The sequence below is a fragment of the Peromyscus leucopus genome, chromosome 11 (assembly GCF_004664715.2).
Source record: "Peromyscus leucopus breed LL Stock chromosome 11, UCI_PerLeu_2.1, whole genome shotgun sequence".
Lineage (NCBI taxonomy): Eukaryota > Metazoa > Chordata > Mammalia > Rodentia > Cricetidae > Peromyscus > Peromyscus leucopus.
In genome coordinates, this window is record NC_051072.1 from 27,485,881 (window position 1) to 27,630,059 (window position 144,179).

At 40.4% G+C, this 144,179-nt stretch overlaps 2 protein-coding genes across 2 annotated transcripts in view; one reads left to right on the forward strand and one right to left on the reverse strand.

Annotated features, from left to right (window-relative positions):
• Window positions 1–23,000: 23,000 nt before the first annotated feature.
• On the forward strand, window positions 23,001–85,798 carry C7 (complement C7). The gene is given in 19 exon segments (XM_028875583.2): window positions 23,001–23,204; window positions 27,629–27,684; window positions 30,010–30,085; window positions 33,583–33,724; window positions 37,036–37,183; window positions 38,144–38,282; window positions 45,546–45,716; window positions 46,925–47,168; window positions 50,869–50,982; window positions 58,078–58,244; window positions 61,654–61,882; window positions 62,819–62,990; window positions 65,156–65,243; window positions 67,487–67,619; window positions 70,019–70,123; window positions 70,126–70,209; window positions 78,558–78,651; window positions 81,734–81,918; window positions 83,517–85,798. Coding segments are annotated over 19 exon segments (2,535 nt in total). The 5' UTR covers window positions 23,001–23,198; the 3' UTR covers window positions 83,699–85,798.
• A 13,893-nt stretch (window positions 85,799–99,691) lies between these two features.
• Window positions 99,692–144,179, reverse strand: part of Mroh2b (maestro heat like repeat family member 2B) — a 59,111-nt gene continuing 14,623 nt past the window's right edge. The window contains exons 11-42 of the mRNA XM_028875581.2: window positions 143,587–143,660; window positions 142,182–142,304; window positions 141,672–141,785; window positions 140,291–140,447; window positions 140,100–140,140; window positions 139,335–139,476; window positions 138,326–138,369; window positions 136,152–136,259; window positions 134,010–134,126; window positions 131,479–131,586; window positions 130,852–131,004; window positions 126,688–126,714; window positions 125,821–125,940; window positions 125,581–125,660; window positions 122,266–122,401; window positions 122,079–122,174; window positions 121,740–121,829; window positions 121,297–121,417; window positions 117,303–117,400; window positions 115,483–115,635; window positions 112,909–113,066; window positions 112,317–112,443; window positions 111,608–111,795; window positions 110,222–110,362; window positions 109,750–109,864; window positions 109,003–109,149; window positions 108,602–108,784; window positions 105,699–105,854; window positions 102,003–102,134; window positions 101,430–101,532; window positions 100,390–100,455; window positions 99,692–99,839 (exon numbers count right to left, since the gene is read on the reverse strand). Of these exons, the coding sequence (XP_028731414.1) occupies window positions 99,733–99,839; window positions 100,390–100,455; window positions 101,430–101,532; window positions 102,003–102,134; window positions 105,699–105,854; window positions 108,602–108,784; window positions 109,003–109,149; window positions 109,750–109,864; window positions 110,222–110,362; window positions 111,608–111,795; window positions 112,317–112,443; window positions 112,909–113,066; window positions 115,483–115,635; window positions 117,303–117,400; window positions 121,297–121,417; window positions 121,740–121,829; window positions 122,079–122,174; window positions 122,266–122,401; window positions 125,581–125,660; window positions 125,821–125,940; window positions 126,688–126,714; window positions 130,852–131,004; window positions 131,479–131,586; window positions 134,010–134,126; window positions 136,152–136,259; window positions 138,326–138,369; window positions 139,335–139,476; window positions 140,100–140,140; window positions 140,291–140,447; window positions 141,672–141,785; window positions 142,182–142,304; window positions 143,587–143,660 (3,725 nt within the window). The 3' untranslated portion in view covers window positions 99,692–99,732. The remainder of the gene's footprint in view (window positions 99,840–100,389; window positions 100,456–101,429; window positions 101,533–102,002; window positions 102,135–105,698; window positions 105,855–108,601; window positions 108,785–109,002; window positions 109,150–109,749; window positions 109,865–110,221; window positions 110,363–111,607; window positions 111,796–112,316; window positions 112,444–112,908; window positions 113,067–115,482; window positions 115,636–117,302; window positions 117,401–121,296; window positions 121,418–121,739; window positions 121,830–122,078; window positions 122,175–122,265; window positions 122,402–125,580; window positions 125,661–125,820; window positions 125,941–126,687; window positions 126,715–130,851; window positions 131,005–131,478; window positions 131,587–134,009; window positions 134,127–136,151; window positions 136,260–138,325; window positions 138,370–139,334; window positions 139,477–140,099; window positions 140,141–140,290; window positions 140,448–141,671; window positions 141,786–142,181; window positions 142,305–143,586; window positions 143,661–144,179) is intronic.

Sequence of the window (144,179 nt, forward strand, 5' to 3'; positions counted from 1 at the left end):
GGGCAGGAAAGGTCCAGCTCTTGGTTTGAAGGCATGACTGGGGTGGGGTTGTCTCTGGGAGGTTTCACCAGCACCACTTTGGCTGAAATGCACCCCCCCCAACTCCTTTCTGGATACTGCCCACCACTCGCTCCTCCAACTCCTCCTGGAAAACTTCCACTTCTTCCTCCCAACTTCCTGTGCTTTAAAACTGGTTTAATTTTTTTTTCATTTTTTTTTTCAAGATAGGGTCTCTCTATGTAATTTTGGTGCCTGTCCTGGAGATCACTCTGTAGCCCAGGCTGGCCTCGAACTCACAGAGATCCACCTGTCTCTGCCTCCCGAGTGCTGGGATTAAAGGCGTGCACCACTGTTGCCTGGCTGGTTTAATTTTTTTTTATAATTCACAATTCAATTAGTGCTGCTTGGACTGGTACAGGTGTGGGACCATCCAACAGAGCATGAGCAACCTACTGAGATCACACCCCTCAAGAAAGCTGAGTCTCCCTCCCACAGCAGCCATCAGCTGTCTCCATAGAGGTGGGGCTCTTGTGCCCTCTCCACCCATGCTTCAATGTTGACTGTCTTGAGGAGACTGAAGCTGCTGGGAATTCACGAGTGCGATGCCCCCTGTCGTATCCAGAAGACGCTGTTTTACAGCAGTCTCGCCCATCTCTGGATCTCAAAGTCTTTCTGCCTCTGCTTCTGCAATGTTCCCTGAGCCACACAGGGAAGGGGTGTGATATAGATATCCCATTTAGGGCTGAGCAGTTGTGAGTCTTTATATTAACTGCCAACCACTCAATAACGAAGCTTCTCTAATGAGGACTGAAAGCTGCATTAATCTATGGGTATAGATTGTATTTGTGTGTGTGTGTGTGTGTGTGTGTGTGTGTGTGTATGTGTATGTGTGTGTGTTTATTTTTTATTATACTTTTGAAATAGGGTATTATGAGGTAGCCCTGGCTCCCCCTGTAGAGCAGGCTGGCCTTGAACTTCTCTGTCTCTCCAGTGCTAGGATTAGAGGTTGCGCTCCCATGTCCAACTTAGCTCTGGGAGTTCTACTACTCCACAGTAAGAGGGAAACGACACACAAATCAATCTGGTACAATGGAGACACTGAATAGAATAACATAAATTATCTCACCTTACCTGCATATAGTTTTTCTTTCAATTTTCAGTTCCAAAACTTGCTATTTTTTGTAACGTACATATTTCGATATATCCCATAGCTTCCCAAGTAGGCTAGGACAGAAACTTAATAGGAAACAAAAGGAAGCAAACATTTACTTCTGGCTATGTGTCAAGCACTTGATTTGACTTGTGTTTGAACATATGTTGCTTCAGCTGAAGGAGATGAGGGAGACTGGAAGTTGTCTTTTTAACCAATGTTAACTGTATACAAAAAGGTAAAGTGGTTTTTCTTTTATAATATTTTTTTGTGACAGAGTCTCTCTACTTAGCCCTGGCTGTCCTGGAACTCACTATGTAGACCAAGCTGGCCTTGAACTCAGAGTCCTGCCTGGCTCTGCTTCCCAAGTGCTAGGATTAAGGGAATGTGCCGCCACACCTGGCTGTTTATAATTCTTGTTCTCTATTTTAATAGGATATTTTCAGAGTGTGTTATATAAATTATTGTTTAGAGGGAAAATATCTAACAGAGAACATAACATATTTAAGTGTGTAATAGGGTATGTAGGACCTAAGTACAGATGAAAACTTGAAATCAAAATGAGTAGTAACATAAATTAGGTTCTTACAAAATTGGAAAGTCCTTTACGGTGATGAAGAGGATGTATACATGTGAATGCAGGCATGTATGTACCACAGTATATGTGGACCAGTCAGAAGACATTTTCCAGGAATCAGGTCTCTCCTTCTATCTTGGGTTTCAGGGGTTGAATTCAGGTTGACAGGCTTGCATGGCCAGTGCTTCCTCCTGCTGAGACACCTCACTGGCTCCAGAACGAGATGATTAATTCTATGTGAGTTTCTTCACATCTGTGCACACAATCAGTCATTCTTCTTGTGCCCAACATGAAGTAATCAATACGTAGGCCCAGGTTCAGGCAGGATACTAGCCATCCTGTGTTTTCCTTCTGTTTCCTGCAGATAAAACCTGTTTTGGCTTAAAGGGCACCAGAAATTTCCCAAGGCCTGGTGTCTCCCCACTAAGGATGGAGGTGTTCTGTATGATTCCTGTTTCCCATTTCTAGTCAAACCACACCACAATTATCTTTCAGAATAAGCAGAGGGCTCTGCCTGAGCTCAGACAGTTTAGGGGCAAAAAAGGTTTTTTCCCTCTACATCTTTGCTATAGTATGATATGATAAAGTTTAATTCTTCCATGAAATGCTGATGAAAGGATATGTAGACATTGGAGGTCTGATGTTCATTGATACTTTTCTTATGAATGGGTCATCTATCATAGGATATCGAGCCGATTTCCATCCTATCCCTTCACCCCTGCTCTTCTTTGTGTTTTTGCTCATTTATTTTGCTTTTCTGCTCTGTTTAGGGCAGCAATTTGTACTTACTAGAGGTTCTTTTCTTTATAAAATATCTATTCTCAGATGTTCTATTATAACAACAGAAAATGTACTAAAACAATCTTTAAAATTTTTTCCAGGCCAGGTTTTAATTCTAAAATCACATGATTTTAATTCTAGCATTTGGGAGGTAAAGGCAGGAGCAGGAAGATCTTCGTCAGTTCAAGGTCAGCATGGCTTACATAAGTTATAAGCTAGTCAGGGTACAGAGTGAGACTCTCTGTGTGTCTCTGTCTCTCTCATCTATCTATCCATCCATCTATATTTTTCATTCCTCTGTTATTCAAGAGTTCAAGTATATGTGATATTAGCTCCCTTGTGCCCATACTACATCAATCATTGGCTCATGTTTCAGTATATAGCAGACCATGCCCACCAGGGCCATGACCATCATGATGGCATCATCCTGTGGGAAATCATCCAATACATCTTAGCTTCAGAACATTTTATTTGCTATATATCTTATAGCAGGCATCTTATTCACAACATCTTCTTAAATATATTTATTTTTGTATGTGGATACATGTGCGTTCTTATGTGTGTGACAGTATGTATATGTGCATACATGTAGAGGTCAGAGGACAACTTCAGGTATCATTCTCAGCAAAGCTGTCTACCTCCTTTGAAATAGGGTCACTCATTGGTTTGGAGCTTACCAGTTAGGTTAAACTGGCTAGCTAGTAATGCCCAGTGTCCACTGTCTCTGCCTCCCCCGTGCTGGGGTTGCAAATGCATACCACTGTGCCCAGATCTCTTTTTACATGAGTGCTAGGGATCACACTCAGGTCCTCGTGCCTGCACGCACGGCAAGCACTCTAGTCACCGATGATTATTCAGGACTTCAAATCGTGCTCCATCTGCTGACTTTTGGCAAGTCTTGCAGGCTTTTACATTCTGCTGAAAGTCAGATGATCCATTCAGTAATGGCAGCAAAGTCGAATAGAGAAGGAGAGGCCAGGATGTGAGTGTAGCACGAATCTTAAAAGGTCTTATTAATTAAAAAAACAAAATAAAACAAAACAAAAAACAAACCAAAACCCAGAGTCAGCCGAAAGATCAGAGAAACAGAACAAGCCACAGCCCACCTCACCTTGCAACTCCTCGGTCGATCCTGTTTCCACAAATCCTCAGACTGAAAGCCTCTGAGTCCTCACCCCTGAGGGTCTCAGTTGAACTGCTGCTCAGTTCCTGTCTCCTCAGGCCTTATACACTGTTCTCCACCCAGCCATGTCATTTCCTGGGATTAAAGGCGTGTGTGCTTCCCAAGCAAAGATATGAGATCTCAAGTGCTGGGATTAAAGGCGTGTGCCACCACTGCCTGGCTCTGCTCCCAGTGTGGCCTTGAACTCCCAGAGAGCCAGATGGATCTCTGCCTCCCAAGTGATAGGATGAAGGTGTGTGCCACCACTGTCTGGCCTCAATGTCTATTCTAGTGGCTGGTTCTGTCCCCTGATCCCCAGATAAGTTCATTAGGGCACACAGTATATTACCACATGTGATATCTTTAAAAGCAGGAGTTTCTGGCTTTTCCTGCTCAGTCTTGCTAGTTTAGACTTAGCCTATTCTACAACCCAACTTCTTTCTTATACCTTTTCCTCACTTCTCTTCTCTCTTTTCTTGTACACAGTGAATACACTTGAAGTGAAATATTTTTATCTTGTATAGCTTGGAAATAAACATTTGAAGCAAAGGACAAATGGGGCAGGTTTTAATTTCAGGCCCCGTGAGAGAGAAATGGTTGGCTCGTAGTTAGCTTCAGCTGTAAGCGTAACACAAACCTAGACGCATATGGGAAAAGGGAACCTCAACTGAGGAAGTGCTACATCGGATTGGCCTGGGGGCATGTCTGTGGGGTATTATATTGATTGCCAGTTGATGCAGAAGGGTCCAGCCCAATGTGGGTAATACATTCCTAGGTAGGTGGGGCCGAGCTTGAAAAAAAAAAAGGGTAGCAAGCCGCAGGCTAGTAAACAGCATTTCTCAGTTGGTGTTGGCTTTAAGCTCCTGCCTTGACCTTCTTCCTAGCTTCCCTGGATGGTGGACTATATAACCTGTGAGATGAAATAAACCCTTGCTCCCTGAAGATGCTTTTAGTCACTGTTTATCATAGCAACAGAAGAAACCTAGGACAGGTCAGAAGTGCCTGGAAAATGAGAGGGCGCAAAAACTAATATGGGAGCTTTTTTGTTTTGAAAGAGAAAATATTTGAAAAGCAGAAGATAAAGGCTGGGTCCCATTCAAAGCCCTTTGATAAATGAATTAACATTGCCATGAACGGCGAGGGGCACAGCAGCCCTAATGCATCCTAAAGGAGGCAGGCAAAGAGCACCCTTCATTGCTTGGTGGCCGGTTTCATCTGGGTTATCCTTGTTGTATGTTTTGGAAGGATGCTCTCTGATGAATGATGAAATGATACAGAAACCCAGTTTTCGCTACATTCAGCGCCACTGTTTTTTATTCTTGCTGAAGGGACTCGGAGTCTGTAAGGGGTCAATTAAATTATTGTTGCGGTTATTATTATTTTATTAGAAAGGCACATAGGCAGTCCCTCAGCAGAGGACCCACTGATTATCACAGTGTAGAGTTGTGTTCAGCAGGTGGTAGGGAGTAGCTGGATACTCAGGTGAGAATCATGCACCCCCTTTGCCCCTCTGTTTGTGGGTGTCAGCTGTCAACAAACCCAGCTGGGAAGATCTTTTGCAAAGGGTTGTGGTGCCACAAGATGGGGGTCACTCAGCTTGGAGGACAGTCACTCATGATACAAAAACAATTGGACTGGGAGACACAAGATTTTTTTTCCCTAGGGGTGGGCAGCATCAGTATTCTTTATAGTACTTTCTTGGAGGCATTCATCAGCAATAGATTGAGCAGTAGGGAAAGATTTTTCTCCAAAAGTGAGAAACTCTAGCTGGAGTTTGCAGCCCTGGGATTGGATATTGTGTCTAGAACCAATCACTGAGCATAACACTCTGAACGCCTACTGTGTGCCCAAATGCAAAGCATTATTGAGTCTCAGAAACTCAGTTTGTTTAACTAAATGCTTAAAGGCCCACATGATATCTCCCTCCACTATGACCAGAACTCACTAGGTACATGAGGCTAGCCCTGATTTCACAGAGATCTTCCTTCTTCTGCCTCCCCAGTGCTGGGATTAAGGGAGCACACCACCACCCAGACTGTACGATACACTTTGAGACACAATCTTGCTGTGTAGTCCAGGCTGGCCTCGAGCTTGTGATTCACTGCTTCAGCCTCTCATTTTCTGAGATGACAGGCATGTACCACTGCTACTTTAAAAGGAGTCTGGGGGTGGCTTTTCCATTTCCTGTTGTGGGTGGACAAGACTGTATCTGTGCTGTTTAAAGGTCAGAGAAACTGGAGAGGGGATGTAGAGCAGGCCAACTACTGGACAGACACACAGACACACACAGAAACTTTATCTGAGGGTCAAAGCTTAATTCTTCATTTTTTCCCCCTTTCTGTTGCTTGTTCTTACACTGTTCTTTCTCCATTCTGTTCTTCTACCTTGATGTTTTCTTTCTTCTTCCCAGTGTTCTCCTTCTGTATCTTTCCTGATGTTTTCCTTTTATTTCTTCCCTGACGGTTCCCTTCTATTTTTTTCCTGATTTTTTTTCTGCATCTTTCCTTCTCCTTCTATTTCTTCTTTCTCTTATCCCTTCTATACCTAAGACAAAGATTTCTACTCATGAAAAGATCACCTTACAACCACAAGTTACATGTTTCCCAAAAACAAATTAAAATCTTTATAAAGGAAGGAATCACATTCAGATCACAAGCTACATGTTTTTCTTAGAAACCAGCAAGTAGTTAAACCTTTTTCTTTGTATTAATTTTCTCACCGTAACATCTTCACCCCAAAGCAATTATGATTGATTCACAAAGTTTTAAGCAAGCTGAGTCTGTTTCAGCCAGGTCTTTTGTTCTGGCAGGCGGCTGTTTGTTTTTTCAATGTAGCTGATTTTTATTTTATAAATAATTTCCAACAATTGGCCAGCTAACCATCTATTTTTCTTTACACACAATAGGGTCATTATATTTCCTTTCACAACTTTGCTTTTTCAAGGTGCACACCGGGGCCTGGGATTAATTCTGTAAGCTACAGGCTGGAGAGATGGCTCAGTGGTTAAGAGCACTGACTGCTCTTCCAGAGGTCCTGAGTTCAATTCCCAGCAACCACATGGTGGCTCACAACCGTCCATAATGGGATCTGATGCCCTCTTCTGGCGTAAAGTTGTACATGCAGATAGACTACTCAGGCATAAAATAAATCTTTTTTTTTTTTTTTTTTTTTTTAAGATTTATTTATTTATTATGTATACAGCATATGTGACTGCAGGCCAGAAGAGGGCACCAGATCTCATTACGGATGGTTGTGAGCCACCATGTGGTTGCTGGGAATTGAACTCAGGACCTCTGGAAGAGCAGTCAGTGCTCTTAACCTCTGAGCCATCTCTCCAGCCAAAAATAAATCTTAAAAAAAAAAAAAAAATCTGTAAGCTACACGACCAAAGAACTTAGGCCTAACTTTGGGTGTAGAGACATAATTGTTTTCTTTAATCATCTGCCTGTTTTTCCACAGGCAGAATTCATGAGTCCATAATGTGTGAAACTTCCTTGTTCTTATTTTTTTATCCTCGGCAAATCTCACATGTAACGAAAGAGAAGGTAACATCTAGACTATTTTTTTTTTTTGCCTTTTTGTATCTCTTATTGGAGCTATTTGCAGAATAACCTAAATCATTTCCCTAATCCTCTTTATTAACTGTCTTAACCATATATATCTTTTAGGCTGACTCAGAAAGTCCAATTAAATCATAGATCTAACTAATCATAATTGCTGTTATAAAAATTGTCTTCCTTATGATCTGCAAGTAAACTGCTCAGTGAGGAGTGGGCTTTTCCCAAGAAACAATCGCACTATACTAGATAGAGTGGGATCCTTTCACATGGTAATCACACCATGCCAAAGACAGCAGGAACACGGAGCAGGAAGCAGGAGCAAGCACAGCAGAAACAAGGGGCATTCTGAAGACATTTCCCCCAGGGGCTTTGCCTCTCCAGGGTTCAGCTTTGCTGTTCAGTGAACACAACTCCATAATCTCCATTGCTTACTGCAGCTCCTCTGACATTCCTGGCAGGTGAGGAATGTCCAACATTTGGCTTCTCTGAGCCACATTGGAAGAATTAAAAACACATTAATTTTGGACATGTGACACTAACAAAAGCTGATGAGCGAAAAATAGGTCTGTGTATAATCTTTTTTTTTTTTTTTTTGCAATATTTGCTGCTACAGACAAGCAAAAATATCCTGCATAATAATCCTGTAATTATGCAGTGTCCTGATCAGAGGGTCTTTGAAATAATCACAAAGGTCCCAAGCTTGTGATCACTAATAAAGTAATAAAATTTCACTTTTTGATTTTTTTAAAATTATTTATTTATGTTGGTGAAATTATTAAGGCCACTCCACGTAGTTAAAAGGATATTTATTTAATGGCGTAACTCACAAATTAAGGGATAGGTAGGTCGCAGGGTCTGGGGAAGGTGTATCGCAGTCCAGCGGTGTTCTCTGGAGCTCTGCTGGGTCCACCTCCACCGTTCAGGGTCCCGGCCCAGAGCGAGCGCTGGCCCATCCAGAACTCGGGTCTCCAGGTACCTTCCCTGGCCCTGCCTCGTAGGTGTGACAGTTGCCAGAGTCTAAATGGGGCTTGGAACTTCCAGATCCAAGCTGGAATGGCTACCCACTACATATTATTTATTTATTTATTTTTGGTTTTTCGAGACAGGGTTTCTCTGTATAGCTTTGCGCCTTTCCTGGATCTCGCTCTGTAGACCAGGCTGGCCTTGGACTCACAAAGATCCGCCTGGCTCTGCCTCCCGAGTGCTGGGATTAAAGGCGTGTGCCACCACCACCCAGCTGATTTTTTTTTTTTTAATGTGAAAGTAAAAAAGAAAAAAGAGGTCAACATGCAGCTCGTGGGAGCGTTAGCGCTGTATCTGAGAAATGACTGCGTCAGTATCTGGTTCAGTGGAAGCAGCTGCAGTTCTCAGTAGTCCTTGGGTGCGCAGCAGGTGTTTCTACTGTTACTCCTATCATGCTTCACTCTTGAAAAGAGTTGTTCACAAATGTAGGTGCTGCCAAAAAGTGGTGGCATAAATAAGGCGGAATTGTCAAGTGAGACATATTTTTCTCAGAAGACAGAGCTATAAAAGTCCACCGAAGACACACTGATCCAATTTTCCTTTTAGTTGACTCATATTGCTCCCCCAATTCCACTTGAAAATTGGCAGGTAACATATTTATGTCAAGTAAATATAGAGTTGCAAACTTACCAAAATACTGATTGTTTTCCAGAAATCATGAAAATTGTTTTCAAAGTTCATGTGTTTCCATCATTTGGCTATTTGTCCCTGTGCTTTATCCAACCTTGGTCTCAACAATTCTTGCTCATATGAACCAATAGCTGAGGAGCCCCCAACTGGATCAGGCCCTCTGGATAAGTGAGACAGTTGATTAGCTTGATCTGTTTGGGAGGCATCCAGGCAGTGGGACCGGGTCTTGTACTCAGTGCATGAGTTGGTTGTTTGAAACCTGGGGCTTATACAGGGACAATTGGCTCAGCCTGGGAGGAGGGGACTGGACCTGCTTGGACTGAGTCTACCAGGTTGAACTCAATCCTCAGGGGAGTCTTTGCTCTGGAGGAGATGGGAATGGGAGGTGGGCTGGGGGGAAAGAGGAGGGGTGCAGGAGGGGAGAGAACAAGGGAATCCATGTCTGATATGTAAAATTAAATTAAATTATAAAATAAAAAAATTATTTTCAATTTTTTGTATCAAATAAAAAAGCATGGCTATTATACATATGTTGTTTTTTAAACAAAATCTCAATTGTTCCATTTTTACCAATAAAGACTCAGGAGCCAGATGTTGGGGTGAAAGCCTGCTAGCTCAGAGAGGCAGAGAAAGCAACCAGTTGATCTTCCTTCTCAGCTGATGTCCCCGAAGCCTCCCTTCTTCTTTTCCATCTCAAAACAAAAACTCCTCAAACTGAATGTCCCTCTCTTCTACTTCCTGTGCATCTCTCTATCCATCCTCCTGACTCTCTCTTACTCTATGTTTTTTTCCTATGTTCACTTCCTGTCAAATGTTTGCTAACTCCACCTCTTGACCTATGGTTGGCTTTATTTATTTCTGTTTACAATATTCAGGCAGAAAGCTCTTGGATTAAAGGTGTGTGCTAGGCCTGAGCCATACCACAGCCAGAAACCAGTTTTTCCAGTAAATAAGGCAATCTCTGGGTCCACAGTGTGATCAAATATCCTGCAACATACATATTTGTTGCTCTTCTCAAGGGTGTGTTTAACCATTGTGTCAAAATTAAAATTGTCTTAATTCCTTGATATAACTTCAGTGTAATTTGTAACACTTTTATGAATTGAAACATTTTGTTGATAGGATGGTTTTTACCTTGAAGATACATGTTCAACTCATTCAAATGAATGGTCAAATAACTAAAAATGCTAAATCTGTAGGCTAATTTTTCTTTCTTTTTAAAAAAATTTTTAATTAAAAAAACTTCTTATTGCTATCTTTGCCTGTATGTATGTCTGTGTGAGGGTGGTGGATCCTGGAGTTACAGACAGTTGTGAGCTGCCATATGGGTACTGGGAATTGAACCCTGGTCCTCTGGAAGAGCAGTCAGTGTTCTTAACCACTGAGCCTTCTCTCCAGCCCCATGTAGGCTAGTTTTCATGGTTAAGTTCTGGCACATATGTTGTTTTTAATATAGTAATTGATTTGATAACATGTTGTAAATAAACATCCTTTTAGTATTTGGCATTAATTTAGTTATCTTACTTCTGAAAAGAAGATGATGTTGCCATAGTTGGTGTCACTACTTTTAAGGAATTCCTGGAATTGATGATTTAATCCTTTGCCTCTTATGAAATTCAGAGTCTTGATGATGGTTTGCCTAATATCCATTTTCTATGATTTTGCTCATAAATTTTCTTATACACTGTGCAATGATATTTCACTGAAAGTGAGTTTTTGGTTTTAATTGTGTCATTTTCTAATAATTTTACAAGTTCTTCTCTTTTTCCAGTTATTGCTGGGGAACTATAGTCAGTCACTATACCAGGTGTGTTAACAATAGGCCCCCAAACTGCTTTAACATGTTTTTATTGCATTGTATAAATCTCTTGACTTAGTTGTTAGTTGTGACTCTTAAAAATTATTTATTTTTATTTTATATGCATTGGTGTTTTTGCCTTCACGTATGCCTGTGTGAGGGTGTCAGATCTCCTGGAACTGGAGTCACAGACAGTTAATAGTTGCCATGTAGACAGATGTTGGGAATCGAACCTAGGTCATCTGGAAGAGAAGCTAGTGCTCTTAACCACTGAGCCATCTCTTCAGCCCTCCCTTGGAGTGGCATTATAGTTGTTAATCAATATTGCCAGTAAAAATGTCAGGTTGTGGCTGGGCAGTGGTGGTGTGCTGTGGAATAATCCTCTTGTACACTGTAAAGATTTGTTACTCGAATTGGTTTAATAAAACACCGATTGGCCAGTAGCCAGGCAGAGAGTATAGGTGGGAGACCAAACTAAGAATGCTGGGAAGAGGAAGGGCAGAGTTAGGGAGTCGACAGCCTGATGCAGAGGGAGCAAAATGAAAATGCCATACTGAGAAAAGATACCAATGTGGCTAAATATAGATAAGAATTATGCAATAATTTAAATGTAAGAGCTAATTAGTAATAAGCCTGAGCTACTAGCTGAGCATTTATAATTTATATTAAGCCTCTGAGTGGTTATTTGGGAATTGGTAGGCTGGAGAGAAATGTCTATTTACAGTGACACACACCTTTAATCTCAGCTCTTGGGAGTCAGAGGCACGCAGATCTCTGTGAGTTCAAGGCCAGCCTGGTCTACAAATCGAGTTCCAGGACAGCTAGGACTGTTACACACAGAAACCCTGTCTCAAAGAATCAAATAAAAAAAAAGATGAAAGATCACACACATTCAATGTATCAGTGCATCATCTATCATCAGAATATAGAATTTAAAATCAGCAACTACTCTTCACACTTCTTTTGATTAATTGTCCAGTTGCCTCAATTCATCTGGCTATAGGCCAGTAAGACAAACTGAGTTTAGATGCATTACCCTGCACTTTCCTTGAGAGCCTATTATATATATTATACTTTCTCTCTATATATATTGCTTATAAATTCACTATCAGCAAATGACTTTGATTTTTTGGTATTAGTACGTTAATGCATAACTAGCTTTCATAATAGAAGCCATCTCAGTTGTTACAAACTTTTTCTGAGAAGACAGGTTTTCTTTCAGTTTTTCTAATTTTGACATGATCCTTATGACATGATCCTTGGTTTACATGGAATTTGATAGCCCACATTCCCTATAAATTAAGCAGCATACCTTATTGTTTATCTTGACAAAAAGTCATTTGCCAACTTGTTGTTGAACAATCTTCTTTTATGTGTAATTTTTTTTATTGAAGGTGGGGAGGGCTCTGTTATCATCTGAGAGGTTGTAAAATTCATGTTGAAATTAAAAAAAATAGACATAAAGAAGGGCCTGTGTAGTTTTTTTCCCTTTACTTTTTGGGAACCTGCTACCCAGCTCCCAGATAAATACACAGAGACTTATTCTTACTTATGAATTCCCAGTCTTAGTTTGGCTTGTTTCTAGCCAGCTTTTCTAACTTAAATTATCCCATTTCTCTTTAATTACATTTTGCCTCTGGGCTTTTTACTTTTCTTTATTCTATATATCTTCCTTTCCTTCTTACTTCATGGCTGGCTGTGTGGCCTCTGGCACCCTCCTCTCCTCCTTTGCTTGCTCTCCACTCTAGCTCTCTCCCTATATTTCTCCTCTTATTTATTCTCTCTGCATGCCAGACCTGCCTGTTTGTCTCTCCTGCCTAGCTATTGGCCGTTCAGCTCTTTATTAGACCAATCAGGTGTTTTAGGCAGGAAAAGTAACACAGCTTTACAGAGTTAAACAAATGCAACATCAAAGAATGCATCACATTTTTGCATCATTAAACAAATATTCCACAACATAATGAATGTCACAACACATCTTAAACTAACATCCCACAACAGGACTGTATTTATATTATGAAAATTAATTGGCAAGAAAATAGAAAGCAAGGTTTGGGCCCTTCTACTTCTTAGTTGCTAATGTAGCACCATGGGAAGGCTGATTGTAAAGCATGGAGTGGGATGATGCATGAGACATGGCTCAAGGGTGGAAGCACTCTTAATGATTAAGCAAGAATGCTTACCTGTCTTCTAAACAGCATTAAATATTTATTGTTTGTAATGGCACTTAAACACTATTGGTGATTATGGCCTTTCACTGCCAAGACTCTATGAACACATGTAATGCCTGATGGTACGAATCTGACTGTCTGTGCTTGTAAGATAACACTGGGGCCACACATTATGATAGAACTGAAGTCATTCACAACTACACATGGTGAGAGGATACATAGGTTTATTTTGTGTGACATTGTGATATGATGTTGTCACCCATAAAGCTCACTCTTGAGAACTGTGTAATAGAGTTACAAAAGAATTGTGAAAAAAAAAAAACCTCAGTGTTTTTAGTAAGTTCACAATTTTGTGTTGGGCATCATTCATAGCTGTCTTGGACCACATGTGGCCCACAGACTGCAGGCTGGATCCTCCTGTGGTACACAAGTAGAGGAATTATCCTGATCTAGGATCATATGACATTCATCTATGATAGCATAAGGTAAGGATGAATATTTGGGTATAGATACTGGTGGATATGGAACATGGATGACAAGAATGCACATGAACAAAATCATGATGAGTTTCATAAACTCATTTTATAAAGTCATTGGTTGTTCTCGTGTGATTTATATTGCTGTGATAAGATATTGGCCAAAATCAAAGCAGAGGAGGACAGGGTTTATTCAGTTTACACTTCCATGTCACCATCCATCATTGGGGGGAAGTCATGGCAGTAACTCAAGCAGAGAGAATTCAGCATGGCAGGAACTTGAAGCAGAAACCCCAGAGACATATTGCTCCCTGGCATACACTCTGAGTCATTTTTAGTTAGCTTTCTTATATAACCCAGGACCACCTGCTTCCCACAACGGGCTGGATGCTTCTACCTTAATTAATTATCTAGACAATTTCTCATAGATTGCCCATAGACCAATGTGATCTAGGTCTCTCCTAGATGACTCTAGGCTCAAGTTATCAACTAAAGCTAAGTAGGGCATTGTCTAAGAATGAATATGAGGCAATGGATATCAGAGGTTAGAAGAGAATGGTAAAGTATGAAATAATCTGATGAAATATCTCAGAGTAAGAATTCCCTCATCCAAATGCTAACTAGGGCTGAGCCTGCTTGGCTTCTGAGGTCAGTATAAATTGTACTCATCAACTTTCCCTACTATACTCTTTCATCTACCCCTAATATGATTATTAATATTAAATATAAAGCAATGGAGAAAGAGTCACATGGTGAATGAGAGTCAAATGGCATAGAGGGTAGACATACAATGGCAAAGCCTGGTCTGACTTCTACTAAGCCCCATTGGGCTGAGGAAAGCTCTACTCCAGTCACTTAAGAACTTGGTGGCATCAGCTCACCTATGTTCATGTCTGTTACAGTGCCCCTTAGATAGAGACACCAGGTAGTTGTCAGGGTTTGTGCTGGGTCAGCGACTCCCTTCCCATATGAAATGCCTGCCTGGGACTATTCTGAACCATTTTACTCTGATAAGTATCTCAGTGATTCTGGAATCAAAAAATCTCAGTATGAGTCCAAAGCTATTATCTCCCATTCAGTACCTGTAGTAGAGAAATGTGTGATAGAATTTTGAGCTGCTGAGTAAGGAGCAATAAGGAGTTACCCACTGTCATAGAGGTAAGAAAAAAATGCATTAGTTTGGTGGAAGTTGTCTGACTTACTGAGTGGAGAAAGGGAGAAGGTTATTACCAGAGAGTAAATATCTAGGAAGAGCATTATAAGCAAAAGTGATAAATATTTATAGTAAGTGGCTGATTGTAACAGGCAAAGTGGTATGACAGTCAAAGTCTACTTGAGAACAGGTGGACTAGAATCAACATGTGTGTCAGAAGTTGTGGTGCTATGTGATGAGGTCAATTAACAAAAGTAGCTTTGACCAAGAGTCTTTGAATTCTTAGAGCAAAACCTGTGTGTATAACTGTTGAATACATCTCACATCTCAGTGGGATGACTCAGCCCTAACAGGCTTGAGGGCCAGCAGGCCCAAACCAGTAATAAGATACTTTCTGAGAGCCAACCTGGGTCTGCCTAAGGGCCTTAGCAATAGCAACTGAGACATGATTTGGAGATAACCTGGACCAGTGAGAGGCAGCCATGTCACACCAGCAGATGCATATCCATCAGACCTTCCCCAGGATGAGGTGGAGGGTATATAAGGCTTGCCTCTTCCTGAATAAACTGAGCTTGTTGTTTCAACATTCTCCCAGAGTCTGTGTCATTGACTCTGCACCTACTTGGCTCCCTCCCCAAAGGGAACAACAGCACAGGACCCTACCACACATCTCAATTCCTCTCTTCCCCCATGGGTTTGCATTTATAAGTAGTGTGTAAAGAAAAATAAGATTCACTGATTACTATTTTTATATTTACAAGGGAAAACATTCAAAGGGCACTTTAAGACTAATAAAAGTTATTATGAATGGAATGATGGGGTGGTAGGCAGAGTAGAGCTCCTCCTTCACAGACTCTTAAAAAACAAATGGAAGAGGAGGCAACATAGTCTGATTCACTCCATGAGGCCACATGACTTTGATACCTAAATAGAGAAACGTATCACAAGAAACTATAAATACTATCCATTTTTAGAATAAACAAAACTCCCTCAAAACAGTGCTAGAAAACTGGATCTAGCATTACATAGGATGGTCTCTATAACATGGTTCAATAATGATGTGGTTAATAACAATAGCATCCCAGAAATACTATTGCAAATTTGATGTCACATGCATGTCATTCAATGCCATGTACCATGTTTAAACAATACAGGACACAAAGCACACCATCATCTCAACCAACATGTTTCATGACAGAAAAAAATGAGAAAATGAGAGAGAATGAACTTCCAAAGCTGGATAAAGGGCTCCTATGAAACACCATCCATAAAATCATATTTAATGTTGAAGAACTGAAGTCTTTCATCCTAGGATGAGGAACAAGATCAAATATCTTATTACTTCTAGCCAAAGTAGAGGTTTTAGACAGGAAAAAACAATCAAAGAACCCAATTGGAGAGAAAGAAGGAAACATGTTTACAGGTGACACAATTTTATGAATGGAAAATAGTAGTTCACCCATAAAACTACTAGAACCAATGTGCTAGTTCTTGCAAAGGCCAACTTTATTTCTATGTAGTAGAAATGAGTACTATCAAAGGGAAATTAAAAATAGTTATTGTGTGTGTGAGATGCGTGCATGTGTGTGTGTGTGCACATGTGAGTAGGTCACAGGAGGGTGTGCACATGTGACTGAGGTCATAGGAAACTTTTAGGAGTTGGTTCTCTCCTTCCCCAATGGGTTCCAAGCAAGTGCTTTTACTCACTGAACCATATTGTCAGTCCCTTGAAAAGAAAATAAAATTAAACTTTCATCTATAATAAAGTAAAAAAGAATAAAGTGTTTTGAAATAAATCTATCCAGAAAGGTTCAAAATTCATATATTCTAAAACATTGTTGGAACTAAAATCTAGTTAGGATGATAATACTACCCAGTGCAATTGAGAGGCTGACGACATTCGTTACCCAAATCCCAAAGGCCTTTGCTGGAGAGCTGAGAAAGCACGTCCTAAAATTCACAGAACATCAATGGACACGCCAATTTATTTATTGTTGTTTAAGACAGAATCTCTTTACTCAGCTTTGGCTGTCCTGGAACTCACTATGGAGACCAGACTTGCCTGGTCTACTCACAAAGACCGCCTGACCTCTGCCTCACAAGTGCTGGGGTAAAAGTTGTGTTCCAGCCTAATTGGATAAACTGAATTCCATCAAAATGAAAAGCTCTTATCTATGTATGTATCTCTGTGATGCTAGCACTTGGGAGGTGGAGGCAGAAGGATAAGGAGTTGGTGGCCAGCCTGAGCTACATAGCAAGTATGAAGCCTATCTAGGCAACTCAATCCCTTCCATGAACAACTAACCAAACAAACAACATGGTGTGTGCCATCATGGCTGACTTCAGTTGCATCTTTTAAAACGTAATTAAATTTGTTCTTTGACAATTTCATACATTTGTATAATGTACTTAAAAATGATTTATTTATTTATACAGTATTCTGCCTGCATGTATGCTTACAAGCCAGAAGAGGGCACCAGATCTCATTACAGATGGTTGTGAGCTACCATGTGGTTGCTGAGAATTGAACTTAGGACCTTTGGAAGAGCAGCCAGTGCCCTTAACCGCTGAGCGATCTTTCCAGCTCCCAATGTATTCTAGTTACTCTCTGACTGAATTCTCTCATTTCCTCCCATTCCTAGAAACCTTCCCTCCTCCCTACCACTCCCTTCCCGATTCATCACTTTTAGCTTTGTTTTTTAACGTTTCTTTTGCTTCTACATATGAGAGAAAATATGTATTGCTCATCTTTGTCTGACTTATTTTACTTAGCACAATGTCCTCAAGTTTCATACATTTTGCATCAAATGACAGGGTTTTATTCTACTTTATGGATAAATAATGCTCCATGGTGTATATAGGCATATTTAATTCGATTGAATTTATCTGTGGTTGGGCATCTAGACTTATTCCATATATTAGCTCTCATGAATAGTGCTACTGAACATGGGCATGCAAATATATCTCTTTGGGACACTGATTTAATTTCCTTTGGATATGAACTCAGAAGAACATAGAATTATATTTATAGTAGATCTACTTTTAGGTTCTTGAAGAGCCTTCAAGAAAGAATTTTAAATCAAGTTACCACTGAATATATAATTCAAAATGTTAACATTAAAATATCTACATTACCATCTATAGATATTGTCTATATTCCATCCCTGCTCTTGCAAAGATTTTGAGTGCAGACTGTATTTAGTGCACGTATCTGTATCACTGAAACACAAAGTAGTACCTTCTTTTGCTTTCAGTATCATTCCTGTCCTTAAGGAGTAATCTCTGGGCACATGTGTGTTTATGGCTGCTTTTCACTGGCTTCTAATATAATTTTATCCACAAGCATTTAAAGAGGTTGCATGAGGTTGGAGAGATGGCTCCATGGCTAAGAGCATTGGCTGCTCTTCCAGAGGACCTGGATTTGATTCCCAGCACCTACACAACAGCTCACAACTGTTTGTAACTCATGTCTCAGGGTATCCAATGTTCTCTTCTGACCTTCTTGGGTGCCAGGCACATACATGGTGCACAAAGTGTACATGTAGGTAAAATGGGTGTTTCTACTTAATGTACCAGCTGTTTGAGTGTTTGCTATATGACAGAGCCACACTTCTGTACGCTAGCATTGGGCTACTAGGAAGCCCTGTTGGTTCTCTCTCTCTCTCTCTCTCTCTCTCTCTCTCTCTCTCTCTCTCTCTTTCTCTCTCTCAGCTTTCTCAGGCCCCACATAGAAATATGTGCCCCACACTGGACACCAAATGTAGCAGGCTTTCTTGGACTGCCAGCCCCTAAATCACGACATGGAGACTTACTATTAATTATGAATGCTCAGCCTTAGCTTAGGCTTGTTTCTAGCTAGCTTTGTTTTTTTTTTAAACTTAAATTAATCCATTTTTGTTAATCTATGTCTTCCCTGAAGCTTGTTTACCTCATCTACATACTGTCCATCCTGCTTTCCTGCTTCCTCCATGTCTGTCTGTCTGGCCCCAGCTGGGCAGGCTGGCTCCTCTTTTCTCTCTGCCCACTAGCCCAGTCTATCCTTCCTCTGCCTAGCTATTGGTTGTTTAGCTTTTTATTAGACCAAGCAGGTGCCTTAGGCAGGCATGGTAAAACAGCAACACATCTTTACATAATTAAACAAATATTCCATTTCACAAGCATTTTTCATTTTCTGGAAGTGATTGATTTTTTAAAAAGAATTTTGCATGCTGAACTCCTTTTTTTTTAAAACCCACCCCCTTTCTTAGGCACCATAAATTTTAAGTATACATGAAATAAAGGAAATTGTCCTCTGGCAGATGGCCTTTGCATGACTTTCTACAGCATCTTCCCAGAACTACAGACATCGTCACAGTTTGTATCATCCTCCCCAGAACTGTTTCTCTTGACTCGAATTTAAACCCAGAGAAATGTATCTGGGGCTTGCAGGCAACCACCACAGTGTGCCTTTCAGATAACAACAGCAACAACAACATTCCAAACAGCAGTCAGAAAACCAAACAAATCCGTGCTCTCTCCTAAATTTAAAAAGCGCCAGGCACTGTTGGAGACAACAGTGATGAGACATCTTATTCCCCCCTGAATGTAATTTGATCTTTGCCTTCTGTGGTCATTGGGGTCATCAGAGAAAAGGCTTGTCTAGTGTGAACGTCTGTCCAGAGGGAAGTGAAAAGCCCTGTAAATAGTTGGCAAACCTCTAAACTCTAAACAACATTCTCATGAAAAACAAGATGTTGAGAGAACTCTCATGAGCTCACTTGGCGCAGGGGACTGTGTTTAGTGCAGAGCTACCAGCAAAGATGGACAGAATCTTAGTAGGTGCGACGAGAAAGCACTTAAAAACCATCATTTCGCTGAAAACTTCCTTTGGATAAAGCCTTGCCTGGCAGTCGGTTTTCGTTCTCAAACTATTCACACAGTGGCACTTTACTGGGGAAAAGATACCACCTGGAGTACTTATTAGCTTAACAAGCTCCTGCCTGGGGAGCTTAGGTAGATTCGCTGGCTCCTGAGTGGTTCAACTCCAGAGCCGGATGCGGTTGTCCTGATGTAGAGCCTGGAGCGTCATGCCACTAGAGGATGCTATTGCTTCTTTGTTCGAATTCCCGGCTAGATCAATTCTGACCTATCAGTTTCAGTGCGAAGGAGAAAAGGAGGCTTTTACTCTTGCCAAGTAAGCTTGTTCTTCTCAACTCCCAGAGGCAGCTGAGTCTATTGGAATTGAATTATTCCAGTTTTGTTCCCAATTCAATAAAATAGCTAGTAACTTAAATAGGCATGCCAAATCATTTCCCTCAAATAGAACTACCCCCTCCCTCCCACTCCATGTAGGTAAGTGTTATGGAACAAACTGTGTCCTGATATCATGAGTAGCCTAAAAGTTTCCCCAGAAGTAGAGGGTCTTGTCAGATTCCAGGGAACTGAGTAGAGATGGAGGGCTTCTGGGTCATAGAGATGAGGAGGGCATGTGCTCTTGCTGACGCCCTCCCCAGTCAGGCAGAAACCTGCTTTCCCCTTTTACTGATTCATCTTGGTTCAGATGCTATTTACCAAAAATGCTCTCACACTAATGTCGTTAGAAACAGGCATATGGGGGATGTTGAATGAACTTGGGGAGTTCTGGGCTAAAGAAGTTCAGTGAAAGTATTGCTTTCTGTCAAGACTTTCAGAATACATACTTTACAATGTCCCATGGATATGAACCTGGGCATTTGCTGGGAATATATATAATTGAGAATAGAGCCATGATTCTCAATTAAGGGATGTGTTGGGCATTTTGCCACACGGGACATTTGGCACTAGGAGACATTTTCAACAGTCATGACCAGGGCAGGACCAGCTGGCATTCCCTACAGGCCAAGGTTGCTGCTGAACATTTCCCATTCAACCTGAGGATGCTTCTCCAGAGAAGGAAGCATCATATCATCAGGCCCCTGAAGTCAGGATCTTGGAAGCTTCCTAACTCAGCTCTATTTTATATATGTACAGTTGTATTTAGCTACAAATTAAGGTTCTCTTTTTTTGCTTTCTGGAAGTGTCCTGCAGTACTAGAATTATGTGGCAAAAAGATTGGAAAATGCTACCCTAAGTTTACCAACAAGTGTGCTTTTGTGGTTGGCTTGGTGTTCCCTTAGCACCCCTTCTTTCTGACCACCATTTCTCATTGCCCATTGGCCTCATCTCCTTGAAGTTCCCCGAAATGGCTGATAGCATTGCTTCCTCCCGTTAATCATTTTCATAACCTCTCTTTCTCGCTCCCTTTTAAAAAAATGTTTCTTGCTCCCCAAATGGGATGTTTCTTGTGGTTTATGCCTAAGTATGATCAGACTCCAGCTGTGTTTTTTCTACACGAGTAGCTCACTTACATAACTGGGGTGACCTTGGTCTTCCCAAAGACACCCCCCCACTTGCAGGAATATTCTGGATGCTCTCCCAGACCACAAATATCCCTCTTTAAAAATCACCTCTTCCTCTTTGAATCTCTATTTCCTTCCTCATTTAGCTTCTTAAATTATTGCATTTCTCACAGTCAGACTTGAAATCCCGTTTAATCACTAAGGCCCGAGAATTTTTCTAGACGTTTTGTCTATCTCCTTAAATGAGGCTTTTACTGTCTTTTTTTTTTTTAAAAAACTGAAAAATTCCAAGTTATGCTTCCAATTCCTTCCCCTGCATGTACACATCACCACCATTTGACTCATCTTGACTCTCAGTTTCAGGTCTTCCTTAAGACTTTTCCATGCATGAATTTCCACTGACCTTTGAAAAAGTCCACCCAACTTATGCTGGCAGCCAATCTGCCCACAGCGTAGACCCCATCTATATTTAAAGCTCTTGTCCTAATGGTTTCCCCACTGGAATTCCTGTTGGAACAGATAAACACTCATGTGACATTGTTACAGTAGTGTTAAAGGTCCATTAGGGGAAAACCATTTCCTTCTGGTCAAGAGAATGGAATCTGTGGCCTGGATGGACACCTAACATTATGGTTGGACTGATCAATCACTTGGCTTAGGAAGGCAGATTCACCTATCACCAAGCTAAAGACATGGGAGGAATATTTATCCCTTCAATGAGATAATGCACTTTTCCTTCCCAGAATTCCACCCTCTGTGTAGCTGCTAAGTGTTTTCACATGGTTCTGTTAGGTCTGTCTGCTCTTCTGAATCCCAACTCAAAGGTGTAACATTTCCTTTTTCTTCTCTTCTGCCTCAGATGCTGCCAGAGCCTAAGTATATTTACAGCTCCCTCAGGGACCATTACAAAGGGAGTGGCGAGTTCCATATCACTGCTGAGATTGTGCAGACACATTTTACAAGTCTTCTTCTTTAAAAAGGTGAGTCAGGGCTGGAGAGATGGCTCAGCAATAAAGAGCATTGGCTGCTCTTGAAGAGGACCTGGATTCAGTTTCCATCACCCACATGGTGACTCACAGCCATCCATAACTCCAGTTCAAGGAAACCCAATGCCCCTTCTGACCTTTGAGGGTACCAGGCATGCACATGGTACCCATACATACATGCCTGCAAATACTCATGCACGTGAAATAAAAATAACCCTTAAAAATAAAAAAAACAAATAAACTGAAAACTGACCATCAGGATGGCTCAGTGGGTGAAGGGGCTTGCTACCAAGCCTGAAAATCTGAGTTCGAATCTCAGATCCCACAAGGTGGAAGAAGAGAATGGACTCCTTATCCTTTGATTTCTAAGCACAAACGGTGACCCCCAAATACTTCCTGTGATTAATTCGTGGAAGCTAAAGACAAACGGATGTATGTGTGGCACTGTTATGCTCTATTTTGTTTCCAGAAAAATTCCATGCTAGAACATTCCATTTACTTTTGGCAGGCAGAACTATATCCAGATCTATTATGGTTTAAATTCATCATCCCAAATTCCTGTATTGAAAATTTAGTATCCATCATTCACTAGTAATATTTTGAGGTAAGCCCTCTAAAGATTAGATGAGGTTGTGAGAATGAGGCTCCTATTTTTAGCATTACTGGTTTTGTATGACATGGAAGAGAGACTTGTGCTTCCACATTTACTATGTTTCATCATGTGATAACCTCTTTCGTGTCATGATGCATAAAGACAAGCTCTTACCAGATGTTAAATGGATTCCAGCACCGTGCTCTTGGCCTTCCTAGTTTTCAGAACTATGAGCCAAATACTTCTATATTTTAAAGGTCCAAGTCCCAAGTGTTTTGCTACAAAAACAGAAAATGGACAAAGAACTCTTCTTACACAAAGCAATCTCAAAGCCTGCTTTATAAATCCCTTTAAGAGAATTGTGAAAACATGTGCTCAGTTTAGTAGATTAAAAAAGTAAAGAGGTTTAGCCCTTGTTTTACAGGGTCTCCTTTGCTTGGAAATCACTTCAATGCTGAACTGAGGACATTTACTGTCTTCCCCGATTAGCAGATACATTTCCCAGAAACATATCTGTAACTCCCAAACAGTCCCAGCTGGCTGCAGCAAGGGTCTTTGTAACTGACAAAATGCATCTGGCTTCAAGGCACAGATCAAGTACAGAGGCAGGCTCTCTACGTCCCTGGAGAATCTAGCTGGGGTAGGAGCTGAATCTCAGTGCAGCTGACTCTATAAATGAGTGGAAAAATAATCCAGAGCGGGAGAGGCTGTGGGGAGACGAAAGCTCATCTGTCCTTACAGATGAAATTTTCTTGTTCTCGTCTGTCCTGAATGTTTCCCCAGCATGAAGGTAAGATAATTTCTGACTTACTTAAAGGCATCTCAAAGGGGAAGGTCATACTTAACTGAAAGAAATCAGATGAAGCGAAGGATAGTGAGAAGGTCTGGGGGTGACTTTAAAAAACACCCTTATCTAAATAGATTTTAATAGTTCAGCCAAAGTGAATCAGTCAGAAAGAGCTGGGGAAAAAGAATTGAAGGCAGTGTGTGTGGAAGTCTCGAGAAAGCAATAAAGGAACACAATAGGATCATTGTCACTTCTAAGGCTGTTTTCTTCAGTCTGATTGTTTGTTTAATTTTAGGCCACGTAGTGAGGTCTTGATTGGATGATATAAGAGCTTTTTTATAGAAAACTGACTTTGTAGCTTTGGAAAATTAGAATTCAAAATCTCGAATGAAAAAGGACTTCGTGGGTAAACAATGTAAGTACATGGAGTGAAGCGATGAGTTTAATCATACACACATGTTGGACCAACATAAAACAATCAAATATCTTTAAAAAGTTAATATACGCAAAAGACCAACGATAGAAATTGTTATTATAGAATGGAATTCTAGGATAGGAATGCAAGTTGGAATTGCTATTATAATTTGTGTGTTCACATGTATGTGTGCATTCCACAGGTATCTTCCTCATTCCCATTGCCTTCTTTTTGTTCTTTCTCCTCTTTTCTCTTCTTTCTTCCTTTTTTTTGAGATAAAATTTCTCATTGAAACTGAAACTCACTAGTATGACTAGACTGGCTGATTAGCAAACCCAGGCATCCTCCTGTCTCTTCCTCCCCAGTGCTGGGATCATAGGCATCTATTGCTGTGCTTGCCCTTTTATGTGATGCTTGTGCGCGCGCGCGCACACACACACACACACACACACACACACACACACACACACACACGCGCGCGCGCACGCGCGAGCGAATGCATGAGGTGGGGTGGAGAGAGTGTCTACAAACACCACGGCCATCAGAATGCCAATCCAGGGGAGGCAAGAAGGGACTACGATTCAACACAACTCAGTAGCTGATGTTCGTTCAAACTTTGAGAGTCTGACACGTTTATTTTCAGACATATTTAAGCACAGCACAATTTGGAAAAAAGTTTCCTAGTATAACACAACCCTGTGTGCTTAAGACATGATTCCACTAAGTATAAGCGACTTCTCCCATAAAGATAGGTCCTATAAATCACCTAAGGAAGCAGGCTCAAGGAAAACAGTGCTCATGGTTACAGTCTAGGGGAGAATAGTTATGTAGATTGACTGAGATAAACAGGCTCAAGATAAAGGTCAGAAGGAGCCAGTGTAGCCTGGCCATCCAGATAAATGCAGAGGTTACTAGGCTATTCATCACATCTATGCCCAGCCTTCTGGGTAGAACACAGGTTATATGTCTGTCATTGAAGAGACAACCCCATGTGAATAACATTCCTGGTTTCCCTAGTACTTATCTGTGAGCACACAGACCCACATGCCTCCTATAGATGCTGGGGACCAAGAACCTACATGCCTCTTATGGATGCTATAGACCAAGGACCCACATGCCTCCTATGGATGCTGGCGAAGAAGGACCTGCATAGCTCCTATGGATGCTGCTGACCAAGGACCTACATGTCTCCTACGGATGCTGGGAATCAAATGTAGATCCTTTGACTTGCACAGCAGGTGCATTACCAATTGAGTCATCTTCCCAGACCCAATTTTATCATTGCAGATAGGATATTTAAAATAAAAACATTGCATTATCATACTGGAGGAACAATTCTGCCACTCTGTCTGCTGTGAGGTTTCCCCACAGTCACTGTCCTGTTCACTTGTTTTACAAAATCCATGCTCACTAGTGAGGCTGGAGCAGGACCAAGATGTAGATCTTTGGTAACCTTTGAATTAAATAGTTAAACACAAATTACAAAGTTGATATGTTTAAGGCTACAATGCTACAACAGCAAGGAAATTTACAAACTTAGATTTACAGTACAATATTCTGGTATTTATTTTACTGTGCTTTGTAGGTTTATTTAACAACTTAGAACACTTGTTGGTTCAAAAAGGAATATGGTATGCTTGCTAAAGTCATCTAGCTAACCTGTTTTCCCCAGTATTGGGATTAACTGTCAATCAATTTTCTTTCTTTTTTTATGGTGAGACATCTTAATAATTGTTTTATGCTTAAAATGTGTTTCATAGTCATTAATTTATGACATTTTAATGTCGTGATAATAAATACATTTTTTTCTTTTAATTGGCTGATAGGATGTCAACAAATGAAGCAACCATTTCACTCCAAGATGCATGCAGAATTTCTGCTTGTATTTCAAAGTAGATGTTTACATTCTTAGCATAAACCTGAAAGGCATGCTTGTGTGACATGTTTCCAACAAGGGAGACATGGGAAAGTCTGGAGCTATACAATAGCAAAAGTGATCTCTAAGTCTGGTATTTTAAGGAGGAATGATCTCTGACCTCCTTCTCCATCCATGTCAGCTCAACTTGGGAGAACGGCTCCATAATTCCCCTTGGTTCTCTCAGTGTCACTTGAATAGGTGGTAACTTGGGGCTGAGCTATTGAAGAAGGGTTCAGAGTCAAGGAGCTTCCCTCTTAGCTAGTTACAGGACAGTTATGTATCTTGCCCCCTTGGTCTGAGCTCACCCCAGAATCAGTGAAATAAGAGGATGGCCCATGTCAGGCACAGTGATGTCTCAGATTAGCACGTCAGCTGGAGCATAGTAGTGGAACCAGGGAAAGCTAGTGTTCATTCATGGATGAAAAAACAAGAAAAAAGAACTGTAGGTCTAGCTGAGTGTCACAGACCCAGTTCATTCCCTATTTTTCAACATGGCAAACTCTAAACCAATTATTTATAGTCAGCCTGTGCCCAGGACTGTTCTGTTTTCATGTGCATTATTCTCTTTCTAAAGGGCAGGAAGACAAATGGCTCCCATTTTAGGGACTGTCCTGGTTTTCTGTTTAAAATTACTCTGATGAAAGCAGCTCAAGGAAAGGCTCATTTTAGCTCCCAGTGCAAGATGCAGTTCTTTGTAGGGGGACATCAAGGCTGTGGCCGCTGGCCACATGACATCTGTGGCCAGAAGGAGTCACTGAATAAATGTTGGTGCTTAGTTCCCTTTCTCCATTTCTACAGTCTAGCATCCCCTGTGAATGGTCCTCCCGATGTTATGTGTTTTTTTTTCATACTATTCCACTAGCCTTTCTAGATACTGATGTCTAGCTATCTTTTCAGTTACAAGGTCCTACTTGTTTTCCTCTGTCCCTTATGCATCTACAAATCGGCACTTTGCAGCATCTCTCTCTCTCTCTCTCTCTCTCTCTCTTTCTCTCTCTCTCTCTCTCTCACACACACACACATGCACACGCACACGCACACGCACTCATGCACTAAAACCTGCTGGATCCATTTCATGTTCCTCTTGTGTATATGTGTTCAGTGCTGACCACTCGGGATTAGATAACGCATAGGTTCATTCCTGTAGAAATTGATTCTCCATCTCTCAGAAGCCATTGATTGTCTGTTGCTCTTCATCCAGAGTTAGGGCCTTGGGAGACTCCTCAGCCATGTTAGCATGTGGATCTTTAGGCAACAATAGTCGTGAGATTTCTCAGGTCCAGCTCTCCTGTCTTGTCTAGAACACACTATCTTACAGCAGGTGTTGTACTCCTCTCCAGTCTCTTCAATCTTTCCACCACTTCTTCAAGCATGTTCTGAGAGCCTTAGTGAAGAGGATGCCATAGGTGTATCAGCTGGGGTTAGGGACCCTGCAGTCTTTGTTCATTCTCCATTTTACTTCCCAGAGTTCAGCATTTTTAGGTAACACCTATAAATTAATTTTATCCTGTAGTATTTCTCTTTTTGTGCTTGGCTTATCTTATTTAACACAATACCATCTAAGTTCACATGTGTTGTTGCAAACAGGAGGTTTTTCTCGTTTAAGGCTCAGTGGTATTCCATGGTGTGTGTTTTCTTCTCTTCGCCTCCCCCTCCCCTGCTATACTGAGGGTCAAGTACAGTCTCATGCAAATTACTTAAGCACCGATGAGCTACACTACTTGTCTCCTCTTAATACCTTTTTCTTAATTCTTTCATCCAATGGTGGACACCCTTACATTTCTTGTTTTAGCTATCGTGACTAATACTGCAATAAATATGGGAATGCAGATATCTTTCTTGGCGTACTGATTTCATTACATTGGGATTGCAAAATCATATGGTAGTTCTATTTTTAAGTTGTTTTTTTTTTTTGAAGAACCTTCAAGCTTCTATTTAAAACACAATTTCAAAAAGAAAAGTCATTTATCTTTTTATACAGTTCTTCCACTCATATTCTCCCAATCCAAAAATCCATACTTCAGTGGATGTATTCATTTTTAACTCAATAAGGAAATGAAAGCTAAAGTAATATTGCATTGTTTTCTATCCTAGACAACACACTTACTCATTTTGGTGGGATTTATGGCAGAGTTTCAAATCTTCTCAAGGTAAGAATATTTCAGATTTTGTATGAAAATTTTAAAAATGTAAAAAATAGTAAATTCTTCTGAATGGTTTAACTTTTATGTAGCACATTGGATGTGTTTATGCATCTCATCTTTCCACGTTTTTAGAAAATATAATAACTATACTTTTATTCTTATTTTATTTTTTTCCCTTTAAGGAAGAAACAAGGACAAAAATACCTCATGGTTTTTGGTGCCAGTTCCAGGGTTTTACCTTAATTCAGAGAGCTCAGAGGATTCAGAGCAATATTAGATCTTTAAATTTAGTCCTTGATAAACATTCTCCAGATTTTAAAGGTCAACAGTTTTTTTTTTTTTTTTTTTTTTTTTTTTTTTTTTTTTTTTTTTTTAAAAAAGAAAATAGTTTTATTGGTTCCTGAAGGCTGGATAAAAGCCAGCACAATTTACCCATTCCCTTGTGTTTATTCATACTGTTGGATTGATGGAAATAGGTCAGTTCACTTGGTGGAACTATTAGAATAAGTGTCAGGAGCTGTGCAAGACCCAGGGACACAAAAGGATGAGATAGCATGTAGAGTCCACTGGTGACCAAGGTCCTGAGGCTAAGAACATACGTGCTCTAAGGGTTCTGTGCAGAGTAATGAGGGAGACGATGGGGTGGTGGTGGTTGGGGGAGGCTACAGAGTATCCATACCGTGCCTCCATCTTTGGGGAAGGCCTGTTTCTTCCTGGGGCACAGGTAGGCAAGCAACAATACATTCAGAGGGCCATTTAAGGATCAAAAGATTCAGACATTTGGCTCACTGGTACCATGTGTAAACAGGTTACCAAGGTTCTTTCAATGCACACTACAGAATGGGATTCATTGTTTTTAGGATCACCTGACAGCTCTAGGATTCAAGAATCACCTGGACGCAAGAAGTCTCCCAGCCCAGTAATGTGCTATGAGTCGACAAATCCAGAGTCCTGGTTCCATGATCTTTTCCTAAGTCTTCCTTGACCTTTGAGGACTCACCCAGGTGTCTTTCTCCACAGCCAGGGTTTAGCATTATTTGAGAGCAGCTCTACCACCCACATATGCTTGATCAGCGTGGCATTACTTAAACTCAGTTTTTTACCTGTGTATGTAGTTAAGAAGGGGCCTGAGTGAATATGGAGGACATTTAAATTGCTGTCACATAGTCTTCGATAGCATTTTTCTAGTGTTCTTAGAGCTTGTCTCTCAAGTTTCTGGATAGCTTCAAGTCATTGTTGAGTTTCTTCAAAGGCCCAATACCTTCCTCCCAAATACTTTCACCTACTCTCTTAATTTTGACTACTCCTTTATTTATATTCCCATGATAAATTTTATGTAAACATTGTCTTGGTTAGGGTTACTACTGATGTGATGAAACACCATGACCAAAACAACTTGGAGAGGAAAGAGTTTATTCAGCTTATGTTTCCACATCACAGTTTATCGAAGGAAGTCAAAACAGGAACTCAAGCAGGGCAGAATCTGGAGGCAGAAGCTGATGCAGAGGGCATAAGAGTGCTGCTTACTGGCTTGCTCATCATGGCTTGTTCAGCCTGCTTCCTTATAGAACCTAGGGCTACAAGACCAGGAATGGCACTACCCACAATGGGCTGGGCTCTCCTTCTCCCATCAATCACTAACTAAGAAAATGCTCTCCAGGTTGGCCTACAGCCTCATCCATTTATGGAAGCATTTTTTCAATTAAGGCTCCCTCCTCTCTGATGACTCTAGCTTGTGTCAAGTTTACATAAAAAATAGCCAGGATAAACATTGTTATGAAATTTATCACATTAGGTACAGTATATGATGATTAGAAATTTCTGTGTTCCTATCCTTACAGCCTTCTATGCTAGCAGTACTTTGTACAAAATAGATATTTAAGAAAAATTAATCTATAGTAAAAAGAGGTGACCCTCTCCCATTTTCATATACTTTTAGGATACTTTTAATACCTCTTAAAATTTTTGGAAGTATTTCCTCTTTTTAACCAACATATAATAATTACATAAAATGTGCTTTAAGGTGACATTTTCATATATACATTCCTCGTCTTAAAGCACATTTTTGTTGTTGTCTGTTTTTTGAGACAGGATCTCATGTAGCTCAGGCTGTCTCAAACTCATTGTACAGCTGAGCATGACCTTGAACTTCTGATCCTCCTGCCTCTACCTTCCTCCTCCCATAATGGGGAGGGAAGGCTAGATGACAGGTGATCACGACCTCTCACGGAGAGGTGCCTTTGATGACTTTTGACTGTTCTTGTCTATTCTTTGTAATTTCTTGCTTCTCTCCCCACCTGATTTATGATCGACAATCTGGTGCCATGACAGAGCTTCGTCTCCAGTCCACTGCCAGTGGGACTCCTTTGGCCCTTGGTCAGAATGTGATGGCTGTACCAGGACACAGGTAGGCTCCGACAGGACTTTTGACTTGGTTATTGTTACGTGAAGGTATAACCACAACAGAATCAACTTTTGAATGTTCATCAATTAGTGATAATGTATTTTGAAACTTATTTTTGTGGAATTTTCCAGGAAGAAATGAGAACTTGTTTACAATACTGTTATGCTGTGATGTCTATATTTTTCTTGACTTTTTATTTTTAAACACAGGCTGAAACTCAGTAATTCTTTATTAACCAGACAAGAATGACATAGAAGAAAGTTCAAAATCTGTGTTTTGTTCACAAGTTTTAACTTTTCCTCCCATTTCAACCAGTAAACAGTGAAGCTGACGCTTCATTTTACTTCACAGATAGAGACTGACTGAATAAATCAAGCATCTGCAATGTTTTATATTTATTTCCTAAGTAATAATATAAAATAAAATGGTTGACTTGACCCTTGACAATACTTCTAAAAATGTGTTTTTCTTTATAAAACATTCATTGATGAGGATACAGAAATGTGTAATGAAAGAAAACAGCACTCATAATTTTGTTGTTTAGAAGAAACAAATCTACCACCGTTTTGCTATTTAGTCTTCCAGCACACTTTCTCTCTGTATGCTTATGGTCTTTATTTTATTTATTTTAACACTCATTATTATTTTCTGAGAATTTCATTCATGAGTAATGTATTTTCAATACTGTGTATAGTTTTTAAATATCATTATCATCATTCTTTAAAGTAATTTTTTATTGAAAATATATTCTTCTACCATACAATCCATCTCTACCGTAGTTCCCCCCCATCACTCCTCCCAGCTCCCTTCCACCTTTCTCTCTCAGACACCCTCTCCCTCCATTTCCCTTCAGAAAAGAGCAGGCCTTCAAGAGCCAACAACCAAACACGACAAAAATAAGACACAGTGGTGGACAAGGCAACCCAATAGGAGGAAATGAGTCTCAAGAGCAGGCAAAAGAGTCAGAGATACATTTGCTCCCACTGTTAGGAGTCTCACAAAAACACCAAGCTCACACACACAGCCACAACATATGCAGAGGATAACAGAACTATCACTTCTTGGTCTTTTGTCTAAGATTGTGCATAAATAACAAAACCCTATCACAGAAGATGATTTTTGTCTTGAAGCATCTTCGACATCATTTTCTCCATCTATTTCCTTTGATGCACTTATGATCAAGCCCAACTCTTGGGACTGCTAGGCGAGCACTCTGGCATTGAGCCTTCTCCAAGCCATCATTTTTTTTTTTTTTTTTTTTTTTTTTTTTTTTTTTTTTTTTTTTTTGAAACAAAACCTTACTCAGTAGCCCAGGCTGTCCTGGAACTCATGGCAAAATCCTCCTGCTTCAGCTTCCAAAGTGCTGAGTTTATTGACATAAACCATGCCATTTGGTCATCATTTTTTAAAAATGAAGCATTCTTTTATTATTTATATGAGTGCTATTTTCAAAACAAGTTACACAAATGAAAAATTTGACATCTAGCAAACATAATAGAAGATGGCTGCTTCCAGAGGGGGAAAAACACATGAATAACAAGGCCAAATTAAAAGAAACAGCGAGCACACAAATCATTTTTATAATTTAAACCCCCCCAAAATGACTTCTAAGTAGAAAGACAGATGAGTGTGTTTGTCATATAAGTATTTTTTCTTTGATGAAGGTCATTGTGCAATGGATATATCCCAGTTGATGAAACGCAATTTTTATTCAGAAAGAGACAGGTGAAAATGAAAAAGGACCAGAGGATTAGAATCAGAGAGGTGAAAATGAGTCTGTGGAGAATGGGCAGCCTTTAGGGCCCGGCTGCCAACATGAAGAAGGGCAAAGATTCCGGTGCAAAGTACACCATCTGTATTCAGAACCCAGAAAAGGGCACACCGATAAGCTACGTATGTGGCAAGTCTTTGTCAGTTAAAAAGAGAGACTAAAAGCATATCCAGAAACTTTACTGGTCCTATTTCTTACAGCTCTGCTGTTAACTGCAATGCAAGGTGCCAATGCCAGGCTGAGACTCATGAAAGCTCACTCATAGTCCAAATTACACAGTGTGACCACTTGTCCCACGTGGTACCCATTTCCAACCCAATGCAAGATGGAGGAGTACATTTAAAATTGGTTTGTGTGCTTAATCTTCCCAGCTGATTGTCACTCAAGGTTTAATTCCTCTCAAAATGAGATGGTCTTCTTTTTATTAATAGAGAAGGGTTATTTTTGTTAGGGTTAATATTGCTGTGAAACACCATAATTAAAATCAGCTTAGGGAGGACAGAGTTTATTACATTCACAGTTCCATATAATAATTCATCATCAAAAGCAGTGAGGGCAGGAACTCAAGCAGGGCAGGTACCTAGAGGCTGGAGCTGATGTAGAGGCCATGGAAGAATGCTTCTTGTTGACCTGCTCCGCCTGCTTTCTTATAGAACCCAGGACCACAAGCACAGGGATGGCTCCACCTACAATTGCCTGGGACCTCCTCCATCAATAACTAATTAAGAAAACGCCCCACAGCTGGAAATTATGGAGACATTTTTCTCAACTGAGGCTCCCTCCCTTCGGATAACTCTAGCTTGTGCAAGCTGACATCAAACTAGAGAGCACAAGGCACAAGTGTAGGAGACCAGGAGCAGAGAGGAAAGGTGGTTCATATCTTCAGTGTGTTTAAGCATTAGATACAGGGCTCCCTATTTGATGTGGACCAAGTGCATTTTAGGACTACTTATGAATTTCCCACTCAGCACAGTAACTTCTTCCATTTTCTTCTTTTCTAAAAGAGGCCCCATTTTGATGCATTTCCCTATCAGAGCTCAACTCTCCATCAGCTAGTAAAATCCCATTGTTAACATCCCTTAACATTTGAATTGCTCATACTCATTGTGTATACGTGGCCTTCATATCAGTACATGTCTTTCGGGGTTCTTTTTCCATTCTTGTCTCATTTTTTTTTTTCCTGGAAGGCCCAACTCCAGTCAGTCACCTACCATGCTTATTAAGGTTTTATCCTGCCACCCTCCAGACATGGTTTCACAAAGATCCGCCTGCCTCTGCCTCCTGAGGTTTAAACGTGTGCACCACCACTGTTCTGCTAACTTCATCTCATCTTCACTCTTCTCCCTGTAACCTTCTCTGCCCTTTCCTCTAACAAAATGCATTTCATTAGTCTTAAACATTTAGTGCTTAACTCTCAGAATATAGCTCTGGCCAAAATTTTGATCGTATTGTATTGTAATGTATTTACTCTTTCAAGTCACTTTTCAAAAGAATCATCAGGACTTTTTCCCCCTCACTCAACAGTGAAAGTAAATATATAGTTTGAAGCTCCGTGTAAATAGCAATCTAACTGTCATTGAACCTGCAGGCTCATTGATTTTGTGGATTCTACTCCTGTACCACACCAGAACATGTTCCTAGACAGTATTTCTCAAGTTGAATTAATTCTTAGATTTTATTACTCAAGGAAATGGGATAACTAACTTACAAACTTCTGCTTTGTTTCCAGACCCGATGGCGATCAGTTGCTGTTTATGGGCAGTATGGAGGCCACCCATGTGTGGGAAGTGCTTTTGAAACACAATCCTGCAACCCCGATCTAGGCTGTCCAGTTGAAGAGGGCTGCGGAGAACGTTTTAGGTGTTTCTCTGGTAAGTTGTCTTCCATGGGCTCAGCATGGCTGTGGAGAACGTTTTAGGTGTTTTTCTGGTAAGTTGTCTTCTCTGGGCTCAGCATGCCGACTGTAGTTCAAGTGTTATTTGTTAACTTGCTCCATACATATTTGTTTGAATTTATATTGGCCTCCAAATGAATTTTCCCCAAGTATAAGCAAGATTTTTGTTAGTATACTAATTGCATTATCAGATAAATCACACACTTAGATATCATCAATCCAGAAGTAAGAGAGACATCTGGTTATAAAGGAATGGGCATTCTTTGGTGTGTTGATAGAATTATAGCTATCAACAGCCTCAACTAATTTCTTCTTTCCTTTTCTTTTTTTTTCTTTTTTTTTTTTGCGGGGGTGGGGGAGTGGGAGGTGGGGAGTGGGGCGGGGACATGGTATCTTGTAGATGAGCCTGACATTCAACTCCCTATGTAGCAGAGAACGGTTTTGAACTTCTGATGGTCCACCTCCCCAGTGCTGAGGTTACAGGTGTGAACCACTACACTCAACAAAAACCAATGTATTGAAGTTTTTTTGCTTTTGTTTTTGTTTTTTCCCTGAGACAGGTTTTCTCTATGTAGTCCTGATTATTCTGGAACTTACTCTGTATGCTAGGCTGTCCTTGAACTGAGGGATCCTCCTGTCTCTGCCTCCGATGTGCTGGGCTTAAGAGTGTGTGCCACCACGCTGCAACATATTGGAGTTTTTTGGACAGATTAGTAGCTAGAGAATCAGCGTGTTAGATTTTTCTTTTACTATTATTTAAAATTTTTTTTGTGCAATATACTTAGATTATATTCTTTCCCCTTCCCCAAGTCCTCTCAGATCATCCCCCACTTCCCCTTCCACCCAATTTCATGTTCTTTCTCACTCTGTCAAAAAAAATAAAAAGAAAAAAATAACCTAAAAAAGATAAAGCCCACAAAACCATAACAACAGAAAGCACTCAGGAAATCATGGAGTCCTTTTTGTGTTGGCCAGCTACCCTGAAAATGAGGCCTGTCCTGGAGTGTGGTTGGTCTACCCAGTACCACTCCACTGGAGAAAGATGGTTTTCCCTTTGCAAGTGGGTATAAGTTGTAAATAGCTTCTTGGTAGGAGTGGGACCCTGTGTCCACTTTCCCTTCTCAGTGTTGGGACCCTGTTTGACCTGAACTTATGCAGGTCTTGTGCATGTTGTCATATGTACATATGTACAGTTTTCTACCTGAAAAATGATATTTGCTTGGGATCATTTATCATATCTAACTCCTATAATCTTTTCACTTAGTCTTCGGCATAGATCCCTGGGCATTGAGGAGAGGGCTTTGATAAAGATAGTTTCATTTAGGACTGAGAGCATCAAAGGCTATAGTTGCTCTTAAATAACACTTGTAAAGCTCCTGTTTTATTTTGAAAACTCAAATCAGGTGATAGCTGCTTTGGGAAGCCTTTGCTAATCCCTCAGGAGAGAGAATTAACCAACAAATCACTTCTCTGTGCTCACTGTCTATCTTACACTCTCCGTAATCCAAATTGGTGACCTGTATATCTCTCTGAAGTTTTGTAGACATAAGCTCTATTTTGTTTATTTTCTCATGAGGAATGCCTGGAACATAACAGACTCTCAACAGATGTTTGCTGTGTTGCCTTGAGTGATACATAGAATGAGCTATATGCTGTACTGTAAAAAATTTCTGTGCACAAAGCATCCTTTGAAGAAATAGACGAAGAATGACCTTCACAGTCTGCGGGATAAGGATAGTTTTCAAAAAGGGATAATGTTTAATTTGATATTTAAAAAGCACATCAGAGAGAGGATTAGAGAATATGCTTCTAGACAAAGAGAATGATGTGTTAGGTCACTGATATGACCTGCATTCATGCAAATGGTCCAATATGCAGAAGGCATAGGAAGACTGATAAGGAAAAGGCTGTGTAGCGTGAGAGTCTTATTAATAAAATCAAACCCGGGGCCAATTATTGGGATGAAATGCTGGATGGTCAGAGAGACAGAACAAGCCACAGTTAACCTCACCTGGCCAACTTCTCAGCTGGTCTTGTTTCCTCAGACTGGAAGCCTCTGTGTCCTCATATCTGAATGGCTCTCAGCTGAACTGTGCTGCTAGAAGCCTGAAAGCTTAACCAGCCAAATGCTTAACCAGTCAAATGTTGCTTGTTTCTGGTCTTCACGCCTTATATATCTTTCCTTTCTATCACCACTCCCTGGGATTAAAGGCTCGATTTTGGGATTAAAGGCGTGTGTCACTATGCCTGGCTGTTTCCAATGTGGCCTTGAACTCACAGAGATCCAGAGGGATTTCTACCTCTGAAATGCTAGGATTAAAGGTGTGAGTGCCACCATTTTCTAGCCTTTGTATCTAGTGGCTGTTCTGTCTCTGACCCCAGATAAGTTTATTAGGGTGCACAATATTTTGGGGGAACGCAATACCACCACAAGGCTGGGATGATGCTGGGGAGAAAGACATAGCCAAGGTCATCTGATACTCACTGATGCTTTCCCAGTATTCTGAGTTTTCACAACGATGATGTTGCTGATTTATAATGGTTCCTGTTTTCATAGGCTTTACTAGCAGATTATACAGCATACGAAAAGTCTGGCAATTATCATACCATACATACATATTTGTTTCTCAACACCAGCAAGTCTTCTACAGAGTAGATGCTGAATTTCAACCATTTGATCTAGTTTCTTTTTTTAATTTATTAATTTTTATTTTATTTGCATTGGTGTTTTGCTAGGGTGTGCCATCCCCTGGAACTGGAGTTGCAACTGGAGTTGTGAGCTGCCATGTGGGTGTCAGGAATTGAACTCGGATCCTCTGGAGGAACAGTCAGTGCTCTTAACTGCTGAGCCATCTCTCCAGCCCCTTGATCGATTTTCTTTGCTCTAAAAAAACCTTAATCACCAAGAAAAGAACAAGTCTGACATCTAGGTTAACAACTACAGAAACAAAATAAAAAGGTCAAGGAGTAGGACATCAATCTGTTTTTACCAGTAAATAGCATTGTGTGAAACTTGGAGGAAGTAGATAAAAATGCTCGATGATTATGGGTTTGACTCTGGACTTTTGAGTTCAGGTCTATTTTCAATTTGCACCTGGAGAAGGTAAAAATCAGTTCTGTGTGTTTCAAAAATGGAGATCAGAACCATCACTAGTTCTTTTCTAGACAATCTGCAGGTTTGTCTGGGACCCACATTAGTCTATCAGCGCAGTACTGGAGTAGTCCCAGCCACTGTCTTTCCCTCCTCCTCCTCCTTCCGTATTTTATGAGAACTTCTCTCCTGTGCAGGTCAGTGCATCAGCAAATCATTGGTTTGCAATGGGGATTCTGACTGTGAGGAAGATGGTGCTGATGAAGACAGATGTGAGGATGCAGACAGCAGACCTTCCTGTGACATTGATAAACCGCCTCCCAACATAGAACTTACTGGTAATGGGTAAGGTTGCAGTTTTTACTTTTGTTCTGTTTTATGGCTTGGTGAGTCTAACAATAAGTTACCCAACAGCTCAGACATCTTTGCCAAATCCCGCTCCAATTAAAAAATTCATAGCCGAATACCTATAGATTCATGTAGTAAGATACAGAGTCTGCTCTTGTTCCAGATACACCAGGATGTAGTGCTGAAAGTCTTAGGTCAAGGGAAACCCCTCTTCTCCAGGGAAATCTGGACAGTTGGTCACTCTAGGAGGAGGAAAAGAAGAAGGAGAGAGAAACAGAGATGGGGGGAAAGGAGGAGGAGGAGGGAGAAACAAAGAAATAGAGAGTAAGAGAGAGGAAGAAGAGGAGGAGGAAGGAAGAGAGAAGAGAGAAGAGAGAGGGACAATAGTTGAAAACGAAAGGGAAGCTTTCTTTTAAAAAATTAGGATTAAGTCAATTCTAGGCTTCTATTTTCTAAAATAATCTTAGAAAAATCAGTGTGAATTTCCCTACAACAGCTTCAAGGTTATTAACAGAAAAACAGGGCAGAGTTACTTTAAGGAATACTCTTCAGCATGCTAAGAGAATCAGCTGGGAACTCCGGGTGGAAAGCAATCGCTGCTCCCCAGTAACCTTAATTGTATTGGCTTTATCTATAGAATCAATTCTGAAGCAGCTGTTGCCATAGATACAACAGGCCCGTGCTTCCCAAATACGTTCTCAGGCTGACAGGATGTTGGATTTCCTTTACTGCTGGTGTTAGCTCTCCCGCCATCAGGAGGAGCTGGCTAATGCACGGCGGGCATTAGGGTGTTGCTTCTGTTTGTACAGCTTCTCAGGTGTGACACTGTAGAGGATTTTAGTGACTGATTTTTAGAAGGCTTTGCTCATCCCCCCCCCCCCCAACAAGTACTAGTTCTGGTTTTTAATTGCCACCCTCCTCACCCCTGCCTCTGTCTCCCTTCTCTTCTCCTCACAGTTACAATGTGCTCACTGACCAGTTTAGGAACAGAGTCATCAACACCAAAAGTTTTGGTGGTCAATGCCGGAAAGTGTTCAGTGGGGATGGAAAAGATTTCTACAGACTGAGTGGAAATATCCTCTCTTACACATTTAAGGTACTCAATTACACCAATTTAGTGAATTGTAATCCATGACTTGTCAACAATCATTGTTTATATGCATCAAGATTTCAGTACTTGTTAGGAATTTGCTTATGGCCTAATATGTGGTCAGTTTTTTTAATTGTTTTAAAATTTTATATATACATACATACCCATAGATATAACATATATGATAGATATTATGTTATATATAGCGTTTTGATATCATTCCCTTTTCTCTAATGCCTCCCCATTGTTGTTACTTTTGCTTTCTAACTCCATGTACTGTTTGTTAGAAAAAAACAAAACCCAAACCACTGAGTCCACTTACTGCCATCTGTGTGTGCATGGGCGAGGAACCATCTAATGGAACGTGGGCAGTGTCTCAGGTTCCATGTCCCCGGAGTAAATCATCTTTACCTCCCCTAGCAGCCATCAGTTGCCAATAGTTCCCCAGCAAGGGGTGAGACTTCCTTAGCCCCTCCATCATTCATACTGGGATGTTGGCTGCTGGATCTTGTGCAGGCCTTGCGCATTCAGTCCTAGCTGCTGGGAGTTCATTGGTCAATTTTCATCAACCTTTTATGTATGCTTCAAGAGCGTTCCTGTTTTTGAAGTCTAGAATGCAAGTCAATAATACTTTTTTTTCTCTGCAAAAATTTTACTTTATAATTATACACTTCTTTTTTTAAAATTTAATTTAATTTTATTTTACAATACCATTCAGTTCTACATAACAGCCACAGATTCCCTTGTTCTTCCCCTTCCTGTCCCCTCCCCTTTCCCCCAGCCCACCCCCCATTCCCACCTCCTCCAGGGCAAAGCCTCCCCCGAGGACTGAGATCAACCTGGTAGACTCAGTCCAGGCAGGTCCAGTCCCTTCCTCCCAGACTGAGCCAAGCGTCCCTGCATAAGTCCCAGGTTTCAAACAGCCATGCAATGAGCCCAGGACCTGGTACCACTGCCTAGATGCCTCCCAAACAGATCAAGCCAATCAACTGTCTCACCTATTCAGAGGGCCTGATCCAGTTGGGGGCCCCTCAGCCTTTGGTTCATAGTTCATGTGTTTCCATTCGTTTGGCTATTTGTCCCTGTGCTTTGTCAATAATACTTTTAACATGTCCTTTAAGCTGATGGTTCATGTGAGCTCAGGACCTTTTATCATCTGCACTGTACGAGTGTTAACATTCAAGGTTCTGGCTGTGACTGGTTACAATGATTTCCTTACTCTGTCATAGTGGTAGTTCATTAAAAATGCTTTATTTTAAAATTGTGAAACAACTTATATTTACAAAGGAGTCTGGTAACATCTGTTTGCAATTGGAAGAAAACCAATGAAGCAAATGCCTGTATTTCTATTATCCACATGTTGAAGTGGAGCATATACAGTGGCTGGTATATACTCATCCTTGATAACATTCCTCTCACCCCCAGAAAGCCACTGTCATATATTTTGTACTAATACTTTCCTTGTTTTGCTCTGAATGTTTATCACATATGTATCTGCATGCATCTATGTGTCTCTAAATAACTGCCTGTGACTTAGTTTTGCCTGCTTTTGTCATTTACAGACACAGAGTAATATTATTTTATGAGTTGTTTTCTGTTGCTAAAACATGTTTTTGAGATTCATTCATGTTAATGAACGCAGAGTTTTTATTCCTGTCCCCATTGCTTTTCTCATGAAAATGCTTTCAACATCCCTGTGCACCAACCTTACATAAATTCTTTGGGTTGTAAACCTACCATTCAAATCACCATTTTGTAAGATCGGCACAATGAAACTTTACTACGATTCCAAAGTGGCTGCATCGGTGTGGACAAGTAGTCACGGCTCCATGCTGGTCCTACCTGACTACTCATCTTTGCTTTTGATGCTGTGTTCATCCTGTTTCTTGGTACCAACACCAAATCTGCTCATACAAAATACTTAAGGATTTTGGAGATTTTCCCAAGGATCGGGGTGGAAGAAGAGCATTTTCCAGTACAGTACCCTGAACACATTCCACCCATTCCCATTCATATCCTGACCCTCAAAACTCTCTTCCCAGCCTCACCAAAGTGGGGTTTCTCATCTCATTCTGTTTTAACCTCTCTGTTGGATTCATCTTCCAGCAGCTACCTTTTTACTCTTTTTCTGTCCTTCAACTCAGAATTCCCTGCATTTCTGGTTGAGTTACTCCTACATTTAACTTGCAATTTTTTAAACAAAATGACTTCTGTGGAGGCAGAAGGACCTCTGCCCACTCAGATTAGCCCTCTATAGAAGCAGCTTTGACTATGAATACTAAGCATTAACCTCCAGTTTATAGTAGAATGAGTTAGTTACAGTGAATACTTATTAAATCCTGAAACTAAAGGAGTCTCAGGGATGGGGAGGGAGGCAAGGAAAAGAGGAATAAAAGTGAATAATAGAGGAGATGAATATGGCAAAAGCGCATCGTATTCGTGTATGGAAATGCCATCATAAAACCTCTACCTTTTGTGCAGTTCCAATATGCTAAAAAAAAAGGTTATTGAGCCAAGTAAGTGTGACATAAAACTGACTTGAGAAACAACTATAGCTACCAAGTTTTGAGTACCTACTCTGTATTTGCTCTGTTTTAAGCCACAGAGATAGATTTGATCCTTGCATTATTCTTGGAAGGTAACAGTTTGCTATTTTGTCATGTATAAATTGAGGCTCGGGGGACTCTGGCTTATTCCACATTCCCACATTAAAACAGTATAACCTAGATCGAGAGAATCAGATTCTGCAGCCCTTTATTTTCCTATTACATTTTGTTTTCCTCATTTCTTGCATTCGATTTCTTTTTTCAATTCAGAATTCTATATAATAAATAACATGTGCTATAATTTAACCTCTGGCTAGGAGGGAGAACGTGAGATATGTGCATGTAGATGCTAATAATTATTGTTCAATTACTGTTCCTGGAAGGATATGTTACTAATTCTTTCATAATTATAAGGGAGATAAATTGCATATAAATTTTCAAAAGGGTCAAATTTAGAACATTACAAGAGAAGAGGAAATAATGAGGGAGAATATTTCCGAGTTAGTTGGAAGAGAGACATGCTAGAAGCCTGTGGCCTCTGAAGAGAATGATTTAACAACAGCATGATCCTGACATTCATTTTCCTCAGCAGGGATTGGTTTGGGGATTGACGTCTGAAATGCCTTTCCTGTCACTGAGAGTGAAGGTGTTTGTCAGAAGTAGAGGGAAATTATAGCCTGTTACTGAGCGCAGAATAGTAATGATTTGCAAATCCAGCCTGAGCGAAGTGAGGTGGAAGCAACAGGCAGTGAGCCAGTCATCTGAGTGCCAAATGCAGACATGGGGATGGGGGCAGCAAGAGCTCCCCCCAGAGTTCCCAGTGACCCGGGGCTCACTGTGTGATCGGCTCTCCACAGGGTAGAGGGTGGCTTTGACTTATTTGGGACATCAATATTAGTAAGCATAAACATGTATGATCTCTTAAAATCTGCATGTTGGTTATTAGCAATTCAGGCTTTTAGGGAAAACCCGGTTTCCTCCTTACTAAGCCACTGACCTTGTCCTACACATTCTCTGCTTATTCTTACTTCTCACACACAAAAGGCTACTGAAAACCAATTACTCGTTAGGGCTCCTGAGTTGCTTGAGAAGGTGACACTCGGCTTCCTTCGTTCTCAGCATGTGGCATGTTGTAGATGGAATGAATTATAGATCATGCTTGAAACGGGTCATTGAATCTCCTGATTTTGGTTATGAATGTATTTCATATTTCATCACGTTGTTTGAAAAGAGACCTTGCATACATACAAAGGAATAATGAAAAAGTCAACTCTAATGTTAAATTGCGGCTTTCTTTATTGATGTGAGGAGGATAGTTAAGACTGCTTCATCTACCTTCTAATCAGGAGTAATTTGGACAGTGAGAAAAGTAGTTCTCATATGAGAACCTTCATATTCTAGGCACTGTTCTAATATTTTCACATGGATTTTTATGCATATGGATTTTTTTCCTTATAAAGGTTGACTGTTGAGCTGAACAGTGGTGGCGCACAACTTTAATTCCAGCACTTGGCAGGCACAGGCAGGTGGATCTTTGTGAGTTCGAGGCCAGCCTGGTCTAAGACAGCCAGAGCTACACAGAAACATCCAGTCTCAACAAAACCAAAACCAAAATTAAAACAAACAACAACAACAACAACAACAAAAACCCAGTTGATTGTACTTAATCTAAAAATCTCAATTAAACTTCTGGATTATTGACATGAAGTAGAAAATTCCACATCTTGAAACTATGTTCCATGCACAAAATATTAAAAATATTATTTAAGATTAACTTTAGGCTATGTGTACAAGGCATATATGAAGCAAAAATATATTTTGTGTCAGACATGTCTCATTCTCAACATATCTCATTACATGTGCAAATATACTAAGATAAAATATCTGAGACCCAATTTGCTTCAGTCCCAAACATTATGAGTATATGCCTGGCTCTAATAGTGCATTGACATGATATATATGTATAGATCCCTATCCATGTATTTATATGCATAGCTGTTTATACCATAAATATTTATACTATACTTTCGTAATAGTTTTAGTTATAATGGGGATGATAGAAGAAGGAGGAGGAGAGAGGGAAAAAGTGACAAAATAGTTGCATCTCAAAATAGAAAGTCTTAATAACTAAAAGGAGTTAAAACCAGCTCGACCAAAGAATGAAGGTTAGGAAAGATCAGGAAATGGAGAGGAAAAAGGAGAGAGGAGAGAAGAGAGAGTTTCTGATAGAGATGAAGTGGTTTCTGGTATGGTCAGAGAAAGATACAATGTACTGAGGAGACAAGAAGAGGTTTTCAGAGAGAAGACACTGGTAGGGAAAGAACTATGAAGGCTAAGCTGAAATTCGAAGACAGTAAAAAAAAAAAGTGAAAAGTACTGGTATCGAGAGAGAATAAGTTGAAGAACAGGTTTCTGTGATGTTGAATGATGGGTGTGTAAATAATAAATTGAGTCAAAATACCTTGAGATGTTAGGGTGTTGGATGTTTAAATTAGTGATTGGGAGAACCTGTTATTTGGAAATTAATAAGATCACACTATCTTGAAAAAGGTCATTCCTGCAGCCTTGTGTAGGGGGCACAGGAGTGAGGAGAGGCTGCGGCAAGGCAGCCCAGAGTATTATTTGCATAATCAGGAATCAGAGATTTGAATTGTAGATTTGAAGGTGGGGGAAAAGAAGCAAAAAAGTTGGCATTAGATTCTTGTCTCTCAAAAGAAATACAAATAAAAACAACCGAAGTATTGGTTATCTGAAACCAAATGGCACGGAGACATTGTAGTGATTGTAGAAACCTTCATAGTTATTTTATTATTTTTTGTGTATATATGTGTGTAGTTGTGCATAGTGAAAACAATATTCTAATAGAATTAAATACAAGAAAACCCACCTTTTCTTGATTTCTGTGTTTAGTATGTACATATGAAACAGTTTCATTATGATACTTTCCTTCTTTATTTATTTTTCGTTCTTTGAGATAGTCTCACTCTGTAACTCAAGCTGGCCTGGAACTCACAAATTAACCCAACCTCAACTGTGTCATAATTCTCCTGCCTCAGCCTTTGAAGTGATGAGATTACTCCTATGAGCTGCAATGCTTGTATCATATTTTCACACACACCTGTCATCCTGTTTTGCTCATATTCACTTTCATTATGTTTTGTGTCCCATTCTCTTCTCCTACTGATGTCCTCTCTTCCACCAAATAGTTTCCTGCTTGTCTGTCTATCTGCCTGTTTGTCTCTATCTCTATCTCCCTGTCATCCATCCATCCATCCATCCATCCATCCATCCATCCATCCATCCATCCATCCATCCAGCTATCTCTCCTATCTACCATCTTTAACTGTAGACTCCCCATATGAGAGAAAACACACAGCAGTTGACTTTCTGAGTTTGGGTTATTTCACTAACGATGATGTTTACTTGCATCAGTTTTTCTGCAAGTGACACAGTTCCATTGTTTTATTAAAGAATACTATTTATGGTATGCACAATCCATATTTTCTTTAAGTTTTAGTAATATTCATTTTATCATGAAAACAGATGTGTGTGAAATAGAAATGTTTGTGGAAGGTGAGCTCCAACTTGACTGCTACATAAAATGGAAACCGAGAAAGGGAACCTTTTAGCAAATTTTGTTTTGCACTCTGGGAACCCACATTTTTAGCAGTTTTGTTGCCTATAATTTCAAGAAACTAAGAAACTTTCACACAAGGAATTGCCTTGCAAAATAGTGAAAAAGTATGTTATTCTTTAGTGCTGGAGCCTGTAGCTGTTGTGATTGTATTGATTCAGTGTTGGATACCCTTTACACAGGGGAGAGACAGCCTAAAGTAGTCACCATCATGCTTTCCATAAGATTTTTGCTCTACTTCGCCAGTCCATGTGATCATTTTACTCTGATGCAAGGTAAAATCAATAATAAAGGAGTCATTTGTTTCTCCACGAAAGACACTTATCTGCCACATGTGACTAACCTGTAGTCTGCTTTAAAATTCTTGTGGGATAGTCCTTTTCCCCCTATCATTTAACATTAGAAAAAGGGAATGGAATGTTGACATTAATTCAACAGAACCAGGAAGTTTAAACTAGTGTCATGTCACAAAGTCCAAATGATCGAATTGTTTCACATCACCCATTTGTTTCTCTGTTTGTCAATATGGAAAATCAAGAGGAGAATGCTTCAAGTTCACTGTTGGTGTAGCTGTATGGATTTGCTCACTTCTGGGGTAAATGCTAAGTAAAGAAAACGGAACATAGTTGTACACAGATGTGTTTTGTGAATCATGTGGAGTTGCTGTTAGTGACGCTACAGCTCCTGCTCAGCAGAATTGTCTTGGAACAAACACTTTCTGTAGACAGTTAGGTGGCAGTTACAGCTGTTTTGTGTAAGTGCAGAGATTTGTGTTCGTGGGAGACTGTGTGAAGGGAGCATGCATCTTTTTTTCCCCAATGTATTTATTTTTATTTTATGTGCATTGGTATTTTGCCTGCATGTATGTCTGTGTGAGGGCGTTAGATCTTAGAGTTACAGATAGTTGTGAGCTGCCACATGGGTGCTGAGAATTGAACCCGGGTCTTCTGGAAGAGCAGTCAGTGTTCTTAACTACTGAGCCATCTCTTCAGCCCTGAAAACATGCATCTTAAATGATATAACAAAAGCATCTTGGATATATACCAAGTCCTCATTGTGGTATAGTAAAAATTCTTCTTCCCTTTACAGGTCAAAGTGAGTAACGATTTTAACTATGAGTTTTACAACAGTAGTTGGTCTTACCTAAAGCACACATCCACGGAACATACATCATCTAGTTCAAAAAAGGTCTTGTTTTTCTCTTCCTCATCTAATAAGCACAGTTATAATCCAAAGACCAAGGATATCTACATGAAAAAGGTTAGTATAAAAAATAAACTATTTTTTCTGTTTTTTAACTAGTATTGAGTGTTATTAACATTAACAAAAGTATATTTTATCAAAAGTACTAGTTTTCTGATTTATATTAAGGCAAAAAATAACTCCTTGAAGAGACAATGCATTCTTTAAAGGTACAATATTTTTTGTTATTTTTGACAATATACTTATCTTTTTCTTATTTAATAATAATAATTATTATTATTATGAGACAGGGTCTTATGTAGCCCCAGTCTGGCCTTGAATTTGCCATGTAGCTGATGTTAGCTTTGAACTACTGATCATCTTGCTTCCACCTTCCCTGTGCTGGGATTATAGGTGTGCACCATGGTGACTGGCTTGTTCCATTATTTCCCTTTCCTTCCTTCCCTCCCTCCCTCCTCCCTCCTTCCTCCCTCCTTCCCTCCCTCCCTCCCTCCTTCTCTCTCTCCCTCCCTTCCTGTTTCCTCTCTGCCACCTTCCCCCTTCCTGCCTCCTTCCTTCCTTTTTTTTTTTCCTTTTCTTTTTTGAGGCAGGATCTTATGAAATCCGTTCTGGCCTTAAATTCCAGAGCCTCCCACCTCTAGAGTTCAGGCATGAACCGTCATACCTGATGGATTTGTAAAGTTAGCAGTTGGTTTAATCATGAAAGGGCAGCATTTGGAAAACAGATCTTACGTGTTTCATAACTAAGAAGCTGGCTGTGGAATAAGAACAGGTTATGGTTATCATCTCTGTATTACATTGTTCACACTGTAGGGAATTAGTCCAAGGTCTGCTTTGAGTATTATTAAAAGATTATTAGGGAATGTTCAAAAGACGTCATTAAACAAATAGCCAAACCTGTAAATATCCCACCATGGGAGATAAGTAATATATTCTCCTGACCTATAAATTATGGCCAAAATGTGACTCTAAAATATCTTACTTGGAAGACTTTCTTCCAAACTAGTTTAGCAGGTGTATTGAAGTCAGTTTCCTTTTCTTGGTTGAGACGAGCATTGCTTAAATAATATCCTTATTTGGGCTCCAGAATTCTTCAGGTTACTTCTTGAAGGTGAGCTCAGCAGAAAACCCATTAAATCTTAAGAAAAATCAGACTGGGTGATGGGAATGGGCAGCTGATCAAGATGATGGATAGGGAACTATTTTTTTGTATCTTTTTTTTATCTTCCACTTAAAACTCCCTTTGCTCTTTCTTTTTCCCACAGAGTTATAAATTGTTGGTTGTTCAGAACAGTGTTGAAGTGGCCCAGTTCATTAATAATAATCCTGAATTTCTACAACTTGCTGAGCCATTCTGGAAGGAGCTCTCCCATCTTCCCACTTTGTACAACTACCCTGCCTACCGACGGTTAATTGACCAGTATGGGACACATTATCTGCAGTCCGGGTCCTTAGGAGGAGAATATAGAGTTCTATTTTATATGGATTCAGGAAATACCAAACACAATGGTATAGTATTAAAAATGTTATCTGAAAGCATCCAAAGAGTTTAAATGGTAGAATACACATGGTTAACTTAAACTTTTAAGCTTTAAAATTTGATAGGGACTTAAACTGCCGAGGAGTCCAAAATTGCAGGAATCTATTATACTCTACTTAAATTCTCACATGATTTGAGAAATGTCTGCCTACTCTTTTGAATAATCTCAAGTTAAACCATTACCATTATCAGCTGTCTCTAGGGGGTGTTAGATTTTCTGTAATACTTTACAGTCTTTCCCATTTCTTGGACTAAAAAGTACCTCTTTTTTTAAAAACAGATGTCTAAGTTAGCTTACAAAGCAATGGTTTGATCCTTTTTTTTGTTCTTATTTATTCCCCTTGTTTGTGGCTTTTTCTCTGCACCCTGCTGCCCTCTTGCTGATCTCTTCCCATCTCCATCATAGTCGCTTTACTTCTCTGTCACATATATTCCATTGCTCTCTTTCCCCCATGATTTCTTCTTCTTCTCTCATGGACCCATTTCTAGTCCTCCTCTCTCTTTCTCTCTAATCTCCCCACAGTTAAATCTAGGTTCCACAGATGAAGGAAAACTGTTAGCATTTGTCTTTCCAATTTTGGCTCACTTGACTTAACACAATGATTTCTAGCTTCTTCGATTTTCCTGCAAATGTCATCATTTCACTGATTTCTCTTTCTAGCAGAATAAAATTCCATGGTGCTTATGTACATTTTATTTATCTTTTCTTCTGTTGATGAACATCTAGGCTGGCTCCATAGCCTTCTACCGTGTCATGAATAATGTCATAATAAACATAGATGTGCATGTGTCTATCAGTGCAGTGACAGAGTCAGTCCTTAGGATAGAGGAGTACTAGGGATGGTGGAGTAACATATGATGGCTCCGTCCTGATTTCCACTGTGGCTATACCAGTTGACATCCCAACAGTAATGAACAGGGTTCTCTTATCTCCTCCAGAGTTTATTGTCAAGATTAAACAATATTTTTTAAAATAAATTTATTTTATACCCCACTGCAGTTTCCCCTCCCTCTTCTCCTTGAAGTCTCTCTCCCCACTCCCTCTGTTCCCATCCCCCCAATCCATTCCTCTTCCCTTTCTGTTTAGGAAAGGGCAGGTCTCCCATGAGTATCAACAAAACATGGCTTATCAAGTTGCAGTAAGACTAAGCACCTCCCCATGTATTAAGGCTAGGCAAGGTGACCTAGTATGAGGAGTAGGGTCTCAAAAGCCAGTAAAAGAGTCGGAGACAGCCCCTGTTCCCACAGTTAGGAGTCCCACACAAAGACCAAGCTACAGAACTCTAACATATATACAGAGGGCCTAGTTGGGTCCCATGCAGGTTCTCTGGTTGTTGGTTCAGTCTCTGTGAGCACCTATGAGCACAGGTTGGGTTAGTTGATTCTGTGAGTTTTCTTGTGTCCTTGACTCCTCTGGCTCCTACCATCCTTTCTCCCCCTCTTCTGCAGGATTCCCTGAACTCCACCTAAAGTTTGACTGTGGTTCTATATCTCTTTCCATCAGTTGCTAGATGAAGCCTCTTTGATGACAATTGGGCTAGACACCAATCTGGTCCCAGGAGATGGCCAGTTCAGGCTATGTATCCACTATTGCTAGGAGTCTTAGCTGGGTCATTCTTGTAGACTCCTGGGAGATTACCTTGTGCTCTACTGTTGTACTGTAAACTTAGCCTTTTAAAAAATTTCATTTTTAAAATTGTATTTTAGACAGGGTCTCATCAAATTGCTCAGGCTGGCCTTGAACTCATTCTAACCCAGGCAGCCTTGAACTTGTGATCTTCCTTCAGGTTGTAACCTCCCTCAGTTGCTGGGGTTACAGCCCTGTGCACCAGGACCTGCTTAGGAAAAAAAAAATGTTTTAAAGCAGTTCCCTGTGGACTTTTTGTTCTTTATTATTCCCAATTCTTTTAAAACTTATCCCTGAAAATCAACATTTGGTAGATACCTTCCTTGGGACAGGCAAGTCACATTGATACTCAGAATCCTCACTTCTGTCTCATGAGGTGGGTACTATGATCTACCCCCCACCACACACACACTGAGAAATGGAAACTTGTGTTATGATGAGACTCTTTGAGGTCACATAGATCGCAAGGAAAGGATTAGAAGCCAGAATGAACTGCTATCATAATCAACCTAGCTTTTTCCCGGTGCTGCTAAAGGTGACTGATGTGTTTTTTTAGACAATGAACATGCCACAGGAATCCTTGCTTTTGGGATTCCAGCTTGAAAGGATGGCCCACCCCATCTGCTCAGATGAGGGAGACTTTCACTGTTCCTTCTCTTTAGAGAATTTTCTGTCTGCCTAGCTAATGTTTCAGGTCAAACCTCTTTCACCTTGTACAGTTGCCCATATTTCCTTCATTGCAACTCATCTCTTCAAGGTCTCTCATTCTGCTCTGATCTCAAAGATGAGTAAGAATTCTTATGTGGGATTTAAGGAGAGCTTGTAGTTTTTCCTTATGGGGTGATTATTATCTTTTCCTTGTTTCCACTGGACCTTTTCAGTTCCCTACTAGTTAAATTTAAATAGAATTTGAAATTTTCTTGTTTCATATGTTGAGAATGAATACACAAATATTGTTTTGTTTTTGTAGCAGACAAAGGCATTATATCTTTGAAAGATTAATCTTGCATATGGCTTGATATAAACTTAGTTTCAATTCTAAATCCTAAATTTTGTGGCATTTCAAGGTAGATTCCAACTACATTGAGATTCCATCTCACTCCAGTCAGAATAATAGTCATTAAGGAAACAATAAAGGTTGTTGAGGATACAGATGAAAAGAACCCTTGTACACTGATGATAGGACTATAAATTCATCCAACTACTATGGAAATCAGTATTGAAAAACTGTAAATGGGCCTACCATATGATCCAGCTATACCACTCCTGGCTATATAAGCAAAAGACTCTTAGTCAGCATACTGCAGAGGCTTTCACTATAGACAACATTAATTATATTCACAATAACTAAAATATGAGATCAGCCAAGATGTCCATCAAGAGATGGACAGATTCTTGATGAGTCAGAGCTTTCTGGGTTTAGTTCCTCAGCTCAATGATTAGGTAGATCTACTGTTAAGCCTTGATTCTCATTGACTACAGTTCTACCACGGTGTGTAGACATTTTGTTTTTTTTAGGCTTGGACCCCTGACCAAACTGCTTACAAAAGAGGGCAATCTTGCTGCTAATTTCTTTCATTTAGAAACCACAGATACTGACCAAGAGGCCAAGTGAGTAGGGCCAGGAGTTTAGGAATTAATTTGTAGAGGCTCATAATTCAACTTTTAGAATCTCCACAAGTGAGTGGGAAGCCTTCATACTCCTGTGTTTATCTATTTGTTTCATTTCCAAGAAACTGACCGTGAGGGAGGTAAGGGATGCAAGTATTCAGTTTCTGCTCACTCTACTCATTTATGTGAAAATTACTTGGGATTTCTTCACACCCTTGCCCTTTGGCCAAAGCTAATAGGAGGAAAAGAACAAACTACAGTACCCTCTTTTCTGAACTTTGCTCTTCGAGAGCACTTGAAATGATTCATAGTTTGTAAATCGCCACAGACAGCCGGAACCACCTCTAATCCCTGCTTTCACCCCCAGCTGCACCCCAAAGAACATCTTTCATGAACACAAACTAAACCTTGGCTTTTGCATTTCTTCCCAGATTTGGAATCAGACACGGGGAAAGAATGTTCTTCTTCGAATTTGTGGCTCTTTGTTGTATCCTCATCAAAAAAGAGATGCAAGGAACTGGATGAAGCTTTTAAAGCAACTTCAGGTAAATGAGAAAGAGTCCAATTTGCATTAATAGCTTAGCCTTGATCATCTTATAATTAATTAAGTTTTGGTCGCCAGGGCTATTTAATCATTAGCAGATGTTCTCTTAAAAATATATTTGGTTAATTTTATGTCTTGTTTTATTTTTTTATTATTGTACTATTTTATTTTTTTTGAAATAGGTTCTCACTATGTTACTCATCTATACTTGAACCCCTGGGCTCACGTTAACCCTCTGTCACCAGAAAATTTGGGGACCCCCGTGTTGGATACTATATGGTACCAGGGAAATTAGGGCCTCCTTAGATTCCTGGTATTGTTGATTAAAGAATTTAAAAATGGACTGATTAGGAAGCTTGTGGACAATATTATTAGATTTTGAGAGAAAACAACAGGGAAGGCAAGCTTAAATTGCCAGATGTTAGAGGAGGGTTATGGAGAAAAGGAAGAGAGAAATCCATGCCTTATGAGTGTGTAATTTGGTAGAAAGTGTGTGGTTTGGATAGCTTTAGAGAAAGAGCATGAAAGTACCAAAATGCCAGAGGAAACATGCTTAGTCTTTGGCCAGGATCAGGAAGGAAAAAAAATAGAAAAGAAGAGAAAAAAAGAGCAGTTATACTTTTTGGAATTGGGACTAAGGAAAGAGGCAGTCGTAGCAGAGCTGTAGAGGAGAGGCAATGTAAGAGATTGCACCAAAGACAGAGTGTCTGTGAAACAAAAGTACAGTATCTCACCAAGGGGGTAATTATTTCCTCTATCTCTTTAGCATGCCTTAATGTGAATGAGCCTTCCTGAGGATGGTCTCTTGGCCAGGTGATTGACAGGCCCAGGTGAATTAATTCTTAATGGAAGACATAATAGTATGTAATATTCTAATCTTTGTAGAAAATCAGAATGTCACACGTCCACTCTCATCTCATTGATGGGACCCCAGCTGCCAGAACCTGTGCAGATTTTGTGTATGTTGCCACACCTTTGTGAGATCATGTGTTCATAGTCCTGTTGTGTCTGGAAGACACTGTTTCCTTGAAGCTACCCATCACTGCTGGCTCTTAAATCTTTCCACTTCCTCTTCTTCGTAGATCCCTGAGCCTTGAGGGGAGGAGTTTGATAAGACATTTCATTTAGGGCTGAGTTCTCCAAAGCCTGCTACTTTCTGTGCACTGTCCAGTTGTGGGTCTCTGTGTTAATCCTCATCTACTGCAAGAAGAAGCTTCTCTGATGAGGGTTGAACAATGTCTTTTCTATGTGTTTAACAGTATGTCATTAGAAGTCATTTTATTGCTATCTTCCTTTAGCAGAATAATAGTAGGTTTTCCCCTAGGCCAAGGACCTGTCTAGTTTCAGGTTCTTGGCCATTGTAGCAGTGTCAGGTATGGGTTCCATCTCACAGGGTGAGCCAAAGAGTGGTTGATTACTTCTATAATCTTTGTAGCACTACTGCTCCAATATATTTTCCTTGCAGTTCACTGTTGTAGGTGGAAAGGTTTGTAGCTGGGTAATATTGATGATTACCTTCCTCCTTCAGTAGTCTACAGAGTACCTTGCGCCACAATGAGTGCTAGTCAGGAGGGGGTGAAGCTTCTACTTAGGCAGCAGTTCGACTTCTCCATGCTCAACATGCTCATGACATAAGTAAGTGTTGTACTCAGCAATGAGGCCTCAGCATTGTTGTGGAGAGCAGCCACTAGCCTTGGCAATAGCTTGTGATGTTTAAAGGTTCTATGGGGCCCCTTTGGCCAATAACTCAACAAGATATAACAAATTCCTGGAGCTGGAGCTGTTACTGAGTGACATAAGATGTCTAGTTGGGGTATGCTGTCCCTTATTATTTGGTGATTCCATTTATATTCCTTTCATATATATATATTTTAGGACGCTTCAATAATAGTAGATTTCCATATGTTTTTTCCAAATGGCCTCTGGTGTTTGTACCTCCCTGTATTCCCCTCTTTTTCATACCCCTCCCTGTTTAATAATTTTATTCTAGTTTCCTCTTTATCTCTCCATAATGCCATATTCTATTTCCTTTTCCTTGGGAGATCCTCTGCTCTCTTCTGGTTCCTAATTAAGCACCTAAGCTTTGTGATTATTCAGGTTGTAGCATACCTGGGAACATCCACATGTGAGAAAAAACGTGGTATTTATCTTTTGGACTCTAGGTTATCTCATTTAGGATGATTTTTCTAGCTCTATCCATTTACATGTAAATTTAATTTTTCTTAACAGCTGAATAATATTCCATTATGTAAATGTGTCACATTTTCATTATCCATTCATCTGTTGATGAACATCTACTTTGTTTCCAGTTTTTGGCTATTATGAATACAGTAGCAATGAACATGGATGAACAAGTATCTCTCTGTTGAGTAGAGGTATTGAGTCCTTTGGGTGTAAGTGAAGGAGTGATATGCCTGGATCTTGAGGTAGGTCTATTCTTAGCTCCCTGAGGAACCACAACACCCATTTTCATAGTGGGTGTACAAGTTTGTGCTTCCACGGGCAATGGATGAGTGGTTATCATCACCAACATGAGTTTTTTTTTTAAACATTTTTTAAAATTGATCTTGGTCATTTTGGCTGGGTTAGGATAAAATCCCAAAGTAGTTTTAATTTTCATTTCATCTAAATTTCATCCCATGCCTAAGGATGTTGAACATTTCTTTAAGTGTTTCTCCGCCATTATTTTTTCATTTTTAATAATTCTCTGCTTAGTTCTATACACCATTTTTCAATTGACTTGTTGTTTTGATGTTCATTTTTTTAAAAAGTTCTTCATATACTTTGGATATTAATCCTCTATCAGATGTGTAATTGATAACAATCTTCTCCTATTCTGTAGACTGTCACTTTGTATGAATGATAGTGTCCTTTGCTGAACAGAAGCTTTTCAGTTTCATGGGGTCCCATTTATTAATTACTGATCTTAGTACCTGTGCTATTGGTATTCTGTTCAGAAAGTCATCTCCTGTGCCAATGAGTTCAAGGCTATTCTCCATGTACTCTTCTTTCAGATTCACAGTATTTGATCTTATGCTGAGATCCCTGATCTTGGTTTCTTTTTGAAAAAAAAAATCAGGTATACAGAGGTGTGTGGAATTATGTCTAGATCTTCAATTCTATTATGTTGATCAAAGTGTTAGTTTTCATGCAATATCATGCCATTTTTATTATTATAGCTCTGTAATACAACTTGAAATCTTAGATGGCTACTCCTCCTGAAGTTCTTTTATCATTCAGGATTGTGTGTGTGTGTGTGTGTGTGTGTGTGTGTGTGTGTGTGTGTGTGTTTTCATAGTAAATGGGAGATTGTTAGAATTTAATAGGGATTGTATTGAATATGTAGTTTGCTTTTGGTAGAATGGCTGTTCTCACAATATTATTCCTACCAATCCATGATCATAGGAGTTCTTTTTATCTTCTTGTGTCTTTTTCAATTTCTTTCTTCAATATCTTAAGTTTTTATTATATGAGTCTTTCTCTTGCTTACTTAGAGTTATCACAAGATAGTTTATTTTTTTGAGGTTATTGTGAAAGGTGATTTTTCCCTGATTTTTTTCTGGGTCTATCTGTCTTTTGTATATAGCAGAGCTACTGATTTTTTTTGTGTTAATTTTGTACCCTACTACTTTGCTGTTAGTGTTATGTAGATCAGCTGATATAGAGTATATAGGCATGGTGATAAGGAATTTCAATTTTATTCTGGGTGTCATCAAAACAATTAAAGCAGGAGTAATTAAGTGAAGGTTTACATGGTCATAGTTGTAGAGAGGGAGGAGGAGCAGAGTACAAATGACCCCTTAAGGTGAGAAATGGATGAGAAGAAAAGTAAAGGAGTGAGAATTCAGCAGTAAAGAGCTAAAAGAACTCAAGTTAGACAAGAGCAGAAAAAAGCATCTCTTGAGTGTGGAGATTAAAGCTTATTTTCCATAAAAGAAGGAGTTTTGCCACATGGATGGAAACAAGATGCCAGTGCCTTTTCTATCGTGGTGGACTTGGCAGTATTAGAACTTCAGTAGTTTGGGGATGAGGGTAGAAATAGGAGTGAAGGCTGACTTAGGCTGATATAGTATTCAGTGAGGAAGTACTGAAAGATCCCAAGTGAAGGATCCTTGGGGAGGTCTTGGGCACCAAGGATATGGCAGTAACACAGCCAAGAAAAATATGCAGTTCAAGGGAATTGATGTGGTTAATGGAGAACAGTTTTTATAAATTAAAAAATATAACTAAAGAATAATTACATCATTTCCCTTCCAATTCTTTCCATGTTGTCTCCCTTCAGGCCCTCCCACTATCCGCCTCAATTCCCTCTTGAATGATTTTGAAAAATAACCCCCTGGATGCAGAGGTGGATAGGGAAGCTCTGGGAAGATGTTGACAGGCATCCACTGTGCTAGCAACAGAAAGCTGCTCACTGATTTTAGTTTGCAATAATAAACACATAGAACTTATTTTCTTTCAGAACAATTTAAAATGATTTACAAAAGCTAACCAATGTACTCTTCCTGTGATACTTAAAATTTATATTCCATTTTACTCACAGGCACACTGATCACCCAAGATCACAGCTAGCAAGAACATGAGATGTATGTTGTGGAATATTTGTTTACACTCTAAAGATGTAGCTCTGCCTAAGGTGCCTTCTGATGGGTTTAATAAAGAGCTGAATGGCCAATAGCTAGACAGGAAGAGGTTAGGTGACACTTCTGGGGACAAAGAGTATTCTGGGAAGAAGAAAGGCAGAGTGGCCAGCTAGACACAGAGGAAGTAGGATGGGCAGCATGGAGATGAGATAACGAACCACATGTGAGTTGTAGATTAAAAAATATGAGTTAATTTAAGTTATAAGAACGAGTTAAGAAAAAGCTTAAGCGAAGGCCATACTTTCATAGTTAATAAGTCTCTGGGTCATTATTTGCAGGCTGGAGATCCAAAGATAGTCTGACAAGAAAGCTTGCTACAGATGTGAATACATGGAATTGTGTTCTTCATTGCTGCACTTGCGATGCTTTCTCGGGGGAATGAGTTTGCCAGAGCAGAGGGTTCATGGGGTCTGGAGACAGAGCACAGAGCACATAAGCTTAAAAACTGCACCAATTCTGTAGAGTCTGCTCATCTTAACCTGGTGTGTCAATAACGCAACGAGTCCCAATCTTTCATGCTTACAAGTATCACTTGGGGAAAGAGGGGAAAACGTAGATTCCTAGGCATTTTTCCCTCAGATTCTCTTTTTCGTAATAATGATTCTTTTTTTAAATTCTATTTGCGTTGGCATTTTGCCTGCATGTATGTCTGCGTGAGAGTGCCAGATCTTGGAGTTACAGACAGTTGTGAACTGCACGTGCGTGCTGGGAATTGAACCTGGGTCTCTGGAAGAGCTGTCAGTGCTCTTAACCACTGAGCTATCTCTCAACTCCCCCAGATATTCTCTTATAAATCTTGCTTGAGCTCAGAAACCCACAGGTACGCCCCCCCCAGCCAGTGGTGATTTGTTAGCTCAGGGTTTAGACTTGTGAGATACTGCATTAAAAAGGCTACTATTTGCATATCAAACCCGAATTAACAATGAAAATGAGGAGGCACTCAGATAATTTATTAAAAATACCAGGCTTTCATAATTTCTCATTATAAAAGTACACTGTGTTCATTTGACAAAATTGCAGAATTTGGACTGTTACAAGAAGGGAAATGGAAATCACTCAAAATGTGATCTGTAAGATTAAATATGTCTAGTTGTGACCTTTGTAAGGACCGATTATAAGTGGAGATAAAAATACGCCTAAAATTATGAGGCACAAAAATGGAAAATAGGAATTCAATTAGTATTCAAACTTTTCAGAACACTTCCCATGTTTTAGGTAATGTATTCCTGTTAATTAGCAGCTTTTAAAAAATTGTTAATATGCTAGACCTAGGGCTGTGGTTTTTCTTCAATATTTTATTGTAATGAATTTCATATACAGAAAATATAAGAATCATTGTAGTTGTTTACATACCTATTACCTATATGAAACAATTATTGTTTTGACATTTTGCCACACATATACTTAAATATTTATAATATTGGCAAGTTACTTAGCAGCATCAATGATCATGCATTTAAAATGCTTATGTTATTCATGGAATTATTTGAAAGTAAATTTCACCTTCATGATACTTCATCTTTTAATATAAGTATGCTTTTTCTCATGATATTCTTTTGCAAAGCATATCTGATATTCTTATTGAACTAAGGCATTTAAAACTAGCAGTAGTTTAGAATATATTCTATATCAGTCCATGAACATTATCTTTTTCTTCACCATCATTCATCATCATCGTCGTCGTCATCATCATCACCATCATCATCACTTAGATAGGGTCTCATGTATCCCAGGAAGATGGTCAACTTTTTATGTAGTAGAGGGTGACCTTAAACTTCTGATCCTCTCTACTTGTTGAGTGAATGTTGAGGTTATAGGCCAGTGCTCGCTCCCGTAACTAGCTTTGCATAGTGTAGGTGTGAGTTTAGGGTTTCCCAAGGGTTAGAAAATGCTCTATCAGCTAAACTATATCCCCAGCCACCCCCTTTTCTTTTCAATCTTATTATTTATGTTCATTGAAAGTCACAGCACAAGCAAGAGGAAAATATAAAGATCTGCCATATACTTCCTGCCCCTAAACTTCTCACACTAGCCACATCTCCTACTACGGTGAAGAAATTGTTAAAACTGATGAATCTACATAGACATATTATCTTTTCATATCATACTAATTGACATTAGGGTTTGCTCTTAGTGTTGTATATTTTATGGATCTTCTCAAATATGTCTTGATGGATAATAATCATTGTAGTGTTGTGCAGAATGTTTTAACTTCTCTAAAAATCCTCTGTGTGTTCTGCCTGTCCATCATTCTATTGTCTTTAGGTTTTGCTTTTTTCAAGATGCCACACAGTTTGAGGGAGTTTTTTTTGTTTTTTTAGTTTTTTTTTGTTTTTGTTTTTGTTTTTTAAAAAAAAACATTTGACACACTTTGCACTTTTACCTCATTAATTTTGTTTTATCTGTGCATACTGACTTAGGCTGACTTATTTCACTTGTTTCTTGCTGTGTAGGAACCCAGGGCAGTAAGCTTCAAGGAGAACCATTTATCAGAGGTGGAGGTCCTGGCTTTGTAGCTGACCTTAGTTTCCTGGAGCTGGATAATCCTGCTGGAAACAGACAGAGGTACTCTTCCTGGGCTGAATCTGTAACCAGTCTTCCCCAAGTCATAAAACAAAAGGTATGTAATGCTCTGCTTGAAGCAGTGGGGAGCAGTCATGTTTATTTGTGTTGGGAAATGAGATTACATCAAGGTGATTAAATAGAATTGGCTGCAATTAGCATTTCCTGCATCTCAATTATGCTTTATATAGTAAAATGAATGCATACATGATAAGAAACAGAAGATGTGGTTAGTTCGTAGATCAGCAGTAAAGCTCAGAGTCCTGTGAACCCAAGGCAAATTAATGAGGGAATTTGTATTTTAACTTTTGCCCTAAATATGATTATGTTTTCTTTAAAAAATTACTTTCTTTGATTTATTATCAGTGTATGTGCATGATCCATGTGTCTTAGGATTTCTCTTGCTGTGAAAAGACACCATGATCACAACAACTCTTATAAGGGAAAAAAAAACATTTAATGGGGTGGCTTACATTTTCAGAGATTTAGTTCATTATCATCATGGTGGAACATGGCAGCATGCAGACAGACATGGTGCTGGAGAAGTAGCTGAAAGTCCTGTATCTTGCCATCAACAGGAAGTGAACTGAGGCGCTGGGTGGTATGTTGAGCATATATGAGACCTCAAAGCCCGCCTCCACAGTGACGCACTTCCTCCAATAAAGTCATACCTATTTTAACAAAGCTACACCTCCTAAGAGTGCCACTCCCTTTGGGGGGACATCTTCTTTCAAACCACCATGGTATGTGTGTGGGCTCACATGTGCCGTTGTATGCTGGGGGAGACCCGTAGACAACTTTGTGCAGTCACCTCTCCCCTTCCCCCTTTGCATGGGTTCTGAGGACTGAACTCAGGCTTTCAGGCTCGCCAGGCAAGTACCTTTATCTGCCAAGTCATCTTGCCAGGCCCTTGATCATATTTTCTTTGGTTTTTAATTCAGAGGGGTTACAGATTGTCCCAGAGGAAGGCATATAGACTCACTTGCTGTTACATCTGTCAGTCAGATTACTTCTCTTCCTGTGTCATAGTTGATGGGCTCCAGAGTCCCACAAATAATAACAGCACCAAATGACAGGCAGAGCTGAGGGTGTTTTACCACAAAAGTGATTTTTATTTTATAACATAATGTATATATTCCAAACAACAACAAAACAAAAACAGAGAACCCTAACCCCCAAAAAACCCTCCAGCCCCACTGAGTTATGTAAACATGTACAGTGAAGACCAAAGATCATACTGGAAAGGGGGGTTAGGGCCACAACACTCAAAACTAGCTGTGATGCTTAAAAAAGCTGGCATTGATAACAATGGACACAAGGTTTTGTACATGTTAAATTATTAATAAATGCATAAATGAGGCACAATGTCTAGAAAACCCTGAAGCTTCCTGGGTGCTGGAAGTGTTATAATGTGTTAGATCACATGAAGAAGAACAATCAGAAATCTGGTAGACAGTTCACCAGATGGATGGATGTACACAGTTTATAATACAGTAGGTGAACAAACATGGATGTCTGAGCTGTGTGCACGTGTACATCACATGTGTTCCTGAGCAGCGAGGGTCTGTGCTCACTCACTCTGTGCATCTTGTGGATACAACTGCACATAAGAAAACACAGAATTTGCAAAATGCTCATGTTGTCCTCTAACGTATCAACCTCAATAGAGCAAATCCACATTTTCTAAAGAAACATTTTGGTAGAACTGATTGTGTGATCTCTTTTCTTTATGGTAGTCAGTATCCAAGATGATGTCTAATTTAAGCAATTAAGAGATATGTACATACTTTTTATTATAATAATAATAATAATAATAATAATAATAATAACAACAACAGATCTACACTAGCCCTTCAAGTATCCATAACATACTGCACTTATTTACCTCAAATAGGAAGTTAGCATTCCCAGGAAAGGTCTCAGAGGGTGCCACCTTTTAGTATTCAGAATGGGCCATTTTCACTGTCCCATATGTTCTTTAGCAATGAAAGTGCTGATGAGAGGAAAGCAGACATTTTTTACAGCCTTAACTACATCCTTTTCCACAAGGGACTATGAGGCAACTTCCTGGTTGGGCAGGAAAGGAATAATGAAAGAACAGACACCATCCAGCATTATGACCATTGAAGGCTATTGCTCAGAAGAGATTGGCTGTCCAGTCCAGTCCTTGGCGACATCACTGTAGTAATCTGAATGTAGCCATCACAACAGTGTGTAGGAAATTTTAGCACCTGTTATAAAGCAGAGCCTTCTTGCTTCCGGGAAAGCATGTTTCCACATAAGTCTTGCTGTTAAAATTTAGCCACCGCACCCTTGATTTCAAAGTTGCTTTTCTTCTGAAAAAACCAAACACAAAGTAATACTGTCTCCCTGCTTTAAGGCATTTCTTCAGGAGAGGGTCTTGGTCTCCAGGAGAGAGATATTACATCTCTGAGTCGGGAAATTTAATTCTAAGTGTAATTATACTTGCTTCCTTGCTATAATTTAAGCACAATTCCTTTTCTTCTGTACTCTGTGGAGGTGAAAACGCATTGTCTTTGAAACAGTCTTCCATTAGCTAGACAATGAATGTTCTTTGACTTTTTGTTTTTTTAATTTAATGCATGCTCAAGCTGTAAACACTATTCTTCCCCTATCTGTTCTAAATTTTCCTAGGTTTGTGGAGATTTTGTTGCAAGGAAGGTGAATTACTTTTTTTTTTTTAAACTTTCAACAAGAAACAATTGTATCAGCATTTTCACCTTCCTTAATTTCACGATCTGAAGACGTTTAATAGAAAATCCAGAAATAGTCAATTCACAAGTTTCATTTTATTATTATTATTGTTAATTCTGTGCTGTACCTGATTTATAAACTAAACTGTGTCACAGGGAGCTGGAGAGATGGCTGTTCGGTTAGGAGCACTTGCTGCTCTTCTGGGGGACCCCATTTTGGTTCCTGCCACTCATGTTGGAAGACTCACAACTGCCTGTAACTAATTTCAGCTCCAAGAGATCTGACATGCTCTTCTTGCTTCTGTGGGCACTTGAATATATGTTAACATTCATTCACAGACACACAGACACGTACACAGACAGACACATACACACAGACACAGACACACAGACACACATACCCAGACACACACAGACATACACAGACACACACAGAGATAGATAGATAGATAGATAGATAGATAGATAGATAGATAGAGAGAGAGAGAGAGAGAGAGAGAGAGAGAGATGGAGAGAGCCCTTTATTGCTTTATCATAGGTGCACGTGAACAGGAACAAGCAACCTGTATAGGATTTGATTCTAGTCTTGCTTTGGCGACTGTTAGGGATCTTGAGATATATGTGCTATAGGAGCAGCTATAATGAAAGCAAGAGGGCCTTTTCCTTTTGTTCCAGTGGGATTGCGTATGCATATGATAAAAAACACAGTCTCACCCAGAGCTCTGAGAACCGACCGATGTCTTTCCTTGGTAGCTGACGCCATTGTACGAGCTGGTCAAGGAAGTGCCCTGTGCCTCTGTGAAGAGACTGCATCTGAAGCGGGCTCTTGAGGAGTACCTGGATGAATTCGACCCTTGCCATTGCCAGCCTTGCCAGAATGGTGGCCTCGCTACTGTCGTGGGGACACAGTGTCAGTGCCACTGCAAACCATACACATTTGGTATGGCATGTGAGCAAGGAGTCCTCGTCGGCGATCAAGCAGGTCAGCGTAATGGGTTTTCACTCATCATGAGGGGCACACTGAAAAGGGACCTCTCCTTGGTCCTCAGCATGCACTGCTTTGTGTTTGCAGAAGTGAACTTGTGCTTGCACATGGACTCCCTCGGTTTTCCATCTCCACGTTATAGCTGTTGAGGTTAAGGTCCTTTGCTTTCTCTTTTTAACTCATCTGAATTAAAAATACCATTCTGGTTTTGACCCCGCATGCTCTCATTCTCTATAGAATAGAATTATGTTTAGAATATCTTCCACCTTTTTTCATCGTTATCTTACAAGGCTTTGTTTTAAAACAGCTCTTTGGGAGCTTCTATCTCCTGCCTAGCCTTTCTGATGGCAAGCTCTTTGGAACATAACACAATTTTGTATTGTGTACCATTAGTCAATATTTTTCAATAGGCAGGTGGGGTTTCAATTATCTGTCAAAGTGGAAGCATCCTTCGCTGGTAGGGATTGGAATATGAAGTGGGGATGATTGTAATGTCTCCTTCCCTTCACTTTGGTCCTTGTCTGGAGAATCAAATAAAAGATGTAATGTACATGAAAGTATTTTGACACTCACAAAATAATCAGCACACTTAAGATAATGCAAGAATTTCTCTACATCAGGCTGGATATGGATACTCTAAGTCAGTGAGGAGAGCCTTTCTGGCTGTTGTAAAACCCACTAGAGAACACTAGGAGGTACTTGGAGAATAACAAAGGAACAAGAAGTTTGAGTGACTTGTCCAAGACTGTGAACTAATAGAATACCATTCCTGGATTCACACCTAGCCACTGCAAGATCTTACAATATGCCCTTTGCAAATCTCTCACAAGGCCGTTATCCCCCTGCCCCAGTAAACACATTAGCAACAAGCCCAGCACTAAGGTCTGAAGTCTTGTTCTCCAGCAGTCAAGAGCCCTTTTTCTTATATTACAGGAGGGGTTGATGGAGGTTGGAGCTGTTGGTCTTCTTGGGGCCCCTGTGTTCAAGGGAAGAAATCAAGGAGTCGAGAATGTAATAATCCCCGTCCCAGTGCGGGTGGCAAGGCCTGTATTGGAGAAACAACTGAAAGCAGGGAGTGTGAAGACCAGGACTTGGAGAACTTGCGGTAATGGAGATCAGACCTTTTGGAAGTTACTTAAAGTATACTGTGCAGTGAGCATGAGGTTGACGATAGCTGCTCTTAGATGATGAGACGTGGAGTCATGATTTTTATCATTGTTCGCTTTGTCCCTTAGCACTGGAGTCAACAAAGGAGGGACGCCCGTCATGGCCAATAACACTGGCCGTTAGCTTCAGGTTTTCCAGACATCAGGGAGTATACAGGGCTAGGAAGTGGAGTAGGCCCATGGGTTTGCTCCCTACTTGCTGTGTAGTCTTGAGCAAGTCACTTGATAGACCTCTAAAATCAGAATAATAGTTGCAGGTAAGCCGATAACAAAATACACGTGCTAAATGAGATCAAGCATGTAAAAGTAGCTGGCACAGGCACATGGAAATCTTCACTAAATGGGTTGACTTTCAGCTACACTACTGCCTCCTATTTTCTTGTTCTCTGGGTCAAGCACAAAGCCAGACACTTTAGATGGATGGTATTTTGCCAAGCTGGTCTGGTGGTGATCTGACACTAACTTTACATTGGCTGGGATCATGCAGAAGCTCTCTCAGCTTTCTTGACTCAACTGTACCCCTATGCCAGAATTATTTGAATATAATGATTTATTCACTTCATTGGGACAGGGTTTCGTGTAGTCCAGACTGTCCTCAAAATCACTAAGTGACCGAGGATGACCCTGTACTCCTGATCTTCCTGCTTCTACATCCCAAGAGCAGCTTGTGTCACCGTGCCCAGGTTTTTTCCCCCCCTGTGGCAAAATTATTTCATTTTTCTAAGCATGAAGACAATTTTATTAGAGTTTAAAAGAAACACTCCTAGAGTGAGTGAGCTATAAATCTCATTAGCTTCTCAGAGGAGAAAAATGGAAGAGTAAAGAGGGAAGGAAGAAAAAAAAAAAGAAAGAAAAGCCATGCTGCTTAATGATATTTGGAGGTACTTTTGCAGTGGACCTATCTAAAATCTCCAAAAGTGCATTGGTTGGTCCATTTGTGGCATTTTCCAAAGTTCAGAAACTAGACAAAAAAATCTTCCAGTAAGATAATTTGAAGGTCATGTGAGTTAAAGAAAGAAACAAGGTGTTTAGGAATGTGATAGATAAGGACATAGGCTATCTTTCATGCCTTGTAAAATAACAATAGCCAGTATCGGTGAGGAAGCCAAAGGACAATGAGTTATAGTGAGAAAAGAAGGTGCATGTACCTCCAAGAGGATGAGTGGGAGGAAACAGTTCTCTGCCTGAGGGGGTCCCATTTCCCTCCCTTTTACACTAAATTAAATCTATACAATGGAGTAGTAACAAACCCTTATATGTAAAGCCAGAGAGAGGGGAACATTCTAAAGGAAACATGTAGATAATCTCCTCATTCTCCTCCTGCTCTTTTTTGGTGGTTGTTGCTCCAATGAGGGAATGTATCCTCCTGATCATCAGAAAGAGGAAAATTTTGATCATCACTTCACATTTCTGGTTTCCTTGTGGTGTTGCAAAAGATGAGGAATTTGGCTGAGAAGGAAGTGTCATAGCCTACTTGTGTTCCTCTCGCTCAGATTTCACTCATTGGACAGGATTGGTGGTATAATGATCACAGAGGCAGTATGGACAATCACTGTTTAAAGATGGATGTCTCCATTGTTATTATCATAATTAGAATCTCCTGTTGGGCTGATCCTGGTGATGGTAAATTTTCAGGAATAGCACTGGTGATGTGGCATTAAGAATCTCTGCTCCTTTTAGACTTGATATTCTTTCACCAAGTAGAATTACTTTCGTGATAAAAGGATTTCAGAACCCAACATCAGGAGGCACAGTGATATCTGAGACAGACAGACAGACTCCAGAAATAGCATAATGTAGATGCATTATCATCTTGAATACTAAAGAGTATCATCTTGCTTCCTGCTTGCTTCTCATACTATGAACCCTGTAGATATTTAAATCACTGTCTTTTGCTAGATTGAGTTTATGCTCAAGGTATTTAAAAAAGTATAATGTGGTCACATATTTGGTTCTGAGAATAACAAAAAATATATATCTATGTTCTTGTACTTTCTACTTGCATACCTTCAGATAGAAATGAAAAATTTAATGTAATATACTATATCAACTAAATTCTGGAAACCAATCATGTTGATTTCTGTTTATTTCTGTTTTTTTCCAGATTAATTGAGCCACATTGCTTTCATTTGTCTTTGGTTCCAAAAGGATTCTGCCCATCACCCCCTGCCTTAAAAGATGGATTTGTTCAAGTTGGTTATGAAAAGATATCTTTTTCTTTTATAAATATTACAACTTATATCTCTTTACTTGGTCATAACCTATCTCCTTCTCCATGGTGAAATAGTGGTAAAATATTTCATATGTGCATTTTAACTTCAGTAGTGGGGGACTTCATCTGTGGCATTTCCTCTTTAGCTCAAGGAGATTCAAATTTTGTAGAAGGTAGCATTCCTTCAATGGTTTGGGATGTCAATACTGACATACCCTGATAAATTAGAGATACCATCATGCCAGAGGGCTAGTCAACATCAATGTTACTAAGTATGAATGTACACACAAATTCTTAAGATTAAAGAATTTTCTTTATTCTTTTCATCAAAAAAGGCTTTTCTTAAAAAATTTCATCATGAAGCATTTTATTTACCTAAAGAGATACTTTTTAAACCACCATCTGATGAGATATAGGTTATCACACTTTTACCAATTTTTATGCTTATAAAAGGACCCTGGTCATCTTCCATTGGTTGTTCTAGTGATGTCACTTGGCATTGCGATGCTCATATTTAGTTTTGGTCCCAGTTTTTCTGATGATTGAGCTTTGAGTCCAAAGTTCAATGGCATCTCTTCATGGGTCACATAAGAGATATCGCTTCATAAGGATGCCCTCCATGCTGCCAGCTTTGCCTTCTTCGTGAGACATTTTAATTTTTAAATTCTAGGTCCTTAAGCTCACAAAAATGAGAGTTTGCTTAAATGTATATACTATTTCCACAAATGTATACACTGTTGAGAAAGTGAAGAGGCAGAGGAAGAAGAGGATAAGGTAGAAGAAAGTGGTAGAATGTTCTACACACTCGCCATGATCTCTGGGCTTTAAATAAAACATGTTTAGAGAACAATATAGTGTAAACTCATTCATCTTAGCAATCCATGAAGCTCTTCTGCTTTTTTAGGAGCCAACATTTTTAAACACTGTTTCAGAATGTCTACATAGGTCACTCAGGGAACTGTAAAATAGAGATTGCTGCTTGATTCCCATCCTCCAACCCTTTCTGTTCAGTAGGTTGGGGGTGGAGCCTGGGAGTCTTCTTTTTTAATTTCTCTAAGTGGTTTTCATATAGCAATGTTTGGATGGTGTTGAGTCAAACTTCCTCATCATGAAGTCCCTCTGGCAAAGTAGAAGAAGGCCGAGGGCCTACAGTCAGTAACTGACATGTACCTTCCCCATTGTTTCCCATTAGCATCTATGAAGGAGGCAGACCAAGCCGCAGTAGTATGTCTGGCAATGATAACGAGGCATGGGGAAATTGGGGTTCTATTTCCTAGAGTAGAGCTGGGTGAGATTCCATCTCCAGACCTCTTCCCAGGCCTGTTATTTCTTCAGCATTTCCCTGGGGGCAGAGAACCAGAAAGAAAGGAAAGGAAGCAAGAACCCCAAATGAGGGCAATTATTCCCTCCCAGGATGGGATTTGAAATTCCTTGCTTTATTATGACAACTTACCTTCTAACATTATAGTATAGGCTAATAAAATGTGTAATCCATTCAAAGCAGTGTTTCCATAACTATAGTGAAGAGTGGGAGAAGATCAACATCATAGTTTTTCAGAAGTCATCAATGAGCTAGGTGTGGTGGCACATGCCTGTAATCCCAGCACTTGGGAGTTGGAGGGGTGAGATTCTGAGTTTGAGGCCAACTAGGGCTCCTTAGTGAATTCCAGGTTAGCCTGAGAGGCACAGTGAGACTACCTCAGAAAGCAAAACCAACCATGAGCTGACAAAATGTCATCAATCTGAAAGACTTTCATGAAGATATTGAGGATAATTTCTATTATGCTGACATTTATTAGATAGTGTTGTCAATGAATAGAATACATACCCTTTACATGAAGAACAAAGGAAAAAAAAACTACTTCCAAAATGTGGTGGCAAACTGCCTTTTCCTGCAAGTGTATAAGGGAAGGGAATTATTATAATGGTGTCCACTAAAGTGATCTTAGTGAAATGCTTACTTAGTGCAGCACTTGGTATTTCAGGAGCAATCTATACATTTATGATATGTTGGCATTTATGGCTTTATTTCAGTAAATGGTGGTACTAGTGTTGTTGAATAGACCCTTACAGGGGAAAATGCTTTATATTGATTTTCTAAATCAATTGTTTCATGGATAATTAAAGTTAATTATGATTTGCAGGCCAAAAAAACCTAAAGAAACAGTTTGTTAATGAGAAATAGGCCAACTCAACCTTTCTCCATTTTTTATCTTTGTTTAGGATGAAGGTACCATGTTTCCTGTTGGGAAAAACATAGTATATGCTTGCAAGGAAGGGTATTCCCTTATTGGAGATCCTGTAGCCAGATGTGGAGAAGATTTACAGTGGCTTGTTGGAGAAATGCATTGTCAGAGTGAGTAGTCTTGGTTGTAGTATATATCCTAAGATGACAGAATGATAAAGAAGAAAGTGGATCAGGATAAATAACCACTCATGTTAACCCCAATACTGTAGAACAAATTGTCATCAGCTTTACATTATCAGCAACTCACCTCCTTTTCATGAAACGCTAACAGGAGCATGCATTAGTTATTTTTCTCACCACTCTGACAAAAATACCAGATCAAAACAACTTGAGGAAATAAAGACAGTTCACAGGGAAGGTCCATCATGATAAGGAAGCCTTGGCAGAGCGAGATTGGGTGGTTGCTCCCATAGCATCCACAGCCAGGAAGCAGAGAGAGATGGATGCTGGTACTCATGTTTCTGTATCTACAATACTTTATATTCTTTGCATTGATTTTCATGTTAAGTATTTCTATGGATTTATCTTTCACTCATGAATTTTCCGTGTAATTGTGGTATAGTCTTTTAAGAATTCAATTGAACTGTTAATATGTTTTTCTGCTATTTATATTTTCCAATTTTTTGTTCTGTTTTTCAAGACAGGGTTTCTCTGTGTAGCCCTGGCTATCTGGGAACTTACTCTGTTGACCAAGCTGGCTTCAAACTCGGAGATCTGCTTGCCTTTGTTTCCTGAGTGCTGGGTTTAAAGACATGTGCCAGCACTACCCTGATATTTTCTAATGTTTTGTAGAAAATTTCCACTTTGTCATTTAGGTTTTTGATTGTTTTTATTTTGTTTGTTTGTTTGTTGTTTTTTTTTTGAGGCAAAATTTCACTCAATTGCTCATGCTGTTGTGGAATTCACCTGACCACACTAATAGAAATCCTCTTGCCTCACCCCCAAAGTGTTGAGTTCACAGACATGAGACACTATACTTGACATCATTTAGATTTCCCAAAAAAGTAGCTGCAGCTTTTTAAAGGCACATAACTGTTAATTTCATTCTTTGCATCTCTTGTGTCTGTTGTATTTTTAGTGGACACATTTTGGTCATTCATACAGTTTTAAATGTTAGATTAGTTCTGACCAAATGCCACTCTACACAGGAAAAACTTTAAGAGCAATTTGAGGCTTTGATGACATCTTTGGAGAAGATGAGTTTTCTATCTGGTCAAGAATGAAGCTGCTTTATGACTGGTTAACCTTTATTCCAATGGTGTCTAGCCACTAAGTGATCTCAATGAAAAGTAGGACTTTCTACCTGGGTATCCCCCCTTTTTTGACAATACTGGAGCCCTGGATCCTCTCCCCTGTGACTTTCTTGCAGTCTCCATGAACATTTTAACCCTGAACTGCAATTCTCTCCTTAGTCTGTTCTTTACCATGTTCTTATTTTTATTTTGTTTTAGTTTTTCAAATTTACAAATACCTTATGGAGAAAAGCGTTACCAAATCTGTAACCACTACCTGAGATTTCTCCTCTCCCTGGAATCCTGGACCTCCAAATCTCCACTCTTTTGACAACTCTCTGATTCTCAGAAACATTTTTCTTCGACTCTTGTGCAACTTTCCTGTTTGTCTTGGTGGGAGAGAGCTGAAGGACATTCTTGTAATAGATCTGGCAGATGTATCATGCCAGAAACACACTCAGTGCCAGATTTGGAAGGCACGCCATGTGACTAATGCTTAGCCTTGTTCCACCAGTACACAGCATATTTGGCAAAATACAGGCACTCAATAATGATAAATACTGTGTTTGAATAAGTGAATGACTGAATCTTCTGATAAAGACAGTGCTGAAACATAGCAATGTTGTATACAATTGTCCAAAATCCATGAGGGACTTTGCAAAGATTTTTGTTTTCAGTCATGATTTCTGACTTGCTCTTCCTAACTATATACATCTTTTTCATTTTTTTCCCTGCTGTTTTATTTTTAAATAGATTTGGACTAATGAATGCCAGTAAGGGAAGGTTTGAGATGGGAAAAACACAGAACGTTGCACACTTTTATGGCTGCAAGGTGAAAGGTGCTGCTTTGAATTTTTAGATAGTGACATATCTAATTAGAGCTAATGATATGCAAATGAGTAGAGCTCTTGGGGAAATTCTGGTGGGACATCACCTCACTACAGAGATAAGTGGCAGCTGTGAAGTCTGCTTTTAGCAGCAGCCTGGGCTTTGGGGCTCTATTTGTAGGCTTGTTCATTCTGGGTTGTCACATTGCTTTGAGGGCAGGGGAAGGAGATGACGGCTGTTTTGTCTTCACTCATTCATTGGTCAATTACGTGTCAGACACCATGGAGTGTGCCTTTTGCAGCACCCTCTGAGAAGATTCTCTGTTTTCCCTGCTTGTCCTCTGCTATGAAAAGTCAGAGCATGTATATCAGCACACCCCAAGGCTGTCTTTAAAAAGGTTATTTAGGAAAGCGGTGACCCTTGCATTCTGTTCTGCTTTATCTTCAGAAATTGCCTGTGCTCTACCTGTACTGATGAATGGCATGCAGATTCACCCCCAGAAGCCCCTTTACACGGTCGGTGAGAAGGTGACCCTCTCCTGTGCAGGTGGTATGTCCTTGAAGGTCCTTCAGCGTTCCTCTGTGGCTCCAGCCTTAAATGGAGTCCTGAGCTGAAGAACACCCAGTGTGTGCAAAAAGGTGAGTGGCCTCTGTGTGTCTTCAATGCCACCACCTGTGCTCAGACAGGGTGAGAGTCCTTATGGTGACCTTCATGGCAGTGTGTCCCAGTGCATCATTCTCGCCATCTGGCTCCCTAGGAGAATGAGGTCAATGTGTAGACTCGTTAGAGGTTAGAATAGACTCGTGGAGTGCAGGGGCAGGAGAGGTTGCTGCACTGAACTTCAGTCCTCCATAGGGAAGAATAGTTTTATATCTGTTAGAGTACCAAGAAAACGAAGGCTTTTTGAAAGCGGATGTTTGGTTTTCTTCTGATTTCCTCAGTTCAGAGTTAGGATGAAAATTTATTTTCAATTTTGAATGCTTTATTTCTGGACTCTCAGAGTTTATTGATATTAAAGTTGAAAATGTATAAAGCATTTATATTTAACACTACAAAGTAGACATTATTCAAAGAGAAGTCTTGTAGGGTGGGAAGCTACTCTTTGTAAAGCTAAGTAAGATCTACATTTTCGGGAAGAAATAAAAGATGAGAATTTAGATGAGCTCAGTAGTTAGAGCCTGTTTTATTTAATACCAGAGAGGTGGCGTCTCTAATTCTGGCCACCCCATGATCAAGGCACAGGACCCAATCACTCAATGACCAGAGTTCAAGAGATGCAGAATCCAGGCTTTAGGCTGATGTTTTTGTAGCTAAGGACAGGAAAGAGGCATGAGGGGCCTGTTAGGGGCAGAACTGGGGAAGTTAGCTGTTTTTCTTAGACAAGCCTTGTGATTGCAGACCTGTTGTCTCTGTAACCACTGGCTCCTGGGGTTGGAGTCAGCTATCTACTTTGGGGGACTTTGAGCTCAGTCCCAGTCCCTTGGCTTTTAGCTGGGGGTGGGGGGTATGGGAGTTGTGGGTGATTTCTTGGTAGTGGAAATCCAGCAATCTAGTATTCTAAACATTAGTCACATGTGAATATTCTTTTAAGAACCTAAGATAAACTGTGTGTTGTGGTGCACATCTTTAATCCCAATACTCAGAGGCAGAGGCAGGCAGACCTTTGTGAGTTTGAGGCCAGCCTTGTCTCCATAGTGAGTTTCAGGACAGCCAGAGCTGTATAAAGAGACCCTGTCTCAACAAACAAACAAACAAACAAATACCTAAGACAGGAAAAACAATTTAGAAAGACAAAATTATGTATTTTCAGAGGTTTTTAAATGGGCCAAATATGTTTTCAAAAACATATTTATTGTTTGATTGTATATTAATAAATGTAAATATATTTTATTTAATAATTTAAAAAGATGAATTTGTTTTTATTTTGTTTGCATGCATATTTTGCCTGCATGTATGTAAGTGCACTGTGTGTATGCTCAAGGCTTGCAGAGTCCAAAAGAGAGCACCGGATGCCCTGGAATTGGAGTTAAAGACAGTTGTGAGAGGTTATGTGGGTGCAGGAACTGAGCAAGAACAGCAAGTACTTTTAACTGCTGCGCTGTCTCTCCAGCCAGGAAAGATGCTTTTAACAGTTATAACCAGGAAAGAAGGAAAGTGCATGTGCATGCTAGTCTATGTAATATTTCTTTAGTGTAAAAACTTTGATTCAGTGCTAAAATCTGTCTGTTCTTATGAGGATGAAGCACTGGATTCTATAATGACTACAGTTAAGTGAATGAGATGCTTACAGCTGAGACGAACAGGCTCCTTGGAGCCCTGATCCACTGAATTAGATGTGGACTGTGGTGATGCCTGGCCAGTAGAGAGGAGCAGAGTGGACTAATGGAGCGCCTTCCACATTAGCTCTGATGTGAACTCTTTCCTGAACACATCAGAAAACAATTGCTGTCTTCTATGTTCCCTGCAGCATAGAGTTGTGTAAAGTAACATACCTGCACCTGTGATCCTAAAATGAAAGAGAACAATATATACTTAATGAGGATTTACTTTGGTTTCCAAGGAAATTAGGTAGTTGTTTTTCTGAAATGCCTGCTTCTGTCACTTTATAGTATAATTTAGTATGTTTTTTTCCCCACTCAGTAGACAATGATATTATGGTTGGTTCTAATTAAGGATGTTTTATGGACTTGTGCATTTTTCTGACTATGTAGATCACAATAATAACTGCACTGAAGACAGACCTATAGCAAACAAAAATTCCTATGTTTATCAGCTTTCAAAGTTAGTGCTTTAAAATGCTGGTTGTGTATGGGGGTGGGGATATGGCTCATGCTGCATATGCTTGAGGACCCTAGTTCAGATCTCCACCATTCAGATGCAAGCTGGGCATTGTGGAGTGTGTCTTTAATCCCAGCACCAAGGGCATGGGGACAGGTGGATGCTGATAGCTGGCTGGTTGGCCAGTCTAGCCAAAATGGCAAACTCCAGGTTCAAAGAGACACCTTGTCTCAAAAATAAGGTGGAGAGTGATAGAGGGAGACATCCTGACATTGATCTCTAGCTTCCATATATGCATACACTTGCACACACACACACACACCACCACCACCACCACCACCACCACCACCACCACCACCACCACCACCACATACACATCTCTAACACACACACACACACACACACACACACACACACACACACACACACACACTACTCACACACACAAAGCGATAAATCCACAGAGTCTGCTTAAAGGGCAAGAAATTTATTAGGGCTAAAACTTACTACAGCATGGGAGATTTATCATAGGGTCCTGGAAAGCCAAACTATGATCCACACTGTTCTTCTGCCTGTTGTATCTCAGCATCCAAAATCCAAGAGGGGAGAGAGAACACCACATGCATTTCAGGTCTTTTTTTTTTTTTGGTTTTTCGAGACAGGGTTTCTCTTGTGTAGCTTTGCGCCTTTCCTGGAACTCACTTGGTAGCCCAGGCTGGCCTCGAACTCACAGAGATCCGCCTGGCTCTGCCTCCTGAGTGCTGGATTAAAGCGTGCGCCACCACCGCCCGGCTGCATCTCAGGTCTTAAGGGTCCTAAGAGACCATTCCCCAGGGGGATGTACTTCAAGGTCATAGGCATAAAGCAGTTATCTGCTCCCTCTCTAGGGGCTGCGCTTCAAGGTCAAAGCCAGAACAGCTAACCACTACCCACACACACCAACACACATACAACACACCACCACCACCACCACCACCACCACCACCACCACCACCACACACAATTTTAAATACTAAGTGAATAAGGTACTAGGTCTTTGAATATTCAATCCTTTAGAAGTTGTGCTAAGCACACAAACACATACATATTCCACACACATACAAACACAAATATCAGTTGAGTAATAGGTAAGTGAATGAAGTACTAGATCTTTAAATGACTAAATATTTTGCTAAGCTATACATATCATAAGATTTACTATTTTAATCATTTTTATACACAGGTAACTAATATTAAACACACTCTTACTGGTGAACAGCTGTCATCTATGCCCATTGCATATAAATGTGTTTTGATCTAACAAATAAAATTAAAAATATTTTTACCAAATAATAACAAATTCTGGCAGTGCAAGGAGCCCTTACACACAACTGATGGGAATGTAGATTAGTCCAATCACTATGGAAACCAATTCAGAGATGCCTCAAACAATCACAACCAGAACTACATATATCCCAATGACATTACTTACCCGATGGGATATAAGTCACCACAGGACATAAATGCCTGCACATCTGTATTTATTACAGCATTTATAACAGCAGAGATGGAATTAGCTTAGGTTTGTACCAACAGATGAATGAATGAACAAAGTTTGATTTATTGTACACAAGACCCACATAAGATTAAACTAGAAAGAAACTAGCATGCCTGGGGAGGGAAGTCATGAAGTTCTACCACTAGCTAAGGAGCTAGGTAATGGATGACTGCTGTGTGTGGGGTCAGTTTTCTTCAGGAATGCAGCCTGTGAGAGGCTACCCAGGCCCCAGTAGATGGTCAAACACCCATACACATATCAGCATCACTGTGTCAACTCACTGGGCTAAGAAAAGAAAGAAGAGCATAAGAAGTTGGGAGGAAATAGGTGTGTGTGTGTGTGTAGGATAGTAGAAGAATTCAAGGGGAGAGAATGAGGTGTAAGTTTGATACTTTAAAAATATTAAATACAAATTTAAAAATTAGAACAAGAAGAAAATGTGGCATATAAACACAGTGGAGTTTTTTCAGCCTCAAAGAGAAACAAAACTGCATCATTTGAAAGAAAATGATGGAGCTGGAGGGCATCATGATAACCAGAATGAGACAAACACATGTTTTTCTGTCATATGCACAATGCACGCTTAAAAATACGTATGTGAGGATTGGTCATGTGGCTCAGTAGGTAGAAGCCCATGCTATACAAGCATGATGACTTGAGTTTGACCCTTAGAGCCAAGCGAAGAGCCAGATACAGCAGTGAGCATCTGTAACATGGTGAGAAAGAAGGTCATAGGTCAGCTATTTGGAGTGTGTGGTGAAACAAGAACCCTTGCCTCCTAAACAGGTGGAAGAAGCATACCTACTTCTCAATGTTGTCCTCTGATCTACACACACACACACTGTACACATATGTGCTTGTGTACAAACAACAATAACTCCCCTTTCAAAATAAAAAAAAAAATTAGAGCAACAGTACTAGATGAATTTGTTATCAAAGCAGACAGCTATTTAGAGGGAAAGACTGGGAGCAAGAAGAAGGCAATAAGAGAGAGTACCAGGGAGCTTAATATAAGCCAAGTACAATGATGGGCATCAATGAAGATATCATAATGAAGTCTATTAGTTCATAAGGTAGATTCGTTACTTTTCTGTTGCCTTGATAAAATACTATGACCCAAAGCAATTTACAGAAGAAATTATTTGGTTCCAGAAGGAGAGTCCACAATGGTGAGGGAGTGATGGGACTAGGTGGCAGGAGACAGAAGCTGGCTGATTGCATCACAACTGCACCCAGGAAACAGAGAGTGAGAAATGGAGGTGGAGCCAGGCTAAATTCTCAAAGCCCAGCTCTAGTGATGTATCTCCTCCAGCAAGACTGCACCTTTGCAAGGTTCTGTAACCTCCCCAGGCAGTGCCACCAAGGGCTCAAATACAGGAGCTTATGGGAGACATTTTTAATTCAAACCAAATATATGCCCACAAAAAGTAGAGAAAACCGTTTTACTTTAAAATCATTTTAGATCTCAGAACACTTTGCAAAATATAGATTCTGTACACCCTCCCCTGTCTTCACATTTTTCATAAATTGGCATAACTTAGTTGATGAAAACAAAGAAACTGCTGGTTGTGGTGGCCCATAGCTCTTGTCTTAGTTACTGTTGTATTGTTCTGAAGAGACACTGACCAAAGCGACTCTTGGAAAAGGAAGAATTACAGTTTTAGCTCATTATCATCATGGTGAAGAATGTAGCAGCAGCCAGGCAGGCATGGTGCTGGAGAAGTGGAGAAGTAGTTGAGAGCTTTACATCCTGATCTGCAGACAGCAGGGAGAGAGAGAGAGAGAGAGAGAGAGAGAGAGAGAGAGAGAGAGAGAGAGAGGGAGGGAGGGAGGAGGGAGGGAGGGAGGGAGGGAGGGAGGGAGGGAGGGAGGGAGGGAGGGAGGGAGGGAGGGAGAGAGAGAGAGAGAGAGAGAGAGAGAGAGAGAGAGAGAGAGAGAAAGGCAGAGAGACAGAGAGGCAGAGAGACAGAGAGACAGACAGAGAGGGGCAGACAGAGGCAGAGAAAGAAAGAGAGAGAGAGAGAGAGAGAGAGAGAGAGAGAGAGAGAGAGAGAGAGAGAGAGAGAGAGAGAGAGAGAGAAAAGAGACTGGGTCTTTTGAAATGTCAAAGCCCACCTGCGGTAGCAACTCCTCCAACAAGGATACCCTTCCTAATCCTTCCAAACAGTTCAGCTGGGGACAAAGCATGCAAATACATGGGTCCATGGTGTGTTATTCAGACCACTGCACAGCCATCCTAGTATTTGACATCTGGGACAGGAGGATCTTAACTTTGGAGCTATCCTGAGCTATATTATAAGACCATGTCTCAAAAGCAAAGAAAACAGCAAAGCAAAACAAATCAAGAGAGTAATATTACTAGGACATTATTGACTAATCTATAATTCAGATACCATGTTTCTCCCTTATGCCATTTTAATTTCTAGGATCTGATTCAAGCTTCTATTTTGCATTTGGAGTGCCACTGCACCAAGCTGAAGTGTTTAGAGAATGTGATTGTTATTGAGATTTCTAGCTATGGAAGACATGCTTCATATTGTTACCATTTTTCCAATTTTGTGAATTTCTCAAGGGATTGTATTATCTTGTCTAACTTTCTTCTATTTTCTTCAGTAAGGGATGTACGTATTCTATGATATTTTTACTTATAAAATGATGCCCTTAGGCCAGCAAGATGGCTCAATGTATAAAGGCACTTGTTACCAAACTTGATGACCTAAGTTTGATCTCCCAGGACTAACACAGTGGAAATTGTCTTCTGACCTCTCTGTGTGTGCCACATACATGCACACACTAAATAAATACATGTAGTTAAAAATGAAGAAAGCATGCTCTCCTAATAAACCATCATTATAATATACTACATGACTATCTAATTTTATGCCCCAAAGTTTGATGCAAATGATTTTCATTAAAATGAAGCTAGCAGAAAGTGGAAAAAGAATGAGTGTTTTAGATTTCACATTCCCATCTGCCAGAGCCAATGCAAAGGCATTCAACTTATGGTACTATAAGCCACACCAAGGTGCTTTCCTATCAACATTCAAGCAATGGTTTATTTAAAATAATGAGTTTCTAGACAAAAGAAGAGTGGAGTTTTAATGTAAGTACCTCCAGACATAAGCACACTGTTGAGGGGAGACCACCTGGACATTTGCATGTAAGAGGCTATAGCTATCCTTGGGTACCAGGATATTCTCCAATGTAAGTTTCTTGTAAAAATAGTTTTATTTATTTTGTGTATATAGTTGTTTTGTCTGCATGCATATATGTGTATCACAAGCATGGCTGGTACCCACAAAAGCCAGAAAAGGACATCAGATCCAATGGAAGAGGAGCTTCAGACAGTTGTGAGCTACCATGTAGGTGCTGGGAGTCAAACCTGTATTCTCTGGAAAAGCAGCCAGTGCTTGTAACTTCAGAGTTATCTCTCCAGCGCTCTAAGTTCTTTTGTGGCTTTGTGACCTATGCTGGGCTTGTGGTGAAATACAGTCCAAAGCAACAGTTTACAAGGTTTAGCTTTGTGAAAGGAACCTGCTTTACTAACCATAGATTCATACAAATGTGAACATTTGTTGAATATTTGAAATAGCATACATTTCCAAACTTTTTTGATCCTGAGTTTTTTCATCTCTTACATAGGTACTTGTTAGCTGGGAGCAAATATTAAAATGTATGAACAGAGCATGATCAGTTAAACACCCTACTATGTGGCATCTGTTATCACTATACAGTGTTTTATAGAGTGAAATGCTTTAGAGCTTTATAATGTACACATTAATTTTTTTTTACTTCTTGAAATTATAATTGCATCATTTCTCTGCTTCCCTTTCCTCATTCAAGCCTTTCCTGCGCACCCTCTTGCTCTCGCAAATTCATGGCATTCTATTTTTTAATTGTTCTCTCTCTCTTAAATATGTAAATACAACTTGTTCACTTCCCATAATATTTTAACAGAAAAATATTTTTTCGTATAACATATCCTGATCATGGTTTCTCCTCCCCCAACTCCTCCTACATCCTCCCCAGATCCTTATGCATAACTCATGCCCATTTTCTTTTTCTTTAGAAAACAAATAGGTAAGCAACAACAAACCCAAAGAAATCAGAATTAAAAAAAGAAAACACACACACCCCCCCACCCCACACACACACACACACACACCACAAAACCACAAAACTGGAGACCATAATATAAAAATAAAAGACCAGTAATGCAAAAAGCACTCTACCAAACAGTATGAGACAAAAAGTCTACAAAAACACTTTTTAGTTCACTGTGTGTTTGTCTTCCAATGCTGGACATGGAGCCCACCCTTGAGTGTGGTTAATATACAGTGAGATGCTAATGGAGAAAAGTAGTTTTTCCTCTGCAAGCAGATGTCAGTGAGAGATAGCTTCTTGGTTAGGGATGATAGCACACTGTTCTGATTTTTAAAAAATTTTCGAAGTTGGAAACACATTTTTATACAATATTATTTTTATGGTTCCCCTCCCCCAACTCCTCCCTGATCCTCCCCAACATTGCATCCACCCAAATCCACATCCTTTCTTTTAACTATAGAAAAATCTTTACAGTTGGGAATCCTATGGATCTTGATTCAACAAGTTCTATTGTAAAGAAAGGCTTATTGCGCTAAGGATCATCTCTCTCTTAAATGTTTCTTCCAGACACCGCCACTCTGCCACCTGCAGCTCCTGCGTGTCAGCCCTGGGAGAAACTGCAGAACTCTAAATGCGTCTGTAAAATGCCCTATGAGTGTGGGTAAGCTCTGTCTTTACTCCCTCTCCTGTTTGATTTTACCCAGGGCAAATGGGGTGGCTTCATATAGCTTATTGAATGAAGGTACAGCTTATGAATAGCTAAGGGTCTTTGCACTGTAATCTGTTCCATTGCTGCCTGTTACATAGGCTGACAGTCATGGTGTTCAGCAGGATTCTAATCTGGAGGGACAAGACACCGAAGGACGGCTCGAACACTGCTTGTTCTCTATACGATGTGAAGCAAAATGACAGAGCTGTCACCCGAGGATTTAGGGCTTTCTAGGATTAGGCTGAAATTCCCGTGGGACATAAACTTTAAAAAAAGCAGTACCATTAGATAATAGAGCAGCTGCTTTTCTGATGCTAGAAGCTGCCTTTCTAGATCTGCATTCTAAGAATGCCACCAATTTCTGGCCACTGCTTTTAAGGGGAGTTGAGAAGTGTCAGGATCCTAGCAAGATGTAGGTTGCACCATTAGGTGAGGAATAGGAGAAGTTTATCAGCAAGCCTACAAAAATGCGGGCAGACTAAAGCAAACTACACTATTGTGTGTGTGTGTTTGTGTATATCCACACCCAGGCCTGAAAGAGGGAAAAGGACATTTAGAAACATGATGACAGAGAGGGCTATGACGGGGCAGCTTCTAAGGAGGAACAGACTCCGTTTAGGGACTTGAGAGGCACCACAGGTATAGCCCAGAGTTATGAACATTTCCCTACTCTTCCTTCTATGCTTAAAACCGCCTTTCCAGTCCTCTCCAATGACAGAACCCACTCACAGCTAGAGGATAAGGATGCTCTGATATGGTCTTTCCATACCAGACTCCCAAGAAGGTGAGCAGAAACGGAGAGAGGTCTGGTAGGACATAGAAAACAGTCAGTCTCTAGACTATTTTCATTTTTAAGATTAAGGACTTCAGTTGGTTCATCTTTAGGAATCAACATGGCAATTTGCTGAATACTTTGTACTTGCCATGCTCATCACAACCCATATCCACTTCTTGAATTAATAGTAGATGATAATGATAACATATCATGACTTTTAGTATGCAAAATTAGTGAAGAGTACAAATTAAAATTGTGGCCAGTCCAGATACATTCTTATTCTAGTGTCCTAACTCTGTTATTACTGTCTTATAGTCATTATTTATTTGAATCAACATTTTCTCTTTCTAACCCCCCCCCCCCAGTTCATCCTCATTCTGTTATTTGTAGTCCTGGCATGACTCTTAGTATAATTTCACAGTATTGGATGCCAATATCAGCATCACGTTATAAAATTTCTGCTTTTTAAACTACTCTAAGTAGTTATATTCACATTTTAAATAAACAGAGAAAAAGATTTGTGCAAAATAAAGGATTTTTTCCCCCTATATAAGCCACTTCAGATGAGTTTAGCTTTAGGTAAAAGAGAAAATATAAAGCTAAACAAAATATGTGAATTGTTCTGATTAATATATAAAACCATGCTTTGTTGTGTAATACTTTTATCTACAACAGTACTTTTCATATCCATCAGTATTCAAAAATGGAATTTTTTGTGGGAGGAGTATGGAAGTTGGGGAGGAGTTTGAGACAGGTCTTGTGTGTCCAGGCTAGCCTTGAACTCACTGTGTGGCTGAGACTGGCCTTGAACATCTCATCCTCCTCATTCCATCTCTAAAATTCTGAGATTATGTATGCCACAATGCCCAGTTTAGGGAATATTCCTTTTTAAAACAATGTTTCTAAATAGCTATGTTATATCATGTCTTAGTCAGGGTTTCTGTTACTGTGAAGAGATACCATGAACACAGCAACTCTAATAAAGGAAAAACATTTAATTGGGCTGGCTTACACTTTCAGAGGTTTAGTCCATTATCATCACAGTGAGACACGGTGGCACGCAGGCAGACATGGTGCTGGAGAAGGAGCTGAGAGTCCTACATCTTGCTTGCAGGAAATGGTCTGTCTCACTGAGTGTGTCTTGAGCGTATATGAGACCTCAAAGCCCACCTCCATGATGACATGCTTCCTCCAACAAAGCCATACCTACTCCAACAAGGCCACATCCCCTCCAATAGTACAATTCCCTTTGGAGCCATTTTCTTTCCCACCATCACATATCATTTTAGCATATGATCAATGTTTTTTCCTACCCTGAAAGAGGGAAAAAGACATTTAGAAACATGAAGACAGAGAGGGCTAGGGTAGGAAAAAAAACACCCCAGTAAGATGTTTAATGGAAATATTTCTAAATCTTTTGTAAGCACAGTCACTTTTATTGGCTGGGGTGGGAGTATCATGCCACAGCTCAAGAGGGTAAGTCAGAGGACAACTTGCTGGATTTGACTCTCTTTTTTCCATATGTTGGTTCTGGAGAGCAAACTCACATCCTTAGATTTGGTGGCAAGTACCTTTATTCAATGATCTATCTCACTGGCAACACAGATAATTTAAAAAATCACATTGCAGGAGTTGGAGGGATGGCTCAGTGGTTAAGAGCACTTGCTGCTCCTCCAGAGGACCTGAATCTGGTTCCCAGATCCCAACTCAGGCAACTTAAAACTGTCTGTAACTCCAGCTCCTGGGGATCTCACTCTTCTGACTTCTGCAGGCACCTGCACTCATGTGTGCACAGCCACATTCATGCAGACATATACGTAATTAAAATATTAAAAACAAACCTTAAAAACAGCATTGAGAAATAGTTTCATCTTCTCTTGTTTACTTATAGGAATGCTGAATTATAGACTTAGAGGACTGCCCAGCTGGGGGTGGGGTGGGTTAGTGATTTCCCATGATCTCTTGCGGGTGTTTGGTCTTTGCTGATTTTCTGTTTCCTTTGGTATCAGTCCATCTGCAATTGCTGGCAGACCTCACCTTCTCATTCAATTTGCTGCATCTGGTCTGTCCTAGATGAAGATAAGCCAGCACCAGGCATCTGGGCATATAAAAACTGTGAGCACATTAAAAAAAACCACAGTTTTGGTGGTTGTTGTTGGGTTGGTTACATTGTCAAGTCATGAGCACAAGGTCTTACTTCTTCCTTGACTCCGAAGAAAACACATCTTGCAAATAATGTCATTAAAACGCTCTCTCCAGATCCTCCTTGGATGTGTGTGCTCGAGATGAGAGAAGCAAAAGGATCCTGTCTCTGACCATCTGCAAGATGCATGTTCTCCGCTGTCAGGGACGAAATTACACTTTAGTTGGCAAGGACAGCTGTACCCCACCAGCCTCAGCTGAGAGAGCTTGTGGTGCGTGTCCACCCTGGAGCAAATGTGATGGTAAGGAACCTTCCATATTTTAACTGTGAGAATGCCAAGCCAATGGTGCCAAGAGTTTAAACAATGTAGTTTCTAGTTTATCAGCATATACCTGAAAATGCCAAATAGATTAGATTAGTTTGACAGTAAACTGCTTAAGTTCCCTCCCTGGAGTGGGGTTTGGATGAGGTAGGTAAGAGGACAAAAATCCATTCCTGGTCATCTAAGCGTTCTTCCAAGTCCCACTCATTCTCACTCTACCTTCATGGTACGCAGGCATGCTTACGAGCAAAACACTCACGCACATGAAATAAAAATAAAAAAAAAAAAAGGAAAAAGAGGACTTACATAAAAATACCTTCTAAAAATCGAATCATTATATTATGCCCTTACAAAGAAGTATCACTGGACTGATTAGATGGCCAGTGAGAAGAGGTGCTTGTGGTCAAGCCTGACATCCTGAGTTCTATCCCTGGAATCCACATGCTGAACGGAGAGAAATGATCTCCTACAAGTTTTTCTCTGACTTCCATATGTACATCATTGTGTGTGAACACACAACACACACACACACACACACACACACACACACAATGGAACAAAGTAAAGGTGAAGATTTGAGCCAGGTATTTGTCTGAGACTAAAGACACCCTCTCTTTGTTATAAGGGAATTTAAAAGTGTTAGGGAGGCATTAAAAAATATGAATGCCAAACTCATGTTTCTCAAAATAATTAGAAGGCCCTGAAGAGATTAGACAAAGGAGCTGCATTCTCAGATCGTGGTTCATTACCAGCTAGGATATAGCTGAACAGAACTTAGCAATGATCTTCAACACCACTCACGATTTGGGGAATATTGTGAAGGGGAAAGGGCTGGGTTGCATGAAACAAGCTTCTGCCCAGAGTTTCTGTACTTGTAGATGTGGAAACTAAACTATGTGGTATTTACATCTGCAAGCTCCTTGATTCTCTGTCCCGTGTACCTCATGGGGACCTTGCCCTCAGTCCTTCATAAGCTGCTGTAGGATGATAGATGTAACTCTTGCCCCATCTGGCTCATGTCTGCTTTACTGTTCTCTGGTTGACCCCCTTTACTCTCCCCCTGGAGGACCTGGGTGATGGATTTCCCACCAAGCTACTTCTCATGTTTTCTCCTTGTTTCTGACTAGTTTTTATAGGACAAGTGGCCTCTTCTGAATGCTACACTTTCCCTTTCAAAGAACTTTCTATACTTTTCCTTCTGTGTCTCTGAGCTTTGATTCTCCACTCTCTGCTGAAACCTTCTGATTTGGTCTGGGAAACAAAGAATTATCCTTGATTTCTGGCTCACAAGGATGGCAGCCTGCATGAAGAAAGAGATGGAGAGCTCTTGACTTGGATAGACCTGCTTCACATGTTTCCAGCCAGTAGAGAGCCTGGCACCAGTTTCAAAGCCCATTTGTTGCGAGTGAAAGAAAATAGCCCCGTTTCCTGATCTTACTGTTCTTCCAGCAGATAGTTTATTGTATCACTCAAGGCAGGAACTCTCTAATCACCATGCCATTATTTTGTAGGTGATGTGCTTTGAGCCTCCCACCTACACAATGCACCATTAAGTCTCTCCCACTTGTTCTTTCCAGCTCAGAACAGCAAATGTGTCTGCAGAGAAGCATCAGAGTGCCAGGAAGCAGAGTACAGCATCTGTGTGAGCGTGAATGGCAACGAGGAGACGATGTCTGAGTGTGAGGCAGGTGTCTTAAGATGCAGAGGACAGAGCATCTCCATCACAGCCATAAAGCCCTGTGCTGAAGAAGCCCCGTAGGACCCAGGAGCCCCTGGTCCTCTTCATCAGAATCTAGTGAGCAAGGGATGCTAAGTTAAAACATCTGTAACTGGTACTTAGATACTTTCCCAACATAAAGGCACCATCTTTTCTCCTTCCCCTCCAGCACATAATCTATATATTTCACTTCTGTGTCCAACCGCTTGTGCAAACAAACCCTTTGTTTTCCCAAACCTTAGTCCAGACTTTTTTCCTTTACAAGTGACAGTGTGAAGAACATTCATGAACCATGGCATGAGCTATTTGTGAGTTTTTGGAAAACTGTGTTGGGCTTTGATTTTTTTTGTCTGCAAAATTACAGAATGGAATTAGAGACACTTGTGTTCCCCATTCATCCCTGTGATTCCGTTAAGTATGATTGACCCAGTCTGTGGGCCAGTGTGCCTCCTGTGGATTGATTAGGAAAACAGAAAGAACATAATTTCCTGATTAGCAAGGTTGACTTTTCCTCAGTGAAATCAAACACATACACACACATACATTGGAAAAAACAGACAGATGCAATTATTTCCATCCTGAGTGCTTTGCCCCACAAAGTCAAACCCACATGTGGGATCCTTATTCTTGTTAGAAGATTGAACCACTTAAATGTCAGAGCAGAATTCATCATGCAATGGTCACAGGGCACCGTCTGCCTTCTTGTCTGAGAACAAATATGATTCAGTCTCTTGGGAGGTTTTCTTCAGTATGTGTCAAGCAAGCACTGAAATCACTCTGTTTTTGAAGGAAGCATCAGTTTATGCTAGAGCCATTGAGTGATGCATATTTGAGAATAATCTCCCCTAATGTGGTTACTCTCCTAGATTTTTCCAGAAGTACACAGCTTGAAACATAGGCATTTGTTTTATTTCTTATTCATCTTTCATCAAAAATATACAAAAATGCACCTGTCGAAGGTGAAGTGTGTGGGCTTAAGTAGAATTTAAAATATGCACAAACACTATGTATTTTTTTTTTTGAGGCTGATATATTTCAAACAAACATTAAGTTGCTAAGAGTTAGAAAACTTATCCAAGATGCTGTTCTTTAGATTCTTTGAAGTGTATAGTGTTTGATATGACTGATTCAGGTTTAGCTTTTTATACTAGAATTTCCATTGAGGGTTGCTGCAGATGTTAACATATGGGAGATATAGGGAGGTGGGTTTCATTTATTGAAAACAATCACATGTAAACATGTTAACCACACTGGTTAGAGGATGCCATGGATTTGATTTTCTACACTGGGTATTGGGATAGATTTAAAAATGTCAGGGTTGCCTGTTGACCCTGTTTAAAGAAGAACTAGATAAGGAATCATTTAGGAGAATTGATCTCAACATTCTCCAGTCTTTTCCTTATTTACTTGTCTACTCTGGAATTAAATTTCAGCTACTTATGAGCACTTCCAATGTGGAAATCCAAATTCTCAATTGCTTTAAAACTTGAAACCTACTGATGACCCTAATGGAAATTTTCCACAGGTGGAAAATTACACCTCATCTCATAGTGACAGGTCACAATCAAAGTGCTAAACATGTTGTCTAAAAATGACCTCCAGGTTATGCAAAATATAAATGAATTCTGTCTTTAGATTTGGATCCTAGTCTCCTAAATATCTCACCAAGTACATGCAAATATTCTAATATCCAAATATATCTGAAATTGCAAACTCTCCTGGTCAAAACCTTTTGGATGAGCACATTTAACGGCTAAGGTATCTGGGAAAGAGGTTTCAACAGCATTCTTGGAGGAGACACAGAGGACTGATGAATCACTGTGAAGAATGGAAGGAGGGAAGGTGGCTGTTGATAGGTATTTTGAGATACTCTATTTTGTATCTCCCTCCTGCCCACCCCCCACCGCCTTGAACATTTTTATGCCCATTGACCTTTCCTCAAGTCAGGCAGGGACATTCACAGTTACCTACAAAGAAGAATAAGAATCGTTGTAACAGGTGTTTAAGAAGAAAGTTATTTTTGATAATGACTCATTGAAGATGTTTTGAAAATTTAAAAATAAGCTCTGTAAGCAGAAGTCTGTGAGGAAAGCGAGAAGAAACTGTTTGTGTCATAAATAAATAAAAGTAAAAAGGAACGAATCTTTCCTGTCTGATTTTCTCTGTCTCAGACCAAGGGAGGATTACTTGATTGAGGTCAAGATGTTGCCTAAAAGGCTGAAAGCAGTGTTGACATTAAGGTCCTTTGGACCTGGGGAGGAGGAAATGGGTCCTTTACTCTCACTACTTTTAGAAAGCTACATAGAATCCTGAGCTCCATCTGGGGCCTGGCCATGGATCTCTACATCCGCTTCCATCAGTCATTGGGATGAGAGTTCTACCACAATAGTTAGGGTGTTCAGCCATCTGATCACCAGAGTAGGTCAGTTCGGGCTTTCGCTCGACCATTGCTAGTAGCCTATTGTGGAGGTATCTTTGTAGATTTCTGGGGACCTCTCTAGCACTTTGCTTCTTCCTATTCCCATGGGGTCTTCATTTATCATGGTCTTTTTTCCTTGTTCTCCCTCTCTGTTCTGTTCTTGATCAAGCTGGGATCTCCTGTTCCCCTAAGCTTTCTTTCCCTTGATCCTTGCCATTCATTACCCACCCTCACGTCCAGTTTGCTCATGTAGATCTCATTCATTTCTCTGTCATTGGGCGATCCCTGTGTCTTTCTTAGGGTCCTCTTTACTAGGTAGCCTCCCTGGAGTTGTGAGTAGCAGCAGTCTAATCATCTTTGTTTTACATCTAGTATCCACCTATAAGTGAGATTGTATGAGCGAGAATTGTTAGACCATGATTGGAAAAAGCACAGGGACAAATAGCCAAACTAATTGAAACACATGAACTATGAACTAATAGCTGAGGAGCCCCCAACTGGATCAGACCCTCTGGATAAGTGAGACAGTTGATTAGCTTGAACTGTTTGGGAGGCCCCCAGGCAGTGGGACCTGTCCTTAGTGCATGAGCTGGCTGTTTGGAGCCTGGGGCCTATGCAGGGACACTTTGCTCAGCCTGGGTGAAGGGAGGAGGGGACTGGACCTGCCTCGACTGAATCTACCAGGCTGAGCTGAATCCTCAGGGGAGTCCTTGCCCTGGATGAGATGGGAATGTGTGTGTGTGGGGGGGGAGAGGGAGGACAGGGGAATCCATGGCTGATATGTAAAATTAAATTAAAGTATGAAATAAAAAAAGAAAGGTACATAGGAAACAGATCTTCACCCACCATTTACATAGACTATGCAAGTTACTGACAGGCAGCCTTGGATTTGGGGGCAGCATTCCTGTGACTCCTACAGTTCCTATTAACTGATCAGCAGAAGTGCCGCTCATCAGTGCCCTGGGTTTTTCACAGCTCCATCTAAAGTGCTCCACATGTAACTTCTTCACGCCCCAGCTCTCCAAGATTCTTGTCATTACCTTGCATCTGAGCATGGACAGGCACGTGGCATGTGGTAAAGGTATAGAGTGGTAAGTGAGATGGTCTGATGAATGACTCTTGCAACTCTGGGGATCTAGCAACTACTCAGATAACGTAGTAAGGACTCTCCCCACAGCCACCTAACTGATGGCTGATCTCAGCTGCCTAGCAGATGTGGACTTAGCAAATTGTGTAGACTATGCTCAGAGTTGTAGCTACTGGGCACCTGCTTTCCCCAGTGTTCCCTGAAATGGCTTTAGATGTGTCTGCACATAAACCATTGCTACTTTCCCATCAGGTTTAGATGTTTGTATCCTATTGCTTATCATTCTATACTTTTTTTTTCTGCTTCAACCCAATGTTCTTCCACTCACATTACTGCAAAAAAATACTTCAGACAACCAATTTATTAGAAAAAGACTGATTATGGTTGCGGAGATTCCAGTCCCAAATTGATGGACTCCATAGATTTGAGCTTCAGGTGAAGGTGTCACATCACTGCAGGAGCATGCGGGAGAGCAAAAACACTCACTCCAGGAGCCAAGAAGCAAAAAAGATTAAGAGGGAGAGAGAAAACCTATTTCCCTTTGAAGATGTATCTTCATTGGACCTTCAACCTGGCTCCCATTACCAATAGCATTACTTTGTGGAAATAGCCAAAGTATCACACCCACCTTAGGCATCTATATTATTTGTGAGGGCAGTGTCATAGCTAGCAGATGGCATGATAAACTCGAAGGTGAGATAAAACACTAACCTCTGGATGAATGATGAAGTGGGTGTTTCAGACATGTTCACTATTCATTCCTTTTGATATAGGAGTAGATAGACAAGAAGAAAAAAGGGGAGAAGGTGAGAAAGGAAGGGAGAGAGGAGGGGAAAGAAAAGGGGAAGAGGAAGGGAGGAGAGAGGAAAGGAGAGAGAGAGAGAGGGAGGAGGGAGGGAGGAGAGAGAGAGAGAGGGAGGAGGGAGGGAGGAGGGAGGGGGGAGAGAGAGAGAGAGAGAGAGAGAGAGAGAGAGAGAGAGAGAGAGAGAGACATTTTAAGAACAGGATTAGAAGAACTGTACCACTAGGTTATCCCTGTCTCCTCCCAGTCCATAGAGACTTTCCTCATGATGGGCTGGTTAAGGGAATTTGATACTCCCATTGGAAACAGAATGGCCTGTATTTCTCTCAGCATTCTAAGCCAGAAAGCAACTTCAGTAGGAGGCAATTTCAGTTAATACCGAGAAACCAGAGAGGTTTATGCCTGCCTTTCAATTACCCCGGTCTTTCAGGCAGTTTGCACATTTAGGAATATGAAAACTGATGGCATGATAGGGGTCCCTGCTGTGACAACCACAGACCTACAATTTGTCTTTTTATTTATTCCCATCAGGCTCGGAAGGCAATGCTCCAGATTTATACTCAAAACATCAGTTCCACTGAAATATGTTTCTTCAGCCTAGGGTTGAGGATGCCGGATAGAGAGGCTGCTATTGTTCCTGAGTAGGTGGACTGGAAGTGAAAGCATGGACAGGAGACAACGGGAGATTCTATTCATAGGTGGAGGAGAGTCCTCCGCTTTACTCTGTCATCACTGTGAATGCCATGTTTCTTGGTGACAGGACACTTGTGACATCATTCTAGGGGAAGGGCGGTAGACACATGATAGGTCATGATTATCAAGAAAGAGGAGAATTGCCTGGAAAAATATACATAGTGTAACAACTCAGTTATGGGAGCTTGGGAGAGAGAGAGAGAAGACAAGGACATTTCTGTCATAGTGGAACAGAATTTTGCCATGGCAGAAAAATTTGGTCTGAGAGTCTCAAGAGAAAGTGACTGATACAGAAGGCTGAGGACTTGTTTTGTTATACCAAGTACAACCAAAGTACCTGGAGACATTATTTATTAGGCTGCCATGGCTGAGACCACCGAAGAGAGCTCCGTGTCTTCTTTAAATGGACGACATAAGAGCAACTCCTGCCAGGAGTGATAAAAAAAAGCATGTTCAGACTCACTAACCTGACTTTTGTGGCCATAGAAGTTCAACAGCTTGGACAGGATGATAACGAGCCTTCCAGAACATCCCAAAGTCCTCAGTAGCTTAATGGATGTGGTTTACAGATCCATTAAAGCAACAGAGAAACGCGCCTTTGAGGAGATGGAGGCCTCCCTCCTCTCTAGCCTGGTTAAGGAATTTCCAGGGCTGAGCATACTGAATGAATGTGTTCAGTGAAATATCCAGTTGGTGAAACGGTCCCGGTTTCAATAGCTAGTTAGCGGAAGGCCTTGTGTGTCTCATCTGAAATTAGCTCTCAGGCTTCCCATTCTGTTTCATGATATTGCTGCCCCCTAGATGAGTAGTGGTGACTTCTTGTTGTGGGGCTTTTTATTCTGAAGCATAGGTTGAAGTGAGTGTCTTTTCCTTTCTGCTATGAAATGCATTTCACTCCTAATTTTCCTCTCCTTCTTTTTGCCCCTATTTCTTTTCCTTTTCCTTTTTTTTTCTCCCCAAGACAGGGTTTCTCTGTGTAGCTCTGGCTGTTCTGGAACTTGCTTTGTAGACTAGGCTGGCCTTGAACTCACAGAGGTCCATCTGCCTCTGCCTCCCGAGTGCTGAGATTACAGTATGTGCTACCACTGCCCTGCTTTCTGTTTTTCTGTTTTTGTTTTTTGAGGTTGATTCTCATTATGTAGCTCAGGTTGATCCTCAACTTGCGATGTAAGCCAGGCTGGCCTCCAACTGGCAATTCCTTCTGCTTTGCCTCATCTCCTGAGTGCTTCTTCTTTTCTACCTTGGAATATAGGTTGGGGATTTCCTTTCATGTCTCTTAAGATGGTGGTTGCTGAAGGAAAAAGAAAGATTTCTGTTGTAAATTGTGGCAGTTGAAGGAGGTTTAAAGAGGAAGCAGAGATGTTCCTGAGAGTTAGACAATGTTGACAAACAAACCTAGGTCCCGAAGAAGAAATTTTTCTTGGGATGATGATTTATCAACAAATGATGATCATGCTTTAAATTCTAGAGTGGAAAATTCCTCTGCTAGACAGAAATGATAACCCAGAAGTGAATATTCTTCCTTATTTTCAGAGAAAAGGGAGATTCAGTCAGTGCTAGCTGTGATAACAAAACATCACGGACTAAGTGGCTTATATGAGGGCTGCTTAAAGATTTTTCAATTTCTAAATCCCTTTTACCCAACCATATATTGTATTTTACATAAAATAAGCAATCATACCAATCAAACATTTTCTGGTGATAAATCACAAAGAAATTTATTTTAGAATAAGTTTTGGGCATATATACAGTTTTCCCATTTGTTAAAGATGGAAGTAGAAGGCTGGGAAGACAGCTAGGTAAAGTACTTGTGAAAGTGTGGGGACCAGAGCCCCATCTCCAGGACCCATGTAAAAAGTGTGGCATGGTGATGTACACTTGTAATCCCAGTGGAGGAAAAGCGAAGGCAGACATATTGGGAAAACAAAGACATGCAGATCCCTGAGGTTCATTGGTCAGCAAGTCTAGCATGGTTGATGAGTCCTGGGTCTCAGTGAGAGAACCTGTACTGACCCCCGCCACCACCACCAAAAAGCAGTTTTGAGGAACAACACTCAAGATTGATCTCTGATCTCTGACCTCTACTGGTACATGTATGTGTATGTACTCCCTGGAAAAAGATAAAGATAAATTTTCATACTAGCATGATGGATGTGCATTTTTATTTTTTATATAGAGAGCGAATATTGGCTGATTTAATACTGCAGGATACAGGGCATCTTCAACACTTTTCAAAGTTACTTAATATTTTGATTTTATAAAGGTCAACCTGAGCATGTTGCCTCATGTAAATATGTAGTAAAAAAATGGGAGACGCATGTTTACTATTTCAAAAATTGTTCGAAATTTTGTCTTAATCTTGAATCCAACCTTTTAATGATTTTCAAAAAATAAAATTCAAGTCAACAACTCAAACAGCAATTTGAAAAATTGAATGTTCTAATTCAGTTCAATCTGAAGATGCACTAATTTGATACATGCTGCCTAATCACAGTAGGAAAATAATGCAAGTGTTGTTTTATGTAATTAAACCATTATGTTATTATAAGAGCAGAAACTATGTATGCCTGATAAAAACAATACAATCAATAACACAAAGTAAAGAGTCTTGAGTCTGAGCTGAGGTGTTCCTGACAGCATGGTTGCCATGCTACGTTCACTACACAGTGTGGATGTTGGATGTTCAGACCTAAGAGCTTCCAGGAACATCCTAGATTCATTATATTGATTTGTTTGAATTGATTTTTGGTCATTATGCATTTTAATGTGGTCAAATTTTTCATGACTGCTGCATTTATTTACCTAAGTCCAAATGGAGTTGTGACCACAGTTAAGATTCTGTGGATTCAACAACCAACAATCATTTCTCACTGTTAAGAGGCTAGGAAAAAAATCAAGATTGAGAAGATCTGGTGTCAGTTGAAGACTACTTCCTACTTTGCACATGGCTTCCTTCTTACGGCATCCTTACATGGAGAAAGAGCTCGATATCTTCTTTTTATACAGGCCTGATCCCATTACAAGGGTCCACTCTCATTACTTTATCTAAACATAATATACTGTTTCATTTCAGTCATGAGGTCTTAAGCTTGGATATTAGGTTCTACTGAACAGGACGGAAGGTGCTATACCAATGAGCGGTGACATTTATTACTGCCTTCTTCCACTACCCAGTCTGTATCCTTTGTCATCAGCAAGCATCTAAATGGGTAGTGGTTCTTTATATAAACGAACAATCCTTCATTTATTGAAGAAAATTGGCCTTTAGTAACCATTTCCATATTAGGTTAAAGCTTCTTATTGACCTTAATCACAGGCTGTGTTAATATCAGGAGACATCCTAAAAGAGCTCTCATGTACCAGACATGTTCTTCAAAAACCACATGGTGCTGTAGAGCAATCCATTTCGCCCTGGGTAATCAGCATCCATCACAATGTCCTATATTACAACATCTTTTACAGACCTTTGCTGTCTGATTTATGACTGATATCCTCTGAGGTGGGATAATGAAAGCGTTTTGTCGCTCTGTCTACATGAACGGAAATTGACTAACAGGTCTGGAGAGAAAAGCATTTGTTAGATCAACAGCTGCATGTAGATGCCAGAGGGTTCGTTAATTTGTCTAAACAATGAAATCACATCTGGTACAGCAGCTAGCTGCAGTTGGACTCATCACTTGGTTGAGCTGTTGAGTTTCTACTGCCATTCTCTAAGATCTATCTCTCTTTTGTATGGGCAAAATAGATGAGTCAAAAGGAGATGTGGAGGTAATCAGAACACCCGAATCTTTGAAGTCCTTAATGCTTGCACTGACTTCAGCAATCCTTCCAGGAATGCAAGACTGCTTGGGGATTAATATTTTACTAGACTGAAGCACTTCTATTACTTTCTGCTTGGACGTCCCCACCATAATAGACTTGACTCTTCAACTCATAGAAGCAATATGGAGCTTCTGTCGGCTGGTGACGATATGTACTGTATTACACATTCTGGACTAGTAAGATAAATACAAGGCACATTAAGGACCACCATACATGGACTTGTGTCAAAATTCTATTGATTGCTTGACCTTCACAACTGGCCTCAAGGGTCTAAGTGATGTTTTGTGTCCCCTGTACCTAGTGCATGCAGTAGTCTTAGAAATGGCCTCTTGTTTTCTTTCTGTAAAGTTTTCTTTCTTTTACCCTGGTAAAGGGCTCAGGCAGCCGGGAAAGAGTCCATTTCAACTTTCAGTAGTGCATTAGAGAGCTAAGCTCGCCTTCATTAGCGATTCTAGGACTGTAAGCTAAGTCTGGGAATTGGAGAAGCAGCTGGACTCTGCCCTTTATTTTCCAGGTTAGAGTTTTAGTCACTTGACCCAGAACTTTTCTGCTTATACAAATCAAGTAAGTACCAAATAAGCATCCAATTGATTTCATTTCTAGAGACTCTGATCAACTACAGACTAGATGTTGCTTTGACCCTGCTGGCCAGCATGATAATTACACACCCCCTCAGTGCTGCCCTTATCTGAATCTGCTACCTTGGTGTCTGATAATTTTTATTACATTCTGATCTCGTAATTAATTGGCTTCTCTTCCCAGTGGTAGTTCTTCTTTGCTAAGAATAGTGATCATGGCTCTCTTCAAGGATGCTGGAACCTCCCAGTCTGGGTGAACAGATCTCTAACGACAAATCCACTCTAACATTCCAATTTTTCCAAACTCTGACGTCTATGTAAAACCAAGGCAAGTCAGGCGTTTCAGATTTGTTCATTGTGTTCCACATTTTAATCCATGTTTAGTCAACCAACTGAATTGTAGAACCCTTTCTTACAATTTGAGCCACAGTATCTGATGTCTGCTCAATAAATCCCTGTCGGCAAGTTGGTCAGTCCAAACCTGGTTTCATTCATCAGTACCCAAATTCCACACATAATATCCATTCTCACACTTCTATCTCTGTAAATAGGAATGCTCAGCTTGCTCCTTTGGAGGTAAAATACCTCCTCTATGATCATAATTTGTACTTCACCTTTAATATGGCATATTGGGTTTAAGATGGCATATTGGGGCTTAAATTTAGCTATAGTTTTAGAAGCAAAATAGGGTACAGGTTTGAGTCCTGAGGGGAATCAGCATAGCCTTATATAACCACTGCTTTAGGGAAGGGACTCTAACTACTTGTATTGGTGCTGTGACAAAATACCTCTACAGCAACTAAGAGAGCAAGGGTTAGTCTGCCTTACAGTTTGAGGGTACACTCTTTTATAGCAGAGAAGTTAAGTGGTAGGAACTTGAAGCAGTTGGTCACATGACATCTATGGTCAGGAAGAAGAGAGTGATAGATGGATGCTACTTAGCTTTCTTTCTTCTCTGTAATCAGCCCTATACTCAGCCCAAGAAATGGTTCTGCCTACATGGGTGTGTCTTCCCATCTCAGTTAACCTAATCAGTGAAATTCTTCACAGGCATGTGGAGACTAAGGCATCTACACAACCCTTCACAGGCATGCCTTGAGGCCCCTTTTATAGGCGATTCTAGATTCCTGTGAAGCTGACAATCAACAAAAACCATCACATGGCTTTGCAGTTTCTGGAGCAATCCATTGTCTTGGGAAGGAAGATGGTTGTTCATTTCTTCCAGGTCCTGGTACTTCAAAAATGCTGTTAATGAGAATTGCTGCTCTCTGAGAGATGTAATGGCAACTTTACTGCTTTTATAAAATAAACATTAATTTTTCTCTTTTATATGTATAAACTTTAAAATTTTACACACCAATTCATGTAATGCATATATATATAGATAGATATATATACAAATTCTGAAATTGTACCCATTATATAATCTTTAAATGAGACCAAACATATTTATCTCATTCATTTTTATTGCTTATTTTTGGTGAGACTTTCAAAGTAATCCTAGCTTTGGGGGATGTAGAGTTCATTACTGTTATATGCGGTTATACTCTACTGTGCCAGCTTTTCTTGCTCCTACGTGGCTGTACGTTATTACCCATTGGCCAGTCTTCCCTCATTCTTCTCTCATTATTACCTACTTTCTGCTCTTTCTGGATACTGGCAATGACCTTTCCTTTCTCAGCTTCTATGAGACTGGGTTTTAGGGTCGACACATGGGTGAGACCACGTGGCACTTGTCTTTCTGTGCCTGGTCTATTTCACTTACTGTGGTGACTGTCCATTCCCTTTATGTTGTCGTACATGGCAGGATTTCATTCTTTTCCTATTGTTGGAAGAATATTCTGTTGTGTATATGCACCCCATTTTCATTATGTGTTCATCTGCTGATGGACGTTTGTTTCCATTTCTTGGCTTTTGTGCATAGTGCTGACATAGGAGTCCACGTATCCCTTTAGCATGCTGATTTCATTTTGAATATACAGACAGTAACTGGATTGCTAGTTTGCACGAGACTTATATTTTTAGTCTTCTGAAGTGTCTCTATGATATTTCCATAATTTATATCTTTATTCACATGCACAAGGACTCCATTTTCTCTATATTCACACTTGCATTGTTATCCTCCATTTTTAAATTTCTTTTGTAATAGCCATTGTTTCTGAAGTAATAGCTCACTTTTTGGTTTTGGTGTGAATTTCTCCTGAATCACCATTATCTCTTAGTAAAACCTTTCTGCTGTCCAGATGTGATTTCACGCTAAGAAATAGCAGACTGAAAAATAATAGACTGGCCCTTCCTACAGGCCAAAATAGTCCATCCATAGGTGTGGCACACTCTCATGATTCCAACTCCAATTCCAGGCTCTGATAATATGAAATTATTATGATCTCATGATTCTGTTGGAAGCAAGGAACAGTCAACTTCTCCCTACTTCTCTGCAGACTGAAAAAATTCTGGTTAAGCTGTCCTGTAGGCAAAACAGTTCCCCAAGCTCTCTATTTCTAAAGTAGAGCCCCATTTTGACCCCTTCGCAGTCAAGAATGATGTAGGGAATGGATTAATCCTCAGGCTTTGCCTATGAGAATATTTGGAGGAAGTGGTAGGTAACACAGAAAGAAGGCTTTCTTATCTTGTGTCTTTCAATGGCTCTCAAATTGAAAAAGAAGTGAGTCCTGTGTAGTTGGAAAATCATGTGCTCCAAATTTATCTTGCCTTCAGGATAACTACATAATTTAATAAATGTTATGTAGGACACTTCATCCCATGGGAATACGTGTAAGGGTGTTTGTTGCATAAATAAAGTTTAAGAAGTAGAGGCAAAAACAAATACTATTATTTTAGGTCATAACTTTTTAGGGTAACTTGATATGCATATAGGCATACAGATCGTGTATACACACACATGTACGCACACACACAGAGGTGCAAACACACACAGAGAGAGTTTTACTTTGGTAAAGAATCCTACTGACCCTCATGTTTCTCTTGATTTCATCATGTTTTCAAGTATTCAAGTATAAGGGGCAACAGCAAGAAAGTGAGTGAAAAAGAGAATAAACAAGAAGGTAAAATGTGGAAATTTGATGGTCAGAAAGTTGCTCTTGGTCAGGGGTTTCTGACTAGTTCCCAGGCTTCTATGTAGCTGATTAACTGTGCTTCCTCTAATTCCTGTACAATGGTGATTTAAAAGATAATTGTCAGGTTTAGGATCAAATACTAAAAAGTACTATTAGAAACTATTTGCTTAATTTCAGAATTTCTTGCAGGCTCCACGCAGCGAAATGCTTTATTCTGAATTTTATCTTTTGAAACTCTGGCAACACAGAGACAATTCCAGCTAAGTGATTCTTCAGGCTTTCCCTGGAAGCCTGCTTGTTTCTTCCCGTCTGTAATCTCTGTTCTCTATTCCAGTAAAACTGTCCTCATCTAAGGGTCAGCAGAACTAGACATTCCCAATTTGCCAGCAGAACACTGGCTCCCACTGTTGGGTCCAAGGGAAGCAAGCAGAATTGCAAAAGAATAGGATTTATAGTCTTCTGCATCAGTTGCTGGACCTTTTGGGCGGCCTGTGCACATTACAGAATCTGCCTCACCGCAAACATGAGTTGAAAAGTGGTTGTACGCGCCAGTAACACTGGGGCAAACATCGGGAGTGCCTAACAGGGATCCGTAGCGTCTCCAATAGCAAGTCAACACATATTTCCTCCGTGCTCCTAATTTCCCGAGATCCACAAGAACGCTTCCTCTCAGTGCGAACACGCTTGTGTTTAAACTCTCGGGAAGAAGCACAAAGGGCTCTTGGAGGACTGACTGGAGTCACTGCTGGTGGCAACTGTCTGGTTGCAGTTATAATGGGTGGGAGAGATTAATGGAAGGGATTATTAGGAGCAAAAGATCTAAGTTTTCTGCCACAAAGCCTACTTTATTTGGTTTATTCTGTGGGTCAGTTTACCCAGGTTTTGTATAGATATAAAAAGAATTATTGGAAAAAGAGCTTTATGTCAAATATTGCCATTGAGGATTATCTATAGTTTCAGTGTGTCTCAAACCAATGTATACTTTTTTAAAAATTTTTATTTTGATTTAAAGATAGAATCTTATATAGGCCAGGTTGACCTTGGACATGATGGGTACCTGTAGAAGACCTTGAATAGTTCATTCTTTGCCTCTGCCTGTTGAGTGCTGGCATTGAGGGCACTTATTGCCATACCCAGCTCAAAGAAAATTCTAGTAAGGCTTTTCCTATATATTCTGAAGTTACCAAGCACAGTGTTATAATGGCAAACAATACTCAGATATGCATTGAAAATTGAGACTGAGATTGAATGAAATTTCACTTTCTCAGATATGTAAACCACTTTTTAAGTGTTTAGTCACTAAACATGGCTAGTGGCTATTACATTGGTTAGTGTAGAAAGATGAAATTATTTAATCAGTGAAGAAAGTTTCATTGGATAGTACTATTTTGAGAAGTTATTTGATTTAAAATAACCTGCCAAAGGAGGTCAATTAAACCCACATTCCACTATTTTCTTCTTGCTCTGTTTCATATATGTTATGCTTGGGAATAGTTTGTTATTCCATTAAGAATTTAATGAAGGCCATTACCCAGATAATATATCTATTTGATTACACATAGAAGTCTGCAAATCATTTTGGTGGGATCATGGACCCTCTTGGCAATGATTACCTACTGGTGCCTAATAAATTACTTTCAAAACTTAGTGGCTTAAAATGCCAAAGATTCATTATCTTACTCAGTTGTGTGGCTCAGGAATTTGGGAATAACTTAGCTTGCCTCTGGCTTAGAAATCTCATTAGATTGCACTGCTTCTCTGGAGTGAGTGACATAGAAGAGCATCATATCTTTTAAGAACCTATCTTGGCCAGCACACTCATAAAATCACAATAGCTGTAGTTGCCTGCATAAGACCTGCGCAAGATCAAGCCAGTCATTATTCTAATATGGAGGGAGAAGGGGTTCATGAGATCCCACTCCTGAGGATATCTGGACAACTGATGGCTTCTGAAAGAGGGAGAGAGTCAGTTTTCTTTAAGGGTGTGGCCACTGGAAGGCTAACCACACTCCAGTGGATTGTCCTATACCCAGAAGTATATGGGCAACACAATTGAGACTCAATGGTATTAAAAAAACAAGGACATAAAGTTAGGAGAGGGCCAAAGGGATGTGGGGGGAGATATGGGATGAATGTGTATATGTGTGTGTGAGTGTGAATATGATTAAAATACATTGTTTGAAATACCACCCCATCCCAAAGCATGGTGCCTTGTATGCAGCTAAGACTAAATAAATGTGACTATTGACTAAAAAAGAAGACCCTGTCTTGGAAGTCACATGCTATCATTTCTGAAACAATCTGTTGATTGTAAAGGTCAGTCCTGTTTATTGTTGAAGGAAACTACATGGGCCCTTAAATGCCAGGACCCAGGACCATTGGAAATCTATCCTCTAGAACAGTGGTTCTCAACCTTCTTAGTGCTGCAACCCTTTAAATACAGTTCTTTATGTTGTGGTGACCCTCAACCATAAAATTATTTTTGTTGCTACTTCATAATTGTAATTTTGCTACTGTTATGAATTGTAATACAAATATCTGTTTTCCATTAGTCTTAGGCAAACCCTGTGAAAGGGAGAACCAATTCTCTAGAACTTACACAAGTATTCCATAGAACATTGGCTTCATGAGGACAACTGTTATATTTTTTCACTCATTTTTATGCTCCAAGTGGCTGTAACAATGTCAGGAGGCTTGTAGGCACATAGTGAATGTTTAAATGAATGAATAAGGGACGTTAGGTCTGTAATCCTCAACTCAAAAGACTACTTCAAGCCTCTAGGTTTTGTAGAAACAAAAAAATGTTTCCTTGAAGACTGAAGGTGAGGATAAGAGAATGTAACGAGTAGGAATCTTCATGGACAGTCTATACAGAGGAATAGATGAATATACAAGAATATGTCACAATGTCGTTAGATGATTATTAAAGATTATATATACACACACATATAACTTTCAATGTGTATTTTGGAAAAGATTAAACAATTGTGATCCAGATATATATGAAAAACATCACTACATATATGCATACACAATGCATGTGCACAGATCATGTACACTTTATCGCTGTAGCTTAAAAATAGAAACTGCCTTTTAGCAGAATGTCAGAATGGTCTTTTGCAGAATAATACTTAGCACAGTTTTGATGTATAAATTACAACCTAGGAGACTAGAGACAGGTTAAAGTTTACCATGTGATGATATTTGAGAAAGGGAAGGGTGTGGGTAGTGATTCAATGTCTGACAGAAATATTGAAGGCCTGTGTATAGAAGAGAACAGTAGCTCTCTTCTTTCCAAGAGTGTGATTGGGTCGGGCTATGCCCTTCTTTGGTATCTGCATCTGCTTGGATGTAAGTTTCTCAAGAGAGAGGGCTAGCTTGTGCAAGCCATGTGCCTGTCACCAATCAAATTATAGTAGACTGTCTCTGACATGAAATTCTATCTCTTACCAATGCAAGCCACCTGAAAACCTCTGGAGAGTAAGATTCTCAGCTTAGGTGCCAGGTCTGCCTTCAGGAAGATGTAAGTTTGTGAGTTCATAGGACAAAGACAGGAGTTGGTTTTAGAAAAAAGCCTAGCGGTTTATTCCTTGATGGTTTACAGTAGGATGCTGGTCTCTTTACACCTTCTCAGCAGAGTCTGTAAGGCAGCTTCAGAAGCTCTCTGGACACTGATGCAGGAGTCCTGCCGAAGAGCTTGGAGCCCTGAGATAGAAAATTAAATGAGCATGGAGAGTCAGAGCCTAGTAGGAAAAGCAAGCAAGCCAAGGCCCTGTTTATACAGCCCCATGGCGCTGCACAGGTCAGTTCTGTGGGGGACCCAAGTCAATGCTCACTTCCTACTCTAAGAGGTGAAAAATGATGAAGGATGTAGCTGGGTGGTAGAGTGAGTACTTAGTAATTATAAGTTTCAATCCTGAGGAGAGGGAGAGAGGAGAGGAAAGAGAAGAGGAGGAGGAAGAAGTGGAGGAGGAAAAGGAGGGAGAGGAGGAGGAAGCAGGCATGATTTTTTTTTTTTTTGATCAATAGGTTTAGACAGCTGGAAAACTCATAGTTGATTGGGAATGATGTCAGCAAAGAAGCTGAGCTGGAGGCTGCTATCATTTCATAGAAATTTCTAGGGTCTAGGAAGCCTCAAACAATGACTGGATGCCAAAGTTTTCTACTTCTGGGCTGATCCAGAATTGGAGCAATCAGCCTCTCTTTTTCTAAGAAGGGAACAGAAGTAGGTGCGCAAACTCGGGGTGATACTTACTCATGGTGAGTTGCTCTCTGTCTAATAGCTCCACATATTGGCTGGTCAAGTGGAGAATAATGGCATCTAAAGTCAACAAGAGAAAATGGTACTGATTCCACTATCAGGGGAAAGTGGGCCTGATTGGAGCCAGTCAGAAGGCAAATGGACTGATTGACGACTGAACAAATTATGTAAGTCCCCTTGTGCCTCTGAGGCTAATGTGAGGAGAACTTCTATTAGGTCTTAAGCAATGTGCTGGGAAAGTGTTTACAGATCCAGTTCCTTTGAAAAATTCACAAATTGGCTTTCTTGAGGTGAGAAGAAGGTATTGTCAGGCTTCAAATCTGCATGAAATAGGGTTTCTGCATTCATCCAATTTATAATGTAATTAAGGCAAGGATGTACATGATCCAATAAAAGTCGTTAGGCCTTGGTATTAAACCTGACCACACCAGTGGGTCTTTTTACTGTGGGATGGGCTAGTTAGAAAAGGCTTACAGAGAACACTTAGGATCTCATAGTAGAAGAGTCTCTAGGGATTCACTTATTTTTCTATTTCATGGACTTGGCAGGGAGGTGATACAGGGAAGTGAAATGTCCTGGGTAACCCAACAGTATCAAGGGTTCCTCTACGGATGTGCGTCTCCCTTCGATCATGCTGCTCATGTGCTCAGCTTGAGGATGCAGCATGTGGTTCACAGAAAGGAACGAGGCAAAGCAAAGTGTTTATTCTGTGGTACCAGGCTAGGAATCCAGACTCCAGGAAAATAAAGACCAAAGACTTGGAAGCAGGGGAGAGCCTGGGAGACTTACGAGAACTGTCAGGTCGGGGGGTGGGGGGACGGGACAGTGAGAGAATGTTGGTGAATTGGAAGAGACTGTCGATTTTCATTTGTGAAAGAAAAGACAATATCACAAGCCAAATAACACATTTCTTCCTACTTCCTCCAGTCCTGTCTTTCTCTGCCGTACCAGTTTCACTCTGGGGCAGCTTTCAAAGTAAAAACTAAGCGGAAAAGAACAGACACATGTGGGTCAGGACTGGGAAGGGAGCTCACCCATGAGCTTGACAGCGGCGCTCCTGATCATCTCCCAGCTGCTGTTGAAGAAGGTGAATGCGTGTGTGTGGAGGATCCACAGAATTTCCTGGTTCTTCTTGGCCTGGAAGAGAGGTGGCTGATTTCAAAGAGAGCAACTGGAGAGTAACCCTTACTGTTGCATACTGCTCAGGAGAGAATCGTAAAGGTTAGCTAACACCCACAACCATTTGCTGACTGAATGTTGTCTTATGGCCATTTTGATAAAGATTTAATAAGGGGGGCACTGGGGCTTAAAAAAAACTAGGTAACAGACATAGTTTCAGGACCACAGAAGAAATGATCCTTATTGGTCTTGAGGGGGAGGGCGATGCGTGAGAGTACTAGGGATCATCGCCATCCTTGCAAGGGTATCCTGGCCCTGATTTTGTTATTTCAACAAAAAAACATCGGAAATATAACAGATGTGACCCAAAGAGGAGACTCCAGTCAGCTCCTGCTAGAGACTGATACCAGTTATGTGTATCCTTGTGAGGTTTGTCTAGACTCCCGTCTTGCTCTTTCGGTGGCACCATCTGCTGTATGTACACTCACCAGTTTCATGCAGAATTGCCTGTAGAAATCCCTGGCCCGTGGCAGGTCCTGTTCAAGGAGGTGATCTAAAACTCCGTAGAGCTCCTGGAGGCCCAGGAAAGGGATACAGATGACTAAGACATCCCGGCAAGCCTAGAATACAGAGGGTTGGTGGTCACAGTCTGTGAGACTGGGGTCATCTGCCGGAAGAGAATCATTTCTCACCGACACAGAGAAAGAAGCAGTAAAAGTTTGTGATTTGAAAGAAAGAAAAAAAAAGTGGAAAAGAACACTAGCGGAAGCCCATGAACTGTGGACTGGTGGCTGTGGAGACCCCATGGGACTCGAGTGGGCCGTCTGGATATGGAAGACAGTTGTTTGGCTCCAACTGTTGGGGGCACCCAGGCAGGGGGATCAGGATCTGTCCCTGGTCTATGCGCAGGCTTCTGGGAATCCGGTGCCTGTGGTGTGACGCCTTGCACAGCCTTGGTGCAGTGGGAAGGGGCTTGGACCTGCCTAGGCTCGGTGTGCTGGGCTCTGATGACTCCCTATGGGAGACCTCGATTTGGGAGATGTGGGGATGCGGGGTGGCTTGGGAAAGAGGGCTGGGGGTGGTGGGGGAGGGAGGAGAAGGGATCTGTGGATGGTATGTGGAGTGAGTAGAAAATTTCTTAATAAAGAAAAAAATTCAAAATAAAAAAAAAAGGTGGAAAAGAGACAAAACAGAATTCTGAATTGGCGAAGTGTCTTTTCCAGCTCACTTCTGAAGGGTGACCTCTGAGCTGGCTTCTGGTTCTCTGACCAGGCTCGCTGGTACTTCTCGGTCCTGGGGAAAGAGGAGGTGAAGGTGTGCTGTGGATATCACTCTATGTAAATAAAACACTGATGGCCAATGACCAGGCAGGAGGTAGGTGGGACAAGGAGAGAGGAGAATTCTGGGAAGCAGAAGGCTGAGAGAGAGACTGCAGCCACCGCGAGGAGAAGAGCATGTAGAGACGCCGGTAAGCCACCAGCCACGTGGCAAGCTATAGATTTATAAAAATGGGTTAATTTAAGATAAAAGAACAGTTAGCGAGAAGCCTGCCACGGCCATACAGTTTATAAGTGATATAAGCGTCTGAGTGATTATTTTATAAGTGGATTGTGGGACTGCGGGGCTTGGGGAACCTGGAGAGAAGCCCTCCAGCTACAAATGGCGCCCAACGGCTCGAGTTTCCACCTTAAACCTGAGAATATTTAATAACCAATTCTAAACAGAGCCAAAACCAGGTTCCTGCTTCTTGTCTCATATGAGCAGCTAGACGCCGCAAAACGCAGGTTTGAACACTGGCGGGTTCCTGGCGGGTGCATTTGACCGGCAGTATGGCGAAAATGAGGCATCTGCCAGCGGCAAATTAAGCTGTGTGGTAGATTTAGTCTTTACTAGTATTTAAAAAAAAAAAAAAAAAAAAAAAAAAAGAGGTTTCTGGGCTACATGCTGCTTTGATAAAAGCTTAGACCCACTATTTCTGAGACTTGATGACTCCCAGAGCTGGCGTAAAACGTACCACTGCCATGTTGGGAAGCTGAAGTGGGCGGAGCCAGCAGCCACAGCGCCGTTTCAGGCTTACAATGGTACAGTTTAAAGCAATAGGCTCAAGGCTCAAGGTAATATAAAACATAAGCCACATAAAGATGGCTACCACACAGAGAATCTGGATTATGTTTTCTTTGATATTCATAATTAAAGAAAAACATTTGATTACAAAAGCTGTTGAATTATGCCAAAATGTATATTTTAAAGGTACCTTGACTTCAAAATTTGGATATAAGGATATGCTACTTTGGAAAAGAGGTTCTGCTTTTGTTTCCACAGAAAGCCAGAGGCTGTGGACTTGTTCCAGATTAAGATACATCAGGTTTCACCAGCCAAGACCCCTGAAAGGACTCCGATGACACCATGGCCCAGATGATCCAACATCCAGATCGGTTTCAAGGCAACTGGTTCACACAATACAGCCTCACGGACTACCCCATAGGTCTAAAATTTTCTTTGCATCCCCATAAGATACAGCGCCCCCCTCCAGCAGGAAGTAGTAAGAGATGCTACGCCCAAATTCCCAAATATACTAAACTGGCTTTAGAGGAGGAATTGGCTCACTCCCCCTCTAAACCCAGACATATTGCTTTAAAAAAAAAATGGTTAAGGGATTCTTGTGTCCCAGATCAGAAGAGCCCTCTGGTGTGGGACAGAGAAAAACCAATATTTTTATTTAAAACAGGTTGATTATAAATGTGATCTCTTTCTGAAAAAGAAAAGGGGATATGATATATAGAAGGATATGGAGATGATAAGATAAAAGGGTAGATTAATGAACCTACTTTTAAAGAACAACTTGTTTAAAATGTTTTACATTGGTATAGATTTTAGTTTATGTTTAAAATGTTTTACATTGGTATAGATTTTGGTTCATTGATACAGACTTGAGGTTGATTTTGTTATACTGTATATATATATATGTTTCTATTCTTGTTTGAGGTATTGTGTTTATATAACTCATTTAAAATTGTAATGGATAATTAAAAAATAGATTAATAATTAGTCATCTATGATAATCATATCTGTAGCCATGTTAGTTAAGTCTTCTAGGTATACATAGATATATTTCAGATAGATAGGTAATCTTCAAACACTTCATAGACCTGGAGAATATGGCATTTAAATAACTTAGAATTCTGTTGACGTGAGACACAATTGCTCCTGGCTGCACCAATTGATCCCGAGAGAATGTTGGGCTTCTAAGACATTTCCATTTGGAAGTTTGTCTTTTTGGCACAAAATGGCCTACTGGGCAAAGAACTGCCCTTGCCTTGACGGCTGACAGTACAAATGCAATGCTGTCCTTTCTGGACAAGCGGGACACAAGGAAAGCGACCACTGTACTCTGCCAAGACAGGGTAAGATGGTCTCTCAGAATTCCTGCTTCTGAAAATGGTCTGTCAGATACTCTAGGCCTGTAGCCAATTTGAATGCACCAACAATGCTGAGAAACATCAGGTGACTGTCCAGGCTGCCAGCTGTCTTGGTCTACTCTTGCAAGATTCCGGAAGTTGCTTGCATCCATCTACCATTTCTCAGGTACCATTATGTTCCTTCTCAGGTCTTTGATGTGGTTGAAGACTAGATAGTCGTAATTTCCTCAGTTATGATAAAAGATAAGTTAGCTATAAAACCTTAAACTCACAAATATAAGATAGATAGGACATCTTTAATATTGTAACTATAATTCTTGCTCGGTAATTGTTTTGTTATATGTAATTTTACCATGTTAAAGTTAAAACCTTACTTTTTAAAAAAAAGAAGAAAGGGGAAGTGCTGTGGATATCACTCTATGTAAATAAAACACTGATGGCCAATGACCAGGCAGGAGGTAGGTGGGACAAGGAGAGAGGAGAATTCTGGGAAGCGGAAGGCTGAGAGAGAGACTGCAGCGACCGCCAGGAGAAGAGCATGTAGAGACGCCGGTAAGCCACCAGCCACGTGGCAAGCTATAGATTTATAAAAATGGGTTAATTTAAGATAAAAGAACAGTTAGCGAGAAGCCTGCCACGGCCATACAGTTTATAAGTGATATAAGCGTCTGAGTGATTATTTTATAAGTGGATTGTGGGACTGCGGGGCTTGGGGAACCTGGAGAGAAGCTCTCAAGCTACAAAGGTGTCTGCAAGCCTACTTACAGCTCCAATCTTGGGGTTAGGGTCCCAGAGGTGGAGAAGGAATGAAATCATGCTCTTTTTTACTTCTTCAGCAAAAAATATCTTCCATCTTCTTCCTGTTAGGGATGCTAAATCCTCAAATAACAGGACGGCAGTCAGTCTCACATCATCTTGCTCCTGCAGTGACAAATGGATCTTCTCACAGGATGTCCCCTGCAGCCACCCCCTTGGTACCCACCACACCTTGCCACACTTCAAGCAATGGAAGGAAGGTTTTTTATAATCTGGACACTGGTGCATTCATGTCACTGCCTCTGTGCATTCCAAGACTGCAATCCTCCAAACACAGTTTCAGATGATGCTGTGGAACTTAAGACTAGATTTCTTTCTTTGTGGGGACATGTGATTGCAGAATGACAAATAGCAGAGCTGGAAACAGGAGGCCAGGGAGGGTTCCCATTTGTTATATATTTTCATAAAATGTCCTGGTTGCATAATTAACCCTAAAGCTATGGGTCCTCTTATCTAAGCTGCATAAAGCCGAACACTCTTCTTCAAGACGCCAAATATTTTGTAAAGTGATGTTGCTCAGGAATCTTGGCATTGAGTCTTAGGTCAAACAAAAACCTGTCTTGGCCCTCCTCCTGTGACTATGGGAAGTTATCAAAAATCTCATTTTTTTTCTTTTGTCTAGGACAGTTGGAAATTATTTCAAGGAGCACAATGTGAGATGATGGGGGAAGACTCTGTTAGCTTACATGTGTAACTTGCTGATGTGGTTCAGAGTCATAAGAAGAAAAAGAAGCAAGGATGAGTTTTCTGTTCAGGCCCACAAAACTAGTTTAAAAATTAGGAACTGTCTCTCAAGCACAATGTTCTCACTTTTCAGTTGAGAAAAATGGATTGACACTGAGCAAAGTGAATGCTTGAGGTGGCCAAGGGGTGAGAAGTGGGTGTGGCTGGTACTGCCACGTGTTTTCAGTTCTGCCCTCCCTTGAAACATCATCATGCTTTGAGAATTACAGGAAAGCACCTGCACACTGAGAGGAAGATGGGGGGAAAGTAGACCGACCACAGAACTGCATGCTTATCTTACAAGCCAAATACAGAGGAGCAGAGGACAAGGCCTTACAGAGTTACACAGGCTTGCAGGAAGGCGACACCGCTAGAGGAAGATTTGCACGTCTTTACTAACATCTAGGTTTTGTAAAATCTTTATTCACATGTGATGGAATTAATCCCTATCAGGGGGTGAGAAATGACTAACCTGATAACCAGGAAGAGTTTGCATGCATTTTTTTCTTTTACAATAGCACTGTGTGACATTGTTTTAAAACTGTCAAGACTTGTAGCTTACTTGGGACTCAGATCCAAGAGAAATATTATTATTTTTTAAACAAGAACCCAGGGAATCTAACACATGCGGCCCAAAAAGCAGACTTCAGTCAGCCCCTTGTTGAAGATTGATATCAATTATCTATGTATTGAAAAAATAAACCTTTTTTTCCCAGGAAATTCTACATTGGGTAGGAGCCCAGGAAGCATTTTTGAGGGTAACTTGAGAATTAAATTAAAGAAAATGGTTGGAGGAGAAACAGGCAGAAAGCTCTTTTTATTGCCAGGCTGCACTAGAATATAAACAAAGCACAAAATGCAAAAACGCAACACTTTAGAATTATTGGCAGTGGGCATATATTATATATTAAAATTTGTAGATCCTAAGCTAATAAATCACCAAAATTTCAGGAAGAAAGAGAAATATTAAAAATCTGGAGTAAATAAATAGGGAAATGTTGTACTTGAAAGGTAATTTTTCCTTAAATTTGACTTAATACTTCTCAGACCTCAATAGGAATTTAACTTAGTAAGTGGCCTATAAAATATATAATGAATAGAAAAATTGGGTTTTTGAAATCGAAATGTTCAGTCTGGAGACCAGAAGGTAAGTAATTTTATGAAGCCTTAATGTTTAGGAAGGGAACACTAGAGAAGGCAGCTAGCAGCTCTCCTGGCAACAGGACTTGAGGAAATGTCTACGGACCTCAAAATGTTAGGTTGAAGTTGTTGTGAAGCAGATTTTCACATCCACAGCAGTGAATAAGCAACAAACAAACAAACAAACAAACAAAAAATACTAAAACATAGTTTGTGGAATACAGAGAGGAAGTGACTCCCTTTCACTTAGAGTTGCTAATTGATCTTTTGGGATCAGTCAAATAAGTTACAATTTATGAGCCCCATAATCCCTTCATTAGTTATCAGCTCTGCAGGTAGACTGTGAAAGCAGCTACGTGCAATACATCATCAGTGAGTATGACTATGTTCCAATAAAACTTTATTGACAAATGCAGAGTGTAGGCTGGATTTGGTTCATGCGTTATAGTTGACTGACTTCTGGATGTCTTTGAATTTGGAAAGTGGAACAGATCATGTTTGGAGGAACTAGGAATTGTCCCAGTTCAGGTATTCCCTAAAGCAAATGAGGTGTGAGCAAATTATTTGGAAGATAAACCCAGGAAACAAACCTGGGGAATGAGAATATAGGAAACTAAAGAAAGTAAAGAAAGGAGCATTTGTGGTAAAGAAAAGATCATTTGTGGGTGTGCTGACCTCACAGGCAAATAGTACTCAAACCTTCTGTGGAATGAAGAACAAGTCATTTGTTCAAGTTTCTTCCCAGGGCTAGCTACCTTGGCAACAATCCTACCTCTCTCTACTTAGGTCAGTTGTGTTTTTTGGGACCAGGGAGTATGCTCATGTAGAGAGATGTTGGGTGGTGGGGGCAGTAGCCTTTATGGAAGCTGTTTGCAGATACCCTTGAAGTGCTGGTAGGGCACCCACAGTCTCCTCCATGTACTACTTGGACCCTCCTCTGTTCCTTCACTTCTTCTAGGGAAGGGACACTCCCAAAGAGGCTCACTTACGTCTTCAAAAAAGGTTCTGGTTTGCAGCACTATTTCCTTGAAGTAGAAGCTGATGTCTCTTTCTGTGAGTAGCTCCATGATCTTTTTCAGAGCCTTCAAGCTTTCACAGACGACTTCAGTGCGAGCCAAGTGGTAGAGGCCTCTGATGATAGATTCTAACATTATCTGCTTATGCTTCTTCACCTGTTATGGAACAAGGTCTCCTAATCTATAAAATTGTTCCGTATGTCTCTTGAATAGGGTAGGAATTCCCAGGTATGGAGACTATAATGTACTTCACATGTATTTCAATCCCAAAGCTGTTCCTCCAGCTAGGTCATCAGGATTTTCACTTAATTTCCATGAAGCTACCAGATGGGGGTACCTGTTTAAGTCTACTTAAACAATTCTTTTCCTCTTACCTTGTGAGGAGCCCCACAAGCTGTGTTACCCAGTCCTCGGATGGCCATTTGCCTCAGAATAGCATTGGAATCCCAGGCACTCTGATCCATGAAAATCAGTACATCTCGAAGATTTCCATGCTTCCAGAGGATTGGCTCCCTCATAAGCTGAAATCAACAAACTCCTCCCTTTAGAGACCCTCCCTTGAGGGGACAGCTCAAGGCACCTTAACTACAATTACTGATGGATCCTTACTACTGTGCAGCAGAGGAAGGACCCCCCCTCCCCCGTGAACCACCAAATCTTGTGTTGGCTGAGCTCCAGATGTGAGCTACCCACAGGTCAAGGTAATGAGGACCAGAGTATCTAGATAGGAGGAGTTTCTCAAATCCTCAAAAAGGAAACTGTAGCAGCAAAAGCAGAAGTTTCTGATCACTGCCCCTTCTCTGGATTGTCTAGTTCTTATGTCAGGCGAAGAGCTAGTGACATGTTGGCTTTATGCCCCTCTGCCCCCATTTATTATTCTCCCTTCCCTGAACTGGAGTTTGGTTTCCACAACAGGCAGGAGGAGGAGCTGGTTGAGAGAGGGATTTCCTTTCTCCTTCATGCTTTACTTGTGTACCTTTGGCATGAATGGGCCCCTTCACTACTAAAACTCCCCTTGGAGGGACCCTTTTCGGGGCTCCAGGTATCACTGAGCTCCATATCCTACACAAGAGATGTGGCAAGGGACCAGTGAACATGCCCTGATGACTAATCCTCCTTGCCTCAGAGAAGAAAGCTGTGCCAGTTATGCGGTAGTTCTCAGAGGAGGAGGTGAGAGATGAAAGTAGGTATTCCATGATATCCAGTATAACCCCCTGTTGCCACACTGCCATGCTCCTGGAAAACACACATTTTAGAAGGGACTTAGTTTCCTCTAACGGAAGAAGCTGTAGTGTACTTACAGGTTCCTCAAGCCAATATTTGTATCTCAAGAGAAATACTAGATGAAAGACTGTCAAGCCTTACATTTGAAAATGGCCCATCAAGTAGTCAATTTATTTAGTTTATCTAAAGTAGTTCACTTGGGTCATTTTCATTTTTGAAAGAAGTGGTAAGTTTGGGGCCGAAACACCCACATTTCCCTGCTCCTTCCCCTTGATCTGTGCTGATTTGATTGCTATCAGTGAGGTTCATCTTCGTTCTTAGCTTTTGTTTTTCTCTTCTGTATTCACTTCTAGATCACCCGCATATTACCTGGCCAGTGCACACACGCCTAGGTGATGGGTATCAGGATTGCTAAGTAGGTTCCATAGATTGTCGCCTTCATCAGATTCTTTCGCAAGGCCTTCTTTCATGGCTTGGGCTTGCAAGCATTTCAGAGTTGCAGTTGAGAGTCTAGAGGAGATAGAAGATGCCACAGACGTAAACAAACCCTGCAGAGGAAGTTGTGAATTCCCTGGTTTATTCTTCCTACTTCTGGTAAGTTTCTAATGTTAGATTAGTGGATGTTGTTCAAGACAAAAGTGAGATAGTCTTATGCTCACACTTTGGTCTTGGGGCCAAAGGCGACAGCAGGTGACAAGAGGGTAATGACATAAAATCTTGTCAACTGCCCGGAAGGAAAAACCATCAAAAATAAACCAAGCCAAACCCTACGAGTGGAAAGTGAAACAGCATATTTTACTGGATCTTTGAGATCAGATTGTATCTTACTGTGAACCTGTCGGTTGCCGTGATGTACTTGCTGTTGTCTGTGCATTCATACACGGTGTGTTTGGATTCAAATATGGCCCTTTAACCTGCTGTCATGTTGGTGAAGTTACATATATTATCAGAGCAGCATGGGCTGAGTCTAAATGCTGTTTAAAATATCTTTTCAAAGGTTGCATTATGATCTGACATTGGAATGAAAAGCTATGCAAAAGGTCAGGGAAGCAGAATGACATGATATAAAATGAGAATCTATACCTTACAAATCTCGACAGGTCCCTTGATGAATATAAAGCAAGCATTTAATAATATGAGAAACATAATAAACTCCATGTTTTTTTGGTTTTATTTTGGCATTTTTTTTGTCATATTGGTCTTATATTTGTTTTGATTTTTATTTTTTTGTGTTTTTCAGAGAGAGCGAGAACATAAGGTTGGATGGGTAGGGAGGTTGGGAGGGTCTGGGAGCAGTTGGAAGAGGGAAACATGGTAAAAATGTATTAAAGAAAAGAAAAGAAAGTACTGACTCATTGGTCTAATGAAGAGTCTCCCTTTCCTTAGTTTTATATGGACTGAGATTGCTTTTTGTCAATTGCTACAGTCTTAGATTGGATGGAATATTCCAGTTGTTTTCTTTCTGCGGCCGTCATTGTCACAGAATTCCAACTTTCCCAGGAAGATCTTGAGAACAGACACAGCGTGGGCCCTCTAGGGAAGAAAGCACAGTACCTCACTCCTCAGGTGACCATTCTCAGCAGATACCTTAGGAACCACCAGGCCCGGAGCCACAGTTAAAGGACAATAAAGCCTTGTTCGTTCCATAAGGGCTTGATGCCAGGGCAGACGGCACAGAGTCTGACCTCCACAGCCCCTCTTCAGGAGTGTGGGGTCAGGAGCATCCAGGAAGACTTTCCCTGATGGGCCATTTACCTGCAGGGGTCTGGGTACTGCTGCCGTTCCCCAAGCTGCATCACGCGTCGCCTTTGACTCAGGGTGGAAGTTGGCATTTTCAGGCCCAGCGAACAGCTGACCAGCTTCAGGAGGAGGGTGAACAGCTCTGGATACAAGTGAGTGATATGAGTCCCTGTTAAGATCACTTCATACATAGCACAGGCCACCTGAGGGAACAAAGGACCTCCCAGTCAAGCAGATTTCTTTCCTCCAAGGCTGCTACAGAAGCATGTTCTTTGTCTCTGGGAGCGTTTTTTCTAATTTAAGAATGCCCATGACAAAACACACAGAAAAGGAACATAAAATGGCCTCGAAACGACTCAACAGGCTGTGTTCCTTAGGACTGCCATGGTGGCGTCATGACTTCAGGTGGACAAATCTTAGAAAATGGCATGCTTTCCAGCATGGGGGATTTTCAGTGATGACGACAACAGTAACAATCATTTGGATCTGGATATATTGAAGACTTATTTGGCAATATAATTTTTCTGGGGCTGATAAGAAATTGGCTTCTGAAAATGATTAAGCACAGACAACATGGCTGCCACATTTGTCTACTATGAACTAGACTGTGGTTAAATTTAGGGCATTTTAGAGGTGTGGTGAACGCGCCATCACCTGGGACCAGGTGGGAGCAGGTCGCAGGGTAGAGCACAGACAGAGGCAAGTGATCAAATGTCCAACTTACTGAAATTGCATCTATTCCGGCTATGTCGTCCTCCAACTTGGCTTCCAGTTTCCTTATCAGGGCTCTCAAGAGTTTGCCACTAGAGGCTGGGTTTTCAGCCAGTGCTTTCCACAATGTCTTTGTGTCCCTAGGACGACAAATCGGGAAGTTGACGGATAAGGCACAACTCTCTGGACGGTGAGCTTTTCCATCTGGCTTACTTTAAAATTGCATTATGATGAATCATGCTTGCAAAGGCAGATAGATATGCTTCTATGTCAAACTGATGGTTTGTTTAACAGCCCAGCATGTGGCCTTGGGTTTCTGAGGCATGTGAATGTCCAAACAGATGGAAACCAGAAAGAGGAGGAATATTAACTTTCAGTATGTACTTATTATAAGTGCAATGCATTTCTATTTTAAGATGAGCTTTTTTGCATTCAACAAAATGCTTAGAAAACTATTACTTGTTGTTTAAATAGCAATTTTAAAAATGATGTTCAGGTGAGATGTTATCAACCTTTGCTATCTTTCTCTCAAACAATACATTCTTCCCAATGCCTTGTTAAGATGGTCTTTTCTGGGAGAAGAGGCCAGATGCATTCAACCCTACCTGTCAAAGGGCAGAGGCTTCTGTAGCAGGTTGACAACAACTGCATCCATGTGAAAACTGGCAATCTGGGAGATAGCTTCTAGCATAAACTGGAAACTTTCCTCCTTTTGTCTGAGGACTGGCATGTGATGGTAAGTTGTGCTCAGGATCTCCAGGAGCTAAGAAGAAACTTTAAGTTGTCACTTTCTCTCGACACAAATGGTACAAGGAAGGTACCCTTCACACTGTGGTGGGTGGTTGATGAATTGCCAATAATGTTAAAGACAGTAATTGTTTCTACGCATGACTCATTTCTCACTCAGTATTACTGGTGAACTGGGTATTTTTTTAGCCCAGATTAGTGAACACTAGAAAAAGGGTACACTATACTGGGTATTGTAATCAGTACTGTTGGGGAATATATTGAAAAGGAAAAAGATGCAATGCTTTTGTGAGAGAAGGGAGGGAATTAATAAAGCATTTCAGTCATCTACCCAAGAGACTGGGTTCCAGGTGGTATAAGGCAAATGGTGGAATGCAACCAGAATGTTTTGGAGGAGCCATGGGTCTGGGTCTTAAGCCAGCAACTCTACAGGGCAAGGCAGAGATGGTGGAGAAGGGCATCCTTGTCAGTAAAGACACAGCACAAATGTCTAGGTGAAAAGCACGGGGACAAGGGTGATGTCACAGAAGAGATGACGCCAGCTCCCAGAGGACAGCAAATGCCAGCCACTTTTCCTAATTGGGATGTTAACCAGTGACTGTGGGGAATACTTTTATATATATTCAGATTTTCTATATGGGTAAGGGCATGAATCTTTGCAAAGATACTTTGCCTCTACTACAACTTTCTTTTTTTGTATGGATATTAAAATTAGATACTTATTTTAAGCATAATATTTTTATCATAAGCGTAACATTTTCTAAATTATTCAAAAACAATGCAAGCATCCCTCAAGATGATTATCTCAAAGGTCCAGTTCAAAGATAATTGGGGAAGGTTTAATTTCCCTTTCAAAATTTTTACCGTAGTTTGTTAATCAATCTCTCTCCTTATGCCAATCACACAAACACATAGGGATTCCATACTTATCAACTATAATTTCCCTACATCTAGCCTCATGCCTAACACATGGTTTGCCATGTTTTTTTTCTATAAAACAATTTATTGGAAAGTAACTAGGACAGGAATATTTTCTAATAACCTTACTCAAAGCTATATAATGAGGATGGTTGACAATGGGATGTGGGGTAAGAACCTCTTTCCTTCAGAGATGGCCTAATTTAGTTTCTCTTTCTTCCTGGTTAATCTTGGAGTAGTGTCTCTTATCTCTGACTTGAGAAGTCAGGATAGAGTGTCTCCATTTGGAGCTCTTAACAGAGACTCCTGAATCTAAATTCTGTTCTTTCTGCTTAAGCCCCCAGCTGTGACAAGGGACTGAGCACTTTCCTCAACCCACCGTCAACCTTGCTTTCCAGATAACATACACTAACGGGGTGGGAAAGAGCAATATGAAGAGCAGCAGTGAACGGGAGACCCTCCCAAGGCTTAGTGGTCATCACAGAAGAACCCACCTATTGCAGAATATTATTTTAAGATGTGCTGCTTTTGTTTATGTTGCATTTGTTTAACTCTGTGAAGCTGTGTTACTTGCCTGTTTAAAACACCTGATGGTGTTTAATAAAGAGCTGAATGGCCAATAGTGAGGAGGGAGGAAGGGTAAGTGGGACTGGCAGGCAGAAAGAATTGATAGAAGGAGAAATCTGGGAGGCAAAGAGGTAGCCAGAGAAGGAGGAGGACATCAGGGGCCAGCCACCCAGCTACACAGCCAGCCATGGAGTAAGAGTGAAAGTAAGATTACAGAAGTAAGAGAAGAAAAAATCCCAGAGGCAAAAGGTAGAAGGGATACTTTAAAGTTAAGGAAAGCTGGCTAGAAAGAAGCCAAGCTAAGGCCGGACATTTAAAATTAAGAATAAGCCTCCATGTGTGATTTATTTAGGAGCTGGTGGCGCTCCCCCCCAAAGAGCAAAGAGCCAAAGAGTAAAAAGAGCAATAACATCAACACCCACCTACCCATTTTCCTGCCTTATAAATCTATTAACTCAATTTCAAGGGACCAGAGCTGTTTCCCTTGGACAGACAGAGTGGGAACCATTTTGAGGTGTGTGTGTGTGTGTGTGTGTGTGTGTGTGTGTGTATGACAAAGTCTCATGTATCCTGGGCTGGCTTTGAAGTTCAAATATAGCTAAACGATGGCCTTGAACTCCTGAATCTCCTGTCTCCATCCTCCAAGAGCTAGGACTACAGACATGTGCCACTTTGCCATGTTTATGCCATGCTGAGAATTGAACATAGGGTTTTGTGCATGCTAGGCAGGTACTCTCTTGTGTTTTGAAAGTTGTTATAATAATGAAAGATTTAGCTAGGCCACCCAATCTTGTTAACATATAGGTTGGGACTCTGCTGAGGACCCAAAACTCTTGCCTGCTTCCCACTAGACTCCAATGATTAGAGGAAGAACAGAATGGGAATCTGACTTGGCACTCCAGAGCTGCTAGAATCTTGCTCTGTTACATGATTGGTTGTCAGTTCACCTGATCTTCCAGCACAGCCCCATGCTCCTTCAGGGCAGCAATCATCCATATACCACAGGCCTTGGTGCACATGGGGTTGAGAGTTTCCAGACCATCCAGTGTTTCCTCCAAGAATGCCTGAATTTCTTCGTTGGGGATGAATTTGCAGATAATCTGAGGATATAGCCACAAGTGCATTATCATACACATCACTTTAGATCCAGACACCTAAGCCTTTTACTATGGTGTGTTTTAGGATAAGAGAAACCATTGTGCTTTCCAAATCATTAACCTATGACTGAAACCACAGAGACCAGAGAAAATAGGATCTATTCTGACTTTTTGTCTCTAAGCAAACTCTACCTGGGGTGGTCTCTTCTATCATTTTATATTTATTGAATCTCACCTGCTGTGGTGATTTCTTCTCCAGATCCAAAGTTATAGCACATTGCAGAAGGGAAAACAGTGGAGAATATATAGATATATATGAAAGTACCTTCACACACATTTTATGTATTATAGAAATATGTTTCAAATTTTGGAGAATTTGTCACATATACTGAGAGTCATGTTGAATAATCAAGTGGCTGGCAGTATCCATTCTTCACTATTAAGAGCAGTCAATAAGTCAAGGAAATAAAAACTGCAATTTTGATCTCTAGGTATAGGGAGTCCAGAGTGTTTGATTGATAGCAGTGTGTGGATGTGAGTGTCTATGTCTGAATATGATGCTGATGACTGAGGGTGGGCAGCCAGGTGGAAGTTGGCCGACTGAAAAAGTTCCCTGGGGCATCATCTTGGTCTTTGACTATCTTGAGTTGGCTGAAGTTTATTGACAGGAGAACACGACTATGCAGAACTGCCTCCACCCAGTGTTAAATGGTCTGATGATGTTTTGTTGAGAAAATAATGAACTATTTTCCACTCTTTTCATGCAAGCCAGTTTGTGAGTTTTTATGATTCTAAGAAAAATGATCAGGCTCCTACAATATGCTGTGACCTAACATCTCTTCCTCATTTGTATCTAATTTTGACCATTTCTGCTGTTGCCACCTTGATCCAAGCTATCTCACCCAACAACTGAATTCCTGTCACTTCCTCCAAACTGACTTCATTAATTTTGTTCTTATTCCTTCCACATTCTGACCTTCAAGATCTTTTAGACCCACCGAGACTATACACAGTGTCAGGATACCTCTACTCTGTAAACATGATGTCACACTCTACCGACTTCACTGGACACATTTTTTTCCCTCTAGAGGGTCATCTTTAACCTATTCCTTACCCCCTTACTTGATTTTCTTTTGTTCAGTTATTATTACTTGATGTTTTATTCGACTAGGATGCAATATAACTTTCGGTTTCTTTTCCTAGAGCCTAGAGTAGATCTTGATGTATGCTATATAGTCAGTATATGAGAGTGATTGAATAAATGATCAAATAAATGACAGAATTGATTGCCCAATCTTCACAATAACTAAGAAATAAGCTGTAATCTTTTGTCTGAAGAAGGAGAAAGTACTTCCTGCAGTGTACAGAGGGTGCATTTTATTGACTGGAAAACACTTTGTCCATTCTACTCCGGGGGCTACCCTTTTCAGAGCCACGTGGTTCAGAATGTTTTCCATGTGGCCTAGTTAATCACAGCTGAGCACTTGGAACATGTACTCAAAGTTAGTAAACTTAGGAACTGACAGAACAAAAGGTCTCTCTGAAAGGTCAATTTGAACATCTAAATCACTGCCTTCCTGCCTTCATAATGGGGAGGACCACAGCTCACTCATTTGGAAATCAAACCAGAAATAGCTTTGTTTATGAGGCCAGGCTTTCACATCCATTACCTTAGCTATTTTGGAGGCTATCTTGATCTGGACCTGCTCATCATTAGATTTCAGCCCTTCCTGCAAGTCTTGCAGTCTGTCCACCTCCAGGCAAATGCCTACAGTCAGCAAAGGGAGAAAGAGGTTTTCAAAACCCAAACAGAGTTGAAAAGTTTCGCTGGGTTTTGCTGTGACAGTAAGTCAGCTGTTGAATGCTTTTTTTTTTTTTTTTTTTTTACTAAACATGCAAAAGGTCACCTGATGAGGGGGTGATCCTAAAAGCAGTTTCTACAGGTAGCCCTGGGCTTAACACTCTGCACACAATGATCACATTTTCTACTCATAGAAGTCATCCGAGGTATGTATGTTCTCTGCTCCTGTTTCTATTTTTGTAGGCGAAGAAGCTGTGGCAGAGTGGGGTGAAGCCATTTGCCTGAGGTCACACAGAGAGGGCTGTCTGATTTTGAACCTGTGTCTGTCTGACACAAATACCAGAGCCTTAGCAACTGCCATTACCACTCTTTTTTTTGAAGTTTCATTCTGTGGTGAGTTACCTTGAGGAAAATTAAAAAGGACCAATTTTGATAGAAAAATTTATCAGCAACTGCATAATTCATTAATGGTAACAATGTATAAAAAGACCTAAATATTAATGTGTTGTGGAATATTAGTTAAAGATGTATTATATTTGTTTATGCTGTGAAACATTTGTTTCATGATGCAAAGATGTGTTGCATTCTCTTATGTTGCATTTAACTCTGTGAAGCTGTGTTACTTTGCTAGTCTAAAACACCTGATTGGTCTAACAAAGAGCTGAATGGCCAACAGTTAGGCTGGGGAAAGGATAGGTGGGGCTGGCAGATGGAGAGAATAAATAGGAAGAGAAATATGGGAAGTAAGATTGAGGAGCAAAAGAAGGAGAAGGAGAGGAGGATGTCAGGGACCAGCCCACCCAGCTACACAGCAAGCTATGGAGGAAGAAGTAAAGAAAGGTATATAGAATAGAGAAAGATAAAAGCCCAGAGGCAAAAGATAGACAGGATAATTTAAGTTAAGAAAAGCTGGCCAGAAAAAAGCCAAGCTAAAGCCAGTCATTTATAAGTAATAATAAGCCTCTGTGTGGTTATTTGGGAGCTGGGTGGTGGGCTTCCCAAAGAGTAAAGAGAAAAAAAACCCAAAAAAACAAACAAACAAACAAAAAAAAAAACCAACTACAGTAATGATTTCTTACATGTCACGAGAATGTATATTAATGAACTTTGGGCCATTCTGTGAGAGGCAGCCTAGCCAAATGCAACAGACATGGGACTTAGAATCAGATGTAGCATAGCCATGATGTCACACACCTTTAATCCCAGCACCCCAGAGGCAGAGGTACATGGAAGGTTTTGAGGCCACAGTGTGAGTTAGTTCTAAACCAGGCAAGGCTATCATGTGAAACCCCACTCATCCTTCCTTCCTTCCTTCCTTCCTTCCTTCCTTCCTTCCTTCCTTCCTTCCTTCCTTCTTTCCTTCCTTCCTTCTTTTTTTAAAGCAAAGAATCAGATATACCTAACTGAAAACCCCTACTTTATTATTTTTAGTGGTCTAAGTACTGTTGTATTTTCCAATTTCTAATTTTCCATCTTAAGACACATTGGCTATTCATGGGCACTTAATTTAGTATCACACTAGTTACTTACACCAAGTTGATGTTTCATAGTACACATGCTTCCATAACCCCCATGTGGCTTATTTGATCAACCAAAGAAAAACAGTAATGTTAATTAAGAAAGCATGGCTTTCTTTCGTTCCTTCTTTGTGTGTGTGTATGTATGTATGTGCATGCCACAATGCCAAGTGTTCTTATGCTCTTTGCTTTATACCTCTCATTGAATCTAGAGCTGAACATGGTGGCCTCTACAAGCTCCAGAGACCCTCTTGTCTCTTCCCAACACACTGGTGGGTGACAGGCAAATGTGTCATGCTCAGCTTTTTATGCGGTCTTTGGGGACTTGAACTCAGGGCTGTCACACTTGTGCAGCAAGTGTTCTTAACCCATGAGCCATCTCCTATGCCCTAAATATATAGGCCAATCTGGCCCTGAATTCCCGATTCTCTTGCCTCTCGTCTCTTCAGCATATCTTTCTGGTGGGTGCCCCCACCATGGGCAGAATTTCTTGCAAATCAAGTGTTTGAGGATCTGTGTTCGGTATGTGTTAGGAAATCAAAGTAACCTGCAGGAAAAATAGCTATAAAAATAACAGTGCTGATTCTTTGTTCACCAGCGCTCCCCTTTTCTCTAAACAGATGGTGACTGGATGGTATTAAACTTATATGCAGTGTCTGAGGTGACATTTGACCTCTGTGGAGCTATGCTCCTGTAATGCCAAGTGGCCATTGCTGACACATCTGCTGATTCAACCTCAAAATTGAGAATGAAATTTTAAAATGCTTTAAAAAATATTTCATATATATTTGGGCGTTGTACTGGCTGGTTTTGTGTGTCAACTTGACACAAGCTAGAGTTATCAGAGAGGAAGGAGCCTCAGTTGTGGAAATGCCTCCATGAGATCCAGGTGTAAGGCATTTTCTCAATTATTGATCAATGGGGGAGGCTCCAGTCACACATGGGTGGTGCCAGCCCTGGGCTGGTGGCCCTGGGTTCTATAAGAAAGCAGGATGAGCAAGCCAGGGGAAGCAATCCAGTAAGCAGCGCCCCTCTGTAGCTTCTGCCCTGCTTAAGTTCCTGTCCTGAATTCCTTCAAGGATGGACAGTGATGTGGAAGGGTAAGCTGGATAAACCTTTGATCATGGTGTTTCATTGCAGCACTAGAAACCCTGACTAAAACAGATGCTTTTCCTGCATGTCTGTCCAAGCACTTCACGTGTGCCCTGGCTCCACAGACACCACGGACACCATTGGACCCCACGGAACCAGAGTTACTGGTGGTTGTGAGCCACCATGTGGGTGCTGGGAAATTGAACTCAGGTCTTCTTGAACTTCTGAACTGCAGAGGCCCACATTCTCTTTTTAAAAGTACAGACAGTTGTTCACACGTAACTGGAAAACCGAGGGTGGGAAGTCTTTGTCTCAAAGATAGAAACAAAACATCCACAAAATGCTCTCTTAGGGAACTCTGGAAATTACATAGCACCCTAATAATTGTGTAATTTTCTCCTGGAGAAAAGTGTGTGATATAAAGACACTGCTAATATGTTCAATTTCCCAGTCATTTAAACCAGAGGTTTCAAAACATTTTTACCTACTTTAGGAAATCATTGAAATGCTTTTGTGTTAGTGTCTTTTTTTTTTTTTTTTTTTTTTTTTCGAGACAGGGTTTCTCTGTGTAGCTTTGTGCCTTTCCTGGAACTCACTTGGTAGCCCAGGCTGGCCTCGAACTCACAGAGATCCGCCTGCCTCTGCCTCCCAAGTGCTGGGATTAAAGGCATGAGCCACCACCGCCTGGCGTGTTAGTGTCTTTTTAAATCTAGGTGTGGTGGTACACATCTTTAATTCCAGCACTGACGAGGTAGAGGCAGTTAGAGTTCTCTGAGTTCCACATCAGGTTGGTTTAGTGAGTTCCAGGCCCGCGGGACTTAATCAAATCAAAACAAGACACAAACAGAAACAAACAAAAACAAACAAACAAACAAGGAAAACTAAGTTGGTGTTGCACACTGTTAGTCCCAGCATTTGGAAGGCAGACTTACACTTGTGAGTTCAAGTCCAGCCTAGTCTAAAGAGTGAGTTCCAGAGCATCCAGAGCTACATAATGAGACCCTGACTCGAAAAGACCAAAAAAAAAAAAAAAAAAAAAAAAAAAAAAGAGGGAGTCACTGAGAAGGTGACGACATGTTGCAAGTCCAAAAGACAGTGAATTCTGTGATATAATTAAGGTATGAGAACTGAGAGCCGGAGAAGTAGGAGGTGGTTGTTGAAATGAAGATTCGTGGAAAGAGAAGGCAGGAGTTGGAAGCTACGAATGCGTCTCCTGTTTATATTACCCACCCCCACACCCCGCCTTGCCCTCACCTTTTACACAGAACAGACCAATAGTGGAGCTCGTAGCAGCCTGGCGGATGCTGGGCAGGGTGTCACACAAGTGAGGAACCAGGAGCCCAAGCAGTGACCCAATTCTGAAATTCTGTGGCGCCTGCAGGAAAAAGGAGGCGCCCATGTGATGGGGTGGCTTGATGGTACACCAGGGTTCAGTTCACTCTTTTCCTTGCGCAGGTCCTTTAGAAGGATGTTAAATCCTGAACACCTAGAAGGTACCTGCTTCCTTATGGGCAGCCGAAGATTCCAGCGAGCGAGCATGTAAAGTCACCACAGTGCTTCTTCAGCTCTGGAGCTGGGAGATAACACCCACAGCTTTGCCGAACCCCTCCATCTGCGACCTGAGACCCATCATGCGAGAGTCTCAAGAGTCCCCATTGTTGACTAGCAATGCGATCCCTGCTTAAGGCAGTACTTGCCTCAATGTCATGTGTTAGGATTTTCGAGATGATTTCGAATGCTCTTTCTCTCTCCCACTCTTTCTGGGAAACAAGCCACATCCGGAGAAGCTGTTGGGCAAAGAAGGAAGGTCTTTGCTTAGTACTCTTCATTTGCATTTGATTTTTCCTTCCCTTCTCCCTCTCTCTCCCCCTTTCTCTGCTTCTTCTATAACTGGGTGATCACCTGCCTGTAAATTAAAAAGAAAAAAAAGATTGGCCCTGTGTGGGAGGGTAATGCTGGATGTCTTCCTGTGGAGAGGATGGGAGGGGCTGGTTATCGGGAGTTGGGCAACCAGTGTGAATGGTGGCCCTACTCACGTTAAACATTTCTTCACAGTTCTGGGCATCCATGTCATCCCATATCATGGACCTCAGAAGTTTCCCCAGGGCATCCATAGATCGTTCATAGAGAAACTGAAAACAAGGGTGACTACTGTTGGTCTCAGGCTGCAGGGAAGGCAGCCCCAGGGGAACTTTTCTCTCTCCTCGGGCCCCCATCACATACATTAATGCGTTCCTTGTCCTTGTCCGTTTCACCAGCACTCTTGAGTTTTTCCAGAGGTGGAAGAGGCATGAGCCTCCGAATATTCTCTTCAAGAATATTCAGGTGGTCGTTTAGTGAGAGCAGAGGCTTCAGTTTGCTGAAATGAGCACCATGTGGAGGAAAGGATATAATTACACGCAAACTTGCCAGGACAATGATGAAGATCTGTCTATAAAAATCTGAGTAGGTGACAGATATGTCGCACTCTCTGAAATATTTTTGAGATGTTGAGAGAAGTCGTGCTAATACAGGTAAAGGAGACACATTGCTCCCTGGGATAGTGGGAAGATGTCAAGCACTGTTAATCTCTGTTAGAGTCACTATTGGTGTTAGTGATAAATTCTCATTGTGAGCATTTCTGGTAAAAAAGCAAAGATGGTGAAGGATGGGTAATTTGGCTCTCTCGCTTCCTCCCTCCCTCCCATCCAAACATTTGCTGTATAGTTATCATGACTATGATACTTGACTTGGGAAAGTGCAAATGTCAGTTCAGTATGAAAAGGTCCTTCATTAAAATTTGTGAAAATGGAAATCAAGACAATAAGGTACACTCCAGAGCTTCTGTATTAGGAAAAAAAACAACAAAAAAACGAAGAGTGTGAAAAGGTACTCAGAGAGGAGTGTGAATCAGTGCCCAGCTGGGAAGATCATTTACCATCTTCTCATTGCCATCGTTAACTGGTGCACTGCTGTAAAACTGATGCACAACGCACTGTGTCTATTCAAGTCTACACTTTAATGAACTCGGACAAGCACGTGGAAGTGAGAACGACAGCATTATTGACACGTGACCTTTCTAGCATCCCCCAGTTTTCTTCCTGCCAATTTGTGGGTTGCCTTTCCCTCCACTTTGGCCCCATACAAGCAACACTTTTGTGTGTGTGATTAGAGACTAGTCCAGTTCTATACAAACTGAGTGTAGCCAGTAGGCACACATGGCCATTGAAGTTGACAATATGAATTAAGATGTCATGTGTGGTACATACTCAGTTTTGAATAAAAGATAATTTAGTTTAAAAAATACTGAACAAATGATGAAATGATCATGTACTGGATATATTGGGTGAAATGAAACAAAACATGCACTAAGAATTAATTTGATCTTCTTTTTAGTGCTGGGGAAGGCTTTGTGCATGCTCAGCAAGTACTCTATCAGTGTACTACATTGTACCCAGCTCTTAACTGATTTTAAAAGCGTGTTACAATGTCACAGTAATTAAAAGAGTGCAGTGTAAGTATATAGGTAGACTCATGGACCCATGGAATAGAACAGAGAACCCAGAAATAAACCTTCAAATAATATAATGATTGATATTTGATTTGGATGCTAAGATAGTTCAGTGTGGGGAAAGAAGAGTATTCTTTTAATTTCTTTGGACACATTTACTGTGTACATTTTAGAAGTATTAAACATGGTTTTGCTATATATGTATGTATACAACTACTATAGGAAAACAAGTGAACTCATGTAATAGGTCATAAAACCTCCCCACACTGTAGCAACATCAGCTATAATTTATTCATGGAGTTGAAATCTTGAATTAGCATGCCATTTGGAAGCACAGCTGTTAATGGGACACATTATCTTCAGACTTATTCATTGTACAAAATGTTACTCTGTATTTTTTGATGGATATTGTTTTATTCCCCTTGGCCTTGCCTTTAGTAGCCATTGTTTTATTATCTATTTTTCTTTTGCACTTGACTTTTTTCTTTAGATTTGCCATATAAGAGATCCAATAGTACTTTTTCTTTCATGTCTAGTTTATTTTATTTGGCACAATGTCCTCTAGATAAACCGAGGTTATGACAAAGGACAAGATATTCTTATTTCTAATGCTGGATAATATTCTATTATGCATATGTTGCCCACAGTTCTTTATACACTTGTCTATTGATGAATACTTAGGTTGCTCTCTTACATGTTTTTATGGAAGACCCTGTGATGAACACTGGAGTTATTTTACAAGGTGGTGATCCTTGGGTATCTACCCACAAGAAAGACTGAAGGGTCATGTGAAAATTCTGCTGTCAATTTCTGTCAAAACTTCCATACTGTTTACCATAATGCAATGCACCAACATCCATGCCCAAAACCACAGTATAGGATTCTCTTTTCTCCCACCTCCACCAACACTTATTTCTTTTTAGGTAACAGCAATCCTAATGGGTGCAAAGTGGTATCTCATAGTGTTTTTGATATTCATTTCCTTGATGATTAGTGGTCTTGAGTATTTTATATATAATCATTACACAGAAATAAATACAAATAAAGAAAAAATGTAATTTGTGAAGAATTGATGATACTGTGGGAATTTGTAAGATGAAGTGAGAAAAATTAGAGTGAAAAGTCTTATGCAAACAGGATCTCAGGTCTGTGAAGAAAGTGAGGACACAAAAGATGTTGTCAAAATTGTCAACAGGAGCATCTTGGGTGAGTTTTGTTATTTTAACTTTACTTTTCAAATTTTAACAGTAAACAGTGTGATTCTAAATTGCTGTGGGGAATATGATTCTACAAATGTGCACAAAATTATTTTCTTTGTCAGGTTTGTCACGGCTAGCTCCCTAAAGCTAGAGTGTGATTAGATATTTCCTAAGATTTTTAGTTTGAAGATGAAAATTTGCCTGTAGGCTAAGATCTTGAATGAGAAATTTCCCTTTGTGTAGAAATGTAAGTCTCTCATCTAGGAATAAACCCGACTCCTCTGAATAGCTGTTTGACCCTGTCATTTATCCACTGATCAATATCTTAGGCAGTTTGGTAACTCTTCAGAAGGAGAGAAAGCTGTCATTTGTGAGTCGCACTGAAGAAACGTGGTCGTTTGGGGAGGATGTACGGGAGCCTGCACTGACGGATTAGTCAGTTGATAGTCAGGAGGAGGCGGAAAGGGAGAACATGAGAATAAGAAAGATTTGTGGTGGAGTGGGTGACTCACAAGCGTGAGGTCCTGAGTTTGCATCCCTAGAACCCAAAGGATGGACTCTGAGAGCCTGCATACAAAAGCTGCGGTGGTGTTGTGTACCTGTAATCCCAGTGCTGAGGTGAGCAGAGAGACAGATTAGTGTTCGGGTGGGTAGAGAAAGGGGGTCCCACTGGCCAGCCAGTCTAGCAGAAACTGTGAACTCTGGGTGCTAGGGATTCTGAATAAAAATGGGGTGGAGAGCAATTGAAGAGGACACTCCACGTCCACCTCTGGCACATGCACATAGGCATGTGGGTACACACACACAAGAAACACATAATGCACTAAGAATAATAAAGATTTCTCCTACCTTAGGTATCTGAGGGCGATTAAGACTTTCCATCTAACAGGGCTGGCCAAGGAATTCAGGGGTTCATCCTTTATCAAGTCCTGGAACACAAGAGAGGAGGCAAAACATTTCAGAAAGACTTGGGTCTTTGGGTGCCTTGGGTTAGAAGGATTCAAGAGATGTGTTTCATGGTGTTGCTGAATGTCACCCACTTTTACATGGAATACTCAGGGCCCCCTTTCTTCCTTCTTGTGTACACACCAGCATAAAACCGACCAGCACCTCCTTGTAGGTAAATTGGAACTTGTGGTCCTCAGCGTCTTGGATGGCGATGCCAATCTCAGTGATGCTTCTTGTGAAACTCATTTGCAGATCCATGTCCTGAAGCAAAGTAAGCCCCAGTAAAAGCCTAGGTCTTAGGCACCAGGCCTGGGTCTACAAATATGACTAAAGGTGACACATTGGCTTCTTTTGCCATCTCTACCCCCCACTTAGGGTTTGAGTGCCAGGAAAGTTAGGACATGAAGGTCAATTTCTTCCCACACACATTGGAGTTTTTCTAGAATAGCGGTTTTCAAACTTTTTTTTTTCTAACCATAAACCACAGAAGGAAATAAAACAATTAAGACTTACTTGCACAAACAAAATATAAGACACAACTGAAATAAAAATTAATAATCTTGTTATGTGCACTGTATTGTTTCATTTTTCACTTTTACTTTGTTTTATTAAACATTTTGCTGCTTGTGACTTATTAACTTGATATCATGGTCCCCCTTATGGGGGTTCACAATCTGCAATTTGAAATGCACTGCAATGGTTTATACTTCTAATCCACCTGGAGCCTTAATATATCTCTTTGTTCTTACATTAGGCTTATGGGGCATGGCTTCAATTGGGTCAATGAGTTGCATGTTGAGATCCTTTTCAATAGAAACAGATCAAGAGGTCATCCGTACTTGTCATACTTCCCAGGGAGAAATATGTTCAATGTATGCATGTATTTCCTTTTTTTATCCATCCATCCATCCATCCATCCATCCACCCAGCCACCCACCTATCTATCTATCTATCTATCTATCTATCTATCTATCTATCTATCTATCTATTTATCTATCTATCTCCTACCTTATTCATCACAGACATGCCCAGAACCTGAAAAATTAAAGACAAAAGTAGATACAGAATGAGCAATAATCAAAGACACTTCCAACCCTCAAATACACACCCCTTATGCAGAAGCACAGCCACAAGAGGCATCTTGTCTCACTTGTCTCTTGCAACAGCAAGAATGGGAAAGACAACGTTTTCAGGCTAAAACATCTCTAGCCAGTTTTGGCAGGGAGAAAGGGAAAAGGCTTTCTGGAGTAAATCATGGGCAAAGCTATAAAATGGAGGGCCACAGGGTCACTGATGGTAGAGCTGAAAGAACAGACAGAGCTGCAGTCAAGCTTGTGCTGGGAATTTGAGTCTGCTCTGGTGGGATTGAAGCATTAGGGATATTTTTAGCATGTGGCAATTTTCTGTTCCCTTCTTTGTAGCTCTATGTGGGAGAGGAAAGGTATCCAGTTGACCTGAGCCCTATCAGAATGTGTAGCGTGCAAGCATGCACACAGCTCCCAGAGAGCTCGTTTACAGTGTGCTGTGAGCCACTCTGTTGAAATCGTGTGCTACAGCTGTCCACTAGACTCTACACAACTCTGCCTCCCCCACCTCCATCACTTTATAACTAGCATATACTACTGAATTCAGGTGTTTCAAGGTAAAAGGCAATCTGTATGCCCCAATTAACTAATTGTATTCTGTGTTTTAAATTGTATTATTTATTTACTTGAGATAGGGTCATGTTATGTAGCCCAGGCTGATCCCAACTTCTCCTTTCTTCTTCTTCTTCTTTTTTTTGCTAACCCACAAAGAAATGGATTTGTGATGTTTTTATATATTTAAATACTTATACTTTCTTCTAATTTTCTCCTCCACTACCTCCCGAATCCCTGTTCTTGCCTCTAACTGGTTCTCTCTTCTGCTTTCATGATACATACATTCCATCACTTGCTATTGAGTCCTCTTCCTCCTCCCTTTAAACATATTCCTCTCTCATTGCAATTACCTTCTACTTTTATGACTGTGTGTATATAAATAAATCCAAGCATATATATGTATATATTCTACATATGACAGAAAATGCAATATTTGTCCTGACCTATTTTGCTTAACAATAATTTTTAGTCTTATCTCTATTTCCTAAAAATGAAGTAATTTCATTCTTTGTTTTGGTTGAACAAAATTCTATTGCATACATGTATCACATTTTGCTTTAATCTGTTGATGGACATGCATGCTGGCTCCACATTTTGGCTATTATCACTAGTGCTTCAATCAACATGGGTGCACAGTTATCTCTGTGCTATGCTTAAAGTTCTTTTAATATATACCCAGGGTTGCTAGGGCTGGGTCATATAATAGCTCCAATTTCAGTTTTGCAAGGAACCTCTGTATTGTTTTCCAGAGTAGCTACACCAGTGTACATGCCCACCTAAGTTTTCCTCTTTCTCCACATCCTCACCATCCTTTGCTGGTATTTGTTGTCTTGTCGAGAGCCATTTCTCTTGTGGTGAGATAGAATCTTAAAGCAGTTTTAACTTGTATTTTGCCCTATGACTAAGATGCTGTGAAGTATTTATTGGCTATTTCTATTTCTTCCTTTGAGAACTGCTTACTCAATGCATTAGTCAACTTATTGACTGGGTGACTTGTGACATTAGTATTTGACTTTTGAATGCTCTGTTGAGCCATCCTCACTTCTCTGGAATGAAATGAACTTGGTCACGGTATGTGATTTTTTGTTTTTAAATGTAGTCTTGAATTCTATTTGCTAGTATTTTATTAAATTTTTTTATATGTTCGGACTCTTAATTTCATCCCATCAAACTTCAAGCACTATGGTTACAGGCACATAGTAATACACAAGACTTTATTTTTACTTAAAAGACTAGGTTTAGTCTAGTAAAAATAGAAGACTAGATCTCTAGCCTTTGGCTTTAATTGTGTGTGTGTGTGTGTGTGTGTGTGTGTGTGTGTGTGTGTGTATGTGTGTGTGTGTGTGTGTGTGTATCTATATTATTTTCAGTATAGTGCCCTAGCCACATTTACCCACAAGTCTTATTATTTTCTTTACATTACTTTCACATACACTGGCAGAATTTCTTACTCTGAAATACACTCATATTAATTTCAATTATTTTTATCTCCCATTTTCTTTTATTTTTGTACTGTTTCCTCAGTGGATGACTAAATGTTAATGTATCACAAAACATTTTATCATGTTTTAAAAAATTCCTCATTGTTGCTTATTAGATTTGAGGGCAAGAGAATCATCTCCTGTTGAAATGAGAGCCCTGGTCCTTGGCAAAACTGATTCTAGGTTGTCCCTCTCTGGCTCTATTTTAGATCTTTTTTCCAGTCCTGGTTCATTCTCTTCTGCAGTTACACTGGTTATTAGAAATGACATGACTGATTGTCAACATTTTTATAACAAGAGACTAAAGTCATCCTTAAGTTACAGTGTGCCTTGTCAGACAGATTGTCGTTTGAAATAAGAGCAATTATCAAGGATGGTGAGGCTGTACCTCACAGACTGCCTCACAGGAATGAGGTTGCTCCCCTTAAGTGATGGCAGTGCTAACAATTTCCTCAGAACCTTTTACAGAACCAGAGCTGAGATAATGATCTATCTTGGTCTGACCAAGATTACGTGCTTTGTCATACTCGGGCCATTTTCTTTGGTTCCCTGTCCAGTAACATCTCACTTTCTGTGAGCCCCTGGAAGACAGACCTGAGATCACTGACCTCCACTCTATTTGTTCTTCCCAACATGGACACATTTTACTAGAAGTCTAGAAATTTGAGGAATGTGTTAAATATCCAGATTTTTGTCATCCATTCCTAAAAGCAGACTCACTGGTCAACTCTGTCTTTAACGGGCTCTTCTGGTGGCTAAGGTGTGGGACTCACTACCCTACACACTTCTCCTGGAATATGCTTATATCTATAATTTTATGAACACCCTACAAAACAGTTCTTATCACATATATATAGGAATTCGAGTCAAGGGCACTGTTATGGTCTGAATGTAGAATGTCCCCTGCAGGCTCAAGTTTTGTACTCTGTCTCAGATAATGATACTATTTTGGGAGGTTCGGAAAACTTCAAGCTCAGGGGATAGGGCATATCTTGTGCATGGCTCTTTCTTCTTCCTCCTCCTTCTTGTGTGCCATGGAGAGAAACTCAGCATATACTCCTGCTACCATACTAGTCTACCCACGCTTGTGGGGGCCCAGCAACCAAGGAGAGAATTCTCTGAAACTATGAGCCAGGTTAAGACTTCACTCCTTTAATTTATTTCTCTGTGGTAGTTTGTTCACAGCAATGTAAACTTCTGTCAGATCTCAACAGCAAGAGCGTCTGCAATGTAACATAGAAGCAAATGTGGAAATAATCAGGGAGACCTCCCCACACCTGCTTTTGGATAAGAATCACTCGTAAACCTCCTACGCCTACAGGTTTGCAGATTTGTTTTGTGACCTCCCCAATCAATATCCCTGGAAATCTAGTCTGTAAAGCTGAACTTTGAATTCAACCCCTTGGTGATTCTTAGGGGGTCACCTTGACCATGGTCAGCAAAGCAGCTTTGAATTGACAATATGTGTGAAGTAGTTTGTGAGAGGAACAAAGAAAATGCTCCGAGGGAAGAGATGAATTGCAGCTCAATTGGGTGGCTCTGAGGCTGGCTTCACATTCTTGGTGTGGAAAAGAGTCAAGAAGGTCAGGGGTGCCAGGGATGAATGCGGAGGAAGAAATGGTACAAAATGAGATGGATGGAATAGCTTGATAAATGACACATTTTATTCAACTTAAAAATAAATATATGGTGCTTACTATTTAATGTCGCAAGTGACGTATGAGAGGTGAAGTGGCTGACTCTGAGCTATACTTATAAGATTATTACAACAGGGAAGTGATAAGCCAGCTGCCCTTCAGTGGTGTGGGGTAATTATTTATATTCAAAGAAGGCTGAGATCACCATGGATACAAGTGGCCTGGGAAGGCATCTGGAAAGTCACAGGGCATGCACTGCCTAGAGCCTCAGGAAAGAAATGACATTTGGCCTTACTCCATAAACTAGTGTCTCTGATCATATGTGCTCATCTCTCTAACATGCTAGATCTTATTTATTGATGTTCGTTTGGTGCCCCAGCCTGGAAATGGAAGCAGTCCTGCGACAGGTGTTACCTGAGAACACTGGTTATAGAGAAGCAGGATTTGAGCCATGATGTCTTGATCAAGCCTGACTAGAAGTTGCTGCTTGGGGGCATGGAGGGCCACAGCCCCATAGATCAAGATAAGGTCTGTCTTGGTCAGGCTCTTTTTTCCAGAAAAAATACCCTTAAAGACAAGAAAAGGGAGATATAGATCATGTGAGGGAATTTGCTTTCTCTCATAGTTTGTCTTAATTCCGTGGACCACCACAAGGGTTAAATAACCGGACTGGGATGATTGCAGTGATTCTAAAACTGGTATGTTCTTGCTTGTACAAATGTGAACAACCGGGACCGCGGTGGGACCGTGAAGCTTATGTTAATTAGTGTCCACTCCATCCCTCCTTCAGGGAAGTGAGGTAAATGTCACTGAAGCTGTGGTTCGACAAATGCAGACACATGTAGGCTTTCCTGGTCAGCGCTAGCTTCAGTGAAAATGGAGTAGCCTCAGTGAAAAGGGAGCTGGCCATCCTGCAGCGCCAAAGCTCAGAATTGAGAGCGGTAAGAACAGTGTAGAACAGAGATGTTCACTGAAGAGTTAAACATTGCTTGCCTCTGAGGTTACTATGGGCTTCAGAGAAAAAAAAAATTATTCCCTTACCTTACATCGGTTGATAAAAAACTTCTCCTTATCTTGGAATGTTTTAAGAACTTTCAGAACAGTATCCAAGTGGTTCTCAGAGCAGTATCCTAAAATAGAGGTTGTCCCCTAAAATCAGAAGGAGCAGATTTTGAGTATAACCATGCATTCAATATATACTTATTGAGTATCTACCACTGTGTGACAGACACTTTTTTTGGTCATTGGAAGATACAGGGTTGAACAGAGCATCCCAAAACCTCCTTCCCCATGGAGTACAGAGCAAGATAATACTGCTGGCAGGCCACAGGGTGTGACAAGCGATGCCGAGGTCAAGGCAGCAGCTGATGAAGACTGAGGAAATCTGTCATGTCAATAGGGGGGTTAGCGATTCCCGCACAGACACAGTCAGGTTAAGCAGAGGCAGCGCCCTGACTGTAGGGAAAGCATGAGTTGCTGGGATTCCTACAAGGGAGAGTTCCAAACAGAGAGTAAATGCAAATGCCTGAAGCCACTGAAAAGAGCTGAGGGACTGATCTTAAAGGTCGGGGAACCCTGAGGTCAACAGCTGACCCCCAAGAGTTGGATGCACACCACTCATGTTGGTATTTTTTTACATTATTTTTTAAGTTTAACTTTTGTTCCCAATCAACAAATAAGAAGTGGTGCAACAAATATTTAAGTGGTACAGTGTGGAGCTCTGATGCCTGCCTACACTGTGGGATATTCAAATGAGGCTGAATATCATATTTGTTGTCCTAAATACCTACAGTTGCTTATGAGTGTGTGTGTGTGTGTGTGTGTGTGTGTGTGTGTGTATGTGTGTGTATGTGTGTGTGTGTGTGTGTGTGGAGGGGTGAGGGTAACATCTAAAACCCATTATTTTGGGGCATTATGAAAGGCCTAAAATACATTATAACCAGCAATGTTTGTTGATAATTTTACACTGTTGAAATGGCCTCATATACGAGGTGATTTAACTCTTGAAGTCTGGTTGTCAAGACCTGGTTATTTCCTGTTTTAATGATACAGCCCCTGCCCATAGTCTCCTTCCCATCTTGCTTTCTCAATATGGACGCTACCGTAAAATCTTCCTTATGATTCCTACAAGAATCTTGTCATGGTTCTTTGATTGCAGTTTGTTTCATGCATACAGTCACATTTCATCTGGACACACAACACTACTGGGGTGCTGTGTTTAGTTTTGACACACAAGCCCCACCCCCGACAGTGGAAGGCACTTGGCACACACACTCTTACCAAATAGCCTGTGGCCCAGTGGCCTCAGTCAAAGCCCTAAGACACAAATTTGTTTGAATCTTGTAGACTGTTTGCTTTTTTTGTTCAATTCATCTGTCATTCCAGCCTGACAAAACCCAGTCCCTGGACAAATAGACTCTCAGTTGACCTAGCGCTTGAGCTGCTGGAGAACATTTGAGAAAGCCAGGGAGTTCCACCTTGGTGGGGCCCTCAAATCCATAGAACTGTCTCAAGACTTTTGTTTAGTTTTCTTCTCTCATTTCTTTCAAGTTGCAAGTTCAACCTCAAGTAGTCTGGTGTTACTCAAATGATATCATGTGTGTGAGATGCACAGACAGAAAGGCATGGTCTCACTTACCATGTCATGTGTTGGCACTCAACTCACCTACATGGCATTCCTAAGTGACTTGAATGTGTGGGGGCACTCACTAACTTCAATGAAAGTAAACAAGTTATCTGAGGAGCTCCGAGGAATGTCATATTTTGTCATAGTTGGTGAAACTCTTTAAGAGTCTTAATGGATGCTTACACTGGACCCAAAGTTACTTTGCTTCTAAGAGTACAGCTCCATGAAAATGGACAGTATAATGGGGAAGTCGTGTTAGAAATATCACCCAGGGAGGCTGATGGTCACACACCCTGAGAAGGGGGGACAGTGGAGCAGAGGCAGCTTCACACACCCAATCAAGTTTCATGGTTTCTCCTATTTACTGTGAGAGAAAGAAACTTAAACATCTTAGAATTTCTGGGGAGAGATGTAACAAGATAACGCTACAAGATTTTTTTTTTTTTTTAGCAGTTTCTATTAATGGGGGAGCCCTTCTCATTATTTTCAATATAAACCTTTCCTTTTCTCCACAGTAGCACATGCTCTGTCAAAAAGGCTAAGTAGGAGTAAATAAAAACATCTCTCTGTCTCTCTTAGGTTTGTGTTCATTACTCTCTCTAGATGACTGTTAAAGTCACTCTCAGCTTGAAAATTCAGTCATCCTGACGGTCATCATCATCCTCCAAGAAATCAGTGCTAAGACATAAGACACATCATGGAGGTATTAAGCGAGAATGTTTGAAATTCATGTTGCAGTATTTTTACAGACTTGACAGAAAAAAATAATAAGGTACTGACATTTAAACAGGGAAACTTTTTTTTTTTTTCTGGAAAGAAATCCCTTTGGACTTTTCTAAATGTACAAAGGAAGAGTTCTAGTTAACAAGACAGCCGGGGTTGTCTCAAGTTCTGTGGAGAGGAATAACAGCTATCACCAGAAGAGGGGACTGACATGGGGTCTCACCTGTCTCTGGTCCCCCAGCTGGCTGGGAGTGACCAAGAACTCCTTGATCTGTGAGCTCACAAACTCTGTGTCTGGACAGGATGCTAAGGTAGTTCCCAAGGCTTTCCAAAGAAATTTCTGGAAAACAAAAGATGAGCTGTAGGATTCTAAAAGTTTGGAAAACAAGATTGATGCGAAAGGGGAGGAGTTGAAGTAGTCATAAGGAAAAAAAAAACCACTTGGCCTTAATTTATAATTGCCTAATAACTGCGTGCCTCACACATATTCTCTTTCTGAGAATGTGTTTCCTTCAGGCTTTCTCTCCACCGGTGTTCTGCATGCCTTCAGAAAGTGTTCCTAACATTATCATGACGTTCACTCTCTATCATAACTTCTTTTTGAAAATGTATACATGTATACAATATATCTTTGTCATATCCATTCACTATTCCCTCCTTCCAGCTCCCCTGGGCCCTCTATAACACATCTCCTATCTTCTTCTCAACCCATTTAATCCAGTGCTGTCCATATGAACTTATGTATGGGGGTCATCCACTGAGGCATGGGAAACCTAGTAGTTCCCTATAGTTCCCTAACCCTAACCAATGAAAAGTGCCTCTCTCTCCTTTCCTCAGCAAATGTCTGACAGTAGCTCCCCAGCTAGAGATGGGGCTTCTGGATACCTCCCTCTTCCAGGCTGGAATTTTTAAGTCTCTTTTATGCCCATGGCCAAGGAAGACCTTGTGTGTTGTTAACTTATGAGGTCAAGTTAGCTAGCCAGTTAGGAATAAGAGACTACATGGAATAGAAACAATCTGTCCCAACTAAGACCATGACGTACAAAGGAAGCTCTAGTATACACTGAGAGTCTGCTTGAGAAGACTGAAAGCTGAATCCACAAAGCCCAGTTCCAAGTGCAAGATTGTGGAGGAAATGAATGGCTGTTACTTCAGCCTGTTAGAAATGGCTTGTTATGCAGCAAAAACTAACTGGGTACACATTTAATTAACTTATTTTCAGTGTAAGGATTAAATTGTTCTGCCTCTCTGGGTATTGTAGCTCATGCCTGTTATCTTAGTGCTCAGGAACCTAAGGAAGATTTCCATGAAATTCCAGGTTTGCCTGAGCTACAGAGTAAAACACTGTTTGAAAAAAAAACCAAACTCCTCAGAATTGGTCTGCCTCTTTAGAAAGTTATTATCTTGGAACAATCTTGTAGGTTTGGAAACTGCTGGGTGAATGGCATGACTTCAGGTACACAGAGACTATTTGTGCAATGAGGAAAAGAAAGGCATTGCCTACATAGTCTTAACCTGCATCTCCAGGCTTTGTGGACCAGTCTGGAGAATTGGTACTTTGAACCAAATCAGAGCCAGTCAGGGAGAACTTGGAGAAGCATATGGAAGAATTGAAGTTAATAATGAATAATAATAATTTGGTATTAGAAATTGTGAAACTTAAGAAATATTTTTCTTGAGTACTAAAATTTATAAATGATCTTTAACCTAAAAATAACCACGGTCAAAGCTGCTTTTATACCCAGCACACATGTACTACTTAGGGACCTGCTTCTGCACCTGTTGAAACCCTTGAAATATATCAAACCATGGATATTCTGAGGATTCAGAGATTTAAACAGTTTTCCACAGGCAATATTAGGAGTACATAGCACACCCTGGATTCAAATTCCATTTAGAATGGAACTCTGCAGGGTGGAGGGTTATGGGCATGACACAAGGGAACTCAAGAACTGGATTTTGAACAACCTCTTGCCTCTAACTTTGCTCAAGTTTAGTATTGTTTCTGGCTGCCTGGCTTGTAACACTGGCATAATGGGACCCAAAGCACAAACTGACATTCAACCAGCTCAGCCGTTTGCCTTCCTGTGTCCATTCTTCCTCCTCTAGAAGAGATCCCTGGAATGTAGCACAAACCTATTGCTCAACAATATTCCTTAAAGATGGGTGTGGTCTTATGAGCGTGGTAGGCTACACATGAGATGAAGAGAAGGAGGAAATACTCAACACTCAGCAAGTGACCTAAGGGGAGTCCTTTATCTAATCATTCTTTTCTCCTTTTGGATGCACTGAAGACAAAATAAAGCACGAGAAGCCATTTTGGGTCATAAGGTGGATGCCAAAGTCCCTTTGTTGAAAAACCAACCTTTTCTATGGAGCTGTTGGAGTAACTGCCCATTTGCTGACTGAAATCCCGACTCAGCTGACTGGTCCAGGCTACATCACTAATTTTCCATAAAGATTCCTTGAGCAACTGTTACAGGAAGTGAAAGTTACACGTGAGTTCGACTATTTAGTGGGTTTTCCTGAAACTTTTTTTTTTTTTACTTTCTAAAATCTATCTGTCTATCTATCTATCTATCTATCTATCTATCTATCTATCTATCTATCTATCCGTCTATAACTGGGATCATTCTTTTCTCATTAAGTAACTTATTATTTTGTAAACTTTCCTTTCATTTATTTTTAAAACTACTTTTTTGATGTTCTGAATTCCTATTAAGACTAAAATACACATATGTAGAAATTACTTTATGCAAGTACCTTCCTTTCCTTTCTTAAACAAAACTTACACAAAGATTAAAATAGAATATAATCAGAAACACAAATTGCAGTTAACATATTTCAAGCTTTGGTAGATTTGGAAAAACTCCATTAGTCAATGTTTGTGGGGCTTATTGCCTACAAAATGTGAGAGAGAGCTTTCAAGTAGGGGATGGAATATCTTCAAGAACCAAACAGAGACACAGGTGCATTTCTGCCAACTTGCCCTCTTCCAAGTGGACCTTCCTGAACTTACCAGATGTTCCAAAACAGAACCATAGGGAAGACTCTTGAATCCTTGTATTGCCTCATGGAATGGTGTGTTAAAAAGAAGTTTTATCTTATTGGAGGACAAAAATCTGTTAGGATTTCTAAAACGCATTATTTCTCCTACATTTCCTCCTCTTTAAGTTTAGAAAAGAACACTTAATGTCAAAGGCCCGTGAAAAGATTGTATGCATTTTTGAAACCAGAGCCTCTTAGTGGGCCTCTTCAGGAAAAGAAATGAAACAGTCTTGGAAGTTTGAGGGAAGAACATATGTTACACGGCTTTGAAAAAAGATTAGTTGCACACTCAAGCCTGGAAGAAGGAAGCGACCTGCTTTGGAGGCTTCCTGTTGGAAGAAAGAAATTCCCCATCGCAAACAGCTATTTTTAAAAGAATAGCTAGTGAATACAGGGTGAGGATTTTGAGACAGGAAGGAGGGTATAAAAGAAATAGGGAACTGAAAACCAAGGACCAGCTGAGCAGGGCCACCACTTTCAGATCTTTCAGTGCATTTATATCAAAAAAGAAACAAGTCTTTGAAACATGGCAGTTCTTCAGTCCCGCTCCTAGAAATGCTGATTTTTGAAGAAGCATTGAAAAAAGGCAGAGGAGGTACTGTGACGAGACCATTGAAAATTGACACTTTTGTAATTTTTAAAGCATGTTTATTGACTTGGTGGTGCGTGGGTGGAGGTATGAGGACAATTTGTGGGAGTTGGTTCTCTTCTTCCACTGTAGGGGAATGGAAATGGAACTTGAGTTGTCAGTCTTGGGGGCAAGCGCCCTTATCTGCTGAGCCATTCTGCTAGCCTGAAAACTGCCATGCTTAAGAAGCCGTAGGAAATTCCCATGTGGACAGATGATGATGGGAAACCTGCCTTACCGAAAGCTTCCCGTCCCTGAGCCCCTCCACTGCCCATGAGTTCCTGAGATGAAATTCTTATACGCTCCTGCCTGCAACTTAATATCCCCCACGGTACTGTTTATGTTTAAAAGTCCAAGGAGTTCACTGGCTACAGAGGAGGTTGTTTTCTGGAGAAAGGACACAGCATGGGCTTTTTGGGTTTTAGAAACCAGGGGTGGGTGAGGATAGCAGAAGGCAGACAGAGAAGAAAGAGTTTCATTTTGGAGCATAGAAGTGGGATTTGCATTAATCTCTGTTTTGTGAATGACAAAGGAAGGAAGGGGGTAACATTCTTGAAGAATCAAGAGTTAAGAGAGAGAAAAGTAGTTAAGTAAAATAGTGAAAGTTCTCTTTAACTCAGTCAACCTGAAGAACAAACATTAATGTTTGCATTATGACCTAAAGAAGGTTTAAGAGATTGCTGTAACATGCTAGTTATCTTCCCAAGCCAAGATGCACCCTTCTCTTTGGAATGCATTGTTTTGCTGTTACTTTAGTTGATAAGAGGGATAACTACCCAATTTTACCCTCCATCATCAATAGTTCTTGAGGATTCATACTTACCTGGCTGCTCATTAGTAGTCAGTGCAGGACCTACCCTTACCTGCAGCAACATGGTTTCCCACAGCACAATGCTGGAATTATTTCCTAGAAATGAAAATAGACATAATAACTTCAGGTAAACAAAGATCAATTCTCCCTGACTCAACATCTAGTGGATGAGACAGTTCTACCTCAAAGGTTTTCTTTGTCCAGGATGAGTGTTTTGAGAGGAAATTTACCACGTTGGCAACTTTAAACTTCTCATCAAATAGACAGAGTATCTCTAATCTATGATAAAATCTACTTATTTTTGCTAACTTCAGAATTAGTAACTGAAATGATCACATTTTGTAATGCATATTTTAACATGTTAATCTGAATAATAATTTTTTCAGTTATTTTTTGTTTTGGAAAGCTTTGGTGTGTGTGCGTGTGTGCGTGTGTGCGTGTGTGCGTGTGCGTGTGCGTGTGCGTGTGCGTGTGTGTGTGTGTGTGTGTGTGTATACATGCACCCATACTACCATACACAGATGGAGGTCATAGGACAACTTTTGTGCATTGTTTCTCTTCTATCATGCAGGTTCCAGAGACCCAACTCAGGCTGCCAGGGTGTGGTTGGTGGCAAGTGTCATTACCCACCAAGACATCACCCAGGCCCTGTTTTTATTTTATCTATTTTATCATGTAGCCCAGGCTGGCCTCAAACCTCACTATGTAGCTGAGAATGACCTTGAACAAGATTATTTCTACCTTTTGATTATTAGAGTCAAAGGTATACATCAGTAAGTAGTGACTTTTTAGATCATAGCAAAGGAAAATGTTTCTACATAAGGGAAAAGATCAGAGCAAAAATGTAAGTTCCTGTACAGCTCCCACTCCCGCTCTAATCACCAAGACTATTTGAGAACTAGAGGGTAAGAAGTCAAGGAAAACAAAGCCAACAAAACCTATCCAGCTCATTGCCTTAATTGCCTGAATTTGGCAGTTTTGCCTTATGGATTTATAAACAGTGCATCACTTCTTTGTGATCTTGCCTCCTAGCATAAAGACCCAACCACACTCCCTCATACCTTCAAGAGGCCTCAGGAGCTCAGGCAAGCGTGTTTTCCACAGGTCTACCAGCTTAGGATGGATTATCTCAGGCACTATCTTCAGAAGGCCTATTGCGCTGACCCCACATAATTTCCCTAAACTGGCCAGCATAGCTATGACCTAAAGGCGGAGGAGGACATGAACATCAAGTAAGAATGTATTTAGCAGGCTTTTGCCTTATCATGCTCTGTTAACAAAGAACCCGTCTCTTCATACATATTCAAGAGCAAAGGTAATATTTAGACTACCCTTTCATTTTTTTTTTGCCCTGAGGATAAAGCTTAAAAATACGGAAATGAGGAACAGAAAAATTAATGGAAAAAAAAATCAACACTTGGATATACTTATTTATTAAATAAGGACATGCGGAATATTGTCCACCTAAGTGATAGATAGGTGACCAGATAGGGAGAAGAGAAATATATACTGTAGGTATGAGATTTATTTGATGATACTTATGGATGAGATTCAGTACACATTTGTTTTAATTTTAATTCGGGGGGCTCATCTTGGATCTGAACCTTGTTTTTAAATAATTAAATTTTCATAAGAGTTTCAGAGTGAGCAGATAATTTTATCAGTAATCATTTTCATGAATGCCACAAGCAGAGCAGAACATTCATCATTACATTTTTAGCATTTCTTCTGGAGTGTTTTGCCAATTCTTCTCAGAATTTTATTTTAACTGGAACTGTCCATATTATCAGCTTAAATTTATCCTACATTGGTTCTTTGTAACTCACCAGAAGTCGGGCCAGCAGCTGCTGTGGTGAAGGGAGTTTCACTGGAAAGAGAAAGCAATTTTCGTCATCACCATAGGGGGCCAGGAAAAGTTGTATCAGGGTTGGGTGTGAGCTCAAAGTGTGGCTGGTAGCCATTGTGAAATGAGTCTCTCAGAAAAGAAACGTTTTGCTTTATTTATGGATGTACGAACCAGCTCCCGTAGAGATGACAAGTGCTGTTGACTCCTGGATGTCACGCTTCTTTTTCTCTTCTGCCATAACCAGAATTCTGATGATGTTGAACAGGTAGTCTAGCGTGCCCGTGTATTCTTCGGGTACCACAAAAGTCAGGATTCGTGGCCATAACACCTGTAGAAAGCATAGAAAGCATATTTACTTATTTTTCCCCTCTCTGTTTTAGAAACTTGTCTCTCGTGTGTTTTTATTTCAGTCTTCAGGTCAAGTCAAAGAGAAATCAAGAAATAAAATGTCTGCACATTCACGTTTGAGTGCTAGTTGATGTGAGTGTGGGTAGATATTTCTCCCTGGAGTTGCTTAACTGTGGAGTAAGGAAATTCTTTATTTTGAGCAATGGCTGCAAACACCATGGGTAATCCTGCCTCTCTGGGCTTCCTTGACAATGCCAGGGTTCTTCTTGTCAAAGCAACAACGAAATTACCCCACATATTTCCCCAAACTCCAACGTTGAAGTGAGTCTGGCCCTAGCGAGGATGAAGCTGAGAGAATGATTGGGCTGCTGTTATTCCTTGTGCTCAGTGGTTCTTCTGCCACTCTCCCTCGTTCTGAACCTTCTCTCTATTTAGCCTTTGATTAACATTTTCATACTTCATCAATCACAAGGCAAGAAGTCTGATGTGCCAGATTCTGTAAAGTTTAGGCTCCCTTACAAGTTTTGGGATGTTATTTTTTTCTGTTTTACTGACTCCTTGATGAGAAGGTTTTAAACTTTAGTGTGCACCAGAAATACTGGCACTTTTTCAGTTGTAGACTCTGATATGCTGATTCATTAGGTTTGGAATGTAGATTCAAAATGTGCTTTTGAAGCAAATATTCCAAATAACTCACGAACTGAATACTAGCCTCAGAGCCACCACAACTGGAGGAAGAGGGCCTATTGATTGTCTCCTTGTTCTGCCAAGGATTTTGAGCCATTAAAATCTATTCTCAGATGATTTTTCTCAAGAAAAATAGTTTCTCAGGAGCCTGTCTTTGAAGTTCAGATTAACTTGGTTTCCTACGTGCTCTGAGCTTGGGTACATTAAAACTACCTCTCTGCTTTGCAATATTCTAGGTAAGTTAGGATAAGATGAGAAGAAATATGTTAGAGATCTTATGAACTACAATGTGCTATCTACACGTAAGAAACTCATACCCATTGCCTTAATTATAAAGTTTATCTTGTTTTGAGAAACCTCTCTGTGCTGTGTGCTGAGCATCAAATTGTAATTCTTACAAACAGAATATCAAACTAGCTAAGGACACACCTTGTGCAAACTCCAGTTTTTACCCAGAAGTGAGCAGCTACCTAAAGAGGTGATCACAGTAACTTAAGTGGTAATGAGAGTCCCTTACCTGGGGCATCCCAATCACCAATGGGTCCAGAGATTTCAAGACCTCTAGGCTTGTTTCTTGAATAGATCTCTCTTCCTCTTCATCATCTTGGGAGTTACATTTCACTGGTTTCTCCTTTAAGAAAGGTTAAACAACTTCCTTTAACCTTACTTTGGAGTGTTTTCAGACTCTGGGCAGAAGATTCAACCAAAGGGCTCAGGGGGCCCAGTGATCTTGATCCCTAACATCAATCAAGTCCCCACTTGAAAGTGCCCCTTGGAGGAATGGCCAAAACACAAAAGCTAGGTTCCTTTCTCAGAGAAAATTGATTTAACCTCCTGCGTGTTCACTCTAAGCTAGAAATGGCATTAGTGAAGGGGAAAGGGACCAGAGAGAACCAGGGGCTTAGATAAAAAATAAAGAAAAGTGATAAGACCAAGGTTATGCTTGGGAACCATCAGTTTCTTTGAGCTTCATTGAGTCAACTGTACTTGAAGGAGGACAATAATCAAAACTGTAGTGTGTTCATACCAGGTTCCTGTTGGACATGGCAAACTGGGAGAAGATATAATTGATCAAGGGCCATCCTTCTCGAGCTTCAATGTAGCCCTTTTCACACATGGTTTGGATGAGAAGAAGGGTAGACTTCCTTACCTGGAGGAAGAGTAATAAACCGGAAATGTTTTCTGCTTCACAGAAAGGAGCTGACCTTCCAATTTCCTGTCATGAACCATCCAAAGGTGGGAACTTAAAAAAGATACGTTTTCACACGACTATCACTTAACCCAGAATCTCTTAGAAGAATTTGTTCTCTTCATAAGGCTTCCATAAAGGATTGGCTCCAAAGTATTGTTTCATATACAAATTAAAATAATTGTTAATTTTTTTCTTATAACTTTTCTAACATGAAAAACTTGAATACCAGGACACAGGAAACATCAGGCAGTCTTCTGCCTATAGGACTTCTTCTTGATGGTGTTAGGTTGACAAACAGAATATCCATGTTGAGAAAAAGACTCATGGCTTTTTCATGAAAGGGGAAGAAGATGCGTTATATTTTTTTTAAAAAGTTATTTATTTTTTGAGATTATAACACAATTATGTCATTTTCCCATTCTTTTTCCTCCCTCCAAACCCTCTCATATATCTTCTCTTGCTCTTTTTCATACTCATGGCCTCCTTTTTTCATTAATTGTTGCTACACACATGTACACACATACATATTTACTAAATATGTATGTATAACCCGGTCTATTTGTATGCTACTTGTTTGCATGTTTCAGGGCTGACCATTTATTATTGGATAAGCAGTTGTTGTGCTCTTCCCCAGGGAAGACTATTTCTCTGTTCTCAGCAATCCTTAGCTGCTGTAGTTCTTTGTGTAGGGTTGAGGCCTCATGAGTTTCCCTCTATGACTAGCATGTCTATTGTTCTTGTTCAGCTCATGTTTTTTCTTAAACATTTCTATTTATTGTGTGTGTGTGTGTGTGTGTGCGCACACGCGCGTGTGCGTGTGCATGTGCATGCTACAGCACATATGTGGAGGTAAAAAGACAACTTGCTGGAATGGGTCTTTCTTTCCTTTACATGGACCCCCAGGATTAATTCCCAGGTTGTCATACTTAGCAGCAGGTGCATTTTCTCACTGAGCTACCTCTTTGGCCCACATCTTTATAACCATCTTTTAAAAAATCTATTTGAAGAGCATTGCAGCATTGGGATGAGCAAAAGTCTTTTGTTTCACTAGGAAGACTTGGAACTGTATGTAAATTAGGATGTAATTTGTCTTTGGGGGTTGAATTCTTTGAAGAATGTCATTGATCACATTGAGCAATTTATAAAGAAGTTTCACACTAGAACCTCAAAGAACCAGAATAATTCCAATCACTCCCGAAGCTACCACCAACCAAATAAAAGTACCTATTAACTCTCTTACTTTTACATTGAGGTCACTCATGACAATTTTGACTGATTTTTCAATTGAAGTTGTGTGATTCCTAAACCTGGGCTCTGAAAGATAAAAAGAGAAACTGAGGTCAGACCCAGTAGGAATACAGTCTGATCTAGACTTGGTAAAAACACATTAGAATCAAGTCACAAAATTGGAAGATTCTGGTTGTTAACATCATATGCTATTCATTCCCTTCCTATCTGTCTTCTTTTCTGATCATTAACCATGATAATTTCTCTTTTGGTTTTCTGTTATACCTGTTTCTTCCATCAAAGATTAAGTTCCAGCATGTATTCAATACACTATGCCCAGTGTGTTAGCTGTGAAATTCATACAACTACTTGGTATTGTTATCAGCTGAGTCTTCAACAACTGCGTTTTTAAAACTACCATGTTATGAAAAAAATGAATTCTTGTATTTTACTGAATTCATGATATCAACCATTTTATAGTGTATGATTATTTTTAACTATACTAAAAAAGAAAAAAATATAGTGGAAAATCAGAATTAAAGATGTTATTGAAAGACATGTTCACTATTATAAAAATATGATTTTTGGAAGTCATGAGATATAGTA